The sequence below is a fragment of the Heptranchias perlo genome, chromosome 40 (assembly GCF_035084215.1).
Source record: "Heptranchias perlo isolate sHepPer1 chromosome 40, sHepPer1.hap1, whole genome shotgun sequence".
In the NCBI taxonomy this organism is placed as follows: domain Eukaryota; kingdom Metazoa; phylum Chordata; class Chondrichthyes; order Hexanchiformes; family Hexanchidae; genus Heptranchias; species Heptranchias perlo.
In genome coordinates, this window is record NC_090364.1 from 4,067,950 (window position 1) to 4,210,887 (window position 142,938).

The 142,938-nt window shown below is 47.6% G+C and overlaps 5 protein-coding genes across 9 annotated transcripts in view; 2 read left to right on the forward strand and 3 right to left on the reverse strand.

The window, feature by feature from the left end:
• Positions 1-13,558: 13,558 nt before the first annotated feature.
• Positions 13,559-49,004, reverse strand: tbc1d17 (TBC1 domain family, member 17). Of its 4 annotated transcripts, none has more exons than XM_067974377.1 (17): positions 48,689-49,004; positions 44,471-44,569; positions 41,997-42,071; positions 40,899-41,019; positions 39,060-39,270; positions 37,533-37,644; positions 35,064-35,237; positions 33,349-33,480; positions 32,413-32,516; positions 31,105-31,199; positions 30,237-30,353; positions 28,459-28,559; positions 27,615-27,714; positions 24,801-24,898; positions 22,488-22,604; positions 21,728-21,814; positions 13,559-16,535 (listed from the first exon to the last, which is right to left on the reverse strand). In XM_067974377.1, the coding sequence occupies exons 1-17, from the start codon at positions 48,713-48,715 to the stop codon at positions 16,485-16,487; spliced, it is 1,821 nt and encodes a 606-aa protein (XP_067830478.1). In that variant the 5' UTR covers positions 48,716-49,004; the 3' UTR covers positions 13,559-16,484. The 4 variants fall into 4 exon arrangements, with proteins under 4 accessions (XP_067830478.1, XP_067830477.1, XP_067830476.1 ...); XM_067974376.1 differs by having other exon boundaries at positions 13,559-15,835; positions 48,689-49,003; XM_067974375.1 differs by lacking the exon at positions 13,559-16,535 and adding an exon at positions 17,354-21,538 and having other exon boundaries at positions 48,689-49,003.
• A 640-nt stretch (positions 49,005-49,644) lies between these two features.
• akt1s1 (AKT1 substrate 1 (proline-rich)) lies at positions 49,645-71,751 on the forward strand. Its single transcript, XM_067974379.1, has 5 exons — positions 49,645-49,811; positions 55,562-56,050; positions 60,360-60,443; positions 61,029-61,183; positions 64,554-71,751. The coding sequence occupies exons 2-5, from the start codon at positions 55,579-55,581 to the stop codon at positions 64,695-64,697; spliced, it is 855 nt and encodes a 284-aa protein (XP_067830480.1). The 5' UTR covers positions 49,645-49,811; positions 55,562-55,578; the 3' UTR covers positions 64,698-71,751.
• Positions 71,752-76,449: 4,698 nt separating this feature from the next.
• LOC137305333 (pleckstrin homology-like domain family A member 2) lies at positions 76,450-79,989 on the forward strand. Its single transcript, XM_067974176.1, has 2 exons — positions 76,450-77,053; positions 78,883-79,989. Exon 1 carries the CDS (start codon positions 76,647-76,649, stop codon positions 77,034-77,036), a length of 390 nt encoding a protein of 129 aa, XP_067830277.1. The 5' UTR covers positions 76,450-76,646; the 3' UTR covers positions 77,037-77,053; positions 78,883-79,989.
• Positions 79,990-83,307: 3,318 nt separating this feature from the next.
• Positions 83,308-138,983, reverse strand: LOC137305518 (receptor-type tyrosine-protein phosphatase H-like). Of its 2 annotated transcripts, XM_067974380.1 has the most exons (23): positions 137,996-138,982; positions 125,544-125,571; positions 123,181-123,411; positions 118,043-118,321; positions 116,511-116,789; positions 114,979-115,257; positions 112,823-113,101; positions 111,792-112,070; positions 109,636-109,914; positions 108,603-108,881; positions 107,572-107,850; positions 105,606-105,878; positions 104,253-104,525; positions 102,046-102,139; positions 101,099-101,152; positions 99,139-99,220; positions 98,793-98,883; positions 95,838-95,914; positions 93,641-93,775; positions 92,739-92,861; positions 88,885-89,042; positions 87,615-87,750; positions 83,308-85,065 (listed from the first exon to the last, which is right to left on the reverse strand). In XM_067974380.1, the coding sequence occupies exons 1-23, from the start codon at positions 138,059-138,061 to the stop codon at positions 84,925-84,927; spliced, it is 4,194 nt and encodes a 1,397-aa protein (XP_067830481.1). In that variant the 5' UTR covers positions 138,062-138,982; the 3' UTR covers positions 83,308-84,924. The 2 variants fall into 2 exon arrangements, with proteins under 2 accessions (XP_067830481.1, XP_067830482.1); XM_067974381.1 differs by lacking the exon at positions 105,606-105,878 and having other exon boundaries at positions 137,996-138,983.
• Positions 138,984-140,971: 1,988 nt separating this feature from the next.
• LOC137305520 (ferritin, lower subunit-like) overlaps positions 140,972-142,938 on the reverse strand; it is an 8,958-nt gene continuing 6,991 nt past the window's right edge. The window contains exons 3-4 of the mRNA XM_067974382.1: positions 142,628-142,753; positions 140,972-141,300 (exon numbers count right to left, since the gene is read on the reverse strand). Coding sequence (XP_067830483.1) covers positions 141,151-141,300; positions 142,628-142,753 — 276 coding nt within the window. The 3' untranslated portion in view covers positions 140,972-141,150. The remainder of the gene's footprint in view (positions 141,301-142,627; positions 142,754-142,938) is intronic.

Genomic DNA, 142,938 nt, shown 5'->3' on the forward strand with positions numbered 1-142,938 from the left:
GGACACTGCTGGGAGCAGAAACCCGGGAGGAAAAAATCATCGGGGCTTTAAAATTTCTTTCAACCCGTTTATTAGTTACAAAAATGGTGGAGTTGGGAAAGAAAAGGCTGTTTGACAGACAGTCAAGAATCATCCAACCGGGTAACGAAGAGTCTGTTTGTTCGCTTTCCGATTGGCCGTGGGAAGGCGGGGCACTGTGAGGATGGACATTTCGGGCGACCAATGGCGGCAGTGTGGGGGCTGGGCACTTGGCGGGAGGAGGTCATGTGACGAAGCCTCCAGGAATACATGCAGCCAGAGTTGGCAACCCTACAGTAAAGACCAAACTAAATGGTACAATTTTAAAGGGGGTGCAGGAACAGAGAGACCTGGGGGTGCACATATACAAATCTTTGAAGGTGGCAGGACAAGTTGGTGAGGCTGTTAAAAAAGCATATGGGATCCTGGGCTTTATAAAAAGAGGCATAGAGTACAAAAGCAAGGAAGTTATGCTAAACCTTTATAAAACACTGGTTAGGCCTCAGCTGGAGAATTGTGTCCACACTTTAGGAAGGATGTCAAGGCCTTGGAGAGGGGACAGAGGAGATTTACCAGAATAGTATCGGGGATGAGAGACTTCAGTTATGTGGAGAAACTGGAGAAGCTGGGATTGTTCTCCTTAGAACAGAGAAGGTTAAGGGGAGATTTAATGGAGGTGTTCAAAATCATGAGGGGTTTTGATAGAGTTCCCACTGGCAGGAGGGTCGGTAACCAGAGGACACAGATTTGAGGTAATTGGCAAAAGAGCCAGAGCGGGAGATGAGGAGAAATGTTTTTATGCAGTGAGTTGTTCTGATCTGGAATGCGCTGCCTGAAAGGGCGGTGGAAGCAGATTCAATAATAACTTTCAAAAGGGAATTGGATAAATACTTGAAAAGGGAAAATCTGCAGGTCTATGAGGAAAGAGCAGGGAGGAGTGGGACTAATTGGATCGCTCTTTCAAAGAGCCAGCACAGGCACGATGGGCTGAATGGCCTCCTTCTGTGCTGTATCATTCTATGTGGTGATTTACTGATCTCAATCACAACAACACCAACTTGCATTCATATAGCGCCTTTAACATAGTAAAACGTCCCAAGGCGCTTCACAGGAGGGTAAATCAGACAAAATTGTCACCGAGCCACATAAGGAGATATTAGGACAGGTGCTTGGTCAAAGAGGTAGGTTTTAAGGAGGAGAGGTAGAGAGATGGAGAGGTCTAGGGAGGGAATTTCAGAGATTAGGGCCTAGGATTAGGCTGAAGGCACGGCCGCCAATGGTGGGGTGAAGGAAGTGGGGGATGTGCAAGAGGCCGGAATTGGAGGAGCGCAGAGATCTCGGAGGTTTGTAGGGGCTGGAGGAGGTTACAGAGATAGGGAGGGGGCGAGGCCATGGTGGGATTTGAACACGAGGATGAGAATTTTAAAATCAAGACATTGCCGGACCGGGAGCCAGTGTAGGTCAGCGAGCACAGGGGGTGATGGGTGAACGGGACTTGGTGCAAGTTAGGAGACCGGGGGGGGCAGCATAGGAGCAAAGCCCAGAAGGAGACGTGCCCCCTGCAGGCCTGAGGACAGCCTGCACCCCCACCCCGCCGCCCAACGCCCTCCTCGCCAACCGGATAAACGGTGCAAGTGTCGGAGGTTGGAGAGTGAGGACGAGCAGGAACGATAACAAATACTTTCCAAAGAAAGGACTGAAGCAATGTTCTCTCCTTCACTCGCCCTGCGTGTTGCTCCCTCAGTAACGCAGTGTTGCGGAACAGATCAATTAGAGAGTGAGCAGGTTATAAAGAAATAACAGAGTCTGTGACACATTCTCCCAGCTCAGTATTACTGCTGCAATTTGTGGGATGACCAGTTTCAGATTTTTTTTTACATTCCTCGAGAGGTGGGGGAGGAGGAGGAGATGGGGAAGGTCCTGATTCTCTTCGAAGCCAATGCAGAATTTACCGTTTATTCTGTAACCTCAAGGCGATTTTCTTTGCCGACTTCTCGGGGGTAAAAATTTGCAAAAGCGGGTGGTAGTGAATTGGCCACCCGATATTCAGCTCCGCTGACTTCGACATACGGCTGTCTGCCTTGGCTCAGAGGATCGCACTCTCACCTCCGAATCAGAAGGTCATGGGTTCAAGTCTCCCCTGTAGAGATTTGAGCACGGAATCCAGGCTGACGCTCCCAATGGAGTGCTGCACTGTTGGAGGTGCTCACCCTTTGGACAAAGATGTTAAACAGCAGCCTCGTCTGCCCTCTCAGATGGATGTTAAAAAAGCAGCAGCCAGTTTACGCCCAGAAAGCCCACGCAAACAGCAATGAAATAATGATGCCATAATCTGTTTTTTAGTGATGTTGGTTGAGGGATAAATATTGGCCCCAGGACACCGGGGAGAACTCCCCTGCTCGTCTTCAAAATAACAGCTGCGGGATCTTTTACGTCCACCTGAGAGGGCAGATGGAGCCTCGGTTTAACATCTCATCCAAAAGGCAGCACCTCCTGACAATGCCGTGCTCCCTCAGTACTGGCACTGGAAGTATCAGCCTAGATTTTATAGTCAAGTTTCTAGAGTGGGACTTAAACCTACAACCTTGCTGAGATCTGAGCTGATGAGTGCATCTAACTGAGCCACAGCAGACACCTAATGCCACTGTATGTTTGATTGCACAATGCAAGAGAAGTTCACTTGCACTGTGGACAACAGGGAGTCAAGGGTTGAGATTACTAGTTTAGTATTAGTTTCTGGTTACTAGTTTGGTGGGGGGGGAAGGGCCTGAAAACTAATGGACAGGTCGGGGAGGGGGGAAGCTGACCACCCTCTCCCCCTATGAAAAACCACTCAACAAAACCAGGTTCCCAGTTAGACTTTCCATAGCAGAGATTTGGCCGATCAGTTATAACTGTCAGGAAAGATTGAACAGGCTGGGGCTCTTTCCTCTAGAAAAGGGAAGGCTGAGGGGTGACCTGATAGAGGACATTAAAATTAGGATAGGTTTCGATAGGGTAGACGTAGAGAAGATGTTTCCACTTGAAGGGGAGACCAGAACTAGGGGCCATAAATATGATAGTCGCTAATAAATCCAATAGGGAATTCAGGAGAGACTTCTTGACCCAGAGAGTGGTGAGAATGTGGAACTCGCTCCCACAAGGAGTAGTTGAGGCGAATAACATAGATGGATTTAAGGGGAAACTAGATAAATACACGAGGGAGAAAGGAATAGAAGGATATGCTGATAGGGTGAGATGAAGTAAGGTGGGAGGAGGCTCGTGTGGATCATAAACGCTGGCATGGACCAGTTGGGCCGAATGGCCTGTTTCTGTGCTGTAAATTCTCTGTAAAAGGTAACGGCGTGATTTTGAACTCCATCTCTGGAGCATTGCACCATCTGGTGGCTGCACTGCAAAGTCCTGTCAGAGAGTGAAGGAGAGCTGCACTTGCCTTGGTGAAAGGGTTTTACTTACCAAATGCTCAGGCCTTGTCAACGGGCTCGGCAATCAATTACTTCTGAAGTGCGGTCACTGTTGTAATGGCAAACATCAATCCGAGTAACCACATAAACGAAAAGGGAGAGAAAATGCCAACAGATGAAAGTGATGGGCTCGTGGAGCCGGCTGATTATTCATTCTCGAGATGCGGGCGTCACTGGCAAGGCCAGCATTTAGTGACCGTCCCTAAGTTGCACCTGAGAAGGTGGTGGTGGGCCGTCTTCTTGATAGTCTTTGTGACGGTTTTGATACAACTGAGTTGCTTCAGAGACCGTTAAGGGTCGGCCACAGTTGGTGTGGGACTGGAGTCACATAGGGGCTCAGACTGGGTAAGGACGGCAGGTTTCCTTCCCTAAAGGGACATCAGTGAACCAGTTGGTGTTTTTATTGATACCAGTGTTTGATTGCTGATTTTTAAAAATTGAATTCAAATTCTTGAAGTGCCAATGGTGGGATTTGACCTCATGTTCTCTGGATTACTGGGCCAGTAACAGAACCACTACACGACCGTAACCCTGCACAACACAGTCAGTTTTAAATTTCGTTGCTCCATTTTCCCACATATCGTTTTCAGGGAGGAGAGCTGGAATAGCAAATTAGGACACGGGTGCGTTGGCAGAGTCCGAGCCCCTTCTCTCTTCCCAGCAGGAGTCGCCGGAGAGCAATCGGGAACCGGGCTGTTTTTAAGATTTTCTAAACCTCGGGGGCACTCAGGTCACCTGCAGTGGCCCCTTCGACCGACCCTGGCCGAGACCAACTAAGTCAGCACAGAACAGGGAGACAAGCTAGGATCGTCCTGGCCTGTGTGGCACATAGAATCACAAAGCACAGAAGGAGGCCATTCAGCCCTTCATGCCTGTGCCGGCTCTTTGAAAGAGCTATCCAATTAGTCCCATCCCCCCTGCTCTTTCCCCATAGCCCTGCAAATGTTTCCCCTTCAAGTATTTATCCAATTCCCTTTTGAAAGTTATTATTGAATCTGCTTCCACCGCCCTTTCAGGCAGTGAATTCCAGATCAGAACAACTCGCTGCGTAAAAAAATTTCTCCTCATCTCCCCTCTGGTTCTTTTGCCAATTACCTTAAATCTGTGTCCTCTGGTTACCAACCCTCCTGTCACTGGAAACAGTTTCTCCTTATTTACTCTATCAAAACCCCTCATAATTTTGAACACCTCTATTAAATCTCCCCTTAACCTTCTCTGCTCTGAGAAGAACAAATCCCAGCTCCTCCATGTAACTGAAGTCCCTCATCCCTGGTACCATTCCGGTAAAAAAAAACTCAGTTACTCACTGAGCCACTGTGACGATATAATTTTCACACCGCTGTGAAAATATAAAGGAGAATTTCCAACACAAAGTTCCACGATAAAAGGAAATTTCATCAGTTTTTTTTTTAAACGTAAAATACCCTCTCAGGTGGACGTAAAAGATCCCACGGCCACTATTTCGAAGAAGAGCAAGGGGATTTCTTCCCGGTATCCTGGGCCAATATTTAGCCCTCAACCAACATTGCTTAAAAAAACAGATGATCTGGTCATTATCTCATTGCTGTTTGTGGGATCTTGCTGTGCGCAAATTGGCTGCCGCATTTCCTACAACAGTGACTGCCCTTCGAAAGTACTTCATTAACTGTAAAGCGCTTTGGGACGTCCTGAGGTCGTGAAAGGTGCTATAGAAATGCAAGTCTGTCTTTCTTTTCCTCTCTGCTGCAGACGCTCCCTTGTTGCCAGGATAAGCATGAGAGGCATCGCTACACAAGCTGCTCCAGGCCTGTGTTATGCACTGGAGCGTTGCTGACGGTCGAGGGCTATTTTTGTCAGGTGGTTCTCTTCTGTCCCAGTAACAGATTGCTCCGTGGGGATTGGACGTGAGATATTACGTCTGGCTCCTCGTCTGACTGCGTTTCCAGCTGCCTCAGCTGGACTGAACTCCCGAGCAGGGAGGATGTCTCCGCTCAGCAAGCACCCTCAACCTTCGCTGATTGGCACAGTCACTCCTCTTAAATCTCTTTGTTGTGAGTTGTAACGTAATCCTGAACTGTGCAACAGGGGTCTCTGTGAATCTGTCCTTCCCTTGTTCCAATGGAAAGACAGACTTGCATTTATATAGCGCCTTTCATGACCTCAGGACGTCCCAAAGCGCTTTACGGCCGACAAAGTACTTTTGAAGTGTGGTCACTGTTGTAATGTAGGAAACGCGGCAGCCAGTTTACGCACAGCAAGATCCCACAAACAGCAAGACGATAAATAACCAGATAACCTATTTTTTTTTTTAGTGATGTTGGTTATGGAATAAATATTGGCCAGCACGTCAGGGAGAACTCCCCTGCTCTTCTTCCATCTAGTGGCCATGGGATCTTTTACATCCACCTGAGAGGGCAGACGGGGGCTCGGTTAAGCATCGTGATTTTTTTTTAAAACGGGAAAGAATATTTGGAAATCCCTCTCCCCCCCCCGCCTTAGGCGGTCCAGGAAACCACACTGACCTGGGATGTCACCTACCTTTTATATGGAGTGAACTCCGTCCCAGCCAGCTCTCCTCTGAAGGTTTACAGAGACTCACTGCAGGAGCCGGCCACTTGTCCCAAAGGTGCACTATCCTCTGGGCCAAGAACAGCTGCCTAACCTGCACCTGAAGTGCTGTAACCCACAGGGCTACGGACCAAGTGCTGGAAAGTGGGATTGAGCTGGATAGCTCTTTTTCGGCCGGCAGGGACACGACGGGCTGAATGGCCTCCTTCTGTGCCGTAGCTTTCTATGATTCCACGATAACATCTAACCCGCCCCTGCCCTCGGGTAACTTATGCAAACGACCCCTTGGTCCTTTCCCAATCTAATGGAAATAATCTATCAATGGGATCACAATCTCGTCCTTTCCCTATTTTATATTCCTCAATCAAATCGTCCCAACGTCTGAGCCTCTCTACAGCGGTTACAGTGTTGGATCGGTGACCGAGAGGTCAGGAGTACTAAACTCCACTGGCTGCGAAATTTAATTCAGCAAATCTGCTCGATCGTGGACAGGCACCGGGAAAATTGCCGACGAAAGCTGCCGAATTGTTAAAAAACCCGCTGGTTCGCTAGCGTATTTCGGGGGGGAGAATGTGTTATCCCCTTCGTGGAAGTCCATGCTTCTCTTGACACGGCCAACCCTTAATACCACTCACCGGGGATGGTCAACACATGCGACCTTGCCGGGGTCACCTGCATCCTGAGAATGAATCTAATTAAAAAATAACATTTGGGGAGCCTGGACTCCAGCAACAATAAAGGGGGGGGCGGGTGGGGGGGGAGAAGAGAGAATTAGTTGGGGGGAGGGGGGCAAATTGGTTGTCTCTGTCGTACGTTTATTAAAAAATTGTTATTCACACCTGTTCAATTCTCTCACACATAAAAGTTGCACAAACAGAATTGTCTTTCTTCATTTTTCAGTGAGACTTTGTAGATGCCTCTTAGGGGAAGCTGGATAAACCCATGAGGGAGAAAGGAATAGAAGGATAGGCTGATAGGGTGAGATGAAGAGGGGTGGGAGGAGGCTCTTGAGGAGCATGAAGACCGGCACAGACCTGTTGGGCCGAATGGCCTGTTTCTGTGCTGTAAATTCGATGTAATAAAGCATTTTGCTACTTTTGCATCCCTCCTCTCCCTTGTACGTTTTCACACAGTAATTTCAGCTTTGCCTGAATCACGGCTCAAACACAGACGAGGGAGGCCATTCGGCCCTTCTCAGCTTGCCAGCTCCAGGACCAAAACCCTGCTCGGTGTGTGGCCCACCTTATGCATTAACCCACTCAGGCAGCAGGGGGGCTATCAAATCTAGATAGAACTTGCATTTATATAGAGTCTTTCATGCTCTCAGGACGTCCCAAAGCGCTTTACAGCCAATGTAAACTACTTTTTGAACTGTCGTCACTGGTGTAATGTAACACGGCAGCCAATTTGCGCACAGCAAGCTCCCACAAACAGGACTGAGATAAATGACCATCATTCTCGGGATGTGGGCGTCTCTGGCTAGGCCGGCATTTATTGCCCGTCCCTAGTTGCCCTGAGAAGGTGGTGGTGGTGGGCTTCCTTCTTGAGCCCGCTGTAGGATACAGCCGAGTGCCTTGATCGGCCTCTTCCGAGGGGAGTTAAGAGTCAAGCACGTTGATACTGAGGTAACTCCCACTCCAAGCCACAAGGGTTCGTCAAACCCCCTCCACCTCCCCCCAAATGGCTCAGGGTGGAATCCAGTTTAAGAAATTCCTTTAAAAGCTGAAATTAGAATAATTAAACCCCGGGAAGAAAAAAATAGATTGAGTGGGATTACGCTGCGGAGTTTGGTGAGGACCAGCAGATGGAGCGAGCTTCTCTCCCCTGCTGGCTGGGCGTGATGCCTCACGACTGAATGTGAAACAGCTGCCGTCTGTCACAGTCAATCATCGTCCGTCCACCAACTGCTGGCAGTGCGAGTTGCTGCCTCGTCACCAACTCGTTCCCCACCCACCACCCCCTCCCGCCCGCCCCCAAACAACCAGGGGGAGGGGGTCTGCCACTCGGTCATGAGTCAGTTTCATTGCCGTATTTCAAAGAGGCCCCACAAAACAAAAGGAAGGAAAAGAGAGAAAGACCTGCATTTATATAGCGCCTTTCACGACCTCAGGACGTCCCAAAGCGCTTTACAGCCAATGAAGTACTTTTTGAAGTGTAGTCGCTGTTGTAATGTAGGAAACGCGGCAGCCATTTGCGCACAGCAAGATCCCACAAACAGCAACGTGATAACGACCAGATAATCTGTTTTCTTTTCAGGTGTTGCTTGAGGGATAAATATTGGCCCAGGAGACCGGGGAGAACTCCCCTGCTCTTCTTTGAATAGTGCTGTGGGCTCATGTCCATTTGACAAGGCAAACGGGGCTTCTGTTTAACATCTCGTCCTGAAGACGGCACCTCGGACAGTGCAGCACTCCCTCAGTACTGCACTGGAACGTCAGCCTAGATTTTGTGCTCCAGTCTCTCGAGTTGGAAGTGAACTCACGACCTTCTGACCCACTGAGCCATGGCTGAAGAAGAGAAGGAAGGAAGGAAGGAGGGAATTAAAAAAGGATGGAAGGAATGAAGAAAGGAAGGATTCAATGAAGAACGAAAGGGGAAGGAAGGAAGGAAGGGGGAATGAAAGAGAGAATGGAGAGAATGGAGTGAATGAAGGATGAAGGGTAAGGAAGGGAAAGAGTGAAGGAAGGGAAAAGGGGAGGAAGAGGGGAAGGGGGAATGGAAGGAGCATTGCTATGGCACCTTATCAAGTCTCTCAGCAACATTGCAGAGTGCTTCACATACAATGGTTAACTCTGAAGTGTAGTGACTGTTGGTTATGTGGGTAAATTCTGGGTGAAAGGTTAATGCTGGGAAGTCAAAAAAACTGTAAATGTTGGAAATGCAGGGCAGGTCCATCAGGTCGCCAGAGATCCTGAGGGAGAAGCTCTTCCGACAAAGGGGCAAACACAAAGAGTTAACTTCTATCTGAGACACTTGTAGATTCTGTTAATTACAGGCTGCCCAGTATCTTCACTGACACATAAAAAGGTTTGATACGTAGACAGGATCCTTCACAAACCCCCCAAGGGCTTCATTGTTTGGATTTAGACGCAGAATGCCAACATACTAACCCACCGCAGTCAGACCTGCAAGTGTAGAAACATCCCCTGGCACTGCTCTGATTTGCTCACTGGTGGTTACAATCTCGCCTCCGAGTCAGAAGGTCGGGGGGTTCAGGACTCGTGCCCATGATCTAGGCCGACACTCCCAGTGCAGTACTGAGGGAGTGCTGCACTGTCGGAGGTGCTTCCTTCAGTCCGGATGAGACTTTAAACCAAGGTCCCGTCTGCCCTCTCAGGTGGACGTAAAAGATCCCACGGCTGCTATTTGAAGGACAGCAGGGGGTCCTGGCCAACATTCACCCCTCAACCAACACCACCAAAAACAGTTTAACTGGCCATTCACTCATTGGTGGGGGCTTGCTGTGCACAAATTGGCTGTTGCCCTTTTTTTAAGAATTCACTCTTCAGATGTGGGCGTCGCTGGGAGGCCCGGCATTTATGGTCTCTCCCTTAGTTGCCCCTTGAGAAGGTGGTGATGGGCTTTCTTCTTGAACTGCTGCAGTGCGTGTGGTGAAGGTTCTCCCACAGTGCTGTTAGGTCCAGAGTTCCAGGGTTTTGACCCAGCGACGATGAAGGAACGGCCGATATACGTCCAAGTCGGGACGCGGAGGGGAACTTGGAGGTGGTGTTGTTCCCATGGACCTGCTGCCCTTGTCCTTCTGGGTGGTGGAGGTCGCGGGTTTGGGAGGTGCTGCCGAAGAAGCCTTGGCGAGTTGTTGCAGTGCGTCCTGTGGATGGTACACACTGCAGCCACAGTGTGCTGGTGATGGAGGGAGTGGGTGTTTAGGCTAGTGGGTGATTGCACTTCAAAGCAATTTATTGGTTATAAAGCACTCATGAAAGGCAAGTTCTTGTTTTCACACTCAGTCCCATCATAGATACAATCAGGATATTAGTCCATACTCGCAGATGCCAGGTAGCATTGCTCACAGTCTGTGGACTGGAGAACGGTTGCAATGTTTAGCTAATACAATGTGGCCTGTCCCTTTAAGGCCATTGCTCGGGTAGCAAAGCGGTCGAAATAGGCACATTAAGGTCACTGCAAACTCCTGAGGTCACCTAAAGGTTTAATGGTATCTGGTCCCGTGTCAGAAAGAAAAAATTATGAATCATTGGGCTTTCTTTTCATGACTGATTTGCAGATGTAACAAAGTGTGACACCTGAAGCAGAAGACGTGTCTATGTAAACCTCCAGTGCCGTTGCTCAAGGAGAGTCAGAAGTGAATCTTTAGCAAGGGGGGAGGTGGGTGGGGGGTCGGGGCCACACATCTTCAGTAGAAAGAAGTTGGAAAGAAGTTTGCAAGAGATCGCCATGGGCAACAAGGTATTTTGAATGGTTCCTGGAAAAATACATACATACATACATACATAACTATCCTTACCCACTGCAAGTGGGTAAATTAATGTCTGAATGAGCAATCATTGCTTGAGGTCTAGGCATGAATAAATGACATAGTGATTACAACATAGAGACAGGTCCATCTAGTTGTTGTTCATCCTGCACACGAGCAGTAATCCTAATCCCACGTTCCCGCCCGGTTCCCAAATCCCTTTATAAAAGAAAGACAGTTGTTGTAACCATTTAGGATACATTACAAAATAAATAAAAGACTCCACTTTTGAATCTGCCCTTGTTTAAAGCTTCACCTGTCACAGGCAATAAATATCTTGTCCAGAGCTCCCAGCTTATTGCAGGAAAACGACTTCAGAAAAAGTTGAATCGTTTTTGCTTCAGTCCGTCGTTAATGCTCTCCTGGCCGGCCTCCCACCTTGCACCCGCTGTAAACTTGAGTTCAGCCAAAACTCTGCAACTCGTGTCCTACCTCGCATCAAGTTCCATCACTCCTGTGCTCGCTGACCTACATTGGCTCCCGGTCCGGCGAAGCCTCCATTTTAAAATTCTCATCCTTGTGTTCAAATCCCTCCATGGCCTCACCCCCCCTCCCCTATCTCTGTAACCTCCTCCAGCCCTGACAATCCTCCCAGATCTCTGCCCTCCTCCAATTCTGGTCTGTTGCGCATTCCCGATTTTAATCGCTTCACCATTGGCGGCCGTGCCTTCAGCTGCCTGGGCCCTAAGCTCTGGAATTCCCTCCCTAAACCTCTCCGCCTCTCTCTCCTCCTTTAAGACGCTCCTTAAAACCCACCTCTTTAACCCAAGCTTTTGGTCACCTGTCCTAATATCTCCTTATGTGGCTCGGTGTTAAATTTTGTTTGATAATCTCTCCTGGGAAGCGCCTTGGGATGTTTTACTATGTTAAAGGTGCTATATAAATGCAAGTTGTTGTTCCTAATAATAATCAATGTTCAGTTACCTCCACTGCCCGAAAAAAAGATTTCCCTCGATGATTTCATTCTCGGTAACGTTCCATTGGAAGTGCAGGGGGCTTACAGGCAGCATGTCTGGGCACTCTCTGTGAACGGCCAGTCTTGCTTCAATCAAATCAAACATTTCTAGAAGTTTGTAAGCATTGCTCCGTACTGCGGGCGGCAATGAGAGACTTCTCTCCCGACACGGATAGTCTAGGAGCCTCCGTGAACTGAAGGTTCCAGCTTCTCACAGACGCACCGTCCCCAACGGAAATCGTTGCGACAAACAGCTCAAGCACAGGACTTAACATTTAATCCTTTTCTCGTAAATTTTGTCATTCTTTTCAATATCTTTATTAAGTTGTGAACATTATTTACAGTCGGCTGTGCTCAGTTTGGAAAAAGACAGCAGCCAAAATGAATTTTCAAAAAAATATTTGGAGTGGTTTGGTTAGTTCAGCTTCTGCTTTCCTACAATCGGTGGGTTTTGAGGACTACTTATGTTTGGCGTGTTGCTTTTCTAAGTCTAAAGCAGTTTCTCATTGAATGCTTAGCTACCCACTTTCCGCACACTTCATTTGCACATTTTAACGACAAAATCTGAGCCAGTCAGGAGGAAGCACGGCCAAAAGATCTGCACATAAAATAGTGTGACATCAGAGTGTGACACTGGTGTAGACAATGTTGAGTATATAATAGCAGGCCAACCCCAACCCCCAGGGCTGGTGCTCACGGTGAGTCAGAGACGTCTCGATTGCTGTTGGGAGCAGGGAAAGATGTTAGAGACTAAAAATTCCCTTACCTACTGCAGTTGAATAAATAGCTAGCACAGCTGCGTAAATAAATCTTTCTGCAACCATTTATTTTTTTGATTTCTCAGTAGCCACAAAATAAGACACAGGAATACCTAATAACCCCCTCTAAACCAACCACTCTATCTGAATTATGAAAATAGTGGTCCTAAGATACCTTATCTCAAACAATGTTCCAAAATTCAGGGCCCAACTTGCTTTGCAATCATTTGGAAAAACAAATGTATAAGATACTGTGTGTATATATGCATTTACGTGTATATGTATACAGGCATATGTATGTTTGTATATATGCGCATATACATATGTGTGCATGTGTACACAAATGTGTCTGCGTGCGTGTGCACACGCTGTAAGAGGGATTGGATTTGGCTCCCATGTCCCACGTGGTCAACTAGCCCAACAACATTCAGCATCTATGTTCACACATGAAGAATAGTCACAGACGGGCGAGTGCCAACAATATAGGAGGGCAGGAAGGAAACTGGAACGAATGCAAAAAATAAATTAATTAATCGGTGCAGAAACCCATCAGTACCAGCAGAGGGCAGTCAAAGACTGCGTTGGAAAATCTTGCTCCATTCCTGTTGAGACTGGGCAGAAGCTTCTCTTATATTCTGGCAATCCAGAGTCTCTGGTGTACAGCATTAGAGAGGGGACAAAAAGGGAGGAAGCAACGACTACTTCAATTGCTTATATTAAGATGCAAGAGGTGAATGTTTCAGTAACTCACTGGCCATACTGCATCCAATATCACAAAAGCTAACCTCTCGAGGTCCTTGATTGATTGCTCCAAACATAGCACAACCATCACTGAAAATAGGATGGACTATTTCTGTCATTGCATTTCCTCCCTTTATCTGGATGAGGGGGCAGGGGGTGAGTGATTCAGAGCCCATTGCCCATCTCTCCCTCTCCCTGCAACTGGAAGGTCAGTGAGATCTGAAGTTACCATATCCTCGATCACAGAATCTCCCCCTCTGGCAGCACTGGGCTTCCCTGCAAGTCCCCACCAGCCTGCGCTGAGGATGGAGAATCAATGTGCAAAAGTGTGCATGCGTGTGAAAGTCAGTGTGCACGTGTGCAAGATTGAGCCCGTGACAGACCGATTGAGTGTGCACATCAGCGAGCGCAGCAGGTGTGTGTGTGTGAGACACATTAGTGTGAAAGACTAAATGTGCATCTGTGCACATAGACCAGAAAATGAGAGTGGCAAGTGTGAGAATGAGAGAGAAAATTCCACCTGAAAACAAAACTATTTTAAAAATGCAAGATACAACTTGAGAGATTACAGCACGCACCTGTGTTTATGATTAAGTCAGTATTTTAATGCAGCAAATTTTTCATTTTGCAGTCATACAAGAGGTTTAAAGGCAGAAGTCAACACTGCAGCACAGAACCAAGCAGTACAGAGGTGTGGGTCACAGCACCGGATCCAATGCTGCTTACTGGTGAGGTTACATCCTTAATGCCTGTAGCAATGAATGCATTACTCAGCCAGCCACAGTGTGTGGGGGTTATGGGATATGGGGGGGGGGTTTGTCTGCAAAGAAGTGTCTGCTGCAGTGAAGTTTACAGCAGCTCAAAATATACAGGGCTAGCACTGGTTCAACAATGCAGCTCCCGGGGTTCTCGAGCTGGATCGCACAGAACATAGCTCAACACTGAAATAAAATGCTTGCTCTTTTGAATACAGGTAGAAATATTTACTGCACTCACGGCAGAAAATGCACAAGGGTTGTGATGGGCTGTCTCTCCCTCTCCCCTAACCAATGTGTCTGGGAGGAGTGCAGGAGGTGATAATCCTGGTTATTCCCCAATAACCTGCAGGACTCACTCCAGCCTGGGGTGTACTGGCTCGTTCCAGCACCCGACTGTTACTGGACCTGCCCTGCCAGTGCAGCGGGTATCAGACAGCAGGATGGAGGAGCTGGCTTTTACTCCCATTTTCCGTTGGACACCGCAGCTGTTTCAGAGGGTGCGTCCCAGCGGGCAGATTTTGCACTGGGTTTAAGGGGAATTAAACAGCGACGCTCTGACCTCCGCCCTCAAACCGGCCAAATCCCCTCTCTCTATAAATTCGCTGGGTTAAAATTGGTGAGAAAATGGATCGGATTTTCTTGAATGACATTTACATTAAACAAACAGCAAACTCGTCACAATCAGTGTTGACACTTCATTACAGACACAAGATTCTCCTCAGTCCGTTACTGCTTCGATGCCAACGGGAGAACAGCAGGAACTTCCCGATCAGCGAATCCCACTTCATTAGACAAGCAGAACTGGGATCTTCCCAGGAGCACGGATCCCACTTGGAGCAAATCAAGCTCCAGACGGGAGCACCGTGTCAGCAAATCTCTAGTATAAGAAAATTCTTAACATGCTCATTAGTATTAACAATCATGTTCATTAATATTAATAATCATGCTCATTAATATTAACAAGCTTATTAATAATTATGCAAATGAACAATGATTTTGATAAGCCAGAGTATTTAAGGACACAGCACTTGGAAGTTCTATGAGGTACTTTTCTTCCTGTTAATTTCCCACTCTGGAAGAGATTCAGTTGATCACACGACCTTGTGCACTGGGCCCATCCGACTGGAAAATGATTAACTTGTTCAATAATTTCTATTTGCTGGGCTATGGGGGGGGAAGAGCAGGGGGAGTGGGACTAATTGGATAGCTCTTTCAAAGAGCCGGCACAGGCACGAGGGGCCGAATGGCCTCCTTTAGTGCTCTATGATTTCCGCCACACAATCCAAATTGCTGTTTATGACTGGGGACCCTCAGGGTGGGGGGCAACCGACAGGTTTGTAAAGTCCTCCGATTTCTGTCCTCCTTGGGCTGGGCTCACCACAGGACACGGTCCCTGGAGAATTCTATATGCTACAATTTTCCCGGTGTTCACGGATCGCCCATGGCATTGCTCACAGTAAGCCCGATCTTGCGCTGTTTCATAAAATGAGGAGCGGTAAGGCCATCTAACATGCAATGCATTATCCTGCTGCTGCTGAGTCGTGGCAGTGCAGAACCTGGTGTGTTCCCTTTAAGGCCGCTGCTCTGTTACTCCCCACTTTGGGCCTGTTTAGACCGCTTCCCGAGGTCAGTACAACAGTGACTACATTTCAAAAAGTACTTCATTGACTGTGAAGCGAGTTGGGCTATCCGGAGATTGTGAAAGGCGCTATATAAATGCAAGTTCTTTCTTTCCAACTGGGGGTCGGTAAGGGAATTACCAGGTGCTTGTAAATATCCAGCTCCAAGCCAATCTGCAAACTTACTTCAACAACAGAAATTGATGCAAGACGGCCACTCGTTTAATAAAAAAAAATATGAAGTGTGGCGGACACTCTGACATCTTTCTTAGTTTCGATATTTCACAGATAGAATCACACACAAATATTCGGTTGCAGTGCACAAATGAAAAATTACTTTCTGTGATAGTCGCACTGTTTTCTTGATAGACTTTTGTAAGGTGGGGTGTGAAGACCTGGAAGTGCGTCAATATTTGCAGGGAGTTTCGATCACTGTACGCCAACGCCACAGATATAAAACACCACATCCACCAAATCATCACGCTGTGGGGGAACAGACTGTTTATATAACAAAGTTCTGAGGAGCCTCCATCACACACACACACACACATTTGTGTAACACACCCAAAAGAAAAAGTGCGATGGGAAAGGAGGCCAGTAATTTCTTGCTGGTTGCAGAGAAACTTCCCTCAGCAACAGAGAAATACCCTCTAATCGACCTCTGTGTTTTAAGATGATTAAAGGAGTTGGTTGATAGGAGAGAGAGAGAGAGAGAGAGAGACTATACTATTTCCTCTGGTGAGGGGAGTCCAGAACAAGAGGGCACAACCTTGAAATTAGAGCTAGGCCATTCTGGGGTGATGTCGGGAAGCACTTCTTCACACAAAGGGGAGTGGGAATCTGGAACTCTCTCCCCCAAAAAGCTGTTGAGGCTGGGGGTCAATTGAAAATTTCAAAACTGAAATTGATAGATTTTTGTCAGGTAAGGGTGTTAAGGGTTATGGAACCAAGGCGGGTAGATGGAGTTAAGATACAGATCAGCCATGAACTAATTGAATGGCAGAGCAGGCTCGAGGGGCTGAATGGCCTCCTCCAGTTCCTATGTTCCGAGAGTGCACTCAAAGCCTCAGGATGTGCCTACTTACAGACCAAAGACCACGTAACCTTAAAGGCACAGGCTGCTTCACATGTATTATTCTGCTGCGAGGAGGAATCCATCAGGTATTCCAGGAAATAATAGGTCCTTAAAAAAAAACCCAACACATCATCTGGCTTACTGAGAACCATACTGGGGGAAATCTGCTAGTATAACAAAAAAATGAAGGTTTATCGGTGGGTGAGGTGATCCTTTGCGTTAACATTTGCATTGCAGGAACATTTACAGTGTGAGTATCTCATCCATAGAAATCATGCAAAAATTACCCTCCCACTTTTATTGTGGGGGCGGGGGGGGAAGTCACCCAGGGGAGCGATCAGAGCCTGACAGCTAATCGAGGGTTCAGATGGTATCCTTGGTATAATATTTATATGTAAAAAAAAATCACATCAGTATAAAGATATACCTGTATTTTATAATTATTGCATTATTTGCCATGAATTCACTGAACCTTCAACCCAAGGTCATGCTGTTAGCAGCTTCTGCCTTAGTGACACAGGAGCCCAAAAGTACACAAAATAATGGAATTAACCCTTCGCCGACCTCCAGCTGCGCACAGGGTAAATGGCAACAGGGCAGTGATACAGCTCAGGGTTAACCCAATCCCAACCCTCAAGGATATCATCTCGATTAGCTGGCAGGCTCTGATCGCTCCCCTGGGTGACTCCCCCCCCCACCCCCACAAAAAAAGTGGGAGGGTAATTTTTGCATGATTTCTATGGGTGAGATACTCACACTGTAAATATTCCTGCAATGCAAATGTTAATGCAAAGGATCACCTCACCAGACGATAAACCTTCAGCTTTCCCACAGGTTGATTTAAAGACCAGTTTCGAGGGTTTGAAACACACCCTGTCCACGATCGTGCATTTGGTGCGTCTGCTAAGAATGCTGATTACTGTAGGTTATTCTTCAAAACTATTTTTATTTGTGTGAATTTTGTGTTAAATCAGGATGAGGCAGGTCAGTGTCAGGGAAAGGGAATGGACATTTCCATTTTAGGCACCCAGTGCCAGTATCAAACACTCCCAGGGCAGGTACAGGGTTAGATACAGAGTAAAGCTCCCTCGACACTGTCCCATCTAAGACTCCCAGGGCAGGTACAGCACGGGTTAGATACAGAGTAAAGCTCCCTCTACACTGTCCCATCTAAGACTCCCAGGGCAGGTACAGCACGGGTTAGATACAGAGTAAAGCTCCCTCTATATTGTCCCATCAAACACTCCCAGGGCAGGTACAGTACGGGTTAGATACAGAGTAAAGCTCCCTCTATATTGTCCCATCAAACACTCCCAGGGCAGGTACAGTACGGGTTAGATACAGAGTAAAGCTCCCTCTACACTGTCCCATCAAACACTCCCAGGGCAGGTACAGTACGGGTTAGATACAGAGTAAAGCTCCCTCTATATTGTCCCATCAAACACTCCCAGGGCAGGTACAGTACGGGTTAGATACAGAGTAAAGCTCCCTCTACACTGTTCCATCAAACACTCCCAGGGCAGGTACAGCACGGGTTAGATACAGAGTAAAGCTCCCTCTATATTGTCCCATCAAACACTCCCAGGGCAGGTACAGCACGGGTTAGGTACAGAGTAAAGCTCCCTCTATATTGTCCCATCAAACACTCCCAGGGCAGGTACAGCATGGGTTAGATACAGAGTAAAGCCCCCTCTATATTGTCCCATCAAACACTCCCAGGGCAGGTACAGCACGGGTTAGATACAGAGTAAAGCTCCCTCTATATTGTCCCATCAAACACTCCCAGGGCAGGTACAGCACGGGTTAGATACAGAGTAAAGCTCCCTCTACACTGTCCCATCAAACACTCCCAGGGCAGGTACAGCATGGGTTAGATACAGAGTAAAGCCCCCTCTATATTGTCCCATCAAACACTCCCAGGGCAGGTACAGCACGGGTTAGATACAGAGTGAAGTTCCCTCTACACTGCCCCATCAATCACTCCCAGGGCAGGTACAGCACGGGTTAGATACAGAGTGAAGTTCCCTCTACACTGCCCCATCAATCACTCCCGGGGCAGGTACAGCATGGGTTAGATACAGAGTGAAGTTCCCTCTACACTGCCCCATCAATCACTCCCGGGGCAGGTACAGCACGGGTTAGATACAGAGTAAAGCTCCCTCTACACTGTCCCAAGAATGTGCTGTTGGTCCAACCTAAGAAGGGCGCCCCCCTACTGCACCAGTGTGATACTTGCCATTTCCCACCCACCGATCCTGGATCCTCGAGGGGAGATTTGCCAATTTGATGCCTAATTAGTGACAAATTTCAGTTGTGGATCCATGTCCGCCCGCAACTGGATCGAATGGTCTGGAATGTATTTTTTTAATTAAGAGCCTCTTCAGGAAACCCCAGTCAGCAGGGGCAGGGAGAGTCTACATTGCACGAAGATTACCGCCCAATTGAAATGCATTTTTAGCTCTAGGTCAATATAACATTTCACCATTCCTTCTGAATGGCACATATGGAAGATAAATTTTAATTTGTAAAGCACACATTCAAATAAATGTTCCCACTACATTGAATATATATTTAACATAAAACTAGCGTCTAATAAAGAGGGTCTTTCAACCTGTTTTGAAACGGTCTAAAGTCACGGATCAGTAACGCACAGGCGTAAAATAAACATGGGTTTGTCTAGTTTGCAGCTTCCCCAATTACTGAGAGTGATTCAGAGGGCCCACCACCGCCAATTAAAATACTTTACTAGAAAATAAACTTGTACTGTAGTGTATATATACATATATATAATTCAATTACTTTGAAGTAGTACCATTATGTGGATTAATGTGCAGCCGTTTTGTGCAACAGCAAGATCCCGCAAACAGCAGTGAAGAACAACTGGTTAATCTGCTTTTGCTGAGGCTGGTTGAGGGAGGAATGTTGGCCAGGACGCTGGGGAGGACTCCCTGCTCTTTGATTAATGCTGTGGGATCTTTTACCCAATGCATCAGAACGTACTGACGGGGCCTCGGAATAACGTCTCGCTCAAAAAAAAAGACGGCACCTCGGACAGTGCAGCACTCCCTCGGTACTGCGCTGGAGTGTCAGCCTAGGTTATGCGCCGAGTGGGTCTTGAACGCACGACCGTCAGACTCGAAAAGTGAAAGTCTCGCTTTCAAGCTGACAACTTTTCTTACTGAGGACTGGCAACAGGTGGCGTGAACCCTTTATACTTCAGTGTAGAATGCGGGTTGCCACCCGAGAGAGGACAACGCATGGGAGGGGTGGGGGGGAATAAATGAGGCGTTTGTTTCAGGGGTGGTAAAATCCGTGTAACTCACGAGTGACAAGTCCAGGGGATTAACTGACTCTCCTTCACCTGTTTTATCCCCCAACGCAGCTGCAAAACTAAGTGGGTTTCTGTCCTGTGCGGCACTTTCTCACTTCCACCCGTCCCCCGTACATGTAAAGCAGACGGGGTACTGCCACGGTTACTGCTGGCACAGGCTGAACAGCTGCATGTGGCTATTTGAGTTTTCGCTTCCCGCCACCTGCAGCAGGTGTGGTCGCATGGAATAAATTTAGTGTCCCATGCAGTGTAAGGTAGCAGCCACCCATCACACTGTGTTACTGGCCTAAGACCTACAACTCAATGGCTCCTGGGCTCCCAGTAATCGATGACGTGGTTATGCCTTGTAAGGACAGGGGCAACGGTGGGGGAAAGAGAAATCTAACTGTGCGGGAGCTGGAAAAGATTCTTCTTAAAGCAGAGTACATTAGAAGAAAAAAAAATCACAATTCCCTTTGTAGAGAGATTCCCAAGTGCTGGTCCCCAGGTTTAATTCCCATATTTGTTATCATTATGCTAGAGACAGGGCCATCTGATTCCAGCTGACCAAGTCAAGCTCCGTCTTTTTATTAAATGGGTTCGTACTGATGTTTTTTTGGGGGGTGGGGAGGAAAATGGAATTGCACAATTTATCCCCCCGTGAAAAACTCTACGTCAGTAGCCTTGACTGCAGGAGGTCACCTATCAACCAATACAGTTCAACGTTGTGCGATGCTCTTGGTTCACCATCCGTGGTGGGCCTAGAGTTACAGAGTGTAGCCTGCTCGTCTCCAGACACCAACCCAAGTTTGGAAGGACGGAGTCTCCAGCTGCTTTGATGCGGTTACAGTAACGGGCTTCCACCACACTGGTCCTGTGTGAACACCAAAGCTAAGCCTGGTGGGGGGGGGTGGGGGAAGGGGGGCTTGCTTGGCCACCAGCCTTGAAGAATCAGGTAAACTTACATTGGCGTGGTGTCTGGAGCCCACAGGATTGAAACTCATCACTGTGGGTGTTCAGTGCACACTTCCCCACCATTGCACGACACCTAAATCCTAGTGACAACGCTGGAGACCCCACCCCTTCCCCTTGGCAGAAAGAGAAGGATTTGATTTCGTTTCATTTGGACGACAGACGAGGCTGGAGGGATGGACGTCAAGGGCTGCTTCATGCAACGTTCGCTGCTCTCTCTCCGAAAGACCACTGACCCCCAAAATTCAACGGGCTTTGTGCATAATTCCCCAGAGTCTCTAAAGGGCGGTGTATTCTACAATGTAATAGCCAGTGCTCAATCTAATCTATAAGTAGTAACCTGTTCCCAATGGTCTGCTAGATTCCTTCAGACTTCCAACAGGAATTGGGGACTATAACAAATATCACGCCCGCTTGTGTTTACAACTATCCAAATCAAAGCAAGGCCAGTGAAGAAAGGATATCTCCTGCTTTACAGACTTCACCTGATGGACTCGGTTTTGTTTCCTAAGCTGTTGTTATGGTAGACATCCTGCTCAAGGCTTTGGTAAAAGTGTTTAATAGTCCTCGTTAAGATTGGAGTCTCCCGCCTGGTGGGGGGAGGGGGGCCCGGGGCTTACGGGCTCTGACTCGACTCAATGGTGCCATCCTCCGTGTGCAAAATCTCGATGCTGCTGTCGGGCAGGCTGTGCGAGGCGCTGTCTGTCAGCTCCGACTCCTGTGTCTGGCTGGGGGATAGTGCTTGCGGGGAGCTGCCGGAGCCGGAGCTGGGGGTGGGGGTGGTGTTTTCCGCGAGGCCCAGGATCTCCTGCACGCTCCTCTGCAGCTGCTGCTTAAACAGAGGAAACAGAACGCTCAGTTGCGTAGCGAGATCAGGACCAGAGAGCATTTCTCATCACGTGACATACCACCCCCTCGACATCCCTACCCCGCCCCCCCTCCCTTTCTTCCCCCCCCCCCCCCCCTCAGGCTCGCCAACCCCACCCCCACCCAAAAGCCCGCACATTCTCACACTCACCGGACAGGCTGCGAGCTGCTGGAAGATGGCTTCGGCCCTGCACAAGATGTCCTCCATGTTCAATCTCATGGTCAGCTCATTGATGTGCTGCAAGAGAGCAAGAGAAGAGCTAAGAGCCTGGAATTATACTGCTCATTGGGGAGGAGGATGGGGCGGGGGGCACAGCACACTGGCTCACCGCGTCACCATCTGGTAAGGGGGCACTGTAATCGCCCGCACAGCGAGCTTGCGATCTTAGATGGGCAGACAGATTTTTTTTTTTAATCCCCTCTCTCTAGAGCCCAAAGACACCAAGATTAGATAGAGCACTCGATGGACGACACAGCCGAGATCAGCTCACTCGCAGAGCAGAGAGAGAGAGTCTGCCAGTTCCTAAACTGTACAGCTCAGCACTACAATAGATGGTGTATTTACCCACTGAGCCATCGGAGAGGGACATTAATTTAAGTCAATTGCAACTGCAAGCTTGAAAGTTCACCGTGGCAGGTCAGTACACATTGGCACAGTACACAGTCCTCCACCCCTTCACAGTGAGACTGACTCGGCTCGGTTATTGCCGGGCTGAGAGGCCGGCAGCAAGCACATCAGACACCGTCCTTCTAGAACTTATAGGAATGTGACACCGTGCCAATGAAGGAAGCCTGAGACAGAGTGCTCTGGTCACAGGGTTAAGGAAAAGAGACCAAACACAAAGAAAAATGGAGGGAATTTGTTCTTATCTTTTAAAAAAAGACAATTTAAAGATTTTTTTGAGCGCTACCTTGAGTATCTCATTGAAGCCATAGTTGGGGTTCATCAATGCATCACGCTCCGAGTCCAGGATGGCACAGCAGACCAATAGGTGGAAATTCGGGCACGGCTGCCCCGTCCATTGTACCTGGTGGCAAGGGCAGGAGAACGGAACTCTTCAGATCCCACAAACAGCGCAAACACAAGGCAACACAAACCACACCCAACGAAACATGGAAACAGATTCCTGCAGGGAACCGTGCAGTCTGGGTTACACTGCAGAGCAGTTACCTGCCATACAGTGGAATAGGACACTGCTCACTAGAATACACTCCACACCCCTCACTACAACACTATCTTATATACCCCACACCCCTCACTGTGATATACCCCACACCCCTCACTATAACACTCTCCGATATACCCCCCCCTCACTGAAACACTCTCCGATATACCCCCCCCACTGTAACACTCTCAGATATACCCCCCCCACTGTAACACTCTCAGATATACCCCCCCCACTGTAACAATCTCCGATATACCCCCCTCACTGAAACACTCTCAGATATACCCCCCCCACTGTAACAATCTCCGATATACCCCCCTCACTGTAACACTCTCCGATATACCCCCCCTCACTGTAACACTCTCCGATATACCCCCCCCCCCCCACTGTAACACTCTCAGATATACCCCCCCCACTGTAACACTCTCCGATATACCCCCCCCCCCCCACTGTAACACTCTCAGATATACCCCCCTCACTGTAACACTCTCCGATATACCCCCCCCCACTGTAACACTCTCCGATATACCCCCCCCACTGTAACACTCTCCGATATACCCCCCCCCACTGAAACACTCTCCGATATACCCCCCCCACTGTAACACTCTCCGATATACCCCCCCCACTGAAACACTCTCCGATATACCCCCCCCACTGTAACACTCTCCGATATACCCCCCCCACTGAAACACTCTCCGATATACCCCCCCCACTGTAACACTCTCCGATATACCCCCCCCACTGAAACACTCTCCGATATACCCCCCCCACTGTAACACTCTCCGATATACCCCCCCCACTGTAACACTCTCCGATATACCCCCCCCACTGTAACACTCTCCGATATACCCCCCCCCACTGTAACACTCTCCGATATACCCCCCCCACTGTAACACTCTCCGATATACCCCCCCCTCACTGAAACACTCTCCGATATACCCCCCCCCTCACTGAAACACTCTCCGATATACCCCCCCCCCTCACTGTAACACTCTCCGATATACCCCCCCCCCACTGTAACACTCTCCGATATACCCCCCCCCCCCCACTGTAACACTCTCCGATATACCCCCCCCCCCCCACTGTAACACTCTCCGATATACCCACACCCCTCACTGAAACACTCTCCGATATACCCCCCCTCACTGTAACACTCTGATATACCCCCCCCCTCACTGTAACACTCTCCGATATACCCCCCCCTCACTGTAACACTCTGATATACCCCCCCCCTCACTGTAACACTCTGATATACCCCCCCCCTCACTGTAACACTCTGATATACCCCCCCCTCACTGTAACACTCTCCGATATACCCCCCCCCCCCACTGTAACACTCTCCGATATACCCCCCCCCCACTGTAACACTCTCAGATATACCCCCCCCCCTCACTGTAACACTCTCCGATATACCCCCCCTCACTGTAACACTCTGATATACCCCCCCCTCACTGCAACACTCTCCGATATACCCCCCCCCCTCACTGAAACACTCTCCGATATACCCCCCCCTCACTGTAACACTCTCCGATATACCCTCCCTCACTGAAACACTCTCCGATATACCCTCCCCTCACTGTAACACTCTCCGATATACCCTCCCCTCACTGTAACACTCTCCGATATACCCTCCCTCACTGAAACACTCTCCGATATACCCTCCCCTCACTGTAACACTCTCCGATATACCCTCCCTCACTGAAACACTCTCCGATATACCCCCCCCTCACTAAGTCTGTTCCAATGATATGAAGATTACTCTCCCCATTTAAGTGTCACATGTGGTGACATTTTATGTAAAACATCTGCTCCCTGCGTGCCTGTAACCAGCAGCTGTAAACATAAGAAGGGCAGCCTGAGGACAATCATGGCAGACACATCTGCCTCTTAAGCATTGTACAGTCACTGAGTGCATTATTTGCTTTGTTTAAAGACACTCTCAAAAAAATACAATCAGAAAGGCACAATTTGCAAATTATTTAGACAGTGTAGGCGTGAGGAATATCAGTACAGGTCACGGTTTATAAATGTAAAGTACTCGGGCTCAGCAAAGCTTACCTCCCACAGCCGCAGTATATCCGGGAAGGAGAACTCCCGTTTAAACCAGATGAGGAGCCACCGGAAGCAGAAACACAGGTTTCCAGACTCTCTGGAATCTGGTAAGAGAGAAGAGTCATCAGGAATACTGCTGCGCAAAGGGCAGGAACAGCCCTCACCCATCAGAGGGCATCAGGAGCAACGCCTCCACCCAAGCAAAGGGCATCAGAAACAACAGCTCCCCCTACCCCCTAACCAAAGGGCATCAGGAAAAATACCACCCCCCCCACAGAACCAAAGTATATCAGGAACATCTACTACAAACAGAGGATAAATTAGCTAAAGGAGCCTCAGAAACAACATAAACACAGAGAGACATCAGCAAAACAGGGATTTGATGGCAGTCTGCATTGAAAGAAAGTTATTGCTAAATACACCAGGGGATTAAAAACTCTGGATAATGAGGTCTTTTTTTAAAAAAAAGTTCTTTTGAGTTTCTGCTCGTATCGTGGCGGGCTACAGTTCCAGAGCCCCTAGCAACCATCCAGGATCTCACCCAAATCGCCAGACATCACGCACGGGCGTAGACAGCAAGTATCAGCAGGCCTATTCAGGCACGGAGCCTGAATCTGTCTCAATCCATGCCTAGGCGCACACAAGCAGTCTCCGGGACACAGCCCGAGGCCTGGGAGCAGAGACAAAGTGGAAATGTGTATCTAAGGTTCTCTGGGGGAGAGGCTGAATGTTGCTAATGATAAAACATTCAGGGTAAATTCTGTTCTGTGCGCTCATGCCCCCCATTGAATTGGATGGAGACTGTCCATACTGGTTTCAATTAACAGCTGTCAGAGCAGAGAATTATCTGCTCTATTTATGCTGCATTCAGGCTGAGATACAGAAGCTGATCGTGCTCCTAGATTTTGTTGAGCGTGTATGTGCGTACGCACATATAAATAAAAATCTGAGCTCTTGCTCGCGAGGGCAAGAGAGAAAGAGCAAAGACAAACACATGAGAGTCACAGACACACAGACAAAAAGCTCTCCAGTAATTTTTATTCCCTCAACAGTTTGTTTTTGTTTCTTTTTTTTTGAAGGCCGCAGCTTCTCGCTGGGGAATGGCTCCAAGGGCACTGTCTCTCTCTCTGGCATCTTGCGCACGCAACCAGTCTTCATGCACGAGCATCGACAGCGAGTGTTGCCAGGCTATTCGACCGCAGTCAGCGTCACAGCTGATCCCGATCCCACCATCTCTCTCTCTCTCTCTCTCTCTCTCGAGGGGCAGCCGCTGGATGGTGATCGGGATTGGCTGACTTTTCCCTGCCTAGATCAGGGGTGCCCAATAACAGATTGACGTGCATCTATGTCGGGCCTTTAAGGTAGGCATGGGGATAATGGAGGTTGGGCCAAGAAAGTAGAGGTGAAAAGGCTTGGTTGAAGAGATGGGTTTTGAGGAGGGTTTTAGTGGAGGGGAAAGGTGACTGCAAGGTCAATTGTAGCAAAAACAACCGACCGAGCAGGGACCGGAGATCGAGCCCCAGACCTTCCAGGGTCTGCGAGACTCAGTTACTCATTGGATAAGCTGGCTGACCCATCGGCGGTGTCCGTCCACTCCAGCCATTTCATTAAAAATACTTTGGTTTAAACAATGAGCGTGGACGAGCTCATCAGAACAGCTGGCTGGCAGGACATCCTGAGCCCAATGGCGTGTGGGAACTCCATCAGCACGGGACTGAAGATGATCCCCAACTTACTGACTATACTGAACCAATAATGAATAATAAATAATAGAAATAATAATAAATCCAATAGGGAATTCAGGAGAAACTTTTTTACCCAGAGAGTGGTGAGAATGTGGGACTCGGTATCACAAGGAGTAATTGAGGCGAATAGTGTAGATGCATTTAAGGGGAAGCTGGATAAACACATGAGGGAGAAAGGAATAGAAGGATATGGTGATAGGGTGAGATGAGGTAGGAGGCTCGTGTGGCGCATAAACACCAGCATGGACCAGTTGGGCCGAATGGCCTGTTTCTGTGCTGTAAATTCAATGTAATATGTAATGTATGAGCCCATCTCCCTATAGGTATCAGGTTCTAAAGCCCCTCCCCCAGTGAAGTCAGCTGCACTTATAAAATACATAGGAAAAACAAACAATAGATGTTAAAAGTACCGATTTAAGGAACAGTTGGAAAGTACAGCGCTTCCGATGGCAAGACAGTGTGGGGCAGCCATCAAAGTTGACACCAGATTTAGAACGCAGGGCTGTAGAGCCTTTGTTACTTCTAGACTTGACTATTCCAATGCTCTCCTGGCCTGCCACCCATCTTCCATCCTGCATAAACTTGAGCTCATCCAAAACTCTGCTGCCCGTATCCTAACTCGCACCAAGTCCCGTTCTCCCATCACACACTGTGCGCGCTGACCTACAGTGGCTCCCGACTTGATTTTAAAATTCTCATCCTTGTGTTCAAATCCCTCCATGGCCTCTCCCCCTCCCTATCTCTGTAATTTTCTTCAGCCCTACAACCCTCCGAGATCTCTGCGCTCCTCCAATTCTTGCCTCTTGCGCATCCCCGATTTCCATCGCTCCACCATTGGTGGCCGTGCCTTCAGCTGCTTAGGCCCTAAGCTCTGGAATTCCTTCCCTAAACCTGTCCACCTCTACCACTCTCTCCTACTTTAAGACACTCCTTAAAACCTACCTCTTTGACCAGGCTTTTGGTCACCTGTCCTAATATCTCATGTGGCTCGGTGTTTTACTAAGTTAAAGGCACTATATAAATGCAAGTTGTTGCAGTAGAGCCCAGAGGAGGGTGCTGGGGTTATCTCACTAACCTAGGAAGTCGCAGAGGGCAGAGTCCAGCACTCTCAGCAGCAGGGCCAACTTCTCCAGCTGTTCCTTCATGCTCTCTTGACTCTCCTCGAAGTTACGGTGCTGGAACAGAGATAAGAGACAGACGGTCACACTGCACTGTGATGGGCAGGATTTACATGACCATAAACGTACAACCACAACCAGAGTTCAAATCTGTTCCCTCAGGATTGGTCTCGCACTTTATCAGAGGTGCTTCTAAAAATAAGACAGGTTAAAACATCACACAATGCCCACCAACTATATGGAACATCACACTACATACGAATATTGAGCCTTAGATCGCACACTGGCGATAGGAGCTCACAATCGTTAATCCTATGCCGTGTAACTCAACCCCGATGAGAACAAAACCAAAATGGAACAGAAACCTCCCAAAAATATCGTTAAATTACAAATACCCAGGAGTGAGTTAAAAGCTGGAATCTAATTGAAAGGTTCAGAAGACAGTTATAAATGACTCCAGTTTGTTTTTTAAGTCATCTGTACGTCCAATGTTGCTTCCTATTTATCACCCTTAAACAGCGATTAATCACTGCTAAATGTGAGGGAGAGCGCCCAAACTGGTGGGATGCAAGTATTGGCCCCCTCTCTCTCTGACGGAGGGGGTTGTGCTCTATTGTATACACTTATAGGGGACACATGCTAATCAGATACACGCAGGTGCAATGGACTTGTGGGAGGGGTGGCTCATTTTGGTGTGAAACGACAACAAACATTTGAGTAGAGCATATTCTTCCAACCTGCTCTGCTCAGTTCTGTTTATTCCTGGCGAAGCAGAATATTCATGATGTTCTGGGCACTCACCACTAGCTCCATGAAGCCCGTGAAACACCAGAAGGAGTCGACTTCGTTCTGTGTAACGTACAGTATCGGAGAGAGGAGATCGCTCATTCCCTGCACGTAGCCTGCACAACAAACACAACAGGAACTATTTAAAATGTTCAGCTTGGAGAGGGTGCAGAGGAGATTTACTGGAATTATACCAGGGATAAGGGACTTCAGTTATGTGGTGAGACTGGAGAAGCTGGGGTTGTTCTCCTTCGAACAGGGAAGGTTAAGGGAAGATTTAAATTAGACTTGACTTTATGAGGGGTTTTGATAGAGTAAATAAGGAGAAACTGTTTCCAGTGGCAGGAGAGTCAGTAACCAGAGGACACAGATTTAAGATAATTGGCAAAAGGACCAGAGGGGAGATGAGATGAGATGAGATCAATGTTTGCCTATATAACAATTTGCCTTTATGTGGTGCCTTTAACTTAGTACATGCTTTACAAACAGGTGAAAGTGGATACTGAGCAAAGATCAGTGAAGACCAGAGTGATAGGGGAGTTGGACCAAGTGCAAGATAGGATGTCTGGGAGCAGAGTTTTGGGTGAGTTGGAAGTTTACTTAGGTTGGATTGAGAGGGGGATTTGAACCTGAGCTCAGAGTCAAACAGCTCATCATAGGACTAGGGAGGGGAAGGACTAGTGAGCAGATTTTTTAGCAGGAGCCAAATACTGTAGGGTGGATTTGATCTTGCAAGAATGTTGGAAAGAATTCTAGATCATTTCAGGATTTGATGTGGGATAATCAGTCGGACAGCATCGTGGTAGTTGCAGGGCTCGAGGGTGATGCTGGAGAGGTAAAGTGAACATCACCAGCACACATACGAAAGCTAACACCCGAGTCTAATGATGATACTGCTGATGGATAGCATGTGGATGAGGAAATGGGGGGTGGGGCATGTAAGGAAGGAACCATGAGGCACTCCTGAGGTGGCCGTGCCAGAGTGGGAGGAAAAGTAATTGTAGGAAATATGCTAGTTGTATTGGGACAGTTGGAAATGGAATTAAGAGAGGGGCAGTATCGAGTTAACAGAGTCACTGTATTTCACAGTAATTCATTATCGGTGAAGAGACATGAGGCACTATATAAATGCAAGCCTTTCTTTCAAAATAATTCTGAGTCTACAGGAGGTAATAAATGCTTTTGTTACCTTCAGACTCAATTATTCCAATGCTCCCCTGGCCGGCCTCCCATCTACCTCCTTCCATAAACTTAAGCTCTTCCAAAACTCTATTGCCCCGTCTCCTAACTCACACCAAGTCCCGTTCACCCATCACCCCTGGGCTCGTTGACCTACATTGGCTCCCTGTCCGGCAACGCCTCGATTTTAAAATTCCTATCTTTGTGTTCAAATCCCTCCATGGCCTCTCCCCCTCCCTATCTCTGTAACCTCCTCCAGCCCCCACCCCCACTCCCAGAGATCTCTGCGCTCCTCCAATTCTGGCCTCTTGTGCGTGCCTGAATTCCTTCACCCCGCCATTGGCGGCCGTGCCTTCAGCTGCCGAGGCCCTAAGATCTGCAATTCCCTCCCTAAACCTCTCCGCCTCTTAGGTCGCTCCTTAAAACCTACCTCTTGGTCCAAGCTTTTGGTCACCTGTCCTAATATCTCATGTGGCTCGGTGTCAATTTTTACCTGATTACGCTCCTGCAAAGCGCCTTGGGACGTTTTACTGCGTTAAAAGCGCTATATAATTGCAGAGTGTTGTAATTTGGGCTCAGCAACCTGTGCGGGGAGTCTGAAAGGGGGATCTTACCCAGATCGAAGTTGTACATGCAGTAAGTCATCAGCACGTCATTCAGCAGCACCAGGCCTGGGTTGTCGTTCCCCTCGTAGAACTTGTTACTGCGGTCGGTCCTGCTGACATCTCGCTCTACGGATGAAAAGCAATTTCAGCGTTCGGTTAAAAGCACGACGAGAGGAAAGTCAGCTCTGACCTCCCCCACAATGGTTCAGCGGGTAAGCACACTGCTCAGTGTGGAACTATAAGCCACTCAGACCAGCAGGTCCCCAGACTGGATTTCCAGACTGTGTTGAGTTCCAGGCCTCAACCAGGGTGGACTTTGGGGTTCGACAACCAGCCTGGTGCGTAGATACCTCTGTGATTGGGAAATTCTAACTCATGGCTGACTAGATCTCCTCCTCAGTCTAGACCCCGTCGGCTCCAGTCAAACTGAGCGAGTCCTGTTCCACTAGGATATTTTCCTTATATTCCCCCCCCCCAACCCCTCGGAGAAGGTGCTGACTCTTACTGGGGGCTGGTTCCACCAGTGCCAGCTGTGGCTTAGTGGGTAGCGGTCTCGCTTCTGAATCAAAAGGTTGTGGGTTCGAGCCCCACTCCAGAAACTTAAGCCCGTAATCCAAGGACCCACAGGTGTGCACAACGGCATTCGAGGCTAAAGGCTTAACCGCCCCTTCCCCAGCCACCAATTCTTTTTTTTCAATCCTATCCTCTCCTGAAAGTGTTGAGTGTCCCAAGCTTTTTGCTGGGATATGGTTTCATGGAGCCTGTTGCCCTCTGGTACTTCACCCAAGAGGCCATTATTTATAAGCCAGCCTTGGCAGTGAGCTATTCAACAGTCAGGAAGTTCTAAAGCTGATGATTGATTTAAAAGTTCACTCACCAATCAGACTCTTGTATGCCCGCAGCAGGGAATTCCGCAGTTCCTGATCCTCGGTCACCGACTTCCACTGCAGTTTCATCCGGAAATACTCATCCCTAAAGGAACCGCCAACGCGAGTTAGCAGAGGAAAACACAACCTCAGGCAGCGCAGGGAACGGAATGGGGAGGATGCTCGGTTCACTCTCGAGGAGCCAGGGGGTTTGAAACTTGCAGGTGCTGCTCACTTAATTGGCCGGAATGGGTTAAGCAAGGTACCCACAAGTCAAACGAACCACCGGTTGAGGGACTGAGGAGGCGATAAATAATAAACGCAGCATCCGAGCACTTCCGTGTCAGATACAATGCAGGTTAGAAAGAGAGGAAAAGCTGCTCCATCAAATAACAAGGACTCCCAGCTTATTTACAGCATGGGTTAGATTCACGGTAAACGTCTCTCTCTCTCTGCACTGTTTCAACCGCAGGGGATCAGTCTTCCCTGCACTTCCACTTCCCACAGCCAGCATTCTTCTGGTTTCTGAATAAAATATAAAATTCTCATCGTTGTGTTCAAATCCATCCATGGGCTCACCCCTCCCCATCTCTGTAACCTCCTCGAGCCCTACAATCCTCCCAGATCTTTGCGCTCCTCCAATTCTGGTCTCTTGTGCATCCTCAATTTTAATTGTTCCACTGTTGGCAGCCGTGCCTTCAGCCATCTAGGTCCTAAGCTCTGGAATTCCCTCCCTAAACCTCTCCACCTCTCTCTCCTCCTTTAAGACGCTCCTTACAACCTACCTCTTTGACCAAGCTGTCCTAATATCTCCTTATGTGGCTCAGTGTCAAATTTTGTCCGATTACGCTCTTGTGAAGCACCTTGGGAAGTTTTACTATGTTAAAGGCGCTATATAAATGCAAGCTGTTGTTGTAAAACCAACAAACCAGTGTCAATTTGTGCTAAACTCGGACGGCTGGGTGCTGTGGATTCACACCAGCTCAGAACTTAGTAGGGCTTACCCCAATCTCATTACCCCGTAGGATCTTTAGAGCCAGCTGAGAAAGGGGCGGGGCGATGGAGAACTTCCATCCCATCAACGTGGACTGGATTGAAACTCGGTCCTAAACTGAAGTCCCTTAACTAAATGCACTGCCCACAAACCCTCTCAACCCTCCAGGTAACTGCTCACCATGGGGACATCTACAAGGATACCCCTATGCACATGACCAACAGCTGAGCATCCACATATTAGCGATAACAGGCACACTGCTTCTCCCCCTCGGTTACAAACAATCCCCCCTTTCAACATGGGTCACAGTGGAATTGCTCCTTACGTTTTTTGCTTCACCAAAGCTTTGCGTTCCTCGGCTGTACTGTCCCAGGGGTAGTATCCCAGCAGGAATTTCCAGACTTCCCGACGGATGCTGTGGCACAGTCCCTGACAGAGGAGATCAAAGGAATAATGAGGGGTTTTTGATTTGAGAGGGGTGTTTAAAATTACGAAGGATTTTGATGGGAGTAAAATAAGAAGAAATTGTTCCCACTGACAGGAGGGACGGCAACCAGAGGACACAGGATGTAAGACAATTGGGAAAAGAACCAGAGGGGAGATTCTACGACATTTGTGGACAGTTCCGAAATAACACCGACAGAAAATAAAAGTTAGACATACAAGAGGGTGCTGGCACCTCCTGGAGACAAATAAGAATTGCACCATGTTATGCCATCCCATAATAAATATGGCAACAATATAAGATGCCAATAGAGAACTAACCTGTATTTATACAGCACTTTTCATATCCTCAGTACGTCCCAAAATGCTTCACAACCAATCAAGTGTAGTCACTGTTGTAATGTAGGAAATGCAGCAGCCAAAGGGGGCTGCTGGCCAGAGATCAGGACCGTGATGGTCTCCCTCTTTATACCAACAGGCGAGGCCAATTGCAGTGCCAACTCAGCACAAACTCACTCAACTTGGGAACTGCCCTTCTATTATCTCCCACATATCTCAGGACTATACCATCCACATTCCTCTTAAGTGAGAACCCATTCACTGAACTATAGAACACATCCCCCCCCCCCATCCCATGGTCTGCTCCTCTGAATTCAAAGTACACGATAATACAATAGTTTTTTAAAAAACATTTTTTTATTTTGCCACATTTAAATTATAGGATCATCTGAATTATTAGTAGACTGTACTTCACATTAACAGCATGAACTGCTTTAGAAACAAACATATAAATAAGTGAATGAATGAATTCACCTACTCCTTTGAAAATCTTTTTCTTCAGTTCTGCCGCATCCTGAACTCTTCCTTCTGGATCCAGATGTTTTGTCCACTCTGCAGCTGTTAGAGTCTCCTGCCTCTGCACTGTGGGCCGCTGACCCAGATCAGCTTGCTGGAAAGAAGGTCAGAAAAACCTCTCTTTAAAAATTTAAAGAAAATGAAAACCACCATCGGGACCTATCACAGAGAACTGTCATTATCCATCATTCCCCTGTTGCTATTCTTAGTAATACTGACTACTGAAGACATCATGGGAAATGTCAGGGAGAAGTTACCGAGCCTGGTGTGAGGGATCTGCAGTAACATCAGTAGAGATGCAATCAGCAATGCATGGTACTGGCTAGAATGAATTACTGAGCCAGTGTGAAGGATCTGCAGTAACACTCTTTAAAAACTGCACCCTTGCTTCTGTTAACTCAGCTTTCTAACACCAGCAGGCTCAGTGGGCCATCCGAGATGATACCGGTATTAACAACAGGAACCAAGGGTGCCAAGAAATGAAAAATTCAAACTTGAATAGACTGTGTACGACCTTCACTCTCGATGCTTCAGCCTTCAGGCTGAGGGGTGACCTGATCGAGGGGTTTGATGGGGTAGACAGAGAGAAGATGTTTCCACTTATGGGGGAGACCAAAACTAGGGGCCAGAAATATATAGGACAGTCACCAATAATCCAATAGGGAATTCAGTACCCAGTGAGAATGTGGAACTCACTACCACATGGAGTAGTTGAGGCGAATAGCATCGGTGCATTTAAGGGGAAGCTAGATAAACATATGAGGGAGAAAGGAATAGAAGGATATGCTGATAGGGTGAGATAAAGTCGGGGTGGGAGGAGGCTTGTGGGGAGCATGAACGGCAGCATAGCCCAGTTGGGCCAAATGGCCTGTTTCTACTGTAAAATCTATGTAATTCTATATAACTTGGTGTTATTTTGTTTGTAAAATTGTTAACACAACATCATAAAGTTCTGATCTTTGCCATCATTCACTGAACACAATTGTCTACTCCCAGATTGCCTCTCAGCAGCAGCTTTAAAGTATTAGAGCAAGGGGAAAATGAGTGACACAGATAAATGAATCTTCAGCAGAGAAGCCGCCTGTAAACACCTCCAGCATTTTCTCGACCGTCACTGCCGAGCAGACTGCAGGCTCTGCATTCCCACCCCAGCTGTGGAAAAGGCCACGGAACACAGACAGCCCCAAGGAGCTCAGCATCATATCTGCCACCCCAGCTGATCAGCAGATGGAGCCAGGCTGGGTTAGGACTGCACGGGAGGGAAGAAGGGTGGTGCAGTATCTCAACACAGCGATTTACTATTTACCTTCCATTTAAAAAACAAACATTAACCCACATCACTCTTTTAAACACTACGACCTGTGTGTGTGTAATATATGGCGGTTGGACAAATTGGATAGCTCTTTCAAAGAGGCATGACGGGCCAGATGGCCTCCTTCTGTGCCATATGATTCTATGATAATATATAGGAAGTGCTCTTGTGTCAACATTATAAATTGCTAAGTCAATACTTCCTGTTAAATTTTCCTATGTCAACTGTCACGGTGTAAGTGCAGGCTCTGACCCTTACATTTTCTACGCAGTGACTTTGAGGGCTCTCTGCCAACTCCCTCACCATATTGTGAATTCTATCCATCGACAGGCAACTGACGGTCAGTCCAGATATCAGACACTTACACAGGTGATGACCTCGAAGCCCGGCTCGTCCTGCTGGTCCAAGTCCAGCCTGGTCGCCATCTCGCGCATGGGACGGTGGCGGGGACCGTCCTGGGGCCGCAGAGCTCCGCGCAGGAAGTTGGTCACTTTGGAGAAACTGCCGAATGTGGCAGCGTAAGGGTCTTGTATAAAACGCTGGGGAAATGGAGAAAGAAAGAAAAAAAGAGCAACGCTCAATAATCTGTATTTTGTATCCTGATAGTTCCTCTAGGACTTGCCCCTGAACAGGAACAGAAAGGGTTCAGGCATAAACACAACCTGTGGGTGTAGGCAGGAGTGATGGAGATCTCTCCCCCCCCCACCTTCCCTTTACTTCTTCTGGCATTGATTATGGTCCCCCCTCCTAATCTTACAATTAGAATCAAAGAATCTAACAGCACAGAAGGAGGCCATTCAGCCCCTCGTGCCTGTGCCGGCTCTTTGAAAGAGCTATCCAATTTAGTCCCACGCTCCAGCTTTTTCCCAATAACCCTGCAAAGTACATGCCCAATTTCCTATTGAAAGTTCCCATGGAATCTGCTTCCATCACCCTCTCAGGTAGTGTGTTCCAAATCTTAACAACCCACTGTGTGAAAAACTTTCTCCTCATTTCCCCTCTCGTTCTTTTGTCAATTATTTTAAATAACCTCTGGTTATCGACCCACTTGCCAAAAGAGTTTCTCCCTACTTGCTCTATCAAAACCCTTCATTATTTTGAATACCTCTATTAGGTCTCCCATTAACCTTCTCTGCTCTAAGGAGAATAATTCCAGCTTCTCCAGTCTCTCCACATAACTGAAGTCCCTCATCCCTGGTACCATTGTAGTAAATCTCCTCTGCACCCTCTCCAAGGCCTTGACATCCTTCCTAAAGTGTGCTGCCTAGAACTGGCACTCAATACTCCAGCTGAAGCCTAACCAGTGATTTGTAAAGGTTTAGCATGACTTCCTTGTTTTTGTATTCAATGTCCCTATTTACAAAGCCAAGTATCCTGAACACTTTCTTAACTGCCTTATCAGATTGCCCTGCCACCTTCAAAGATTTGTGAATATACACCCCCCAAGTCCCTCTACTCTTGCACCCCCATCAAAATAGTACCATTGCCCCAGATAGTCCCCTGAATGTTTTCTGATGTGATTGTGTCTGAATAGTTTGTATTTCTGAAAACAGACACAGGGACAATAAACAGCGGGAAGCAAAAGAAGTTTCATTTTTAGAGTTCTCCGAGTCAGAACACTGAAATTGAAGCTCGTGTTCACATAAATCTCTCTGTGCCAGCCGGAAGGGTCTGGTACGAAATGGGATTGGGGCCAGTCCCAGGCAGTTGCTAGTGGGCACAGATGCACAGCAAGCATCCCATCTTTCAGAAACTGGCATTAAGTGGGCACTGGGGGACAGGGTTGAAATCGAATTGCCTGCTTGCTGCCTCACTGAATCACCCCATTCACACCTCAGAGAAGCTCCATAAATCAACGTCAGAAAAAAAAAACACAAGAGCGGGCCCACACACTCTGACCACACTCGCCCAGCAATTTCCTCTAAAACCCACTCATCCAATTCTACTAGGCGAAACTAATTTAAAAACGTAGAACGTAACAAAATAGCTGGCCGTGTGTACTTAAAAAAGGTAGGATTGGTTGGAGCTGCTTTGCATACCTGAATTTGGCAGTGGCATCAACTATCCCTTTTTATACTGGTTGGACTCTGCTGGCCTCTCAGCCACTGACCACCTCTCCAGATGAGCCACAGTCACTCTGCAAATGGCCAGGACCAGCTGTTTATAGGACTAACTGGAGTTAAACTGAGGTAGCTATAAGAGAAGGCCCAAGGATGGTCATACTGGTGCAGTAGGAGGTGCTCTTCTCAGGTTGAGGACAGAATAAAGGGAGCTTCATTCAGTCCCTAACCCGTGCTGTACCTGCCCTGGGAGTGTTTGATGGGACCGTGTAGAGGGAGCTTTACTCTGTATCTAACCCGTGCTGTACCTGCCCTGGGAGTGTTTGATGGGACAGTGTAGAGGGAGCTTTACTCTGTATCTAACCCGTGCTGTACCTGCCCTGGGAGTGTTTGATGGGACAGTGTAGAGGGAGCTTTACTCTGTATTTAACCCGTGCTGTACCTGCCCTGGGAGTGTTTGATGGGATAGTGTAGAGGGAGCTTTACTCTGTATCTAACCTGGAAGTATTTGATGATGACACTGGATCGACAATGTAGAAAAGGTCCCTTTATGAACATTGATAGCCTCATCTTGATGAGCAATAAATTTAACCAAAAATGATTTATTTTTAATAGCGAAACTGTGTACATGCAACATTGGTGCACACAGGACATATTATTAGGCACACAAACGATCCAATCTCCAAGTACACAGAATGTTGGAATGTGTCCACAAAGGTCTCATTAAAAGGATATTGATCATACCCAAAAAAAAGAGCAGAGAGAATTACTCACAGACACCAAATCCGAGGAATGCTCGTCGAACAGCTGCAACTCGTCAAAGGACTGGGACAAGGCGTGAGAATCATGGGAGTAAACCAGATAAAGGCGAGGGTCCTTCCTGGACCTGCCAAGACAGGATCGATAACTGGAGTCAGTAAACAATTACACTGACTGCTGGCAGAACTATCAGAACTCATTATTTACAGACACCGAGACATTGTGGGGCAGACAGCAATTAAATCCAACATTCCCATTAAACTCCGACAGTAATCCTCTTCATCAACGGGAACGGTGCTGGGGCTGTTGGCAGGGATCAGGATACCTTGGAAAGCAACTGATTGCTACTTGGTAAATGAACCCTAATAATATCTGTCCCCACCCGGTGGGGAAAGAGACAATGTGGCACTTAACCATACAGACCAGATGGCTGGGAGGGTGATCCCTGGTCTGTGCTGAGTCACCCGACCTCAGTCACAGTGCTACAATCGGTCTCGAAACCAGGCAGGAATTGAAAAAATCTATCAACCCAGGCTTCTGCTCCTGAGACAGCTGCTACAAGTGTGTCTAAGTAGATTGTGGGTGAGGCCTGCCCTCTACTGTCAAATCACCTGCTGGCACTCACTGTCTAGGCTGATACCTTAACATTGGGCGAGGATACTGCTGGTGCCCGTTAAACCGTATCCCAGCAAGAATCAGTGCCTTCTGGAGGGTGGAGATGGGAGAAACTTGGGGGGGGGGGGGGGGGGAAGAATTCCCAGGGATGCTACAGTCTGAATTTTAAACAACTTTATCACTTTGTAACCTGCTGACGAGCATTCAAAATTAGGATTTATTTAAAGCCGCCTTACAGAGGGTAGAACAGATAGCAACTTCAGAAATTCAATGGGATGGATCATTCCAGCATCAGGAGCTAAGGATAAATGGGTCAATATAAGGTATGGAACGACACACACCCGCACACACAGATAAAATAAATCTTTCATGACATGTATTACTTATTATGATGTGTATATGTTGTTATATTGCATCCCTTAAGTAAAGTAGCATACATGGATATGATGTATAGGGCCATTCCTTCTCCCCGCACCCCCCCACATTTCCCCCCCTGTTGAAGGTTCTGACACTTGCCAGTTCCTCAAGCACTGGCCGCCCTCTGCTATTATGTGCCTCTCGACAGCAAGAGCTGACAGGCTATTCCGCCATGAAAGTCATCGCAGCCCGAGCCCAATACTCCGCCATCCACGCTTTCCAGCCGGGCAGAGGGGGTGTCACAAGGCAGCGGTCAGGAGTGGAAACCCTGTTCGAATGTCTCCTCTTCCTGTCACCAGCACGTGCTGCTCTCTTGGGAGTGCTCCACAGTTAGCACGGACTCTACTCGGCAAACGTAGCACAGGCCCTGGATCGAAACAAAGGCGGCGCAGCAAAAACGGGAAGCGGCTCACACACCGTACGTTACGGTACTTGTTTGACTGCCAAAATGGTGCCCGCTTTTAATACCACGGTGGTGATTGCTCGAGCAGCACGCGGTTATATACTCACGTGGCCAGGACCACATATTTGCACAGACACTTGAGTAAGGCTCTGGTGCCGCCGTCATGAAAGTGAAGAGCAGGGAAGGAGATGCCGTCCTTGCTGATGAAGATAAGATACGACCAGCCCAGGCCGGGCTTATTTTTCCGGATGGACTTGAGTTCGGACAGACTGAGAGAGAAAGCCCACTTGCTGTGTGCTCCGGAGCACTGGGCAGCAGCTGAGGGACAAACCAAAAAAAAAAACCCCACACTCAACCAAGGACGGTTCGTCAAACAAAAACATGTAAAGCACAGAACAAGGAAAGACGCCATTCAGCCCATCGAACACAGAACATGTACAATTTTTTTTCTTTGGTCAACTTTCTTGCTTCCTCTTCTGAAGGGGTCAATTTTTTAAAATACAGCTCAACGGGTTCCTGCAGGCATGTAATACCCTTAGTCTTCCCTCATGTACAAATCTAAACAGGAAGTGTTTGCAGGCAATTCAACTACATGGGGCCTCACAGCTCAGCTTGATCCCGTTTTCACCTGACCTCCACACATATACACTTTTTCATTAATGGGTGCCTGGACAAAATTCAGTCGCAGGTTCTGTGGCCAATTCTACTGGAACTGGGATCCTCTGGCCTGGGTGGCTCCGTTACACACTCCCCAAACCTTGTGCAAATCTCCCCTTTCATTAACACTCACCCAACTTACTTGAACACCTGAGTCAGGTGAACAGTCACAATAAGAGAGAACTCTCGTGAAACTTCTGCCCGACATTTGAAGGTAACTGAATGAAAGCTCTTGTGTTATCCACCTCGGTTATCCGACCCTGGCTGGTGGCATTCCGTGCAGGACTCCCAGTGTCCCAACACAACGAGACCCTTCTGCATTCTAAGCAGTTATCAACTGTACTTATAACCTGTAAAGCACATGAACTTTTAAATGAATAGATTACTCAGGCAATTATATCTTTGAGTTTCCATCCTTCTGCCTGTCAGATTTACAAAAACACTGCCCTCACTAAAATGCTCTTGAAGATACTATTTCCTCAGAGAGAACATGTGTTTTCCCTTCTAACAGAGCTTCACGAATTTTACACACCCAGTTCCTAGTGGGCAATGCCCTACAGTACAAATTGCCCCTAATCTGTCATCAAATTAGCAGCCTCCTTCAGGGAAGCCAGAGGATGTCACACTGGTGAGGGGAGATTTAATAGCGGTGTTTAAAATTATGAAGGGTTTTGATGGAATAAATAGAGAGAAATTGTTTCCACTGGCAGGAGAGTCGAAAACCAGAGGATACAGATTTAATATCTACTTACATGGCTCGGTGTCAAATTTTGTATTAACGCTCCTGTGAAGAGCCATTTCATTATGTTAAAGGTGCTATATAAATGAAAGTTGTAGCTGTTGAAGAAGATAATTGGGAAAAGATCTAGAGGGGAGATGAGGAGAATTTTTTTAATATAAATACAGTGCGTTATGATGATCTGGAATGCACTGCCTGAAAGGGCGGTGGAAGCAGATTCAATAATAACTTTCAAAACGGAACTGGATATATACTGGAATAGGAAAAATTTGCAGGGCTATGGGGAAAGAGCGGGGGGAGTGGGACTAATTGGATAGCTCTTTCAAAGAGCCGGCATAGGCACGATGGGCCGAATGGCCTCCTTCTGTGCTGTATGATTCTATGGTGCAGTCGGGGTGCTCGAGGTTGGGGGCAGCTGCATTGGATCTGTAACATGCCGGACCTCATTTTGCTTGGTGCTCAGCATGAACACTTCGTCTTGACGAGCACAAGATTCACACGCAAAAAAAAAATGAAGACATTACCGTAATAATGAGCCGCTCCCTCTCACCTTGCACGTCCTCCAGTGGGCGCAACCTGGTTCCTACTGTGCTGATAACGGCCCAATCAGGCTCGTAACCAGGATCAAACATCTCCTCTTCGGTGTGACTGCCCCCATTCACAGTGGAATCCTGAGAAAGGTACAGGGTTGTGTCAAGGGCGAGATCAGGGACAAATAAATGAGAACCATGTGACATGGTGCAGTGCCAGGGTCACGAGGACTAAGCTGCTCTCTCCTCAAAAAATACCGAGCAGTGCTCTGCACAAAACACTGGGCACCAAACTGTCTCCCTGAACACTTTTGCCTTGCTACCCCTCTCTCCTCCTTCAAGGCCTTCCTTAAAAGCCAACTCTTCGACAAAGCTTTTGGTCACCCCTCCTAATAGCTCCTTCTTTGGCTTGATTTCTCTCCCCCCCCCCCCCCCCCCGCCCTGCTCACCCCTGTGTGAAGCACCTTAGGGCGTTTATGTTGAAGGCGCTATATAAATGCAAGTTGGTGTGGTCATTGCTGGTTTGTTCTGTAATGCATTAGTTTCTGGAAGCATTTTTTTTTTGCATATAAAAGGCCAGTTATTTCCTGCTGGTTGTTCTGGCCTCTCCCCAACACCCCCCACAACTCTCCAAACAGCTGCTGAAGTTCGAGAAACCTCCAACAGCGACGAACCTCTCTACTTGAGCTCAGGGTGTGCCTTTTTAGCCGACTTCCTCACCGATAGCGCCCCAACCAGCGATCTTAAAGGGGCAGGCCAAGTTAGCAGCTAAACATCACACTGGTGCCCCGGGCGAGTGATGCCAGTCAGAATTAGCTGGTTTTTATACAGAATGGCTGGAAACGGAAAAAATAAAGGATAGTGCACTGGTGCAGAGTGGAAGGAGCTGCACTCTGCATCCAACCTGCGCTGTCGTGGACCTGGGAGCGCTTAGCGCTGACAACGGCTGTCTGACATGGGAAAAGTGTTCCATTTCTCAGTGGCAACAGCCCTCGCTACTTTGATGAGCAGAAAGTTAACCAGGGAAAATGTTTGTATTAAAAGAAAAAATAATTAAAATCAATATTCATTCCAAACTGAACAGGCCTGTACTGCAAACACGAGCCCAAGAGAATTACCTTCTTGGAGTACAGGAACCGAGTGTGTTCTCCGATCTCACCGATGGGAGTCCAATCCACCACAGTATCGGGACCCTGGGGGGACAGAACAAGAGCAAATAATCCAATTAGGGGCTGAATGACTATGGGGGTAATTTTAACCTAACTCGCCGGGCGGGAAACCCACAAGATCGTCTGGAACACCAGTTTTACACCCCTGCTCCCCTCAATATTACTCTCCACTGACTTCAATGGAGAGTGAAATTGGGAGGGGTGCAAAACCAGCGTTGCACCCGATTCCGTCAGTTTCCCGACGGGCTGGTTAGGTTATGATTTCCCCCTCTGTTTATTTGATACAAACGTGGCCGTGGCTCCCAGGCTGCTGTGCAAACTCTTCCTCTTTCCCACCCCACAACCCCCACAGGATTGCCACTGGCCATCTCACACACTGCACCACGGGGAAAGGGGTAGTGTAGTAGTTATAGTCATAAACTAGCAGCCCAGAGCTTGTGAGATCCGATCTCCTGGCAAGTTGTGGGTTGGAACCAGGAGGAAGGATAAACTGACCGTGAACACTGCCGGGTTGTTGTAAAAACGCAACTGGGTCATTAATGTCCTTCAGGGAAGGGAAGGGAAGCTGCTGCCCATACCCGGTCTGGGCTACATGCGACTCCAGCCAAGCACTGCGTGATCCACTCTTAATGAAGGGGTGGGTAATAAATGCAGCCGTGCCAGTGTCACCCACATCTCAACAACAAATTAAAGAAAATGATTGGGATTCACTCTGCCTCTGGACCCAATCTTGTCCCTCTTATTCTGATGGTGCCCTTTTTTCCCCCAGGATAGTTCCACGGGTCCCAGCTCTCGCTGCTATTTCCCCAGGGTCATTTCTTCGTGTGCGAGTCCAGTCTGTTGGGCTATTCACCCACGAAGGCCATAATAGCTGGGCCCAATTCTATTCTCACGGTGTCCGCAAACGCACAGTTTCCAGGAGAGCTCGCTACGTAGTGATTAGGAGCAGTGCCTAGCTGGTGTTTCCCCCTCTCTAACCCAGTGGCTCTGAAGCCAACTCCAGCACTCTGGCTGCTGCCCCGGTGGAGATTGGCAAATCTGCGACCTTCGGATCTGTAAGGTTCAGCACTACACCGGGTGATGCCTTAACCTGTTGGGGAGTTTGGCAGTTTTTACAGTTGCGATTCCCACACAGGCTTGTGTATATATATTTTTTTTAAATGAGAAGGTTTTGTTACAAGTCACATGCAAAGAAAAAAACCTTCCTTCAAGCATTAAAATTAAAGAGTCATTCACTGACCTGGACAAAATGCCCATCATAAAGAATCATAAATACAATGCGGCACTTTGGCATCACACTGCTCCTGGTCCTTAAATTGGCTCTCCTCCGTGTTTTCAAATCCCTCCATGGTCTCGCCCCTCCCTATCGCTGTAACCTCCTCCAGCCCCACAGCCCTCCAAGATCTCTGCGCTCCTCCAATTCTGGCCTCTTATGCATCCCCAATTTTCATCACCCCACCATTGGCGGCCGTGCCTTCAGCTGTCTAGGTCCGAAGCTCTGGAATTCCCTCCCTAAATCTCTCCGCCTCTCTAACCTATTTTAAGACGCTCCTCAAAACCTACCTCTTGGTCACCTGTCCTAATATTTCCTTATGTGGCTCAGTGTCAAATTTTGTTTGATAATCGCACCTGTGAAGCTCCTTGGGACGTTGTGCTATGTTAAAGGTGCTATATAAATGCAAATTGTTGTCGTTGAATCAGCATCTCAGTTAATAAATATTGGAACAATCCAGCAGTTGTACCTGGAATATTATTTTGATTGGTGGGGATTAACAGTACCAGACATGTTAGCCACCAGGCCTGATGTGTGACAAATCAACATTGCATGCGGCCCAATACAATTTAATAGTACGGTTGGAGGTGCCACCTCTCAGGTGAAATGTTAAACCAAGGTCCTGTCTGCGTGTTCACGCCGATGTTAAAGGTCCCATGACTACTCAAAGGAGGGCAGGGAGATCTCCTGGTGTTCCCGGCCAACATTTCTCCCCATCAAAAAGTAGATTCATTGCTCATTTGTGTCATCACTGTTTCTGGGAGTTGGGTGTGTGGCTGCTTTGTTCATCCACGCATAAACTGTAACTGTGCTTAAAAAAATAATTCAGCATACATGAAGTGCTTTGGGATGTCTGGTGATAAGGCTCTACCTAAATGCAAGTTAGTTTTTGTACGGTACTCCCACTACAAATCAAGTCACATTCGTACTAATGGAGGCAGAGCTTACCCATAGTGCTCAGCAAGAGTGAAACAGCTCTATAACTTATAGTGACTCTAAAGCGCTTCACCCCAACTTGGGAGAATGGGCGAATTCCTCCGCTATTAGCATAGGTAGAGATCCTAGTGACAGCTCTGGTGTAGTTCGCTGCCCCTCACTCCGTAATGCCCGCTGCCCCTCACTCCGTAATGCCCGCAGCGGAGCTACTCACCTTCTCCAGGATCCGGATCACTCCGGGGATCAGCGTGTCCTGGTCATGATTCCGTTTTGTGCTCGTGTGCAGAAACACGCCCTCTTTCTCAAAGGCTACCTGCAAGACAAATCACAGCCACAGACTATTAAAGGGGCAGTAATCCAACTCCCTGTTTGCGCCAGTAGGGCATCAAACCTTAAACGTGTACGTACAGCATCACACCTGAAGTGCAGCACCTCGTGTGCACGGCTTGGCTCAAATAATCACTGTCTGGTAAATTAACCATGCCAGTTGGCTCAAATATAGACAGGTAGGAAAAGCTACCAATCAACAACCTGCATAAAACTGGTGTAGTGGTTCTGTTACTGGAGCAATAATCCAGGGAACATGAGTTCAAATCCCAACATTGGCACTTCGAGAATTTGAATTCACTCTTTTAAAAATCTGGAAATAAAAAGCTGCTATCAGTAAAAAGTGACCATGAAGCTGTTGGAATTGTCATAAAAAACTGGTTCACTAACGTCCTTTAGAGAAGGAAACCTGCCGTCATTACTCGGTCTGGCCTCTATGTGACTCCAGTCCCACATCAATGTGGTTGACTCTTAACTCTGAAGTGGCCAAGGAAGCCACTCAGTTGTATCAAATCACGACAGCGGTTAAAGGCAGCCCACCACCGCCTTCTCAGGGCAACTAGAGATGGGCAATAAATGTCGGCCTTGCCAGCAACTCCCAGATTCAGAGACTGAATATATAAAAAAAAAATCAGGAACCAGCAACTTCTGCAAAAAAATGACTGCCTGAAAATCTTTTCTCCAACTGTTTCGAGTGGCCACCTTGGCCTAATGAAGCCCATTCTATACAGCTAAAAATAACATTTCCAAATAAAATAACTGAACAAAACAGAACCATAAAGTCAATCGCTGTATCAGACTCCAGACTACTCTTGAGCAACACCATTCGAGATCAGCAAGTATATATTAACATGGTTTAAACATTGTTTGTAATAATGGGATCTCATCCGGAAAAGGTTCAGCACAGACTTGACAAACACTAAGGCTAATTTTCTCGATATGTAGGTGCCTGGATAGTTCTTAATCCAGAGACGGTACATCCCACTTAATTGCACGAAATTAATGTTTCTCCCAGAAATCCCAATCCACCACTGGATATGATGACTTGTATCAATTATTCACTTGTAAAGTTGCCCAGAGTGTCACAAGACTTGTGTAGTACACTGCCAACGAGTCCTTACCTTGCACTGTACAGTGCACTCAACCAATAGAAGGAACTTCTTTAACCACTGTAGTGGTTTGATACAACTGAGGGGTTTGCTAGGCCACTTCCGAGGGCAGTTAAGAGCCAACCACGTTGGTGTGGGGCTGGAGTCATATACAGGCCCAGACCGGGTAAGGACGGCAGGTTTCAATTGTCAAATATTTTCTACCCTGCTCTCTTGAAGGAGATGAGCACTGCTGAGGCACAGGCTCATGGCAGCTCCAACCCTCCAGTGACACTCCTAAATGGCCATCTTTCAAGTGTCTCCCCAGGGAGCCTATTCCATAGATTGACCACTCGTTCACTGAGATATTGTTTCCACAGATTAGTTTTGAATTTATCCCCTTCAGGCGCAGGCTGTATCCTCTGGTTCTACTGTTCTGGAAAAGGAGAATTAGCTTGTCATGGTCTACATTGAAATGTTGGCCACCCTGGAATAGATGTTATATGTACACTTACATTAAAAAAAAATGGATTTCCCAAAACTATACACCACCCAAGCCCATAGACACGATGAAAGTCAGTACTCAGGTCTCTGAAAAGGATGCACTGAAATCAAGAGGAATTCGAGGCTGTTTGCAAATGATTCTTTTGCTGATTTTCTTCAGTCTCATGGAAAGGTGTCTGGCCTCAAAATAGCATGCAGCTGCTGGAGTGTACCTGTCACTGTCAAACTACAAATTACAACATTCCAGGGTGGCCAATTTTTCAAAGCTCAAGAGCCAGAAAAATAAATTGTATTCTGAAAAAGAGCCACAAGTGTTAACTACACATACACCAGTATACTCGCCAATACTCTCACTGCAACTACACCTATACTAGTACACTCACCGACATTCTCATTGCAACTACACGTATACTAGAGTTAACATTTCAGGTCGATGACTGATTCTCACTAACTACACTCGTACTCACACCAACATTCTCATATTAGTACACTTACCAATATTTTCACTACATATATACTAGTGCTCACTGATGGTCTCTGTAACTACATATAAACTAGACACTCTCACTATTTTCTCACTGTAATTACACATATTCTCATACCATTGCTTATATTCCCATTGTAACTACAAGTATACTCTACCAGTGACCCCATCCTTCACCGTATCAGTGTATTCCTGCGCTACAGTATATAAAGAACAAGTTATTACCTTGTAAACCTATGCGGGTGACCCCCATCCTTCGCTGTATCAGAGTACCCCGTGCTACAGTATGTAAAGAACAAGTGATTACCTTGTGACTGTCTGCCGGTGACCCTATCTTTCACTGTAGTTATATACCCCTGTACTACAGTATATAAAAGAACAAGTTATTACCTTGTAACCTATGCAGGTTATCCCATCTTTCACTGTATCAGTGTATCCCTGTGCTTATCACAGAATAATAGAAAGGTTACAGCACAGAAGGAGGCCATCGGGCCCATCGAGTCTGCGCCAGCTCTATGCAAGAGCAATTCAGCTAGTCCCACTCCCCTGCCCTATCCCCCTTTCCCTGCAAATTTTTGGCTTTCAAGTACTTATCCAATTCCCTTTCGAAGGCCATGCTTGAATCCGTCTCCACCACTCCCTCGGGCAGTGCATTCCAGATCCTAACCACGAGCTTACAGTATATAAAGAACAAGTTATTACCTTGTAATCTATGCAGGTGACCCTTTCCATCACTGTATCAGGGTATGCCTGTGCTACAGTATATAATGAACCTTGTAATCTATGCAGGTGACCCTATCCTCCACTATATCAGTGTATTCCTGCGCTACAGTATATAACGAACCAGTTATTACCTTGTAACCTATGCAGGTGACCCTATCTATCACTGTATCAGTGTATTCCTGCGCTACAGTATAAAATGAACAAGTTATTACCTTGTAGCCTATGCAGGTGACGCTATCCATCACTATAGCAGTGTATCCCTGTGCTACAGTATTTAATGAACAAGTGATTACCTTATATCCTATGCAGGTGACCCCATCCATCACTGTATCACTGTACCCCTGTGCTACAGTATATAATGAACCTTGTAATCTATGCAGGTGACCCTATCCTCCACTATATCAGTTTATTCCACTACTACAGTATTTAATGAACAAGTGATTACCTTGTAACCTATGCAGGTGACCCTATGCATCACTATATCAGTGTATTCCACTACTACAGTATATAATGAACAAGTGATTACCTTGTAAGCTATGCAGGTGACTCTATCCATCACTCTATCAGTGTATCCCTGTGCTATAGTATATAATGAACCTTGTAATCTATGCAGGTGACCCTATCCTCCACTATATCAGTGTATTCCACTACTACAGTATTTAATGAACAAGTTATTACCTTGTAGCCTATGCAGGTGACCCCATCCATCACTGTATCACTGTACCCCTGTGCTACAGTATATAATGAACCTTGTAATCTATGCAGGTGACCCTATCCTCCACTATATCAGTGCATTCCACTACTACAGTATTTAATGAACAAGTGATTACCTTGTAACCTATGCAGGTGACCCCATCCATCACTATAGCAGTGTACCCCTGTGCTACAGTATTTAATGAACAAGTGATTACCTTATATCCTATGCAGGTGACCCCATCCATCACTGTATCACTGTACCCCTGTGCTACAGTATATAATGAACCTTGTAATCTATGCAGGTGACCCTATCCTCCACTATATCAGTGCATTCCACTACTACAGTATTTAATGAACAAGTGATTACCTTGTAACCTATGCAAGTGACTCTGTCCATCACTAGATCAGTGTATCCCTATGCTACAGTATATAATGAACAAGTTATTACCTTGTAATCTATGCAGGTGACCCTATCCTCCACTATATCAGTTTATTCCACTACTACAGTATTTAATGAACAAGTGATTACCTTGTAACCTATGCAGGTGACTCTGTCCATCACTAGATCAGTGTACCCCTGTGCTACAATATTTAATGAACAAGTGATTACCTTCAGACTCTCTGCCGGTGATCCCATCCTTTTCACTTCTCTTTTTTTCCCCCAAAACAAACTCCTGACATCATGTCCGGCTCGTGCTGCTCTCCTATTGGTCAATGGGTGGATCTCCCACTCTTGGGGGTTGGCGGGACATCCTCACAACTTTCGCCAGTCCAACTCTTTTATTGAAACAACTCGGGTTTTTACCCCTCACTCTGCTGCCTTTAAACACTCGAGCTCCTGAACCGAGTGCCAGAATGAAGAGGAATGATTTTTAGATTGCCGGGTGACGTCACCTTCTTGTGACTTGCCGGACCTTGTGACCAATAAATTGGTTTAACCCTCAAATCAGAGCACAACGTGCCAGAAAACCACCAGTGAAATCTTTTTTTTCTCGAACGATAGAGCCTCTTCCATCTGTAACGGGCATTGTTTGATTGAATTCTGATCCTCTCATATTCCCCGCAATCCGCCTCAATTAAATAAAATGTCGCGGCAGCCGCCATCTTTGTGCGGGGATTTAGTTTGGGGGAGGGGTAAAAAAAAATCCCCCTCTCCCTTTTTTACTGCTATATTTGGGGACACTTGGTGCCTTTTGATAAAGTTCCCACGAAAAGAGTTCCCCCCTCCCGGGTGTTGTGAGAGGATTCACCAAGTGGGAGTTTTTTTTTTAGCCGACTGCATCTTTTTGGCGCGTTGCTATGGCTGGCCGCCATCTTCGTGCGGGGAAAGTCACTTCTCTTCCCTCCTCCTCCTCCTCGCTCTGATAACTTGGCACACCTCCGGAAAAGGATTACTTGGTGGAAAAAGACGTTTTTCTGACCTCATCGGTAGATGGTGGTCGTCAAAAGTTTTTAAAAAAAAATAAAACCCCGTAATTCTGGTAAACAAATGTCCGCCATTTTTGTGCGGGGCAACGACCGGTGGCTGTGATTTGTTTTTATATGTTTTATTTTTGTAACAGTCATTGTCGCGGATTTCACTTGACGCTTAGGACATCTTCTGTGCGAGAAAGGAACAAAATGTTTTTAAAAAACAATTTAAACATCTAGTGTTTGGGCAGTGGCGTGATGACATAAGACGGCGACGCTGTGCGTCGGAGGGTCTGGCTCTGGGAAGGTTTTGGGAGCGACAGGTAAGGAGCTGAGCTGGGACAGGGGCAGTCAATTGGGGCCTAACATTGCTTAAATCCCCGTCCTTGCGTTTGCTTCATACTCTGATTGTCCTTCCTCACTGTCTGTCTGTTGCCTCTGCTTGGACCCCCTCTCAGGGAGCTTATTTACTAACCTCCCCTCCTCCTCCTCCTCCTTCCATAAACTGCCTATGGAGGGGACTGTTAAAGTTCCCCCCTTCCTCCAGTTTGCTTTGTCTCTGCACAGGGACTGGAGCTGAGGCTGTTGTTGTGATTTACCTTGGCCAGGTGTTTTATGCAATGGTGGGTGGAGAGAGACACTCTTTAACAAGCCCTTAATTAGGGTGTTGTGATTTGCACTGAGTTGTGTTCTTGTGAAAATGTTACTGGGGTGATGTGTTCTTTTCACTTGTATTACAGACATGCTCTGCAATATGAGTAACTAAGGAATAATCTGCTGGATTTCTCAAATGTAAGTTTTATAAAGCCCTGGCTCAGTCAGTCACACTCTCGTGGGTTCAAGCCCCATTCTAGGACTTGAACACATGATCTGCGCTGACACTTCAGTGTTTCTCTGAGGGAGTGCTGCGTTGTTGGAGGTGCTGTCTTTTGTATGATACGTTAAACTGAGACTCTGCCTGTTCCAGTGGATGCAAAAGATCCTGTTGGAAATTTCCAAAGAAGAGCAGGCGAGTTCTCCTGGTGTCCTGAGATGATTTGAGTGCTTTGAACTGTCAAAACTGCTACATAAAAAAGAACAAACTTGCATTTATGTAGTGCCTTTCACAACCTCAGAATGTTCAAAAGTGCTTTACGGCCAATGAAGTACTTTGGAAAAGTAGTCACTGTTGTAATGTGGGAAACATGGCAGACAATTTGCATACAAGGTCCCACAAACAGCAGTATGATAATGACCAGATAGTCTGTTCTAGTGATGTTGGTTGAGGATTAAATGTTGGCCAGGACACCGGGGAGAAGTCCCTTCTTTGAAATAATGCCATGGGATCTTTTACGCCCACCTGAGAGGGCAAACGGTTTAACGTCTCATCCAAAAGACGGCACCTCCGACAGTTCAGTGCTCCCCCAATACTGCACTGAAGTGTCAGCCTCGATTGCAAGCTCAAGTCTCTTGATTGATTGGGACTTGAACCTACAACCAGTGCCACCCACTGAGCCAAGGCTGGCACATATAAACTGCAAGTTTGTTCTTTGCTGTAATATTTGGAAACATGTTTTATGTCCTGGAGTTATTATGTTGATGAATTTTGATATAAAAATTCTCACCCAATAATTACTTCTGAATTGTGGTTGTGTATTGCATGCATTGACATCTTTGAATCTGTATAAGGTATCTTGGCTTTCTACATCAGTTCTTTTTATGTTCCCTTTCTCTCTCTATCCACCCACCCCCTTTGATGCCTTTTTATCTTGCAACTGGTGTTGTGCAGAGGTTTTCAGGATGTTGATTCCAAACAACAACTTACATTTATACACCACCTTTTAACATAATAAAACGTCCCAAGGCATTTCACAGGCGCGTTAGCAAACAAAATTTGACACCGAGCCACATAAGGAGGTATTAGGACAGGGCTTGGTCAGAGAGTAGGTTTTAAGGAGTGTCTTAAAGGAGGAGAGAAGGATGGCGAGGTTTCGGGAGGAAATTCCACTGTTTCGGGCCTAGGCAGCTGAAGGCATGGCCGCCAATGGAGGAGTGATGAAAATCGGGGATGCACAAGAGGCCAGAGATCTCGAAGGGTTGGAGGAGGTTACAGAGATAGGGACAGTATCAAGCAGCCAGTATGGTGCAAGTATATTCCCTTGAAGAGGCAGTCTTTTTCTGCACTAGTATAACTGCCACTGGTGTGAAACCTGTTTATTTAAAGATGAAAGCTAACGTGAGTAGTATAGCATTTGGGACCAGGTGATGGCTTAGTAGCCCGAGGCTGATGGCCAATGCTTGTACGTGAGGTTTGGGGAAAGAGTGGGACTGATTGGATAGCTTTTCAAAAAGCCAGCACAGGCAAGTTGGGCCGAATGCCCTCCTTCTGTACTGTCAGATTCTATGACTGTCCATGTACTGATAGGGTTAGATGAAGTAGGGCGGGAGGAGGCTCGTATGGAGCATAGATCTGTTTCTGTTCTGTAAATTCCATGTGCAAAGCTCTGTCATTTCAACCCTGAGGGAGGGGCACTCGTCAGGTGAGGACAGTGCATTGCAACTGTACTTTGCTTAAAATGCTGCAGGTGTTATGACTGGGTAGGTGTTGTATGAAGACAATGTGGGTGAACCAAATGTGCTCCTAATCCTGATTTTATCTTCAAATGAGACTTTGTTAGATTCCTGGGGAGGGATAGTGAGGTGTTCGTTTAGAACAGGCCTAGTTAATGAGTAAGTGGTTAGCCTCTGTCGTGAGGTTACTGATGGAGCAATTGCTTGTCCTGCGTTTGTATCATGGTGTGAGATCTTGGCAGTCCGAACCAACTTCTGTTCTGAATTAATCTTTCCATCTTCTGAGGCAGGCTTCGAGAACATCTTGTGTTTATACAGTGCCTTTTTTTTAATGTAGCAAAAACTTTACAGGCTGGCAGACGAGAGTGGAACGTAAAAGGGTGCTGAGCCACAGTAGGAGACAGGAAAGTTTGGTTGGAAAAGATGTGTGTGTATCTTTAAAAAAATACATATTTAGGCAGGGAGTTCTAGAGAGTAAGGTCACGGTAAGTGAAGGCTCTGCCACCAATGGTGAGGTAAAGAGGGGTAGGACGGGATGCACAGAAGGCTAGAGTTGGAGGAAGTGTTTGACACACAGGTTAACTGGTTGTGGAGTCGACCCCTCTTCCTTTGTCTCACCGTTGATGGCAGAGCCTTCAGCCGCCTCAGCTCTTATCTCGGGTTGTTCCCTTAACCCTTCTGGCTGCAGTCTGCTTCATATACTTGGACGATCAGAGAATTCTTTTTTGGATGCTTGTGGGATAAAATGAACTCTCCACCAATGCCTCAAATTTAAAATTCTCATCCTCCTGTTCAAATCCCTCCATGGTCTCGCCCCCTCCTCCAGCCCGACAACCCTCTGAGATCTATACTCTCCTCCAATTCTGGCCTCTTGCGCATCCCCGATTGCCTTTGCTTCACCGTTGGCAGCTGTACCTTCAGCTGCCTAGGCCCTAAGCTCTGGAATTCTCTCCCGAAATCTCTTTGCCTCTCTCTTCCTTTGACCCTCCTTAAAAAATACCTCTTTGACCAAGCTGTTGGTCACATCCTAATACCTCCTTATTTGGCTCGATGCCAATTTTTGTCTGATAACACTCCTGTGCAGTGCCTTGGGACATTTTACTAAGTTGAAGGTGCAAGTTGTTGTAAATCTAATACAAATATGTGAAAGGTGCTGTGTTTCCTGTAAATGGCAGAGCTGGTATTCTACCGAGCATTGAAATTGTCGATCATTTAAAAAAAAAGCTGGGTTTTCTGAAAGTTGATCCAACCATTTTGTTCCCTGCTCCCTTGCTGAAGGCGGTGATTTTTGCTGGGGTGTAGTTACATGTAGCTGTTGGCAGCTGTCCGATATCTTGCCTAAGTGTGTGTGTTTTTTTTTGCGTGCAAAGAGGAGGTGAGTATTGGACGGCTATTTAACCACGGAGGGCATCGCAGCCAAGCCTGTGTTCACCTGACGTTCACTTTTCAGCAGAGTTGGAAAGCGGGAGGTCATGTGATGAAACCTCCTGGAATGCTTCCATCCAGAGTTGGCAATCCTACTGTGAGTTAGGGAATAGGAGAAACGGATTTTAGTTCAGGTTCTCGCCCCGATTGCTATGTAATAAACCCCCCCCTGCTGGAAAGTGGGCATATGTTCAGGGACAGCAGGAATGGGCTTGTCTGTGGTGTCTTTTCCTCCACCAACCTCCCCCCCCCCCCCCCCCCCCAAAAAAAACAAATAGTGCAGGCCAACGCTTGACTCACCCGTAAAGAATGGAGACCTGAGCAGAATGAACACCTGAGCAAGGTCCTGGAGAACTTTAGGTGCCTTCAGGAGAGGAGGGGAGCAAATCTGTGGGAGGGCAAGACAAAATGGTTCCTGTACCCTGTATAGGATTGTGTCCTGGTCACACTCCTGTTGTGTATTGGAGTGATGATGGCTCTTTCTAGTTTGAATGTTCAAAGTGTGATGCAGTGCTCCTAAAAGATGGGCGTTGATCGTGTTTGGCGGAGGGGAGGGGACACCTGAAATGATTGGTTTGGAGGGTAAAGCAGGAGCTCTCGTGTGTCAGCCGTGGCTCAGTGGGTAGAGTTCTCGCCTCAGTCCGAGAAGTTTTTGGGTTCAAGTGCCACTCCAGAAACTTGAGCAAAAAATCTAAACTGACACTCCCATTGGGGTACTGAGGGAGTGCTGCACTGTTGGAAGTGCCGTCTTTCAGATGAGACGTTAAACCGTCTGCCCTCTCAGGTGGATGTAAAAGATCCCACGGCTCTATTTCGAAGAAGAGCAGGGGCGTTCTCCCTGGTGTCCTGCCCAATATTTATCCCTCAACAGATTATCTGGTCATTATCATGTTGCTGTTTGTGGGACTTTGCTGTGCGCAAATTTGACTGCCGCATTTCCTGCATTACCGCAGTGACTACGCTTCAAAAGTACTTCATTGGCCGTGAAACGCTTTGGGACATCCCGAGGTCGTGAAAGGTGCTATATAAATGCAAGTCTTTTTCTTCCACTCTTCCAGCCTGCTAAGCTGGTGCAAGTAGTTTCCCACTGGCAAGAGCTGAAAAACAAAAGTAGACAGCTCCCAATCTCTCAAAGCCGTTATCTCCCGTTGCGATCTGTTTAAATTGCTGTGTCTGATTCCCTGGCCTGCTGTAACTTGATCCCACTGGTTGTGTTTATTCCCAATCTTACACAAGTAACCTATTCTCCGAGGAGCTTAAAAGTCCCACTTGCTAAGTGTGTGGTTATTTTTAAAACTTTGGCGCTGGTGTTGAGTTGAATCTTTTCTCCGTTATTGGAACTGTTGCTCTGTAAACTTGTGCAATGTTAACCCAAATGTAACCTGGTTAACAATGTGAAAGGAGTTCTAAATCTGCACCAGTAGAACTTGCATTTATACAGTGCCTTTCATGACTTCAGGATGTCGCAAAGGGCTTTACAACCAACGAAGTACTTGAGGTGGAGTCACTCTTGTAATGTAGGAAATATAGCAGCTAATTTGTGCACAGCAAGATCCCACAAAGCGCAATGAGATAATGACCAGATCCATCTGGGGGTTTTTTTTTTAGTGATGTTGGTTGAGGGATAAATATTGGGCAGGACACCGGGGAGAACTCTGCTGCTGTTCTTCAAAATAGTGCCGTGGGATCTTTATTATCCTCCTGAGGGGGCAGGCGGGGCCTCAGTTTAACGTCTCATCCAGGAGACGGCACCTCTGACAGTGCAGCACTCCCTCAGTACTGCACTGGGAGTGTCGGCCTAGATTATGAGCTCAGGTCTCAGGAGTGGGACTTGAACCCACGACCTTCTAACTCGGTGGCGAGAGTGTTACCAGCTGAGCTGTGGGCTAACCAAGAGATTCTTTTTGCAAACCCAAAGGTTCGCTCTCTATGTACACTTTTTGATTTAACCTGGTACATTTGACCTTGAAAGTTTGAAGGTAGACTTTTTATCCTCCTGGAGAACTTGCCCTGGCACATAATCTTTCTAAAGCTACTGAACTGTGTGCCAACTGTGTCTTATCTTCCATCTTCCCCACCCCCCGCCCTGCCCCCACAGGCAGCTACACGTCCAGAATGACGACTGACATGGTTGACAACCACCAAGAGAGCTGGGACTCTCTTGTCTGTGCGGTGGAGAAGTACCGCAAACAGACAGGCAATGACGTTGTCCTCTTGACAGCTTACCGGCCCAAGCTGCAGTCGAACCTCGCCTACGCGCTCCACGGGACGGGGGCCCTCTCGGACGCCACCAAGCAGTACCTGGATGACATCGCGGTTTTCCACAAGACGTCGACCTACACCAGCAATGTCATCCCGGTACGCGGGGGCGAGAAAGCCGCAGAAGAGGATGCGGATGCTGCCGAGGACTCCTTCTCCAAGAGCTACCCCTCCATTTACGGCAAGGGTGGCTTTTCGACTGAAGATCGGGGCCTCACGGAGTCTGGACCAGCGACAGATTGTGACCCTGGAGTGGCAGAATCTGAAGAGACGACAGCTTCCGAAATCGAGAGAGAAGTGGACAGATGTAACTTAAACGATCCCTCAGGTAAAGGGGTGGGAGAGTGCTCTTAATATTTTGCAGTGTATAATTGCCTCCTTTAAATCCCACACCACCAGTGACTGACCTGTGGTCACCAGGGCTTCACACTAGTGCCTGAGGCTGTCTCCAGGCCAATTTTCGAGACCCAAAAAGAAGGAAATTATCAGAGGATGGTCAACCTTGTTTCTTCATCATAACTGTATCCTCTCCTCTCTGCTATCTTATTGAATCTACATTACACCTTTTTTCTTTTGGCTCCAGTATACGTTCTCTAAAGGGGTGCCCAAAACTGTGCCCAGTACACACCACAGCCTAACCAATGTCCTGCACAGATTCATCACCTTAGTTAGGTATTTGATGCCCCATCTATAAAAGCCAGATTGGCCTTTGCTCTTTCTATGGCTTTTTCCATTTGCAGTCCTTTTTTAAAAAAAAAAATTGTACCTCCCTAGAGTGTTCAGGTTATATATTCATTCTTTCAAAATGTATTACTTCACACTTATCTATATTGAACTGACCTTGTTTTCAAATCCCTGCATGGCCTCGCCCCTCCCTATCTTTGTTAACCTCCTCCAGCCCTACAACCCTCCAAGATCTCTGCACTCCTCCGATTCTGATCCCTTGTGCATTCCCGGTTTTCATCGTTCTACCATTGGCGGCCGTGCCTTCAGCTGCCTAGGCCCTGAGCTCTGGAATTCCCTCCCTAAACCTCTCCACCTCTCTCTCTTTTTAAGACGCTCCTTAAAACCTGCCTCTTCGACCAAGCTTTTTGGTCACCTGTCCTAATATCTCCTTTATGTGGCTCAGTGTCAAATTTTGTTTGATAATCGCTCCTGTGAAGCGCCTTGGGACGTTTTACTGCGTTAAAGGTGCTATATAAAGTGCAAGTTGTTGTAGGAGTCTTGGAGAAAACACTCGACATACCCAACCAACGCAAAGCAGCAATCTACAAAGTCAAGGGAATGTTGAATTGCACAGCCAATCCGGTGGAATGTCTGTCGGAAGACGTCCTGATCAAACTATATAGTCTTCCAGCCAGACCACATCCTGAATACTGTGTTCCATTCTGGTTGTCTGGATACAAGAGAGAGATTCCAGTATTAGAGAGGAGCCACTAGTATAAAGATCTGAGCTATTCAGCCTGGAAAGGAGCCATTGTGAGAGGTATGTACGATAGTTGAGAGGATGGGGAAAAGTTAACCCAGAATACTGTAGGACAAGGGGCCCGTAGGTTCAATCTAGTAAAAGCTAAATTGAGGATTGATGTTAGGAAGAAATACTTCACACCCAATGCTCACTGCATGGAATGGGCTTCAGATAGAATAGTGGAGGCGAAAACCTTGGCATCGTTTTTAAGAAACAATTGGAAGCTGCAATGGGGGCATTGTAGGGTCTTTCTGGATGGTTTAACTAAGATGGACCAAATGGCCTTCCTCGTGTGTCGTCATGTTGTGAATTTTGCCATTTTTCCGAACCAACTTAAAGCTGCTGGTGACACATGATTAACTGGCTTTGCATCTACTTGTCTTGCTGTGCCTTTGCAGAATTGTTGGGTCAGCTTAGCGATCTCCACCTTTTTTTTTCTTTAAATGCAGCACCAAGTTCTGCAGAGTGGGCTCTCTCAGGACCTCCCTGTTGAACGGTGGTGCGTGAATGAGACTCGATCCAGATTCCCATTCAGAAAATAAACCCATGAAGGAAAATGGTGTCACGCCGCTTAAATGCGCGCGCACACGTTTCAGATCTCCAGTGTCAGTGCTGTAACCGATCCACGCAGCCAGTCTCCCCACTTTGACTGGTGTTAACGAGCAAACTGCCTGCATCCCCCTGTCTGTACTGAATCGGATTCTCTAGCGAGAGGCTGACGTAAGCTGCATAACACTGGATCATCTTTCACAAGACGGAGGAGAACTCCTAATCAGGAATAGGCTCCGTCAGCTTGCATGCCATTACACTGTACAACTGGGCCAGATTTAAATAGGGGCACTTTGTTGTCTGGATAAACACGGATTTCCCCCACCCCCACCTTTTTAGAATTAAGTAATTAAGTCCCAGAATATGGCTTTCAAACTAAGAATATCTTCCTTGCTCGCTCCCTGCTTAATCTTCAATCTCTCTCCACCGTGCCCGTTCCCTGCACTTGGTATACGATGTAATTCAATGTAGCTGGTAGGATGCAAGCTGTCCAGTGTAGTTCCTTTTATACATAGCCGTGACAGATGCCTGGCACAAAGCTGAAGAGGCTGAGACATGGGGTGACAGCTGCTGCAAGGTGTTGGCTGGAAGCTGGATATGAGACCCCGAGCTCATTGCCAACCATGATTGGGTTCAAGAAAGAATTTCTTTATATAGTGTATTTTATAGCCTCAGGATGTCCCAAAGCGCTTTACAGCCAGTGAAGTACTTTTGAAGTGTAGTCACTGTTGTAATGTAGGAAAAACGGTTGCCAATTTGCGCACAGCAAGATCCCACACGCAATGTAATAATGACCAGATAATTTGTTTTAATGATGTTGGTAGAGGGATAAATATTGGTCCAGGACACCAGGGAGAACTCCCCTGCTGTTCTTTGAAATAGTGCCGTGCACCTGCGAAAGGCAGACATTACCTCGGTTTAACATCTCATCCGAAAGACGGCACTTCCGACAGTGCAGCGCTCCCTTAGTACTGCAGTGGGTGTGTCGGCCTGGATTCTGGGCTCAAGTCTCTGGAGTGGGACTTGAACCCACAATCTTCCGACTCAGGTAAGTTCTACCTATTGAGCCACGGCTGACGATGTAGAGTTGCAGAGAGATGAGCAGCTGCTGCACAAGTTCTACACCTCTAGACCTTTACCATACTGGCTCGGTTTGGGGACTCTCCAATATAATAAAGGGTTTCTGAATGTCAGTCACTGGGTTGCCCAAAATAAAAGTCCCTAAGCTTCCATTGCGTGTAGTTGTGTAATAAACAGGCGGTTGGTTTACTGGAGGAGTGCAGAGAGAGCTCACCTAGACTTGCACAGTCTAGTCAGGAATTGGTAGACTTCCTCTAGGTAGTCCTGCATGAATATACTTCGTCAGCCTCTAATGACTTAGTAGGGACTTTCAGTGCTCTTGCTTATCGCTGGGCTGTTATCTATGTTTGTACTAAAAAGCAGAAAAGAATACTTTCCTTGGAGGAACTATCTTGTAATCGGTTACCCTTAAAAGAGCCTTTGTGCCCTCTATTCTAAATCCCTGAGGGATTGTCTGCCTCATATGAAATCTAGCCCCCAGAAAAGATTTCTACAGCAGGTGTGTTTTTAAAAAAAAAATCTAGTGGACTATTGCAGCATAGATTGCATTCTCAGTAAAGTGATTGGTTTGTCAGTGAGGCAACCTGATTTTGTAGCACTCTGTCTCTCAATACTTCTACCTTGTCTGCTTCTGAGTTTCCAATGCACCTTTTTTACATGTTGCCCTCCTTAATCCCCCATCCTGTAGAGAACGATACCTCTCTCCATATCCAAAACTCTGCTGCCCGTATCTTAACTCGCACCAAGTCCCATTCACCTAGCACCCCTCTGCTCACTGACCTACGTTGGCTCCCGGTCCGGCAACTCCTCGTTTTTAAAAAAAAAAAAAATTCTCTCCCTTGTTTTCAAATCCCTCTGTGGCCTCGCCCCTCCCCTGCTAAGCCCTAAGCTCTGGAATTCCCTCCCTAAACCTCTCCACCCCTCTCTTCCCCCTTTTTAAGACGGTCCTTAAAACCTAACTCTTTGACCAAGCTTTTGGTCACCTTATCTAATATCTCTGCGTGTGCCTTAATGTCAAATTTCGTTTGATAATCGCTCCTGTGAAGCACCTTGGGATGCTTTGCTACGTTTAAAGGCGCTGTATAAATGCAAGTAAGGAGCACGACAGCAACGTGTAAGTGGGTGGTATAATCATCGAACACAATTGCGAGAATGCTCAATGTACATCAACAACTTGCATTTATATAATGCTTTTAACATAGTAAAACATCCTAAGGCATGTCACAGGATCCTAAGCAGACAAAAATTGACATCAAGACAAGCGAGATATTAAGACAGGTGACCAAAGGCTTGGTTAAAGAGGTAGGTTTTAAGGAGCGTCTGAAAGGCAGAGAGGTTTAGGTATGGAAATGTAACAATGCTTGCTTGTAATGGAAACCTAACTGGTGGTCTGCGGAGATCTTTACATCTTGGCTTGTGGTTAACTAAATTGCTTCCGTACGATTTACCTGTATTTGAAAAGTGTAATGCAAGTGCTAAACACCAGTCTTTACAATAAAGGGTCAACTTGATTTATTTCTGTTCCTTTTCCCACTCCCAGCCATGTTCGCAATGGACGAGGAATCGACCAGTCAGGACTGTGAACCCTTCTTTGAATCTGACCTGGATGGAGAGAGCACGGATGGTAAGTACTCAGGGAATGGACTGTTTCCCTGTCGAATCTAGTAGAGGCTGCATAAGTGGGAAGGAGGTGGAGTTTATTCTGAGTGATAATGAATAAATTACTGCTCACATTAGGTGCATGCTCATCTCACCTTGTGTTACTGGTGCACATTGAGAATAGGTTTGAACACCAATCTGAACTAACTAAGGCATTTGCTTCCCCTGGGGATGGTGCCCGTCTGCCAGTCTTGATCTGAGTTGTAGCTGGGGGCAGGCAAGGTGAGTGAGAGGATTGGAGTAAAGTAGCTTCTCCCTTTTGAACGGGAGGGGGTAGAGATGTAGATCACAAGGGATTGCATAGTCTTGTGCGACAGTCTCGAGTGGGTTATGGTTTCCCTTTTGGCCAATCCGTTAGGTGGAACGAGCTGCTGGTGGTGTGGTGCTGGCAAGAGTTGGTTGGTTGGGTGTGGCTTCGTGCCACCCAGAAGCTGCGCAGGTGACCCGCATAGGAAGGAAACTGGTTACAGTGTATTCACAATGCAGTGCTTCTGGACTCCAGCTTCACAATGGTCCAGTATGTGGCTGATGGGTTGTTTTTCTTTTGCAGATGGCAGTTTGAGTGAGGAACTTCCTATCCGTCCACAAACGTTCTCCCAAGCAAGGTGTCACCAGTACGCCAAGTCCCTGCCCATGTCCGTTCCTATCTGGGGATTCAAGGATCTAAAGCCAAAGAAGCTTGCTGATGGGGACAACGAAGAAAGGGTAAGGTGCATTCTCTCCAGCATTATAGTTGCGCTATAGGAGTGCGGTAGTGTAGTGCTGATGTTACTGGACGTGTAATCCAGAGAACGCGAGTTCAGATCCCACTGTGGCAGTTTGAGAATTTGAACTCGGTTTGGTGTCAGTAAAAGTGACCCTGAAGCTGTCGGATTGTTGTAAAAACCCAACTGGTTCACTAATGTCCTTTTTAGGGAAAGGAACCTGCCGGCCTTGCCAGTGACGCCCACATCCCGAGAATGAATAGGGGGGAAAATATCTCCTCTTTAACCCCTCCCCCTTCAAACGGGGAATGACAACGAAAAGCCAGAGTGAAAGTGGAAGGGGTTGAACCTCGGATCCAATTCAACATTGTAACTTTCCCAAACTGGTCAACGAAAGGGCCATTTCTGGAAAAGGTGCCTAATTCCCACAGCCAAGCCACTGCTCAGTTATCTCGAGCTGCCTAGTGGGGTCAAAGCTGATGGGCTATCCTTACAGCTTGATCATGGCTTTGTTTGAATGGAGCCACTCCCACAAAACTGTACACTCTCTGCCCAGACAGTGAGTATAACCTTTCGCAAAGTGCTTAGTGATTTTTTTTTTCTTTTAAAACCAAAGTTAACACGCTGACTGCTTGGGACTTTTGGACAATTGGGTGTGAATATCCCTGACTACTGCCCTGTAAAATCACTTAAATTGTACAGTTACCCAGGTGGATGGTAGAATATTGTACCAGAAACGGTTCTAATTCAAGGAGCTCTGGACCAGGCTGCAGTGTTGCCCGCCTCTATGGATTTGCATTGTGTCTCTGACGGTTTACAAGGATACTCTTCAGAAAAGACCTGACACCATAGACTCCCACCCTCTCCTCTCTCTTCTGCCCTCTCCCAAGGTCACCAAAAACCTCCCAAATATTGTTTTTTGAGTCTTGGTGCTGTAAATGGGTTTGTTGTAAATGAGGGTCTGATTTGTTTTGGCCAGTTTTCCTTCATTGACCATACATTTCCAAAATAGCTGGGATATTTTTTGACAATTTGGGATTGATAATTCCACCTATTGTGCTGGCAGAGGACTCAACGCCTGGACAAAGTGGTGGGGATTAGGATTCGGGCCATTAATCTATTGGGAACTGTCACACTCTACAATACAGAGGTGTTGCTGGAAGAATTAGTTATGTGCTTTGGAGTAAATGATTTTTAGAAATGATCTCATCTGGAATTCTGGTCAAGGGACTAGGAGTTTTTCACGCAAGTTTCTGATTTATTTGTAACTCTGGTCTTGCTCGACTGTTAACTCACATCAGTGAGTGGATGTTGTGCTCTTTAAATTGCAAACAAGGCAGTTATCTGATCACCCAGTGCTGATTATAGCAGGAACTGTAGGATGAGTCTGAAATTTCAGACCCAAGTAGTACTGAGTCTTGCGGGCCAGAAGATTCCAAGCTTCATTCTCGATTTGTCCTGAGTCACCTGACCTTAACTGCAGTAGGAATAGAGATGCTGCAATTAGCCTCTAAGTTTCTGGGGCTACGGAGACTTGTAGGGAGGGGAGGGGAAATCGGCCTAGGCCCCTATTCTCTATTATCTAACGACCCCTGCTGGAAAATGTGGATGTTAGACAGGATTGGGCTTGGATTTGATGCCAAAGTCAAGAGCTTGTGTGCCAGCGTTCCCTGTCTAAACTAGAGTATAGCCACTTGACCAGGGCACCAGAGGGCTGCACACTAGTAGGAGTCGATCGTTCAGCAACAACTTGCATTTATATAGCACCCTTAACGTAGTAAAATGTCCCAAGGCGCTTCGCAGGAGCATTTATCAAACTCCACTGTAGTTGACAGGGCCCTTTACCGTGTGCTATTTTCTGCACTTCTGCCCTGACCCCTCCCTCCCAGAACCATGATAGGGTCCCCCTTGTCCTCACCTTCCAACCCTCCACCATTTCCGTCACCTCCAGCATGATCCCACCACCAAACACATCTTCCCTTCCCCTTTTCTGCATTCCAAAGGAACCTCTCCCTCCGCGAATCCCTGGTCCACTCTTCCATCACCCCCAACACCCGCTCTCCTCCCCACGCCACCTTCCTGTGTGAGTGCAGGAGATGCAATACCTGTCCTTTCACCTCCTCCCTTCCCACCATCCAGAGCCCCAAACACTCCTTCCAGGTGAAACAGCAATTTACTTGTACTTCCAATTTAGTATACTGTATTGGCTGCTCACAATGCGGTCTCCTCTACGTTGGGGAGACCAAACACAGACTGGGTGATCGCTTTGCTGAGCACCTCTGCTCAGTCAGCAAGCCTGACCTTGACCTGCTGCTCACTTGCCATTTTAATTCCCCGTCCCACTCCCGCTCTGACCTCTCTGTCCTCAGCCTCTTGCACTGTTCCAATGAAGCTCAACGGAAGCTCGGGGAACAGCATCTCATCTTTCCATTAGGCACTTTACAACCTCCAGACTCAACATTGATTTCAATAACTTCAGATCAGAACCACTGCACCCACTTTTTCTGACAGCAAGTGCTGGTAACGGTTCTGCTGCTGCCATTTATAGCTACTCCTGACCCACCTTTTGTTTCTTAACCTGTCCCATTACTGCCCTCCTCGCCTTGCACCATCATCCTTTTTGTCATTTAAACACTTCTGCCCTCTACGCTATCACAGTCCTTCCCTTTTGTTCTTTCCTCCCCTCCCCTTTCCCTGGCTCTGTACTTGCTTAAAAACTTTAACTCTTAACATCTTCCAGTTCTGACGAAAGGTCTTCGACCTGAAACGTTAACTCTGTTTCTTTCTCCACAGATGCTGCCTCACTTGCTGAGCTTCTCCAGCATTTTCTGTTTTTATTTGATTTCCAACATTTGATTTTGTGTTTATCCAACAAAATTTGACACCGAGCCACGTAAGGAGATACTAGGAGAGGTGACCAAAAGTTTGGTCAAAGAGGTAGATTTTAAGGAGCGTCTTAAAGGGGGAGAGAGAGGCGGAGAGGGTTAGGGAGGGAATTCCAGAGTTTAGGGGCCTAGCAGGGGAGAAAATAGGTGTTTTTTTTTAATGTACTTGTTCCCTCTGTCTCTTACCCACCCACTTCCCCAAAAAGCCACAAACCTTCCCATTTAGTAGCCAGTGGGGGAACCTGACCTGAGCTGACCTGCAAAAGCGAAATACGAAATGAAAACAGAAGCGTCTGGATAAGGCTCAGCAGGTCAGGCAGCGTCTGTGGAGAGGAGAGACGGACAACGTTTCAGATCGAGGTGCTATTGTTGGATGCTGGGGTCTCGGTGAGGACCCTTGCTGTGCTGTTTACTAGACTGCAGGTGCCTCTCGCGGCGTAACGTGCTCTGCTGCCCACCGACCTAACTCTCTCTTTTTGTCTCCAGTTGCCTTCGCCAGACTTGGACAAGATTGCCGCCAGTATGAGGGCTTTGGCCATGAGTGTGACCGATGGCACCGAGATGTTCGGAGACCTGCCCCGACCCCGGCTCAATACCGGGGACTTTCAGAAGCCCTATCGGAAGTATTAAAGCACTTTTCAACACCCCCCTCCCTCCTATATATATATACACACACACTACAGAGATGCTTCCCGCAAGGAAAGTCGTCACTGACCCAGGACTGTTCCAAGGTCCAAGCCCTTCATGTAGCATTAAGGTTGTATGACAAAAGATTGGCTCGCGAGTTGATTCTGTAACTTTTCATGTCAAAAAAAAAAACTTTATAGTATATTTTTCTGGTAAAACAATGTGTGAAGCAGGATTCCCAAGAATCTGCTTTTAATATTCCAACTTGTCCTTGTATGTCTTTCTCCTTCTAGCATGCGCTCACTGTTTTAAACACCTAATCGAGCCTCTTCATTGTATTGAGACAAGAACAGACTGCATGGTTCAAGAGTGGGTAAGGTTGGAGCACCAATTATTTTTAAAACCCTGATATTTCAGCCTCTGCAAGACCAGAGTTTTAACTGTTGTCCAGTTCCATCCATTTTAAATAAAATACCTGAACTGTTGGGTGAAAGTGAAGGGAGGGGTAAAATCTACTCGGAGTATGACCACTCCCCCTCCACTGCCCCCCCCCCCCCAAAAAGCATAACCAGCAGATAAAGTCAGTCTTGCTCAAGACTGTTTTGTAAGCAATCCCAATCAGAATCGCCTGAGGTGGCAACAAGCTCATCCCTTCTGCCCTCCTCCTGCGCTAATGTGTTTTCATTTAAGTGTGCAGCCCGTTAACTGGCGATAAGCGAGCGACCCTGCTCCACGTTTCACTGTTTTGAGCGAGCGCTGATGTTGCTTTTTAAGGATCCGATTATTTTCTCCAAGAAATGGCTGACTCTGGGGCCCTCAGCCACTCCCCGTACGATCATTGTGCTTTTGTTTTAATATTTTTTTTTAAACTGCAAGCTCCAGTGCACCTTGAAACCACGTGATTGCCATAAAGTGAGATTTATTTTACTATGACACTAGGGCTGAATTTTGAATGATGAGCTTAAGGCAAATCAGCGGATTCTGAATGTCCAAATTTGCGTGGGGATCCTTTGCATTACAGCTCTTGCAAATATTTAACTGTTTATTCGAATAGTCACTCTGGCACAGGATCTGCCTAGAGAGGCAAAATTAATAAGTGCTGATGTGTAAATCCAGCCCTGCTCGGCCTCTTGTGAGAAGTCCATTGGCCGCGTCTCCCGCAAGCACATGCATCGGAGGCTGCCGTGCCCAGCGTACGCTGGCTATTGTCCCGCATCCTGGGAGATGCCGCCTGCCTGCCATTGGGGGCACAAGACGGGCATTGCAGGTAACGAGGCGGCTTGTGGCAGCCGGTCAGAGTTTGCGTGTCTCATCGCCGACTTGGGGGGGTGGGGGTCTCTGCATCGTTGCCCCGTGAACCCAAAGATACTGATCGACCCCACCCCCCAAAACCTAAAGATCGGGGTGGGACTACTCACTCTTGACGTGAGCTGCCTGCAGTGTTGGACAAGGGATGCTATGTGTCCGTTAGTTTCAACGTTGGCTTTCTAACCAGTGACTTTTTTTTGGGTCGAAGTACATGGTTCTTATGTGCTCTTTCATAACATTCGAAAATGGGTCTATTGGTCGATGCCAAGAGATTCAGCAACTCCAGTGCAAGGGGCTAACTCCGAGCTTGTTTAAATGCTCCCACTGCTTGAGTTGCCATAGGAACCGAACGCTGTCTGGAGTTCACTTTGGAATCCCCCGGCCTGTTCAGTGTAATGATTGTCAACCTTCCCTGAAAGGTTTTGCTGGTTACTACAGAGGAATGACTTTGCAATGCAAATATCTGAATTGATTTCTTTTTTGGCTGGTTTGTTGCCTGGCTGCGCAAAGCGCCCTTTAGCCACCTGTTTATGGACCTAAATGGCTTGTTTCACAACACTCGGCGGATTGAAAGCCAGTGTTTTGTTTTTTTTTCCCCTCTCCGTTACGGACGTGCTATAATGCTCCTTTTGTACTGGCTCATGTAGTCAGTGAAACTTGTCAGCAGCTGGCCATCTATCAACTTGCTACAATCACACGTGCAGTCTAATGGCCTAATCTATCTCGTGTAATCTCGCACTGATATTGGGGTCGTTTTTTTTTCCCCTCTTCACCTGGGTGATTATCAGGTGGGACCGATCTCCCGACCTTGATTTGAAGCCGCTCGATTTTTCATTCTATTGATTTCTAGACTTGCAAAACTGGAAACCTGTTAGTTGCCAGTAAGAAGCTATTGGAAAATTTAAACCTGCCTTCTCTTGCGAGCCCTTCAGCGATGGAAGAATGGCTCATTTTGCCCCTCTTATTAATTACACTAACAGAGCGTTAAAATGTCGCTGAATTACAGAAGGACCCATCTGTTTGGTATAGATCAAAGTTCGACCAAGCTCGTATTTGTTCCCACGATAGCTAAGGTTGATCTTTGCTTGGGCGGCCAGCGTTCTTTTATACAGTTTGCAACTAAAAGGATTTGGAGAAGATGGAACCAAGGATCAGCAGTTTCCAGTCAGGATCAATTGTCTCTCTGTGATGAGCCACAGTCACTGAGCTCATTCTCTGTCCCCTTTTTAATGACCCCCCTAGGTAGGGTCAGATGGAATGAAAATCGGGGTGGTTCGACTACAGGCAATCTGCTCCTCCCTGCCAGCTTACCACCCAGGTGACAAAGTTGCAGATTCCCCCCACTGAATACTGTTTCCATAAACTGACCAGTTGAGGCTGTAGGAGCAATGGTTTCTGAGCATGAACGGGGTTCTCAGTCGCACTTGAACACTCCCACGTAGGCAACTGGAGGTGACCTCTCTTGCTGCCCCTGGCCATAGGACTCGTGACCCAGTTCTGTATTGGGAGAGTAACCAGGAGTAAATGTTTCCCCAATGAACTTCTGTTGAACTTGCAATCGAGGCTCTGGTTTTTAAGACGTGCTGTAATAACTGAAAACCTCTTCTAGCACATCGAAATGGCCTAACTGAGCTACAGACCCTAGCTGACAGGGCTGAGCAGTGCTCACCCCTGCCCTATGTGTGGAAATAGGGTACAGGTGAGATAATAATTGCCCCATTGTCCCAAAAGGAATCCTGTGCATGTGACATTAACCTTGACCCTGGATTCAGCTGGCTAAAGAGCTCCCATTTCCCTGTAACCTCCCAATTGGGATGATTTGTGTTAACTACCTGCCTAGCTCGATATTTTTGGCCATCTCAGAGTAAGTAGCAAGTATGGCCAGTTCATCACCACTTTCTCCTTTTTCTGCCCTTCCTTCCCCTTTAATCGATAGGCATTCAGATACTGAGGCACCACACCATAATCTCTCCTTTCTCTCTGGCGACTCCAGCTGCCCGTCACCTGTCAAGTGTGAGGTGCTGACCCTTGTGCTTTCCACGCTCGCAGTGCCTGGATTTGCACATCCATTTTGTTCACGTGCACCGTTGCGCGTCCCGCAGCCTGACCGACTGCACATACGTTGCCTCTTAACCACCAGTGTGTAGTTTTCAAATCCCCCACCCCTTTTCAAAAGGCTCCCTCGTAGAAGCATGTTCCTGTACAGAGTAAGGCTGCTCTGCACTGGTTCTGGGATTGGGTTGATGGGCTAAAATTAGACATCTTGGAGCTGCAGAAGAGATTTTTTTTTAAAAATGAAATGCCAGCTTTTTAAACATGATTCTGGCAGCCTGTGGCATGGTCCAGGGTACTGTGTGTGTGTTTATCATTTCACATCTGCCCTGCTTGGGTTATGATTTTTTTCAATAAAAATCCTGACTTGCTTATTTGGGGAGGGGAGGTAATGGATTCAGCAACTGGAAAACGCCATTCCCAGCTTTCCAGTTAAAAGCTGTTGAATGCCCCCCTGCCCCCTCTCAGATTGGGACTTGGGCTACATTTACACTGGTTGGTGTGTTGTTGGAATGAGACTGTTCACCTCAGCACCAGGTGCTTAGAAACCTGGAGTCCGGGTCTGATCTGACTGGAGCAAAGCGATTTTCAGACTTCCAGGGAGTCCTCGCTCTGCTCTGCTTCCAAGAGTCCGATCCGGTCCCGACTCCAGATTTACACTGCAGCTTGGCATCGTCGCAAAGTGAGACTGCTGGTACTCTTGACGCTGCACTTGTAGTGTTCAGTGTAGCCCATGGTCAATAGCTTGAGCTACATTCACCATTCACTCTTGGCTGCTTATCCCCCGGGCCGCTACAGCATGCAGCTGAAAATGTTCCCGACCCAGACCCTGCTGTATTGTGGGCGGAGCCTATTTCTTAACACTAAGTTATCGTGCAATGCACCACAACGTGCAATTTTTTAAATCTTCGGGGTGCGGCGTTTTTTGCTTGTCTCCCTCTTTATTTTTCCCCACCCCTGGGTGCCGCAATTGGCTCGTACACTAGGTGGCAGCGGCCACCCCAAGCGGAGAAGCTGCAGGATGACGAGGAAGAGGGGCTATTGGTGCGCCCGTGAGCTTTGGGTGGGGGAATTTGGGCAACAAGTCCCACCTGGGCACAAGTGAGGCCCCGCCTTGTCGACCAGCTCTGTGAGGCGGTGGCTGTAACCTGCATGTTTGAGGTTTAGTCTGGGCACACGGTGGGACCTGCAGAATTCTTTCTGTACAGCTGCTGCTGTGTTCAGTTTGAGTATTAGTGGGCGGAAGGGGGCAATGCCATCTTGGGTGCAGCTCAGGACCTGATGCCTGTGGGGGAGGGGTTATGTTTTTTTTAACCACTTCGTGTCCAGAGACGATTTATGTAATTAATAACCATGTTGGTCAATGTTTTAGTCCATAATTTTTTTAATGGAAATGAATAAGCTATGTGAATGGTGGAATTGTGCCGCACAGACCCTTTAACTGGTGGGGGGGGTTAGGTGCTTCTGAAGGAGCAGCCCTCCCCCTCCCCCTCCCCCAATTAGTGACGTTTGACATTGAGCTGGAGGAAGTGGAAAACTGGGCTTAAAAGCCAGAATATGGCACTGTTCAGCTGGCATCTCCCTTGGCGCTTTGCTCAGATTGCCGTCAGGTGGGCAGACTTCGGTCGCGACATATCTCAATGATGCCCTAGTGCCGTTGATCGGGGATTGGGTAAATCCACACCGTTTGGTCAGTGCGACGTTTAAGAGTTGTGAAATTTGAAGTTTAGCTTCACGATGGGAAACTGGCCCCTTCCAAAGAGTAAACGCAACCTCCGTTGCCCAGAGGGGTCCAGGTCCCGGTAGCTGCTGTCTGAAGCTGGCCACTGGCTTTTAACCACTTCCAATTTACACTGCACTGCTGGCGCTGTGGCTGACTCCTCCCTCTATGAAGGTGTGGAAGAGTTTGGCGATGGTGCTTCTTGCCACAGTGACCCAGGACAGCTACTGGCTATAATCCAGTTGTGGAGCTGGCCAAGAGAAAGGGGTGGGCTGGGCTGTATTATTCATTTTGCACTAAACACTCGGGGGTTGCAGGCATTTAAATCGTGTAAGGTCTGGGTGCATGAGGGTGGCTTGTGATGGGAGGGAAAAGAGAGAGAAAGAGGGACAAGAACGGGTGGACTGACTCCACAGTTACTGTGGCCATTTTGAAGCCTCATTTCTCTCGAGGCTCTTTAAAGATGTGATTCTTTGCCCCAATTAGCTATCCCAGATGAATCTTTGTTTAAATCCTTGAAACAAAAGCTGTGACCCACTCCACATCCTACTGCTGATTTTTTTTTTTATTGGCAGATTATTTTAAGCACTTGTGGGGAGGGTTCCTTTTGCCTCCAGTAATTTGGAAATAAAATAAATAATGCATAGCCAGTGTTTTGGACCTCCCGAGGCTCGTCTCCGTGAAAGATCAGGTGCAGGCGTGATGTCTCGTCTTCTCTCGCTCGCTCTCCCTCCTTTTTTCTTTCCTCCAGTGTTCACACGTGGTGTTCAGCCTCCCGCAGAGAGTGGCCACCTGAGGGCAGTAGTGGGGGGGTGGTGAGCAGAGCCTCCCAAGCCACTGCCCTCTTATGGTGGGGGGGAAAGGGAAGGGAAGGGGAGAAAGTTGGAGAAGTTTTTTAAAAAAAAACATCACTTTTTTATCCTGTGACAAAATTGCAGAGCAGGTGGGGATTATTCAAACTTCAGTGTTAGATTCCTATAATGAGGGCTCTTGCAGTTTTCAATGGGGAAAAATAGAGCTCAAAACACAGACTGCTACTTAAAATTCCAGTAGTGCTAGGTCATAAAAACTGAATTTAACTTCATTCACAAAACCACTGGCTCGGATGATCTATTGCTCCTCGTGCTGCAATTTTTTAAAGCTGTAAAACCCACTGGTTAGGAGTGAGCTTCAGATGTCTGGCTTGGGAGCGTTAACCTGTCTTTCAGCTGCTGCCTGATCTGTGTGTTTCCAGCATTTTGTTTCATTTTCAGCTTGCTAACTTTTTTTTTCCAATGCTTTTTATTTCTGGAGTAAACTTGGAGTGGGCAGGACTGTCCATTATAAGTCTTTAAAGTTCTTCGCCGTCTGTGACGTAGAATTTACAGCACAGAAACGGGGCCACTCGGCCCAACTGGTCCATGCCGGTGTTTGTGCTCCACACGAGCCTCCTCCCACTCCCTACTTCATTTCACCCTTTTCAACATATCCTTCTATCTTTAGATCACCTCTAACCAGCAAGTTGAAGGGCTTTTGGCTAGGAGTGAGGTGCAATAAACGTTTTACGATTGCATCAGTATTTAGAACACTTTGTTTTTGTTGATGTGGAGTGGGCTCCTGTTTCTGGATGCACTGCCCCTAAGCCTCTGTCCCCACGTCTACTTGGAGTACTCCCCCCACAAGAGCAACGTTCCTTAAAAAGGAGAAACCGTACATTAAATTGACATTGAGTCTGTGGGCAATGCTGTAATTTCTGCTGCTCCTGTCAGGGAGGGAGAGAGAGAGAGAGAGTCTGTAGGCGATTTGTTCATATTGAATCTCTGTCACTGCAGAGGTCTTTAGGCTTCTTTCCGTAAACTAAGTTGCTTTTGGGATATTTAACTAACAGCCTGTAGAGATCCGGACAATCGGTGCTGGAAATGTGAACAAAATGATGAGAAACTGACAAAGGAACGACTAATCTTTTTTTCTAAGAATAAAGTGGATTGATTGTTACAACCGTGGTGACTCTTCTTTCCTCCCTCTCACTCCCCTCCCTCTTCTGAAGGAGCTGACCCGTGCAGCCATGTGTTCCTTTGTGGACCTCCCCACTCCCTGGCACCTCAACCAAGTGATCGTTCTTTACAGCTGAGTTTAGAATGAGCGTGGGCCAGCTTGCTGGCTGGACTGAGACTGATGTCCCAACACCTGCATTTTCTAATTGGGTTACTGGATATAAAGAACAAGTTTGCCTTTATACAGTGCCTTTCCTTACACTTCAAAAATACTTAAATTGGATGTAGTCACTTTTGTAATGTAGGAAATGCAGTGGCCAATTTGTGCACAGCAAATCCCACAAAGAGTATCGTGATAATGACCAGATAATCTGTTATAGTGATGTTGGTTGAGCGAGAAATATTGGAAGAATTCCCCTGCTCTTCTACGAATAGTGCCATGGGATCTTTTACATCCACCTGAGAGGGTAGATGGAGCCTCGCTTTAACATCTCATCTGAGCATTCCCTCCACTGCACTGGGAGTGTCGGCCGCGGGGAGAGCGTGCTCCCCACTGAGCCGTGGCTGACGCCTCGTGGTCCAAATTGTGCTGTCAGGGTAGTCGGTGGAACAGTTGGGATAACACGGGGCCTATAAACCACCTTTTAATGTGTAGATTCAGGATTCGGAGTGCTGGGTCTTTACAGAGTGTCGGCCCATGCCAGCTGTGGACAGCGATCACCCTGCTGTCAACTTCCTTTACAAACAAGAGCTTGTCTCCTTGCCATTTGGTCGAGGACCAAAGCTTCTTGTATACTCACTAGTGTCTCACGTACTGCAGGCCTGGGGATTACATGGAACCAAGCATAAAGTCCCTTACCCGAGGATTAGTGCTTTCGGATTATAGTTAATGTCTGACTTCAGATCTTTACATGGATTTATAAATATTTAATTTTAAAAACTGGCAGATTAAATGTCCCATCCTGATTTTTTTTTAACCTATCCAGTGATTTAAGGCTGTAAGCTTCCCGCTTACAATTGTCTATCGATGTTGTGATTTGATCCTCTACTTTCCCCCAGCCCCCTGTGAGGCCCCAGTTCGGTTTGAGCCGAGGTCTGATGCCAGTGATGGATGAGCTGAAAACAGTACAGGCTGAGCACGTATTCGGGTCCCTCTCAGTCAGGCTCAGTAACTCCTTCCCGTCCGTGGTCCTGCTGGTCAAACTCGCTGATTTAAACACAAATATTCAACAATGAAAAGCAACAGAAATGTGACTGAAAAGCGTAAACCCTTACTGGGCTGGACTCCAGCACAGGTCCTTGCAGGGAGCAGGGCCTAGCTGTACACGGGTACACGCGGGGAGCAGGGCCTAGCTGTACACGGGTACACGCGGGGAGCAGGGCCTAGCTGTACACGGGTACACGCGGGGAGCAGGGCCTAGCTGTACACGGGTACACGCGGGGAGCAGGGCCTAGCCGTACACGCGGGGAGCAGGGCCTAGCCGTACACGCGGGGAGCAGGGCCTAGCCGTACATGGGTACACGTGGGGAGCAGGGCCTAGCTGTACACGGGTACATGCGGGGAGCAGGGCCTAGCTGTACACGGGTACACGTGGGGAGCAGGGCCCAGTTGTACACGTAGGGAGCAGGGCCTAGCTGTACACGGGTACACGCAGGGAGCAGGGCCCAGTTGTACATGGGTACACGCAGGGAGCAGGGCCCAGTTGTACACGGGTACACGCAGGGCCTAGCCGTACACGGGTACACGCGGGGAGCAGGGCCTAGCCGTACACGGGTACATGTAGGGAGCAGGGCCCAGTTGTACACGGGTACACGTGGGGAGCAGGGCCTAGCTGTACACGGGTACAGGCGGGGAGCAGGGCCCAGCTGTACACGGGTACGTGTAGGGAGCAGGGCCTAGCTGTACAGGCGGGGAGCAGGGCCCAGTTGTACACGGGTACGTGTAGGGAGCAGGGCCCATTTGTACACGGGTACGTGTAGGGAGCAGGGCCTAGCTGTACACGCAGGGAGCAGGGCCCAGTTGTACACGGGTACGTGTAGGGAGCAGGGCCCATTTGTACACGGGTACGTGTAGGGAGCAGGGCCCAGTTGTACAAGGGTACGTGTAGGGAGCAGGGCCTAGCTGTGGCTGATCAAATTTTTAGAAGTAATTAAATGCATATTCACACACATGAAATGCTCCTAATCTCGGACTAATTTGGCTGTATTTAATATTAGAATCCAATCTCTCCTGAGAAGGTGTGCCGGAGTAAAACCCACCCTGGACAATAGGATTTAATGTTCTAATTAATGGCCTTTTCAATCCCATTCGCAGGGTAACCGTGTATTCATAATTCTAAATTTGAAGATTTCTTCCTTTCCTTTCAACCCTGGGTGCCCTCTCCTTCCTGTAGGCTGTTGGATAACTGGTCCAAACCTCTAGGGTGTGTCTTTTGGGGAAGTATCTGGTGTTTACAGTACATTCAACGATGGGAGATTACTCTGCTTAATCTGCTTTGCAGCCTGCTCTTGTTGTACAGGAGCCTCGATCCACTCTGATGCTTGGAGCAGATTATTTCTTCTTTCGCTTTAATTTGTAACCAGTTAAGAATAAAAGCCGAGTCGTTTAGGGATTGGTGAGACCATTTCCAGTTGCCTTCAATGACCGAAGAATCACTTCAGCCCCCAGTGACCTAATCATCAGTTTTCATGGACTGTAAACTCGTGTTTCACTGCAATACCGTACAATTACTCAACAACTTAAAGCATTTATTTGGAGCCTTTATTGTAGAAAAACCTTCCAAGGCTCCCGAGAAGTGTCAGTAAAACCAAAATGCCAAGTGTCGTCCGAGATTTTGTGCTCAAGCCTCTGGAGTGGGATTTGAACCCATGACCTTCTGACTCAACAACAACAACAACTTGCATTTATATAGCGCCTTTAATGTAGTAAAACGTCCCCAGGTGCTGCACAGGAATGATTATCAAACAAAATGTTACACATTAGGATAGATGACAAAAAGCTTGGTTAAAGAGGTAGGTTTTAAGGAGCGTCTTAAAGTAGGAGAGAGAGAGGTGGAGAGGTTTCGGGAGGGAATTCCAGAGCTCAGGGCCGAGGCAGCTGAAGGCACGGCCGCCAATGGTGGAGCGATGAAAATCAGGGATGCACGAAAAGAGTGCTACCACTGACCAGCAGCTGACACTTAAAGAGATATTAACAGCAATGCTTGAGCCAGTTACCGACAGCGCACCCTTTTAAAAAATACATTTGCAAGCCTTGTCTACACATGGCGTTGTCTCATGGCAATGCCACTCGATGACAGAGTCCACAGTCAGCAGAGTTAGGAGAGTAACTGACTCCACCCTGTTAGATAGCAGTCCTCTCCACCCAAGGCACCATCCACTGCCACTCTGGAGGATATGGCTGGTAAGATGACCCATGACAAATGCCAGCCTGGAATGACCCTCACTCTGACCTTACAACAGTTACTACACTTCAAAAAGTACTTCATTGGCTGTAAAGCGCTTTGGGACGTCCTGAGGTTGTGAAAGGCGCTATATAAATGCAAGTTCTTTCTTTTTCTTCCCTCCCTGTGGGAGGCACTTGGTCTCAACTTTGATGCCTTTCCCCCGCACCACCGATTGGGAACTCAACTAGGGTTGCCAACTCCGGTTGGGCGTATTCCTGGAGGTTTCATCACCTCTCGCCTCCAATCGCTCCTCCCAGTCAAACAGCCTTTTTTTCCCCATCTCCATTATTTTAATAACTAAAGAACAAAAATGTTCTAAGAAAATGAAAAAAAAAACACATTTTCTTTCATGCCCCTATGATTTTTTTTCTCCAGTGTTGCTCGTAGCAGTCTCCAGGAGATTAATCTGTAATTCCTGGAGATTCCAGGACATTTCTGGAGGGTTGGCGACCAAAATTCATCTGTTGGTCTCGGAGTCTAATGTGTTGATGTTCTAATCCTTAATTAAAATCATAAACATTTCCCTGTGTTGGCTCTTTGAAAGATCTATCCAATTAATCCCCCACCCAGTGACCCTTTCCCCAAAGCCCTGCAAATTTTTTCTTTCGAAGTATTTATCCAATTCCCTTTTGAAAGTTACTATTGAATCTGCTTCCACCGCCCTTTCAGGCAGCGCGTTCCAGATCATCACAACTCGCTGCGTAGAAAAAATTCTCATCTCCCCTCTGGTTACCAATTATCTTAATTCTGTGTCCTCTGGTTACCGACCCTCCTATCAGTAGAAACAATTTTTCCTTATTTACTCTATCAAAATCCCTTGTAATTTTGAACACCTCTATTAAATTTCCCTGTAACTTCCTCTGCTCTGAGGGGAACAATCCCAGCTTTTATTCCTGATTTCCACCAGTCCTGTTTTTATTCCCCCCCTTTTTTTTTATCCCACTATGGTGCTACACTCTCCTAGAAACTCAAGATTTATATATAGGAACGAAAAACAAGACCTCAATGGCCTGAAACTGTCAAGGCCTCTGCCCCACAGCATCTCCCTTCAGATTAAAGAACAAAAAAAGCCTGCAATAGGCCCCATTTATCGTTCATTTGTAGAATCGGTAAACGGAAAGAAAGATGGTGAAACACCTTTCACATCAACAAGGAAGTGGACCTGAAAGAGTTAAGGAAGTGGGAGTCCCCTGTTAGTTTGCCACTGATGTCATGATGGGGGGGTGGGGTCTATCAGCTGCCTTTCCGAGACTGACCCATTTAAAGGCAGCAAAAGGGAGATCAGCTGAGCAGCGAGACAGAGAGAGAAAGGAGATAATCAACAGATCTCTCTTATCCCAACGATACAATCTGGAAGCTTTGTAGAGACTGAGTTTTTTTTATTAATGAAAAGTCCTTGTCGGCCGATAGTGAGGTAACCTGTTGGGGTGATTTGGAAAAGAAGAGGGGCGATATGAAGGGACTGACCATGACATCCAGAGGAGCTATAAAAGAAGGGAAACTGGAGAAAAGGAGCGAGAACCTGCTCCAGCTTTGGAAGACAAAGCAGTGCATCTTGACGAAGGAGAGTCTGCTGTTCGTCGACGGTGACAGGAAGGGCCGCAGGCACAAGGAGCTGAGCTTCGGGTCCATCCGGAAGCTGGAGTGCGTGGAGAGGAAGGGGAGCCGAGTCTACTTCACCATCGTCACCACCGACCGCAGGGAGATCGACTTCCGGTGCCAGGACGCGACCTGTTGGAACGCCGCCATCACGCTGGCGCTGGTGGCGTTCAAGAACGAGCAGGCGGTGAAGGAGCTGCGGTCGCACAAGCCGGCGAGGAGGTGGCGGGGATGGGCCTCGTGAGGCCTCGCTCGCGGCAGGTAAACCGGGGAGTACGAGCGGGCGGTGGGGGTGGGGGTGGGGGTGGGGGTGGGGGGGGGGACCAGGCCTAGAAACAGCCGCTGGATTGCGGCCAAGTCATGCGCGGCGCGCAGCAACCCCTCTGCGGGCTAGAAGGCCAGCGTTGCCGGGGAGCATTCAACTGCTCGTTGCCAGGTTCCGGTTAGCTTCGGGAGAATAATCTCCGATAAAGCGAGCGGTGTTTCCTTGCCAATAATTAACCCGGAATGTGCCGGAAATACACAGGCAGGTCAGTCAGCATCTGAAAGAGAAAAGACAAGTTCAAGTTATGGGCGGGGCTTCTGATTCAGAATGTTCTTCAGGCTTGTCCATCAAAGTTGCTTCCAATATCACTGATGGGAAGTTGCCTCTTGTTTAAGGATTCCCTTCCCACCAACCAGTCGCAGCTGCATCAGACTCTTGGGTTCCTTTGTCAGAAATCTGAGCCCCACTCCCAGTTGTGGCTCAGTCGGTAGTGCTCTTGCCTTCTGAGTCAGAAGGTCATGGGTTCAAGCCCTACTCCAGAGACCAGAGCACAAGATTCAGACTGACTCTCCCAGTGCAGTAACGAGGGAGTGCTGCACTGTCGGATGGTGCTGTCTTTTGGATGAGGTGTTAAACTGATGGACGTAAAAGATCCCATGGCACTATTTTGAAGAAGAGCAGGGCAGTTCCCCCCGATGTCCTGGGCCAATATTTATCCTTCAACCAACATCACTAAAAAAACAGATTACAGGGTCAATTATCACATTGCTGTTTATGGGATCTTGCAGTTTGTGGGATCTTGCTGTGTGCACTTTTGCTGCCGCGTTTCTTACATTACAACCTTAAAAAGGTACTTCATTGGCTGTAAAGCGCTTTGGGACGTCCTGAGGTTGTGAAAGGTGCTACATAAATGCAAGTCTTTCTTTCTTAACAATAAAACCGTGAGTTGGTGGTCAGCCTTTGACGCTCGAAGCAGCAGAACTAACGGATACATCCCATAATTCTCCAATTGCTCAGTTCCTGATGACGGTTATGGTCCTATGGGGAGGTTAAGGGCTTCACCAGTGGCAGGTAGGAGATTACTTCTTAAATTGCTCAGAAACACTTCATAGCCATGGGCAGAGGTGCAGGGGAAAAAACTTACATTTACAAAGCATCCCGTAGGCTTGTCAAAACAGTTCAAAGTACGTCATACTTGGAGTGTAGTGACTATTGTTATGTAGGCAAACACAGCAAGAGGAACACACAGTCAGCAATGAGATGAACGGCCAGTTAATCTAATTTTTCTTCAGTGGTGTTGGTTGAGGGGGGAATGCTGCCCGTATTCTAACTCGCCCCAAGTCCCGTTCACCCATCACCCCTCTGCTCGCTGACCTACATTGGCTCCCGGTCTGGGAACACCTCGATTTTAAAATTCTCATCCTTGTGTTCAAATCCCTCCATGGCCTCACCCCTCCCTACCTCTCTAACCGCCTCCAGCCCTACAACCCACTGAGATCTCAGCGCTCCTCCAATTCTGGCCTCTTGCACATCCCTGATTTTAATCACCCCACCATTGGCAGCCGTGCCTACAGCTGCCTAGACCCTAAGCTCTGCAATTCCCTCCCTAAACCCTAAACCTCTCTGCGTCGTTACCTCTCTCTCCTTCTTTAAGACACTCCTTAAAACCTACCTCCTTCTGTCCTAATATCTCCTTATGTGGCTCGGTGTCAAATTTTGGTTGATAATCGCTCCTACGACGTGCTTTGAGATGTTTTACTACAGTAAAGGCACTATAGATATGTAAATAAAGTGCTGACCTTCTTTTCCCCATCTCTTTCTCTAGATTGCCGATGGGACTGATTCCCAAAGCACCTTCGTTGTTGGGACCAATTGTGACTCTTTGGCTAAAAGTTTCTAAGCTGCTCCCTCCCAGAACCTTGGGAAGGAATTCCAGCCAGTTACCTGCCATCTTCACCATTAACAATGAAGTTTTGCCAATCGCCCAATTTAACAGCAGATAACGGTCTTCTGCCAAAACGGAGAGAGTTGGGAACAATGTTTGACTTATCCCAACATTCCTGCTGTAAATCACCAGGAAACAATAAATGGAAGTGGGTTGATTCCAACTGGATTAGAGCAGAACCAAATAAACCTTTAATATTTGAAGCGTGAAAATCAGATTTTGAGCTCCCTGGTAGGACTATTCTTGTTTCTCTCTCATGTTGATTAGATCCTTTTAGAAGAACAGCATTAAAAGCAAATCCAATTCAGAACTGCACCCCAGTGATCAGTCTTGGGTTGCCAACCCTCCAGGATTGCTCTGGAGTCTCCAGGAATTAAAGTCTAATCTCCAGGACACTGGTGGGAGCAAAAACTTAGGAGAAAAATCATAGGGACCTTAAAAAATTGTGTTTTAAAAAAATTTTTCTTTGAACACTTTTGTTCACTAGTTAGAAAAATGTTGGACATGAGGGAAAGGCTGTTTGACTGACAGTCAAGAATCATCCAATCGACTAACAAAGCATCTACTCGCTTTCCAATTAGCCGTGGGAAGGCGGGGCACTGCAAGGTTGGACATGTCGGGCGACCAATGGCGGGAGTGTGGGGGCGGGGCAGTTGGCGGGAGGAGGTCATGTGATGAAACCTCCAGGAATATGTCCAGCCCAGAGTTGGCAACCCCTACTCATGAAAACAGCGGGCCTTTCCATCCTGCCTGTAAAGTCCATTGGCTGCTCACAGGAAGAGGCCTCAAGTCCATGCTCCTCTGTTGGCGTTCAGTCGGCCAGCTGACTTGCTGTAGGTACCTGTAGGCCGGGGCCTCTTGGTTGAGCTGACACAGCTAATTATTGCCTCTATCCTGTGGTTCTTGCTGTACTTATTTCTCTAGATTTAAGTTTCAATGTATTTATAATGTGTATGTATGGTTTTAATAAAACCAAAACAAATGTCACCCGTTGTGCTGTCAGTTCCTCATTCAAAACAGTCCAATTCACCTGAAGAGGTGTCATCGCCCGTAGCAACGGGTGTCACGGGATGTACAGAGTGGAGAGCTTCCCAGTGCTCGGTTGATAATTGTGCTGCAGAGTCGTACTGAGCCATGTACATCAACAAGAAGATTCGATAGGGTAGCTGCAGAGAAACTTCCCTCTGATGGGGGGAATCCAGAACGAGGGGGCACAGTCTTGAAATTAGAGCCCGGCCATTGAGAAGTGTAATGAGGGAAGCCCTTTTTCACAGAAAGGGGAGTGGAAATCTGGAACTCTCTTCCCCCAAAAAGGCCGTGGAGGCTGGGGGACAATTGGAGCTCTCAAGGCTGAGATCGATAGATTTTTGTCAGGGAAGGGTGGTGAGAGATATGGAGCAAAGGCAGATAAATGGAGCTGAGGGACAGATCAGCCATGATCAAGTGGTAGAGCAGGCTCGAGTGGCCTCCTCATGCTGCTATCCCAGGTTCGAACCCCAACGTGTACTGGGTTAGATGATCTCAGTTGGGCCCTCATTCCCCTTGAGCTACAGCGGACAAAAATCAGCCAGGGTTCCTGCTCCCCGTCTTCACCACCCCCGCTGGAAAGAGCACAGGTTTGGACGCAGGGTGAGGGCCTGGCCTGCGACCTTCTGACTCAGAGGTGAGTGCGCGACCCACTGAGCCATGGCTGACGCAGCCCCTGAAAGGGTTAAGATGGTCACCGTGACCCGGAGTAACGGAAGTTCGGGGGGAACTGGATCCCGGAGTGGAGACACCGGACACAGGGCCAGCTCAGAGACTAAAATAAACAAACGGACTGGCCCTTTCCAGCTCCGCCCTGTTTACAGCCAATGAAGTATTTTTGACGTGTAGTCGCCGTTATGATGCAGGAAACGCGGCAGCCAATTTGCGCACAGCAAGATCCCACAAACAGCAGTGTGATAATGACCAGGTAATATGTATTTTAACGGTGTTGGTTGCGAGATAAATATTGGCCAGGACACTGGGGAGAACTCACCTGCTGTTCTTCGAAATAGTGCCAAGGGATCTTTTACGTCCACCTGTTTACAGGGTGGAGTTTGGATGAATGGAATTAAGTTCCTTGGTGCCACAAACATTGAACAACTGACGCCCGCCTGTCGTTGGGAACAATCGAGAAATTGAGAGAGGAGGAATGTGCAAATATTTGAACTGTTGGTGCAGCCGGAGTTGGAAGGTGTCATCTGTTGCTGATGAAATCTCGCTACAGATCAGGGTGTGAGAATACATGCTGTGGGGGGAGAGAAAAGAGTTCAGGCAGTTGGCGTCTGTTTGCTTTAACCCCTAAGAGACGCAAACCGCCAAACCGCTCCCCTTCCCCCTCTCCCCCACCCAAATTCAGGCTGATTGTAGCCTGTTCGCAGCATTAACCCTTTCCCTCTATCTCTCCTCCTCGCAGTGGGAATGCTCGCCAGTGTCTCCGTCCAAGAAATAACAGGTCAGAAACTGCCCGTGCTGCACTTTGGCCTAAAGGGCAGGATGTAGAGGAAAACACGCCTGATTTTCGTTCCATCAATTTAGGTTCGAGCCCCACTCCAGAGACTTGAGCCTATAATCCAGGCCGACACTCCCAGTGCCAGTACTGGGGGAGTGCTGCACTGTCAGAGGTGCCGTCTTTCGGATGAGATGTTAAACGAAGGCCCCGTCTGCCCTCTCAGGTGGACGTAAAAGATCCCTTGGCACTATTTCGAAGAACAGCAGGTGAGTTCTCCCCAGTGTCCTGGCCAATATTTATCCCGCAACCAACACCGTTAAAATACATATTACCTGGTCATTATCACACTACTGTTTGTGGGATCTTGCTGTGCGCAAATTGGCTGCCGCGTTTCCTGCATCATAACGGCGACTACACGTCAAAAATACTTCATTGGCTGTAAAGCACTTTGGGACGTCCTGAGGTGGTGAAAGGCGATATATAAATGCAAGTTCTTTCATTGAGTTTTAACTGGCCCTGGTACAGAATGAGTTAACAGAAGGATCACCTGCCCGCATCAACGCCACTGACCGTCTTTGTCACTTTGTTTGACCGGGGCTAGCCTGCCAGCTGGAATGCAGATGTTCCAGGTAAGACACGGCAGAGAATTTGTGAATGGCTGCTCCTGCTGTTGCCGTGGAGATAGCCAGGTGGGCTCAGCAAGCCACCAATTGGCAGCCGGGGACATGAATGGAGCGTTGCGAAGAGGAGAGGTGATTGGCCGAGCAGCTGGGCCAATGAGTGTGAGCGTGTGCAGATACAGGGCCGGAGGGCGTGGCTGAGGCAGTTTGTGCCATTAATCGCTCTCCTCCCTGCTGATCAATCAGCCAGGGTTCATGTGCGTGTGGGTGTATGTAAATGTATGTGTGCGTGTGTGTGTGTGTGCGTGTGCGTGTGTGTCTGGGGGTGTCAAACAGAGGGGCTGAGGGGTATCGAGCAGAGGGGCTGAGGGGTATCGAGCAGAGGGGCTGAGGGGTATCGAGCAGAGGGGCTGAGGCGTATCGAGCAGAGGGGCTGAGGGGTATCGAGCAGAGGGGCTGAGGCGTATCGAGCAGAGGGGCTGAGGCGTATCCAGCAGAGGGGCTGAGGGGTATCGAGCAGAGGGGCTGAGGGGTATCGAGCAGAGGGGCTGAGGCGTATCGAGCAGAGGGGCTGAGGGGTATCGAGCAGAGGGGCTGAGGGGTATCGAGCAGAGGGGCTGAGGGGTATCGAGCAGAGGGGCTGAGGGGTATCGAGCAGAGGGGCTGAGGGTTATCGAGCAGAGGGGCTGAGGCGTATCGAGCAGAGGGGCTGAGGGGTATCGAGCAGAGGGCCTGAGGTGTATCGAGCAGAGGGGCTGAGGGGTATCGAGCAGAGGGGCTGAGGCGTATCGAGCAGAGGGGCTGAGGGGTATCGAGCAGAGGGGCTGAGGGGTATCGAGCAGAGGGGCTGAGGGGTATCGAGCAGAGGGGCTGAGGGGTATCGAGCAGAGGGGCTGAGGCGTATCGAGCAGAGGGGCTGAGGGGTATCGAGCAGAGGGGCTGAGGGGTATCGAGCAGAGGGGCTGAGGGGTTGAGATAAGGATGGTGGAGGAAATAATGAAACTTGGTAATCCATAGGATGTGGAGGATTAAAACTCCCACATATCCTGCCAAAGATATAGACTCAGACACACACTCACCCACTCACTCTCACACACTCACTCCTTTTACATACACTCATTCACACTCAGTCACTTTCACACTCAGTGTGAGCAGGTATCAGTTGATTCATTACATGAATTGTCTCTTGAACAACAGACTGGCTCAATGTACAACAAATAAACTTTATCTTTATTGCTTTGTACGATTATAAATTACAAAATAGACGATTTGGATGCAATGAGACCAAATGTCCAGAACATGGTCAACACACGGAGTCTGAGTGCACAAGAACACAACGGATGGGTGTGAAACTGCACCTTTCATCTTCCAAATGGAATTCAATCAATAAAATATAAACGGTGCACAAATCAGAATTAGAAACACAGTCATACAAAATTAATAATTCTTACATTCAGAATCATTGGCACGGGTCACATGATTGTTGGGTGTGTTTCGGTGAGAACTGCTGGAATTAATTCTCAGCACAGACGGGACTGTGAACCACTGGAATAATCCATCACAAGGGAAATCTCTCCATCGGGGTCCCTTTTATGGGGGGAGTCACGCTATCAGAATTAGCCTTAAAAATCCAACAGTTCACTGCAGTGGGAAAGATGGTAACAATTGAGATTTTAAACACAGTGCATGAGGATCAACAGAAGTTCCCCTCCCCAAACATACACCCAACCTCAGAAAGGCACCTCCTACTGGCCCCGGTGTGGCATTCCTTCATTTCCCACACCAGATACCCGTGGCCTCGCTGAGTCAGAATACCAATGTAGTGCCAGTTAAGAGTGGCAGCCCGGGCTGGGTTAGGACCCAGGCCACCGAGAGGACAGTGGGGGTAACGTTTGTCGCAAAACGGACGATAGCGAATCAGCCGCCCGTTTGACACTGCTCCCGATTATCTTATCCACTGAACTCGGGCGGGGCGTAAACCAGGGGGTCGATTCGCACGTTTTGCCCTTCTGTCCAAGACGAATATCACCCCCAGTGTCGCTAAAGTCCCCGCGACATTATTCATTTTAACTGTTTGATTTTAAGCGCGTTCCTTCCTTTTGAAATGGTCCTCGAGTTAATGCTCCCTCTGTCCACTTAACCTTTAATAACAAACGGCCTCCCTTCAACGTACCACAGTCTTCAGGCAATTGAACCTCTGTCGCCCGACTCGGCCCCAACACTGAGCCTGCTCTCCATCAAACCAAGGGAGCGGCTTGCTCACTGCAGGTGGAGGAGAACAGTCTGGGGGTAAACCTCGGCCTGTTGCTTCTGTCATAAACCGCTGGGACATTAAGAGGTTCCATCATCCCTGTGACGCAGCGTGACGGGTCATCGTGACAATCAGGAGGCTGCTTCTCGGTGGTAAGGATGGTGTTGGGTCAAACCCCCCGCAGCAACTCTTCACAAACAGAACTTTGGAATGTACTGAATGCAAAAATGCAGGCCCGTAGGACCTGGGGACACGGAGACAGTGGGACACAGACAGAGATACAGAGGCAGTGGGAGAGGCGCGGAAATGGTGGGACATAGGCAGAACTTGCTGATGGAGATATTTGGACACGGAAACATAAATAGAGACATGGAATGATGGAGCCCGAGTAATTATAGGACATTCGGAAGAAGACGGCACATCGCTGATTTTGGATTCATTCTGGCCTTGAAGCTGTAACCTTTGCAGGACCTGAGATCAAAGAGCGCAGAATAAAGGCACAAATACAGTTATAGACAAATTGCACCCATGTATCCATGGCAACACAGCAGGAGGGAACGGTGCTGTAACTCTGACTAAATGGGATGTCTGTTTGCAGCAGTGATGGCACTAACGTTCTCATAGACGAGGTCCTGCTGATTCTGGTAGATGGCCTCTTCAGGCTGCTTCGATTGTATTGTATCCAGAATGCACTGGTGCAGGAAGACATACTGAGGCTAAAGAGCAGAAAATAGAGAACAGAGATGGAATGGTTACATGCTGCGAGGTGACACAGAGACATCCATATTGAAAGTAAATCTTGTGGTTATCTAAGCGAGGAGTTGTTTGGCTCCATTGTCAACATCAAACACTCCCAGGGCAGGTAGAGCACGGGTTAGATACAGAGTAAAGCTCCCTCTACACTGTCCCATCAAACACTCCCAGGGCAGGTACAGCACGGGTTAGATACAGAGTAAAGCTCCCTCTACACTGTCCCATCAAACACTCCCAGGGCAGGTACAGCATGGGTTAGATACAGAGTAAAGCTCCCTCTACACTGTCCCATTAAACTCTCCCAGGGCAGGTACAGCAAGGGTTAGATACAGAGTAAATCTCCCTCTACACTGTCCCATCAAACACTCCCAGAGCAGGTACAGAACGGGTTAGATACAGAGTAAAGCTCCCTCTACACTGTCCCATCAAACACTCCCAGGGCAGGTACAGCACGGGTTAGATACAGAGTAAAGCTCCCTCTACACTGTCCCATCAAACACTCCCAGGGCAGGTACAGCACGGGTTAGATACAGAGTAAAGCTCCCTCTACACTGTCCCATTAAACTCTCCCAGGGCAGGTACAGCACGGGTTAGATACAGAGTAAAGCTCCATCTACACTGTCCCATCAAACACTCCCAGGGCAGGTACAGCACGGGTTAGATACAGAGTAAAGCTCCCTCTACACTGACCCAAACACTCCCAGGGCAGGTACAGCACGGGTTAGATACAGAGTAAAGCTCCCTATGCACTGTCCCATCAAACACTGCCAGGGCAGGTACAGCACGGGTTAGATACAGAGTAAAGCTCCCTCTACACTGTCCCATCAAACACTCCCAGGGCAGGTACAGCACGGGTTAGATACAGAGTAAAGCTCCCTCTACACTGTCCCATCAAACACTCCCAGGGCAGGTACAGCACGGGTTAGATACAGAGTAAAGCTCCCTCTACACTGACCCAAACACTCCCAGGGCAGGTGCAGCATGGGTTAGATACAGAGTAAAGTTCCCTCTACACTGTCTCTGTAATGTATCTCAACCCCAACCTCAGAACAGCGAACCCTAATGAACCAATGTGACATTTCCATTTCCCACACTAACTAACCTCCTGACCTCTGTGAGAAGTCAGTGCTGAATTCTATGCACTTTTGTGCTTTGGACTGATAGCTCAACCAAGAACAGAGCTGGAATCTCCAAATTCATTACATAAAGGGACTGTTATCGCCAGCAGAGAGGGGAGGCTCATCGCATCAGTCTGGGCTGGGTTTCAAAGGTGAAAGGTCAAGGCTTGGAGTATCCCTGATCCCATTGCTTTGTACACCTGTACTTCGAGCAGTCGATTTTATCATGGGAGCTCTACCTGCGGAGTTTTGACAAACGAGGAGGGCTAATGGGTATTTCATGCAGCTGAATTCTTCCTTGTTTTTTCAGGGAAGCTAAAACTCCACAAACAAGACTTCCTCCTGGGCTAGCCCACTTCCCTCTGTGAAAGGGTAGCACCTGGCGCTGTGGCACCTGGTGTCACAGGTCACCCCGAATGTTTAAAGCTTTTCTGTCAGTCCCATGTCAGCTTAGTGAGCAATGTCAAATACAAAGAAAGAACTTGCATTTATATAGCATCTTTTACAACCTCAGGACGTCCCAAAGCCAATGAAATACTTTTGGAGTGTAATAAGAACGTACGAAATAGGAGCAGGAGTAGGCCATTCGGCCCCTCGAGCCTGCTGCGCCATTCAATAAGATCATGGCTGACCTTCGAACTCAACTCCACTTTCCCGCCCATATGCCTTGATTCCTTTAGTGTCCATAAATCTATTGATCTCAGTCTTGAATATACTCAACGACTGAGCATCCACAGCCCTCTGGGGTAGAGAATTCCAAAGATTCACAACCCTCAACAGTTATAATGTAGCAGTCAATATGTGTACAGCAAGATGCCATAAGCAACAGGGAGATTATTGACCAGATGATCTGTTTTTTTTTTAAAAGGGATATTGTCCAAGAAACCAGGGAGAACTCCACTGCTCTTCTTCAAATAGTGCTGTGGGATCTTTTAGGTCCACCTGAAGGGGGCAGACGGGGCCTCGGTTTAACGTCTCATCTGAAAGATGGCATGTCCAACAATGCTGCACTCCCTCAGTGTCAGCACTCCCTCAGTGGGAGTGTCAGCCTAGATTTTGTGCTCAAGACTTTGGAGAGGGATTATGAACCCACAACCTTCTAACTCAGAGCTGTGGCAGACATCGGAAAGTGACCTCTAGGGAATGAATATTCTCATGATTTGGAGAGCATTCCTACTTCCCAATAGGAGGCACTGGATATGTGGAAAAGTTGAGAATTTCAGTTGTGGGACGTTCAGAGTCTTGAGCAGCACCAACAGGGGCCTGGGGATTGATCAGAGCGTCGAACTCCTGAGGTGGTTTCAAGAGGGCGAAGAGTTCGGAGCTGGAGAGGAGATCACTCAAAGTAACAATGAAAACATTCACAGCGAAACAAGAAAGGAGAAACCTTTCACCTCGGTCTGGACCATGAGCGGCCGGTGCAACCTCATGCGGTGGACAATCCCATAAACATCGACCACTCCTTCCTGTTGTATCTGTTGCAGCAGGCAATCCAGGGCTATTAAAGTGCCTGTGCGTCCAACTCCAGCACTGCAATTAAACAGAGATTGGGTGAGGGAATCTGCCTTTAGACGGAAGAGACAGGCTCGTTCCCCCCTCAGCTCCCCCGACAGCACAGCTTGTTGCAAAGAATTCTGATCAACTCGAGCATTCTTTTGGGTATTTTTGTCCACTTCTCTCCATTAATCCCTCTCCCTCACACTGTCACTCTGTAACCTCTCTCCCCCCAGCGCCCTGTGTTACTGACTGTATCTCTACTGATGTTAATCCCTCTCCCTCACACTGTCACTCTGTAACCCCTCTCCCCCCAGCGCCCTGTGTTACTGACTATATCTCTACTGATGTTAATCCCTCTCCCTCACACTGTCACTCAGTAACCCCTCTCCCCCAGCGCCCTGTGTTACTGACTGTATCTCTACTGATGTTAATCCCTCTCCCTCACACTGTCACTCAGTAACCCCCTCTCCCCCCAGCGCCCTGTGTTACTGACTGTATCTCTACTGATGTTAATCCCTCTCCCTCACACTGTCACTCAGTAACCCCTCTCCCCCAGCGCCCTGTGTTACTGATTGTATCTCTACTGATGTTAATCCCTCTCCCTCACACTGTCACTCAGTAACCCCCTCTCCCCCCAGTGCCCTGTGTTACTGACTGTATCTCTACTGATGTTAATCCCTCTCCCTCACACTGTCACTCAGTAACCCCTCTCCCCCAGCGCCCTGTGTTACTGACTGTATCTCTACTGATGTTAATCCCTCTCCCTCACACTGTCACTCAGTAACCCCCTCTCCCCCCAGTGCCCTGTGTTACTGACTGTATCTCTACTGATGTTAATCCCTCTCCCTCACACTGTCACTCAGTAACCCCTCTCCCCCCAGCGCCCTGTGTTACTGACTGTATCTCTACTGATGTTAATCCCTCTCCCTCACACTGTCACTCAGTAACCCCTCTCCCCCCAGTGCCCTGTGTTACTGACTGTATCTCTACTGATGTTAATCCCTCTCCCTCACACTGTCTCTCTGTACCCTGCGCTATCACTAATTTGCACAAGTCAATTCTGCACACAGGAGGGTGCCTGGAGTTTTTCGAAGTCAGTTATTTACGGTCACTTAACAAACCAGAGGCTCCGGTCAGCAGACAGATGTAACCAAAGCGATTGCTTACCTGCAGTGTATGACAGGAGAGCCTCTCTGATTGCTGTTCAGGTGATTCCGAATTAGCTGCCGGAACTCTATCAGTTTCTCCGTGGTTTCGGGAACGCCGTGATCCGGCCAGGCTGTGAAGTGTAAGTGGGAGACTATGCGTGTATCCGAGTGTCCAGCCTGTCCAGAGAAGGCAGAGGTTCAGTGGTGCTATTTTCCCCTCTGATTCTCTCCCCTCCTCTCCCGAAGGCGCTGCCTCCTGATGTGACCAGCTCCAGAGGCACTGGCCACCCTCCCCTAACTCGCTCAAGCACCCTTAACTCACAAGTGCACCTAGACGGGGAAAATCCGATGGGATATTCGATCATGTGGGGAATCACGGCCAGACTCAACCCGTTCCTCAATCCACTTCCAACAAATGGGGCCATTGAATAGTTATCAGGAGCCCTGGCTGATTCCACCTCCTGCCCCCAACCCCCCAAACCAATAGCAGACCCCCTACAAACACCCCCCAGCTCCAACTAGCAGAAACATAAAGCAAAATGCTGCAGATGCCGGAAATTGGAAACAAAACCAGGCAACACTGGAAACACTCAGCGGGTCAGGCAGGATCTGTTGGGAGAACTAAGGTCGATAGGTAGGGCCACTTCCTCACAACTGGGAGATATTACAGCCGACAGCATTGAGAAAGGAACTGAACGAAGAGAAGGGGATAAAAACAGAGAACGAGCAAACACACGGAGAAAGGAATCAAAGTACCAGTAAAATGCTTAGGCGGAGAACAGGAGATGGTGAAATGGCAGAAGCGACATTTGCATGAGACAAAAGAAGGGATAATGATAAAAATTAAAGCTATAAAATACGGCATTTAAAGAGTGTCTTTAACACGGAGAAACATCCCAAGGCCCTTCACATGGGAATAAACAGACAAAACGCTAGTCGAGAAAAAGGAAGAGAGGGAGGTGAAGAGGGTTTAAGGAGGGAATTCAAGGGCCCAGACTGTTGAAGGCACAGCTGCCAACGGTGGGGTGAAGGGAGGAGGGATGCACAAGAGGTCAGAGTTGGAGGAACGCAGAGATCTCGGAGGGTTGTGGGGCTGGAGGAGGTTACGAGATAGGGAGGGGCGAGGCCATGATGGGGTTTAAACATAAGGATCAGAGTTTTAAATTGGAAGCTTTGGGTGTACAGGGGCCAATGTCGGTCGGCGAGCACAGGGGTGATGGGTGAACGGGACTCGGTGTGGGATAGGATCATTTGAAGTTTACGGAGGGTGGAGGATAGGAGGCCGGCCAGGAGAGCATTGGAATAGTCTGGAGGTGGCAAAAGCATGGATGAGGGTTTTGAGGCCAGATGGGCTGAGTCAGGGGCGGGAGACGGGCGATGTTACGGAGGTGGAAGTAGGCGGTCTTTGTGATGGAACGGCTATGAGGTCGGAAACTCAGCTCAGGGTCGAACAGAACGTGAAGAGTGTGTGAATAGCGAAAAAGGGGAGTAGATACGTAGAACTAGAAGCAGGAGGAACTGGCAAAGCAGGGTAGGCTCCAATGGTTCCAAAGTCACTGGGAGTGGACCTTCTGCAGAACATCTTGGTCCTTTTAATGAGAGCAGTGTGGCTGCAATTTTAGCAGATTTTCATGCCGGATCTCAGCGGAGTCTGTTTACGGTAAACCCATGCAACGTATCTGTTCCACAAGCCGCAATCATGCCCATGCCCATGATAAGCTGCTTCACCTTGTCCAGTTCAGTAGATCCTGAGGACACGGCCTGAGCTTGAAGGGGATAAATTCAAAACTAATCTGTGGAAACAATCTCTCAGTGAGCGAGTGGTCAGTCTATGGAACAGGCTCCCTGGGGAGACAGTGGAAGCAGAGAGTGTTGATTCGTTCAAATCCAAATTAGATCGATCTCTTTCAGAAAATAACATTTTGGGCTCCAGTAGATGAGTAACTTGAGACATGACATGTGGTGAGTGTAACAGGCTTGGGAGGAACAGGTGACTTTGGACCTATCGGCACTAAATTGGACCGTGTAGCGCCCGTTGTTTCGGCGCTACGCGGCCTCTCCAACATCCAAGATGGCGTCTTGGCTGCGCGTGCACGTTTCCAGCGTGTCGTGCGACGGGCGCCATCTTGGTATAGGAGTTAGCGCATGCGCCAATACCGAACACCGGGAGCATGGACAGTCTGGAGAAAATGGATACAATCAGTGTACAACGCTAATTTAAAGTGATAGACACCATTTTGGCACTTAATGCTCAACTCAACATCTGAGCCCGACCATCTGAACATGTCTTGGAGTGCCTGGAGAACCCCCACCAGCACTATTTAAAGGGACCATGCAGGATTTACAGGTTAGTGGCTGGATTATTGCTTCTGGCTGTCGAGACATTTGTACCTGTTTTTGGAGGCCTCCTATACTTGAATACTAGGACTCGGGGACATAGCCTAACATTTAGAGCCAGGACGTGCGGGAGTGAAGTTAGGAAACGCAAAGGGTGGGAGAAGTTTGGAATGCTCTTCTGCAGATGGCAGTTGATACTAGCTCAATTGTGAATTTTAAATCTGAGATCGATAGATTTCTGTGAACCAAGGGTATTAAGGGATATGGGACTAAGGCGGGTATATGGAGTTAGGTCACAGGTCCACCATGATCTCATTGAATGGCGGAACAGGCTCGAGGGGCTGAATGTCACTGCCACTTCCTGCGTCCTGATATGCGCCGCCTTCTCCTGCAAGAAAGCAGGACGTGCGTCTGGGTGATGTGCCTGTCATGGTTGAATAGCTGCCAGTGTGTGTAGCCTGTGAGTTGCGGGTGGGCAGCTGGAACAGTGGTAATGTGTAAGGGTGAGAGGAAGCATCTGATTGGAAGAGTTTGTTGGTATGTGGGTGATGGGGGGGTGTAGTGCATGGAGCAGTGGCCACGGCTCGTGGTGCAGTTGGTAGGAGACGCCACTTGACAGTTGACCTCACTCACCTTGACCACTCATGTCATTGAACTTCTTCCTGCACTGCATCCACGTTCATGATGCTGTGTGCCTGGCATTGACTTCATCCCCCGCTGCCCCCCACTGCCTTTTGGGTATATGTCTGGAGGGCCTTTTGCCCCCCTGCCCTGCGGATATAGGATGTCTCCCCTTCTGGCCACCTCTTGCACCAAAGCCTCCAGTGCATCAGCAGAGAACCTTGGTGCATGCACTCTCACAGGCCTGGTACCAGCTCAGATGGGCAGATTGGTGAGGACTGGCATGCAGATTGGGGAATGTGGGATTTAGTAGTGCGCAACCTTTATTCAATGTTTTAACATAACTCATCAGTTTGTAAACATAGGGACGGGAGCTGCATCTGTGTTTTACGTGTGTGATGTCTGATCTCCGTTCAGACTCCGTGCAGACAGCAGACTGTTATTATCAGCAAATAACTGGCACCAGCTACCTTTAAGAGGTTTTTAAGAGACAGCCTGCCTTTAAGAGATTGGGGCTCCCCTGCTGGTAGATAGTGTGAATTGCATTGAATCCTCATTAACACTGATTCGGAACACTGCTTGCAGGTAAGTCCTCAGGCCTGACGAAAGTCTCGTCCTGCCTGCGCAGGGGCCATTGGGTGGGGTAATAGCGGATTGCACTACCCCCGCCCAATAACAGGCCCTTTCCAATTTTTTTTTTCCCCACGGATCCCAAGACTCCCCACCACTGGGGGTTTTCCTCGCCTCATGTCTGGGTCTGTTGTAGACCAATTGATAGAGATTGATTGTTATGATTAGTCAACAAATCCATTATCAATGTATCCTGCGACTGCCAGGATGGTAGAAGGCGAACTAGATGGACCTTGGTTTTCTCCATCTAGCAATTCCTGTGTTCCTATGTAAATGGCCTCCCACCTCTTTGATAATGAACTTTCTGAGGGTCCACTCGGGTAAGATGTTCTCTGATGTGACAGTCACTGTGATGTCCCCGTAGGTACATGGTGTGTAATCCAGTGGCCAATAGTGTTCACATTTGACCTGGAACCAAAGAAAATACATTTAAGAGAGCCTCAACCAAAATAATGCAGTGATAGTGTGACACACAAGGCTTGTGGAGCAGTCAGACAAGGAATCGTCTTTGGAATCCTCCGCACAGTGAGTCCCTGATACCAACTGTGACTAACTAAGAGGGAGTGAGCCTTTGGCTCAGTGGTAGTATTCCTGCCTCCGAGTTGGAAAGTTCAGGGTTCAAACCCCACTCAAGACAGTCCCGGCGAGTGGAGGCCAGAGCTCCAGCTCTGAATTCTGGGTTGACATCCAGCGGGATTCTCGTGTCGGTCGGTTGGGTGTGGGTGACCCGCCCTGCCCCTCCCCCCCACTTCATCATATAGGGTTGTGGGAGTCCATAAAGCCCTCCCATCGTATAGGACTGAGCACCCTACCGGCTGGTGTAGAGATGGTCCCGGCCATGGATGGAGCGGTCGTGCCGAGGCCTATCAGCCTGTGAATCCTTCCACTGCTTCACCCTATTCTCCGTGTGAAGATACAAAAACAATAACTCCAGAGGCCTCGAGTGCCTCAAAGAAGAAAACCAAAGGGTGGTCTCAGGCTACTTGGTTTCACAGGACTATTGTTGAGGGCCTTGGTACAATTCATCCCTCACCATCTCAGACAGGGTGTTGAGGAGAGACCTGGGATGATGGGAAGGGGTGAATTCAACTCCAGGCCCCAGAGGTGAAAGGTCAGAGATCTAATCCCTGAGACTGTTGGTTTAACTTTGCGACTTGTCCGGTCCAAATTGGGAATCAGGGACTCACCCGGTTTAGCTCCACGCAGTTTGTCAGCATCACAATGACCTCTGATTTCTGCTCCCAAATCATTCGCCAGAAATCCACCACGGTGCTCGGGAGAGGTCCCTGGGCAGCGATGAACTCCTTATCGATCTTGTAACCCTATGAAGGAAACAGCGGGAGTGAAAATACTAAAGTAGGAGCCACCAGTAAAAGAAAAAAAAGCACTGAAGGGAAGGACATGGTCCTGGCTGGAATGTGTGGGGACAGATATTTAGAACAGGGGGCAAGAGGTCACCTAACACCTAATGCCCATGGTACCCCACCCAGTAAATTCTCCAATACCAACATCAGCCATCCTGAGTAAGGTGTTAAACAGAGCTGAGCCAATAGTGGAAATCATCACTGCTCTGTAGCGACACCCAGTGTGAGATTGGCAAAGACCAACTGGTGCGTGTGTGGCCAATGGATGGGCTCTATGCACGGACTTAAACAAAATGAGGACATCAAAATGGAGAGACAAATACTAGCCCCTAAAGTTCAGTTTCTGTCTCACTGGGCTGGATCAGGATCACTTTTTAAAAATTCATTCTCAGGATGTGTGGTAAGGCCGGTATTTATTGCCCGTCCCTAGTTGCCCCTTGAGAAGGTGGTGGTGAGCCGCCTTCTTGAGCCGCTGCAGTCCGTGCGGTGAAGGTCCTCCCACAGCGCTGTTAGGTCGGGAGTTCCAGGATTTTGACCCAGCGACCATGAAGGAACGGCCGATATATCTCCGAGTCGGGATGGTGCGTGTGACTTGGAGGGGAGCTTGGAGGTGATGGTGTTCCCATGGACCTGCTGCCCTTGGCCTTCTAATGGAAGAACGTATCAGCCAGCCAGCACTGACACTAACAAGGGCTGAGAGAGCAGGTGGCTTGTCATTCATTTGCCAGGCCTAAAGCCGGACATTGTGCAGGATAAGGTGGGCCTGGGTGAGAGTCGGATCCCAGGCTTGCTTTACCCATGATGCAAATGTATTGAAGAGTTCAATAATTAATGGCGCCATATCATGAGGCATAGGAGTTATTGACAAAAAAATTGACTACTTTTTTTTTTAAAAAAGCATAGAATTTTGTTTTTTTTTAAAAAAAGAATTTTAGAAATTCCACATCAGCTCACTCAGAGAAATTGTGGACTCTCCGGGTTTTTAACCATCCCAGAATTTTCTAAGATGCAAATGCAACGCTGAATGTCTGCGCTTTTGGTTCATCTTTTCTCGGCCTCTGGTTTGAGTTTTTTCACCAAATAAAATGGGTGAGATTGGAGGAACGTCATTGCCCAAAACTCTGGCACAAATCCCGTGTCATGAAAACAGAATTTGATTCATCCAGTCACCGCAAACCAGTGGGCCTGCTCGTGTCGGGAATGTGTTCGTTCTAAAGGTTTTCAATGAATTTGCACCATGGGCAAAGCAAATCTCAGCACTGTCTCATTTCTTATCTCACCCCTGTCTGGTTTTGTACTTATCAAAGGGACTTAGCCTTACGGTGGTAACCCTAGCGATTGTTTAATGGACTGTAACCGTTTCGGCCTCTGCGCAGTGTCAGCCATTTTGTAACCAGGTAATGGGGGCCTTGTAAAAACTACATTTCCCAACTCTCTTAGTAAAAGATGAGGAACGGCTTTTTGAAAATAGAACGGATTGAGTAAACATTATCTCAAAAAACAATATAGTTTTATACCTTCAACAGATTACATTTACTGGAGCAGGTAAAAAAAAAAAGTATCCAAAAGCAAATGGATTCTTGGATATTTGTCAAGAAAGTCAGGCATTCCAACCTGAGGAAAATTTTATATGGTTGAAGGCTCAGACAAATGAAGAAGGCATGACTTGTATTTAAATTAATTGGGGATTCAAAGGCTCCTATCAGCCTCCAAATGCTTTGAATTGTTACAAACACTTCATTTATTTGGTTTGGTACAAAATAGACCAGTAAATGAGTATTTAAATTAGTGCACTCATCCCAGAAATTGGGACCAACTGTTCAGACACCCTCTCAAAGTGAGGGGTAGATGAAAGGCCTAACATCCTTCCTCCTTCCAGTCTCTATTAAGTATCATGACCTTTAAATTCACAGTAAGTTCTGATATTTTGCCAATGTGAATGTTTGGGGTCAGGGTTGCCACGGTTACAGATGCAGGCCCTAATCAGAGCCGTTCCTAATCTTTAATACGCAACACTCACAGGCATGTAATTTGCATTGATGTAATCGGAGGTGCTGCTGTCTAGCTGAGGAGTGAGGTTAACTCTGGTTGCATCATCTGAAAGAAGCAAGAGTGAGATAACAATGTCAATGAATGAGACGCCATCTTAGACACATGGCAGGTAGGAACCTCCCTTTGTAACCTAGTGTAGGGCAGGGGATAAGACCCCTTGAATATTGTAAATCCAAAACCCTTTGGACATTACATTTGAAGGAAAGGGTTAACTACGCCCCTTTGGAAATTACATTTAGACCTTTGGAGATTATAAGCTTAAACTGCAAAGGCAGCAATGTCCAGAGACTTCGGTTTTCAATGACAACTGATAAGAACGACAGCAGCAATGCGCAGAAACTTTGAAAAGCTTCTTCGTTCTCAAAAAACAACTGACTTGGAAAAACAGTGCTGAGAGAGTGAAATCCTTGAGAAAGACCATTACAATTCTCGCACCTGGGCTCACACGGACAAAAAGCTATAGCAGGTTTCACATGGTGAAAAGGCTCCCACCTGAGTTCACATGGTTTTCAGTGGTCAACCGCCCTTCATTAATGCAACGGTGGGTGAGTGGCCAAAATGGGACTTCTCTTAACTTTCACCCACACCCCAATTGGCAAAAATCATATAAAAATAAGACATCATGGCAGCTTCTTTTCTGCAGTTGGTGGAGCCTAAAAAATCTTTGCCTAGAGGAGGGTCACCCAACAACAAAAGAAGAATCCTTAAGACCTACGACAGGCCTGACCACTCTAACTGCCTTGATGCTGAAACCCTTGGTTTTTAAGGTTGTATGTATTGCTCGATTTGCTTGATGCTTGTATGAATTGTTTAAATCATTACATAATCACTTTGATTAACTAAACTACTACGTAAGTGTGACTTGCTTTGACTGACTATTGCCCAGGTTCTTGAATCACTGGAAAAGTTTGTATTCTCTACACTGGCAAATACAACACATTTCAGGGCCAGACTGCCTCTCACTCATATTCATCTGTTGTGTTTTACGAACATATTGACAAAGATGGACAGAAAAAGATCCATCGAGTCCCTCCCATTCAGCAGTGCTGCGACTAACCAACACGGCCCCTAACACTCCACACCCACACAGCCATGTAATCTCCTGGGAGGGGCAAGAAAAACAGATTAAAACAAACCCCCAGGCCAATGCAGAGAACAAAGGATTCTGGGCAATTCCTCTCCGACCCCTGAAGGTGATCAAAAACATGTTCCAGGAGATAACAATGACCAGGAGGTACATAACTCAACATCAACCAACCTTCTGACCACAGCGATATCAACCGTCGCTCAGCGGGTACACTCTCACCCTCTGAGTTAGAAGGTTGTCCCACTCCAGGGACTTGAACACAAAATCTAGGCTGACACTGTCAGAGGTGCCGTTTCTCGGGTGAGAGGTTAAACCGAGGCCCCGTCTGCCCTCTCAGGTGGACATGAACAATCCCATGGCACTATTTTGAAGATGAGCAGGGGAGTTCCCCCCCGGTGTCCTGGGCCAATATTTATCCCTCAACCAACACCTAAAATCTGGTCATTATCACACATTGCTGTTTGTGGGATCTTGCTGTGCGCAAATTGGCTGCCGCGTTTCCTACATTAAAACAGTGACCACACTTCAAAAAGTACTTAATTGACTGTAAAGCGCTTTGGGACGTCCTGAGGTTGTGAAATTATCTCCCTAAATTATCTCCCCTTGTTCTCCCTAAATTATCTCCCCTTGTTCTCCCTAAATAATCTGACCACATGTACATATTCAAGTCCCATCATCATTTTAAAAACTTCAATAAAGTCTCCTCAAAGTTTCTGCTTATTAAGAGTTAAAAGAAAGAGTCCCTGAGCCTATTGTGTTGGTTGAGGGTTTTTAGATTAGGTATTAATCTTTTCTGTGGGCTCTGTGTTTCCATTTGTTAACCACATTCCGAGAACTACTTTCACAGTATAGCTGGATTACCAGTTAACCAGTGAGTTAACCAGGTAACCATTTAACCAGCAATGGTCAGTGCCCATGGAACCCGGACTCCAGCAATGGTCAGTGCCCATGGAATCCGGACTCCAGCAATGGTCAGTGCCCATGGAATCCGGACTCCAGCAATGGTCAGTGCCCATGGAATCCGGACTCCAGCAATGGTCAGTGCCCATGGAATCCAAACCACACCAAGGGTCAGTGCCAATGGGAATTCGGACTCCAGCAACGGTCAGTGCCCATGGAATCTGGACTCCAGCAATGGTCAGTGCCCATGGAATCCGGACTCCAGCAATGGTCAGTGCCCATGGAATCCGGACTCCAGCAATGGTCAGTGCCCATGGAACCCGGATTCCAGCAATGGTCAGTGCCCATGGAATCTGGACTCCAGCAATGGTCAGTGCCCATGGAATCCAAACCACACCAAGGGTCAATGCCAATGGGAATTCGGACTCCAGCAATGGTCAGTGCCCATGGAATCCGGACTCCAGCAATGGTCAGTGCCCATGGAATCTGGACTCCAGCAATAGTCAGTGCCCATGGAATCCGGACTCCAGCAATGGTCAGTGCCCATGGAATCTGGACTCCAGCAATGGTCAGTGCCCATGGAATCTGGACTCCAGCAATAGTCAGTGCCCATGGAATCCGGACTCCAGCAATGGTCAGTGCCCATGGAATCTGGACTCCAGCAATAGTCAGTGCCCATGGAATCCGGACTCCAGCAATGGTCAGTGCCCATGGAATCTGGACTCCAGCAATAGTCAGTGCCCATGGAATCCGGACTCCAGCAATGGTCAGTGCCCATGGAATCCGGACTCCAGCAATGGTCAGTGCCCATGGAATCCGGACTCCAGCAATGGTCAGTGCCTTCAGGAGAGGAGGGGAGAAACTGATGGAGGAAAGGAAAATGAACATCATACAGTGCTCCAGATTTACATGGTAGATGCCAAGTTGGTTACTTACATGGCAAGACATTAATGTATCGATTCTTCCCTTTGTTGTCCATATCCTGGGCAGCTTTCTTCGACTGTTCTGTGCCCACATTACTCAGACTCTACAGTTTGTGAATAGAAGAGGGATTGTTGGTCAGCCACTGTCAGAAGAGTCTACGCCTACTGCAGTCCAACATAAGATTGCACTCTGCGCGCACCACCGTCCTCACCTTACTGGGAGGATGAAACCAACAGTGTGTTCTTCACACACCCATGGTGCATGTGAAACTTGCCAGTGTCGGAAACAGATCGTTACACAGCAAAGAGTGACCATTTCAATCAAAAGTACCAATCCTGTTTTGTGACTCTTTCTGTACCTGGTATTCCTCAGCGAAACCAAAATCACTGTCAGCGTGCTTGTCCTGGAAGTAACTCTCGTATTCACCCACAGGAATAGGCCTATTGAACAAAACAGAGTGAAAGTGAACGCCTAATAGAGACACACTTAATGGGAAACTTTACTGCTAAAGAGGGGGGTCTTGCTACCAAGTAGGTCAGTTGGAGTGTCATACACACTAGGACCCAGGCCTGATCCCTGACCTGCACCGAGTTCAGTCGATGTCAACCGGTGAGGCAATTGGAACACATAAGATCGACCTCCCCTCCCATGGGCTGTGGAGGGGGGAGGGAAACAGCCAGTGAGCCCACCTGTAAACCCGCATGTGCGAAGGTCAAAGGAGGACATGTTTGGAGTCGGCCGTGATACCCACCATGTTCACATTTCCTGCTGACACTTACTTTCTGAGTACACAGATGCAGGACACGCACTTAGACGGGGTACCCCAACAGCATGGTGAGCTTCCTGGAACTAGACTGCAGGGGGTGGAGGGGGGAAAAGAGGGCAGGGAGAGGTGCCCGATCTCTCCAGTGAATGAAATTATATGATGACATTGCGGCTTGTATCTCAGCTGTATCTTTGCCTCTCGCTGTCTGCGTACTGGGTGGTGTGGGGCAGGGTAGGTCAGTCCCTGGGTGTGTATTGGGGGGTGGTGGTTGTGTCAGGATCTGTATTGAGGGTAGGGTCAGTCCATCCAGTCTCAGGATATGTTTGAGGTGATCAGTGTATCCAGTCTCAGGGTATGTATAGGGAGAGGGGGGGGTTCAGGATCTGTATTGGGGAGGTTCAAGGTGTCCAGGTACTAGCTATGGGGAGTGCTAGAACATCCAATTGGCACATTAGGAGTGTTTCACCAATACCAGGCTCCTAGCTGGTGGGTTTGTGGCATTGGTGAATCATCAATAGATATTTTTCTTCTCTTGACATTGCGTATCGAGGAGAGCAGCAGACTCTCCCACCAAGGCCAACAGCACAACAAAGGAACGTTCACCAGTCACTCAGTGCAGCCTTTTTATTTTTATAAATGGTCTCGGACGTGGGTGACCCTGGCTAGGTTGCATTTGTTGCCCAGAGAAGGTGGTGGTGGTGGGCCTTCTTGTCAGTGGTTGCTCTTACAACTCAGTGCCACTTCAGAGGACATTAGAGAGTCAACCAGGTGTAGATCAGACCAGGTAGGGCGGTGGGTTCTGATCCCTAAAGAAACCAGTTGGGTCTTTAAACAAAATGGTAGATTTCAAGGTCATTTTCTGCTGCAACAGTTGGGGGGTGGGGGATTTGAACTCATGACCTCAGCATTATTAAGCCCAGTACACCATGAACCCTTAATGTTGTAGCTGCACCTTTAGCAAAAAACTACGCGCATTCTTGTTCTCTCAAAAGGTCAATGGCAAACGCCATGTTGACGACACAGCCGCTATAGAGCAGATGAGATACTTGAGACCCTCTTCTCCCTTCACCCCCACCCCCCAATATAGGGGAGCAACAAAAATGGGAGGAAGAGTGCCGCCTTGCGGCCAGAGTCCCTACGATTGATCAGTCTACCTATCGACCTAACCAAGGCTTGTGCACGACACAGCAGAGACCAAAGGCATTTTGACATCGCTGCATTGGTTTTCGATGAGCAGCGATACGCCGTTTCCCAATACCGCTCGTGTCTGGCGCCAATCTCCGTGCAGCCTCTGGGCAGGAACCACCCAGGCGGTGAATCCAGTGGAAGTTCTCAAGACCATTAGAAAGTAGGTCTCCGCTGCTACTGAATCTAGGCGAGCCGGGCAGTTTACTGAGTGTCTGAGAGTCTAATTCCTCGGTGTTAAGAGACTAGGAGTTGATTATCAGCTGCAGTTTTTATAGGTTATAAAGTACCTCAAAGGGGGAAGAGAGGAGGGGAGGGCGATGGGCAATAATCAGAATCATCAGGAATCGAGAAAAATATCACTTACTTGAATTCTGAAGAAATGGTGGACATTGGGGAAAACTCAGAATCTGGTTGTTTTCTGGAACGAGAGAGGAGTTACTTAAAAAAGATATCACTGAACAGAACCTCTATTATCCAATGGGATCACAACTCCACCATTCACAGATCTGCCTGTGAAGCCTTTCACAATCCCAACGCCACCATCTCCCATTACTCCTTACTCCCAGGCCAGGTACTCCTTAATCTATCCATGGGAATATTGGGATAGAGAGTAAAGCTCCCACTGCATGGTCACATTAAACACTCCCAGGTCAAGTAAACACAGAGTAAAGCTCCCTCCACATTGCCCATCAATGTGTCTTAACCTCATCCTAAAAGGGTGCCTCCTACTGCACCAATGGGATATTGCCATTGTTCACAGTGAGTCCGCAGCAAATTTTCTGAATCCGATGGACATCTCATTGTCAATTTGGAAGGGATTCTGGGTAGTTTTGTGCTATGGTTTCACCCCCACTAAAAACTAGATCAAAAATGCCCCAAACTCATTTCACACGGGAATAATCCAACCAGTGGAGAAACTGTTATGATCTGGAATGCGCTGCCTGAAAGGGCGGTGGAAGCAGATTCAATAATAACTTTCAAAAGGGAATTGGATAAATACTCGAAGGGGAAAAATTTGCAAGGCTTTGGGGAAAGAGCAGGGGAGTGGGACTAATTGGATAGCTCTTTCAAAGAGCTGGCACAAGCACAATGGGCCGAATGGCCTCCTTCTGTGCTGGATGATTCGAGGAGACTTTCAGCCATCAGCCTGGGCTAGATGGGAATCCAAAATCCAGAGGTGAAAGGTCACTGCACTACCCAGTCTGCTCTATGCTGCTAATCAGTGGTGGGACGGGTTTGGCTCGAAGTCTGTTTCTTTTCTCTCTGCACCGATAAGTCCCCAGTCAGTGCCCATTAAACAGCGACACTTACCTCCTTGGCCTGGACTTGGTGATGATGAAAAACAGCAACAAACCAATTAAGAGCAGACCCAGCAGAGAGCCTACAACCGCTCCAATGATAATGGCTGCACGGAACAAAAATGGACAGTTAGCCCAAGGAACGCACCCAGCGATCGTTTTATCATATAAATACAGACGAGGAAGGCCAATCAGCCATCTTAGTTCATCCATCCAGAAAGACCCACTTGGCCCTCCCCCTCCCCCATTGCTTCAACCAGCTGCAATACCACTAACTAGCCTCAAGGGGCGCTGCGAGCCAATAACGGCCAAAGACCTAAGTAGCGCCACCAGCAGTACGTTCATGGTACTGCAGCCCGTGGTTCTTCGCCATTTTAAGGATTTGTTTGTGATTCGAGCTTCAATTTCTCACCGTGAATGTTAAAATAACAGGACTTTTGTCAGGAAGTTTTGTACGCGGTGTACAGGATGCAAGTGAGACTTATTAACTATCACATAGGAACATGTGAAATTACTGGTGTGGGAGCTCTGCAATCCATCTGGTACAATTGCACAAACTAATCACCTTCAGCCCCCCTAAGTCCAATCCAGGAGCCCCTTCCTTACTCTGTACCTAAAGAACCAGATTTATTTTTAAATACAGATTTTATCCTGGCAGCCTTGCAGGATCTCTGGCTCAGAAAATTATAGGCTCAAGGCCCCTCCCGAGACTCGGGCGCCCAATCAACGCTGAGGGAGCGCTACATTTCGGAGGTGCTTTCTCTAAACCGAGGCTTTGTCAGCTGGACGTGAGCATCCTGGTCAGCTGGACGTAAGAGATCTCAAGGCAGTAGTTGAGGAAGAGCAGGGAGTTGTCTCGGTGTCCAGGCCAACATTTCTCTCTCGCCCGTCATCGCCAAAAGCAGATTGACTGGTCGTTCACTTCACTGCGGTTTGTAAGATGCTGCTGGTGGAGGTTGGATGCCACGTTTGCCTACAAGACGACAATGACTGCAGTCCAGTCAGCAATAAGGAGCAAAGAAAGAACTTGCATTTATATAGCGCCTTTCACGACCTCAGGACGTCTCAAAGTGCTTCACCGCCAATGAAGTGCTTTTGTAGTGTAGTCATTGTTGTAATGTAGGAAGCCAATTTGTGCACAGCAAGATCCCACAATCAGCAATGTGATAATGACCAGATTATCTGTTTTTTAGTGATGTTGGTTGAGGGATAAATATCGACCAGGACACCGGGGAGAACTCCCCTGCTCTTCTTCCAATAGTGCAGTGGGACCTTTTGCATCCACCTGAGAGGGGCCTCAGTCTAACATCTCATCCGAAAGACGGCACCTCCGACAGTGGAAGGAATGCAGTGGGACAGTCACACCGAGCAAGCTTGGGTGATCTGTGATGGATGTAATTTTGCAAAGGTGAACGGAATTCTCATCCCTGTGACACAGCCTGAAACCTATTAGATCATCGACCCCTCGGCCTAAAGAAGTGAAACTCGATAGCCCAGGGGTTGTTATTTTTCCCTTCAATTTCCTCTCCTGAAAATGTTGACTCTTATTGGGATACAGTGACATGGGTGCCAGTCACCCTCTGGTCCTTCACCCAAGTGGCCATTCTTCGTGACTGAGCCAAGATAGTATGTGTCATTTCATTGTAGGGGCATCGAAGCTAATCCCCAGCTGGTCCACACCAGCCGACATGGGGAGGGGTGACTTACATCGAGTCTACAGCACAGAAACAGGCCATTCGGCCCAACTGGTCAGCGTTTATGCTCCACACGAGCCTCCTCCCTCCTTACTTCATCTCACCCTATCAATACATCCTTCTACTCCATTCTCCCTCACGTGTTTATCTCGTTCCCCCTTCCATGTATCTGCGTTATTTACCTCAACCGCTCCTTGTGATAGCGGGTTGACGGCAGTGAGAACCAGCAACCCTGGCTGATTTTCTCATCCCTACCCAAGGGGTGCTGAGGCCAAATGCACGGGTCAGCGAACTCGGCACAGACCGTGGATCGGACCTGGGCCCTTCCGGTCCATTTGGCTCAGCGCTACAGCGGGCAGTGCCTTTACCCACCGGGCCATCAGGGTATTTGCAGGCCCGGGCTCTCCGGACGGTGAGGCTCTGATCTGGCTTTGGCAGTTCGGTGAGAATGGGCTAACCAAGGTCTAAAAAAAAAAATACACGTCCGTACCCGGAGCGGAGAAACATTTGGATCCAGAATACTCACGTGTTAGGCTGGTCCAACATTGCACGGTTACCTTCTCGCTGTAGCTCTGGCCAGCTCGCGTGTAGATGTCGATTGTGTATTGACGTCCAGGCTGCAGGTTTTCAATCTTCACGAGACACTTGTTTGCGCTGATAGCCTGAACCGTCAGCAAATGCGTCCCGTCGTACGAAGAGACGTTGAACCCGGTGAAGTTACCCCGTGGTTTGTTCCATTCGACCTCAACTGCGTGTCCTGTTTCCTGAACACAGCGAATTTTAGATGCGACGTCAGGAACTGTTAAAACAGACGGAGTGATTAGTCTGAGCGAAGCCACCTCACTAGTGACACGAATTAGAATGAATTACACTGTAACCAGCAAGGCGGGCAGGTGGGCGGGACTGTGCCGAGGGCCAGGCACCACGGACGCGGGTGGAATGAAAAGCAGAGATCACAAAAATCAATTCTAGAAAGGAACAAAAAAGTCCATCAAAGAGACAGACAGAGACTGAGAGAGACAGGGAAAGAAATGGCTGTCTTTGTCACAGGAAGCTGATGCAATAGTAACTTCCAAAAGGGAATTGGATAAATACTTGAAAAGGAAAAGTTTGCAGGGCCATGGGGAACGGGCAGGGGGAGTGGCACCAACTGGGTAGCTCTTTCAAAGAGCCAGCACAAGCACGATGGGCTGAATGGCCTCCTTCTGTGCTGTATGGCCACTGCAGGATAAATAGTAACATGGTTTGTTTCCGTATTATGATTTCAATGTAATTTTTGAATCCCAAGAGAGTGTCTGAAACTCTTCTGCATACACTGTCCCAAGATATTGTCCCTTTAAGGAATGATATGGGTAAGCAATATTCTCAGGAGCACTCAGTATCCTCTCAGGTGTCATTGACTCCAGTCTCGGGTTATATTGTACAGCAGTCTAGAGGCCTGTCACTGGGAACACAGTCACTCCTAGCCCTGTGAGAGAGAAAGAGTTGCATTTATATAGCGCCTTTCACGACCTCAGGACATCCCAAAGCGCTCCTCAGCACTGTCCAGTGACTGCTGCCGGAAAGTGCATGTGTTTGGATGTCAGCTGAGAACAGGATCACGCAGCGCTGTGCTGCCTTCCTTGGTTGAGTAGCCCACCGATACACCCTGCCCAGAATGGCCTCTTGGGCGGGGTACTGGAGGGTGCTCAGCATCGACGAAGCCGTATCCCCAGCGAGGGTCAGCACCCTCAGGAGAGGAAGGATGAAAACAGGTGGGGAAGAGGGGGAGGCTTAAAATAAAATGCAATGGCACCGATGATAAATGAACACCTGGACTGTTGCTCTGCAGAGTCTCCAGGGACACGGTCACTTTAAGAGGTGCAGACGTGTAACTTACTTGTGGCGTCCATCAAATTCTTGGGACTGCTGGATGTGTTCTCAGGAGTGACTGACTCTACCCTCAGGTTATATTGTACCCCGGGGTCTAGGCCTGTCACTGAAAACATAGTCTCTGCCGGTTGTGTACAGTTCGTTAGATTGCGGGTCGTGGATTCAGCTTTGACGCTGTACGTGTAGTCTGAGGCTCTTGTATCGGTGGGTGCAATCCAGTGTAATGTCAGAGAGTCCGTTGTCCTGTTCACCAGAGATAGACCAGTGACTGGAGAAGGATCTGTCGACAGAAAGGCAGAGAGTCAATTAGTGTGAAACCCCCTCCGCTGTGTGTGCCCATGTGTAGATTTAATAGGAGAATTTCACGACTGCAATGCACGCTGGGACTATACAGCCTCCATATCGTCCTCTTGCTCTCTAATCAGCAAGATCATGATATTCACACACAAATCTCCCACTGAATGTGAGAGAGACAGTGAGCCAGTCCATAATTTGTCAGGTGCTTGAAAACATGACCTCCAATGACATGCCCTTCACCCGTCACTCTCCAATCACTCCCCCACTTTCTCACGTGTGGGTCCAGGCAGTGAGTGCCAGTGGGCTGCTGCATTTAGCTACATAACAACAGTGATTACACTTCGAGAGTAATGCAGCGGCTGTGAAGTGTTGTGCGATTGTCCAGAGGACATAAAAGGCACTATATAAATGCAAGTTCTTTCTTTACCCATTCAGCGTAAATGCATGTCTCACTCCCATCTTTCATTTTCATGTCTCTCTCTTTCTCTCCTGTTTCCCTGCACAGTTTGACTCAAAGAGTTGAAAGTATCTTTTTTTGCAGCTGTGGAGATGGGACTGTCTCAGCATCCATAGTGGTCATGAACACGGTCCATTAAATCGGTAGGTGTTATAACTTTTAATAAGAGACTTTCTCAATTGTTATGAATGCTGGGATAGTCCATCCTCCATAATGTTCTCGTCCGATCTAACTCTACAGCAAAAGAAATGCCAGGAATCCATAGACACAGGGGTCACAATACTCACACATAAATTCTCACTGAACGTTACAGAGTTAGTCGGCCTACCCACAATTTATTAGGTGCAGAAAACAAGGCTTCCGTTGTTAATTGTATGATTTATATCAATTAGTGTTAATTGTATTCAGGTGGTGGGTATCATTCGGGGACTCTCCTGTGTCCTTTTTATAGGAGAGCTTAGCTCGGGTGTGGTGTGTGTGTAAGGGGGAGCTCTATGAATAAAGGCTTCGAAGTAACTAAAGAGCAGGCTCTAGTGTTCTATCCTTCACCACATGGCTATCCAATTATTAATATCCATGAGTTGCACTTCACAGTCACTCTCCAAAATCTCACCCACTTTCTCATGTGCGAGGCTAAACAGTGAGCTATTCAACCATGGAGAACATCTCAATCCAATACTCACTTGGCAGTGGACAGAAGCCCAGGCTGATTATTTCCCCCCTGTTCCATTACCAAGAGATACTGAGTCTTTTTTTAAAATTTGTTCATGGGATGTGGGTGTCGCTGGGAAGGCCAGCATTTATTGCCCATCCCTAATTGCCCTTGAGAAGGTGGTGGTGAGCCGCCTTCTTGAACCGCTGCAGTCCGTGTGGTGAAGGTTCTCCCACAGTGCTGTTAGGAAGGGAGTTCCAGGATTTTGACCCAGCAACGGCTGATATATGTCCAAGTCAGGATAGTGTGTGACTTGGAGGGGAACGTGCAGGTGCTGTTGTTCCCATGTGCCTGCTGCTCTTGTCCTTCTAGGTAGTGGAGGTCGCGGGTTCGGGAGGTGCTGTTGAAGAAGCCTTGGCAAGTTGCTGAACTACTGCCCCAGCTAAGCTCAGTAGGCCGGGTTTGAACCCAGTACCTTCAAATTAGCATAGCTCAGCCTGTTACTGACTCTACCAGCAGAGCCACTAGGGGAGTTACTGGGCTGTTAGAAGTTGGCGGGTTACTTACTTGTGGTGCCTTCCAAATTCTGAGGCGCACTTATTGTGTTCTCAGGAGTGACTGACTCCACCCTCAGGTTATATTGAACCCCAGGACTCAGGCCTGTCGCTGTGAACTCAGTCACTCCTGCCCCTGTGGAGTAGGTCTTATTGAAAGCTCCAGTATCACTTGTGACTGTGATATCGTATCTGTAGTTTGAGGCTCTTGTATCGTTGGGCGCTTTCCATGATATTGTAAGTCCATCTGTTGTCCTGTTCACCAGAGACAGATCAGTGACTGGAGAAGGATCTGTCAACAGAAAGGCAGAGAGAGAGTTAATTAGTGTGAGATCCCCTCCGTCCTGTATTTCCTGAGCTCTGTGGCCAGCTCAAGGAGTGTGATATTCCTTGTCTGTTGGGTGAGTGTTATCAGTGAGCCCGCGATCAGACATTGTCAGGTCCCAGGTGTGAGATTTTGAGTGCCAAGTCATATCTGATGTACCAGGTCACATCCGAGATGCAAATGTGGTTAAAAACAGCACCGTGTCTATCACATGGGGCAGAGGGGATACGTCAGAGCAGTACTGAGGGAGTGCAGCACTGTCGGAGATGCCGTCTGTCAGATGAGACTTTAAACTGAGGGCCTGCCCAATGTTTCAGGTGGTGAATATTAAAAAATCCCATGACATTATTCGAAGAGGAGCAGGGAGTTCTCCTGGTTTCCCAGCCAACATTCTTCACTCAACTAATAACAAATGATCTGTTCATTCTTCTTATTGTTATTTGTGGGATCTTGCTGTGTGGAAATTGGCTGCTGCATTTAGCTACATAACAACAGTGACTACACTTCGAGAGTAATGCAGTGGCTGTAAAATGCTGCAGCAGCATACCCCAAGGGCATATAAGGTGCTATATTATTGCAAGATCTTTCTACTCCCAATCAGCAGGTAAGGTTTAGAACCAGGAACCTGCATGGTTTTACACAGACTGGCCTGTTACTGACTTTACCAACTTAGCCACCAGAGGAATTACTGTCACTTTAGGAGATGGAGAGTAACTTACTTGTGGTGTCTTCCAAATTCTGAGGCGCACTTATTGTGTTCTCAGGAGTGACTGACTCCACCCTCAGGTTATATTGAACCCCAGGACTCAGGCCTGTCGCTGTGAACATAGTCGCTCCTGCCGCTGTGGAGTAGGTCTTATTGAAAGTTCCAGTATCACTTGTGACTTTGATATTGTATGTGTAGTTTGAGGCTCTTGTATCGTTGGGCGCTTTCCATGATATTGTAAGTCCATCCGTTGTTCTGTTCACCAGAGACAGATCAGTGATTGGAGAAGGATCTGTCAACAGAAAGGCAGAGAGAGAGAGTTAATTAGTGTGAGATCCCCTCCGTCCTGTGTTTCCTGAGCTCTGTGGCCAGCTCAAGGAGTGTGATATTCCTTGTCTGTTGGGTGAGGGTTATCAGTGAGCCCGCGATCAGACATTGTCAGGTCCCAGGTGTGAGATTTTGAGTGCCAAGTCATATCTGATGTACCAGGTCACATCCGAGATGCAAATGTGGTTAAAAACAGCACCGTGTCTATCACATGGGGCAGAGGGGATACGTCAGAGCAGTACTGAGGGAGTGCAGCACTGTCGGAGATGCCGTCTGTCAGATGAGACTTTAAACTGAGGGCCTGCCCAATGTTTCAGGTGGTGAATATTAAAAAATCCCATGACATTATTCGAAGAGGAGCAGGGAGTTCTCCTGGTTTCCCAGCCAACATTCTTCACTCAACCAATAACAAATGATCTGTTCATTCTTCTTATTGTTATTTGTGGGATCTTGCTGTGTGGAAATTGGCTGCTGCATTTAGCTACATAACAACAGTGACTACACTTCGAGAGTAATGCAGTGGCTGTAAAATGCTGCAGCAGCATACCCCAAGGGCATATAAGGTGCTATATTATTGCAAGATCTTTCTACTCCCAATCAGCAGGTAAGGTTTAGAACCAGGAACCTGCATGGTTTTACACAGACTGGCCTGTTACTGACTTTACCAACTTAGCCACCAGAGGAATTACTGTCACTTTAGGAGATGGAGAGTAACTTACTTGTGGTGTCTTCCAAATTCTGAGGCGCACTTATTGTGTTCTCAGGAGTGACTGACTCCACCCTCAGGTTATATTGAACCCCAGGACTCAGGCCTGTCGCTGTGAACATAGTCGCTCCTGCCACTGTGGAGTAGGTCTTATTGAAAGTTCCAGTATCACTTGTGACTTTGATATTGTATGTGTAGTTTGAGGCTCTTGTATCGTTGGGCGCTTTCCATGATATTGTAAGTCCATCCGTTGTTCTGTTCACCAGAGACAGATCAGTGATTGGAGAAGGATCTGTCAACAGAAAGGCAGAGAGAGAGAGTTAATTAGTGTGAGATCCCCTCCGTCCTGTGTTTCCTGAGCTCTGTGGCCAGCTCAAGGAGTGTGATATTCCTTGTCTGTTGGGTGAGGGTTATCAGTGAGCCCGCGACCAGACATCGACAGGTCCCAGGTGTGAGGTTTTCAGTGGCAAGTCATATCTGTTGTACCAGGTCACATCCAAGATGTAAATGTGGTTAAAAACAGCACCATGTCTATCACATGGGGCAAAGGGGATTCCCCAGAGCAGTACTGAAGGAGTGCAGCACTGTCGGAGATGCTGTCTGTCAGATGAGACTTTAAACTGAGGGCCTGCCCAATGTTTCAGGTGGTGAATATAAAAAAATCCCATGACATTATTCGAAGAGGAGCAGGGAGTTCTCCTGGTTTCCCAGCCAACATTCTTCACTCAACCAATAACAAATGATCTGTTCATTCTTCTTATTGTTCTTTGTGGGATCTTGCTGTGTGCAAATTGGCTGCTGCATTTAGCTACATAACAACAGTGACTGCACTTCAATTGTAATGCAGTGGCTGTGAAATGCTGCAGAATGTCCCAAGGACATAAAAGGCACTATATAAATGCAAGTTCTTTCTTTACCCATTCAGCGTAAATGCATGTCTCACTCCCATCTTTCATTTTCATGTCTTTCTCTTTCTCTCCTGTTTCCCTGCACAGTTTGACTCAAAGAGTTGAAAGTATCTTTTTTTGCAGCTGTGGAGATGGGACTGTCTCAGCATCCATAGTGGTCATGAACACGGTCCATTAAATCGGTAGGTGTTATAACTTTTAATAAGAGACTTTCTCAATTGTTATGAATGCTGGGATAGTCCATCCTCCATAATGTTCTCGTCCGATCTACCTCTACAGCAAAAGAAATACCAGGAATCCATAGACACTGGGGTCACAATACTCACACATAAATTCTCACTGAACGTTACAGAGTTAGTCGGCCTACCCACAATTTATTAGGTGCAGAAAACAAGGCTTCCGTTGTTAATTGTATGATTTATATCAATTAGTGTTAATTGTATTCAGGTGGTGGGTATCATTCGGGGACTCTCCTGTGTCCTTTTTATAGGAGAGCTTAGCTCGGGTGTGGTGTGTGTGTAAGGGGGAGCTCTGTGAATAAAGGCTTCGAAGTAACTAAAGAGCAGGCTCTAGTGTTCTATCCTTCACCACATGGCTATCCAATTATTAATATCCATGAGTTGCACTTCACAGTCACTCTCCAAAATCTCACCCACTTTCTCATGTGCGAGGCTAAACAGTGAGCTATTCAACCATGGAGAACATCTCAATCCAATACTCACTTGGCAGTGGACAGAAGCCCAGGCTGATTATTTCCCCCCTGTTCCATCACCAAGAGATACTGAGTCTTTTTTTAAAATTCGTTTATGGGATGTGGGCGTCACTGGCAAGGCCGGCATTTATTGCCCATCCCTAATTGCCCTTGAGAAGGTGGTGGTGAGCCGCCTTCTTGAACCGCTGCAGTCCGTGTGGTGAAGGTTCTCCCACAGTGCTGTTAGGAAGGGAGTTCCAGGATTTTGACCCAGCAACGGCCGATATATTTCCAAGTCAGGATAGTGTGTGACTTGGAGGGGAACATGCAGGTGGTGTTGTTGTTCCCATGTGCCTGCTGCTCTTGTCCTTCTAGGTAGTGGAGGTCGCAGGTTCGGGAGGTGCTGTCGAAGAAGCCTTGGCAAGTTGCTGAACTACTGCCCCAGCTAAGCTCAGTAGGCCGGGTTTGAACCCAGTACCTTCAAATTAGCATAGCTCAGCCTGTTACTGACTCTACCAGCAGAGCCACTAGGGGAGTTACTGGGCTGTTAGAAGTTGGCAGGTAACTTACTTGTGGTGCCTTCCAAATTCTGAGGCGCACTTATTGTGTTCTCAGGAGTGACTGACTCCACCCTCAGGTTATATTGAACCCCAGGACTCAGGCCTGTCGCTGTGAACATAGTCGCTCCTGCCACTGTGGAGTAGGTCTTATTGAAAGCTCCAGTATCACTTGTGACTGTGATATCGTATCTGTAGTTTGAGGCTCTTGTATCGTTGGGCGCTTTCCATGATATTGTAAGTCCATCTGTTGTCCTGTTCACCAGAGACAGATCAGTGACTGGAGAAGGATCTGTCAACAGAAAGGCAGAGAGAGAGTTAATTAGTGTGAGATCCCCTCCGTCCTGTATTTCCTGAGCTCTGTGGCCAGCTCAAGGAGTGTGATATTCCTTGTCTGTTGGGTGAGTGTTATCAGTGAGCCCGCGATCAGACATTGTCAGGTCCCAGGTGTGAGATTTTGAGTGCCAAGTCATATCTGATGTACCAGGTCACATCCGAGATGCAAATGTGGTTAAAAACAGCACCGTGTCTATCACATGGGGCAGAGGGGATACGTCAGAGCAGTACTGAGGGAGTGCAGCACTGTCGGAGATGCCGTCTGTCAGATGAGACTTTAAACTGAGGGCCTGCCCAATGTTTCAGGTGGTGAATATTAAAAAATCCCATGACATTATTCGAAGAGGAGCAGGGAGTTCTCCTGGTTTCCCAGCCAACATTCTTCACTCAACTAATAACAAATGATCTGTTCATTCTTCTTATTGTTATTTGTGGGATCTTGCTGTGTGGAAATTGGCTGCTGCATTTAGCTACATAACAACAGTGACTACACTTCGAGAGTAATGCAGTGGCTGTAAAATGCTGCAGCAGCATACCCCAAGGGCATATAAGGTGCTATATTATTGCAAGATCTTTCTACTCCCAATCAGCAGGTAAGGTTTAGAACCAGGAACCTGCATGGTTTTACACAGACTGGCCTGTTACTGACTTTACCAACTTAGCCACCAGAGGAATTACTGTCACTTTAGGAGATGGAGAGTAACTTACTTGTGGTGTCTTCCAAATTCTGAGGCGCACTTATTGTGTTCTCAGGAGTGACTGACTCCACCCTCAGGTTATATTGAACCCCAGGACTCAGGCCTGTCGCTGTGAACATAGTCGCTCCTGCCGCTGTGGAGTAGGTCTTATTGAAAGTTCCAGTATCACTTGTGACTTTGATATTGTATGTGTAGTTTGAGGCTCTTGTATCGTTGGGCGCTTTCCATGATATTGTAAGTCCATCCGTTGTTCTGTTCACCAGAGACAGATCAGTGATTGGAGAAGGATCTGTCAACAGAAAGGCAGAGAGAGAGAGTTAATTAGTGTGAGATCCCCTCCGTCCTGTGTTTCCTGAGCTCTGTGGCCAGCTCAAGGAGTGTGATATTCCTTGTCTGTTGGGTGAGGGTTATCAGTGAGCCCGCGATCAGACATTGTCAGGTCCCAGGTGTGAGATTTTGAGTGCCAAGTCATATCTGATGTACCAGGTCACATCCGAGATGCAAATGTGGTTAAAAACAGCACCGTGTCTATCACATGGGGCAGAGGGGATACGTCAGAGCAGTACTGAGGGAGTGCAGCACTGTCGGAGATGCCGTCTGTCAGATGAGACTTTAAACTGAGGGCCTGCCCAATGTTTCAGGTGGTGAATATAAAAAAATCCCATGACATTATTCGAAGAGGAGCAGGGAGTTCTCCTGGTTTCCCAGCCAACATTCTTCACTCAACCAATAACAAATGATCTGTTCATTCTTCTTATTGTTCTTTGTGGGATCTTGCTGTGTGCAAATTGGCTGCTGCATTTAGCTACATAACAACAGTGACTGCACTTCAATTGTAATGCAGTGGCTGTGAAATGCTGCAGAATGTCCCAAGGACATAAAAGGCACTATATAAATGCAAGTTCTTTCTTTACCCATTCAGCGTAAATGCATGTCTCACTCCCATCTTTCATTTTCATGTCTTTCTCTTTCTCTCCTGTTTCCCTGCACAGTTTGACTCAAAGAGTTGAAAGTATCTTTTTTTGCAGCTGTGGAGATGGGACTGTCTCAGCATCCATAGTGGTCATGAACACGGTCCATTAAATCGGTAGGTGTTATAACTTTTAATAAGAGACTTTCTCAATTGTTATGAATGCTGGGATAGTCCATCCTCCATAATGTTCTCGTCCGATCTAACTCTACAGCAAAAGAAATGCCAGGAATCCATAGACACTGGGGTCACAATACTCACACATAAATTCTCACTGAACGTTACAGAGTTAGTCGGCCTACCCACAATTTATTAGGTGCAGAAAACAAGGCTTCCGTTGTTAATTGTATGATTTATATCAATTAGTGTTAATTGTATTCAGGTGGTGGGTATCATTCGGGGACTCTCCTGTGTCCTTTTTATAGGAGAGCTTAGCTCGGGTGTGGTGTGTGTGTAAGGGGGAGCTCTGTGAATAAAGGCTTCGAAGTAACTAAAGAGCAGGCTCTAGTGTTCTATCCTTCACCACATGGCTATCCAATTATTAATATCCATGAGTTGCACTTCACAGTCACTCTCCAAAATCTCACCCACTTTCTCATGTGCGAGGCTAAACAGTGAGCTATTCAACCATGGAGAACATCTCAATCCAATACTCACTTGGCAGTGGACAGAAGCCCAGGCTGATTATTTCCCCCCTGTTCCATCACCAAGAGATACTGAGTCTTTTTTTAAAATTCGTTTATGGGATGTGGGCGTCACTGGCAAGGCCGGCATTTATTGCCCATCCCTAATTGCCCTTGAGAAGGTGGTGGTGAGCCGCCTTCTTGAACCGCTGCAGTCCGTGTGGTGAAGGTTCTCCCACAGTGCTGTTAGGAAGGGAGTTCCAGGATTTTGACCCAGCAACGGCCGATATATTTCCAAGTCAGGATAGTGTGTGACTTGGAGGGGAACATGCAGGTGGTGTTGTTGTTCCCATGTGCCTGCTGCTCTTGTCCTTCTAGGTAGTGGAGGTCGCAGGTTCGGGAGGTGCTGTCGAAGAAGCCTTGGCAAGTTGCTGACATACTGCCCCAGCTAAGCTCAGTAGGCCGGGTTTGAACCCAGTACCTTCAAATTAGCATAGCTCAGCCTGTTACTGACTCTACCAGCAGAGCCACTAGGGGAGTTACTGGGCTGTTAGAAGTTGGCAGGTAACTTACTTGTGGTGCCTTCCAAATTCTGAGGCGCACTTATTGTGTTCTCAGGAGTGACTGACTCCACCCTCAGGTTATATTGTACCCCAGGACTCAGGCCTGTCGCTGTGAACATAGTCGCTCCTGCCACTGTGGAGTAGGTCTTATTGAAAGCTCCAGTATCACTTGTGACTGTGATATTGTATGTGTAGTTTGAGGCTCTTGTTTCGTTGGGCGCTTTCCATGATATTGTAAGTCCATCTGTTGTCCTGCTCACCAGAGACAGATCAGTGACTGGAGATGGATCTGTCAACAGAAAGGCAGAGAGAGAGTTAATTAGTGTGAGATCCCCTCCGTCCTGTGTTTCCTGAGCTCTGTGGCCAGCTCAAGGAGTGTGATATTCCTTGTCTGTTGGGTGAGTGTTATCAGTGAGCCCGCGATCAGACATTGTCAGGTCCCAGGTGTGAGATTTTGAGTGCCAAGTCATATCTGATGTACCAGGTCACATCCGAGATGCAAATGTGGTTAAAAACAGCACCGTGTCTATCACATGGGGCAGAGGAGATACGTCAGAGCAGGCCTGAGTGAGTGCAGCACTGTCGGAGATGTCGTCTGTCAGATGAGACTTTAAACTGAGGGCCTGCCCAATGTTTCAGGTGGTGAATATAAAAAAATCCCATGACATTATTCGAAGAGGAGCAGGGAGTTCTCCTGGTTTCCCAGCCAACATTCTTCACTCAACCAATAACAAATGATCTGTTCATTCTTCTTATTGTTCTTTGTGGGATCTTGCTGTGTGCAAATTGGCTGCTGCATTTAGCTACATAACAACAGTGACTGTGAAATGCTACAGAATGTCCCAAGGACATTCTGTAGCATTCAGGTGTACAATATTATGAGGGGCACAGATAGGATGGATACTAAGGAGCTTTTTCCCTTCGTTGAGGGTTCTATAACAAGGGGACATAGATTCAAGGTAAAAGGCGGGAGGTTTGGAGGGGATTTGAGAAAGAACTTTTTCACCCAGAGGGTGGTTGGAGTCTGGAACTCACTGCCTGAAAGGGTTGTGGAGGCAGGAACCCTCACAACATTCAAGAAGCATTTGGATGAGCACTTGAAATGCCATAGCATACAAGGCTACGGACCAAATGCTGGAATATGGGATTAGAGAAGACAGGGCTTGATGGCCGGCGCGGACACGATGGGCCGAAGGGCCTCTATCCGTGCTGTATAACTCTATGACTCTATGACATATAAGGTGCTATATTGTTGCAAGATCTTTCTGCTCCCAATCAGCAGGTAAGGTTTACAACCAGGAACCTTCATGGTTTTACACAGACTGGCCTGTTACTGACTTTACCAACTTATGATGTGGAGATGCCGGTGATGCACTGGGGTTGACACTCGCTCACCTGACGAAGGAGAAAGCCTCCGAAAGCTTGTGATTTTCAAATAAAGCAGTTGGACTATAACCTGGTGTTGTAAGATTCCTTACATTTGTTTACCAACTGAACCACCAGAGGAATTACTGTCCCTTTAGGAGATGGAGAGTAACTTACTTGTGGTGTCTTCCAAATTCTGAGGCACACTTATTGTGTTCTCAGGAGTGACTGACTCCACCCTCAGGTTATATTGTACCCCAGGACTCAGGCCTGTCGCTGTGAACATAGTCGCTCCTGCCACTGTGGAGTAGGTCTTATTGAAAGCTCCAGTATCACTTGTGACTGTGATATTGTATGTGTAGTTTGAGGCTCTTGTTTCGTTGGGCGCTTTCCATGATATTGTAAGTCCATCTGTTGTCCTGCTCACCAGAGACAGATCAGTGACTGGAGATGGATCTGTCAACAGAAAGGCAGAGAGAGAGTTAATTAGTGTGAGATCCCCTCCGTCCTGTGTTTCCTGAGCTCTGTGGCCAGCTCAAGGAGTGTGATATTCCTTGTCTGTTGGGTGAGTGTTATCAGTGAGCCCGCGATCAGACATTGTCAGGTCCCAGGTGTGAGATTTTGAGTGCCAAGTCATATCTGATGTACCAGGTCACATCCGAGATGCAAATGTGGTTAAAAACAGCACCGTGTCTATCACATGGGGCAGAGGAGATACGTCAGAGCAGGCCTGAGTGAGTGCAGCACTGTCGGAGATGTCGTCTGTCAGATGAGACTTTAAACTGAGGGCCTGCCCAATGTTTCAGGTGGTGAATATAAAAAAATCCCATGACATTATTCGAAGAGGAGCAGGGAGTTCTCCTGGTTTCCCAGCCAACATTCTTCACTCAACCAATAACAAATGATCTGTTCATTCTTCTTATTGTTCTTTGTGGGATCTTGCTGTGTGCAAATTGGCTGCTGCATTTAGCTACATAACAACAGTGACTGTGAAATGCTACAGAATGTCCCAAGGACATTCTGTAGCATTCAGGTGTACAATATTATGAGGGGCACAGATAGGATGGATACTAAGGAGCTTTTTCCCTTCGTTGAGGGTTCTATAACAAGGGGACATAGATTCAAGGTAAAAGGCGGGAGGTTTGGAGGGGATTTGAGAAAGAACTTTTTCACCCAGAGGGTGGTTGGAGTCTGGAACTCACTGCCTGAAAGGGTTGTGGAGGCAGGAACCCTCACAACATTCAAGAAGCATTTGGATGAGCACTTGAAATGCCATAGCATACAAGGCTACGGACCAAATGCTGGAATATGGGATTAGAGAAGACAGGGCTTGATGGCCGGCGCGGACACGATGGGCCGAAGGGCCTCTATCCGTGCTGTATAACTCTATGACTCTATGACATATAAGGTGCTATATTGTTGCAAGATCTTTCTGCTCCCAATCAGCAGGTAAGGTTTACAACCAGGAACCTTCATGGTTTTACACAGACTGGCCTGTTACTGACTTTACCAACTTATGATGTGGAGATGCCGGTGATGCACTGGGGTTGACACTTGCTCACCTGACGAAGGAGAAAGCCTCCGAAAGCTTGTGATTTTCAAATAAAACAGTTGGACTATAACCTGGTGTTGTAAGATTCCTTACATTTGTTTACCAACTTAACCACCAGAGGAATTACTGTCCCTTTAGGAGATGGAGAGTAACTTACTTGTGGTGTCTTCCAAATTCTGAGGCACACTTATTGTGTTCTCAGGAGTGACTGACTCCACCCTCAGGTTATATTGTACCCCAGGACTCAGGCCTGTTGCTGTGAACATAGTCGCTCCTGCCACTGTGGAGTAGGTCTTATTGAAAGCATCAGTATCACTTGTGACTTTGATATTGTATGTGTAGTTTGAGGCTCTTGTTTCGTTGGGCGCGTTCCATGATATTGTAAGTCCATCTGTTGTCCTGCTCAGCAGAGACAGATCAGCGACTGGAGATGGATCTGTCAACAGAAAGGCAGAGAGAGAGTTAATTAGTGTGAGATCCCCTCCACCCTGTGTTTCCTGAGCTCTGTGGCCAGCTCAAGGAGTGTGATATTCTTTGTCTGTTGGGTGAGGGTTATCAGTGAGCCCGCGATCAGACATCAACGGGTCCCAGGTGTGAGGTTTTCAGTAGCAAGACCTATCTGATGTACCAGGTCACATCCGAGATACAAATGTGGTTAAAAACAGCACCGTGTCTATCACATGGGGCAGAGGGGATTCCTCAGAGCAGTACTGAGGGGGTGCAACACTGTCAGAGGTGCTGTCGGTCAGATGAGACTTTAAACCAAGGCCTCATCAGGTGGTTGGAGTGGTTATAAAATAAAGATCCCATGGCCCTATTGAGAGAAAAAGCTGGGAGACCCCCTGGAGTCCAGGTGGACATTTCTCCCAACATTCCTACCTTAACCAACAGCACCAAAAGCAAATGATCTATTTGTGGGATCTTGCTGTGTGCAAATTGGTTGCTGCATTTAGCTACATAACAACAGTGATTACACTTCGAGAGTAATGCAGCAGCTGTGAAGTGTTGTGCGATGTCCTGAGGACATAAAAGGTGCTATATAAATGCAAGTTCTTTCTTTACCCAAGCAATAGTCTGGGTTCGAACTAGGAACCCTTACAGTTTGTATAATCAGCCTGTTACTGACTTTACCAACTGAACCACTGGAGGAGTTACTCGCCTTTACAAGATGGTGAGTAACTTACTTGTGATGCCTTCCAAATTCTCAGGTGCACTTGTTGTGTTCTCAGGAGTGATTGACTCCACCCTCGGGTTATATTGTTCCTCAGGTCTCAAGCCTGTCTCTGTGAACATAGTCACTCCTGCCCCTGTGGAGTAGGTCTTATTGAATGCTCCAGTATCATTTTTTGACTGTGATACTGTAAATGTAGCTTGAGGCTCTTGTATCAATGGGTGCAATCCAGGGCAATGTCAGATTCCATTGTCTTGTTCACCAGACAGACCAGTGACTGGAGAAGGACCTGTCAAGGGAGGGAAGAGGGGAAAGAACCTCTCCCCCACCTTTCCCTTATTGTTCGAGTGCTGTGTAGTCACCTTTTAGTGTATTACTTTGAGTTACAGAGGCCCTACATTACTGTGGGTGAAGAAAGGAGAGATTCCAGGAGTGACTCTACATGTCACTGTGCCACTGAACAGGATTCTGGAGATATGCTGTGTGCAGAGCAAAGCTCACTCTGTCCTGACAGAGAGGAAGCCTCAACATTGGTATAATAAAGCAGCCAGGCTGCTGGGGATCATTTGGTATGTGAAGTAGCAGCTGAAGTTTAAGTATGTCATTGCACATTGTAAGAAATTTTATGTCTGCCTTAGATATTTTTTCTGCTACAGCTTTGCTGGTCACTCCTGTAACTGGTCTGAGTATCTTGTGTTCAGGAGTGCACCCGTACTGTCCAGTATCTAATTGTACGATAGAATTACCCGGAGTGTAAGAATAGGACCCCCGTATCATCTGAACTGAAGTGGGATGGTTATTTTCAGGAGTTTTTAAAATTCTCATTCTTCTGTTCAAATCCCTCCAGCCGCACAACCCTCCGAGATCTCTGCACTCTTCCAATCCTGACCTCTTGCGCATCCCCGATTTTCAACAGTCCATCATTAGTGGCAGTGCCTTCAGCTGCCTAGACCCTAAGCTCTGGAGTTTTCTCCCTAAACCTCTCCGTCTCTCCCTCCTCCTGTAAGATGCTCTTTAAAACCTACCTCAACTGTCCTAATATCTCCTTATGTGGCTCGGTCTCTAATTTTGTTTGATAATTGCTCCTTTAAAGCACCTTGGGATGTTTTACTATGATAAATGTGCTATATAAATGCAAGTTGCTGTTGTTACCCCATGACCTGTTTTAATTTGCACTTAGAATCATAGAATCATAGAAGTTTACAACATGGAAACAGGCCCTTCGGCCCAACATGTCCATGTCGCCCAGTTTATACCACTAAGCTAGTCCCAATTGCCTGCACTTGGCCCACATCCCTCTATACCCATCTTACCCATGTAACTGTCCAAATGCTTTTTAAAAGACAAAATTGTACCCGCCTCTACTACTGCCTCTGGCAGCTCGTTCCAGACACTCACCACCCTTTGAGTGAAAAAATTGCCCCTCTGGACCCTTTTGTATCTCTCCCCTCTCACCTTAAATCTATGACCCCTCATTATAGACTCCCCTACCTTTGGGAAAAGATTTTGACTATCTACCTTATCTATGCCCCTCATTATTTTATAGACTTCTATAAGATCACCCCTCAACCTCCTACTCTCCAGGGAAAAAAGTCCCAGTCTATCTAACCTCTCCCTACAAGTCAAACCATCAAGTCCCGGTAGCATCCTAGTAAATCTTTTCTGCACTCTTTCTAGTTTAATAATATCCTTTCTATAATAGGGTGACCAGAACTGTACACAGTATTCCAAGTGTGGCCTAACTAATGTCTTGTACAACTTCAACAAGACATCCCAACTCCTGTATTCAATGTTCTGACCAATGAAACCAAGCAAGCTGAATGCCTTCTTCACCACCCTATCCACCTGTGACTCCACTTTCAAGGAGCTATGAACCTGTACTCCGAGATCTCTTTGTTCTATAACTCTCCCCAACGCCCTACCATTAACGGAGTAGGTCCTGGCCCGATTCGATCTCCCAAAATGCATCACCTCACATTTATCTAAATTAAACTCCATCTGCCATTCATCGGCCCACTGGCCCAATTTATCAAGATCCCGTTGCAATCCTAGATAACCTTCTTCACTGTCCACGATGCCACCAATCTTGGTGTCATCTGCAAACTTACTAACCATGCCTCCTAAATTCTCATCCAAATCATTAATATAAATAACAAATAACAGCGGACCCAGCACCGATCCCTGAGGCACACCGCTGGTCACAGGCCTCCAATTTGAAAAACAACCCTCTACACCCACCCTCTGTCTTCTGTCGTCAAGCCAATGTTGTATCCAATTGGCTACCTCACCTTGGATCCCGTGAGATTTAACCTTATGTAACAACCTACCATGCGGTACCTTGTCCAAGGCTTTGCTAAAGTCCATGTAGACCACATCTACTGCACAGCCCTCACCTATCTTCTTGGTTACCCCTTCAAAAAACTCAATCAAATTCGTGAGACATGATTTTCCTCTCACAAAACCATGCTGACTGTTCCTAATCAGTCCCTGCCTCTCCAAATGCCCGTAGATCCTGTCTCTCAGAATACCCTCTAACAACTTACCCACTACAGATGTCAGGCTCACCGGTCTGTAGTTCCCAGGCTTTTCCCTGCCGCCCTTCTTAAACAAAGGCACAACATTTGCTACCCTCCAATCTTCAGGCACCTCACCTGTAGCGGTGGATGATTCAAATATCTCTGTTAGGGGACCCGCAATTTCCTCCCTAACCTCCCATAACGTCCTGGGATACATTTCATCAGGTCCCGGAGATTTATCTACCTTGATGCGCATTAAGACTTCCAGCACCTCCCTCTCTGTAATATGTACACTCCTCAAGACATCACTATTTATTTCCCCAAGTTCCCTAACATCCATGCCTTTCTCAACCGTAAATACCGATGCGAAATATTCATTTCGGATCTCACCCATCTCTTGTGGTTCCGCACATAGATGACCTTGTTGATCCTTCAGAGGCCCTACTTTCTCCCTAGTCACTCTTTTGCCCTTTATGTACTTGTAGAAGCTCTTTGGATTCACCTTTGCCTTATCTGCCAAAGCAATCTCATGTCCCCTTTTTGCCCTCCTGATTTCTCTCTTAACTCTACTCCGGCAATCTCTATACTCTTCAAGGGATCCACTTGATCCCAGCTGCCTATGCATGTCATATGCCTCCTTCTTCTTTCTGACTAGGGCCTCAATCTCCCGAGTCATCCAAGGTTCCCTACTTCTACCAGCCTTGCCCTTTACTTTATAAGGAATGTGCTTACCCTGAACCCTGGTTAACACATTTTTGAAGGACTCCCACTTACCAGACGTCCCTTTGCCTGCCAACAGACTCTCCCAATCAACTTCTGAACGTTCCTGTCTAATACCATCAAAATTGGCCTTTCCCCAATTTAGAATTTTAACTTTTGGGCCAGACCTATCCTTCTCCATAGCTATCTTAAAACTAATGGAATTATGATCACTGGTCCCAAAGTGATCCCTCACTAACACTTCTGTCACCTGCCCTTCCTTATTTCCCAAGAGGAGGTCAAGTTTTGCCCCCTCTCTGGTCGGGCCATCCACATACTGAATGAGAAATTCCTCCTGAATACACTCAACAAATTTCTCTCCATCCAAGCCCCTAATGCTATGGCTGTCCCAGTCAATGTTGGGAAAGTTAAAGTCCCCTACTATTACCACCCTATTTTTCTTGCAGCTGTCTGTAATCTCCTTACATATTTGCTCCTCAATTTCCCATTGACTATTTGGGGGTCTGTAGTACAATCCTATCAACGTGATCTCTCCCTTCTTATTTTTCAGTTCTACCCATATCGACTCCGTGGGCGAACCCTCGGATATATCCTCTCTCACTACTGCCGTGATGTTCTCCCTAATCAAGAACGCAACTCCCCCTCCTCTCTTACCTCCTGCTCTATCTTTCCTATAGCATCTGTACCCTGGAATATTTAGCTGCCAGTCCTGCCCCTCCCTTAGCCATGTTTCAGTAATAGCTATAACATTCCAGTCCCATGTACCCATCCATGCCCTGAGTTCATCTGCCTTGCCCATCAGACTTCTTGCATTGAAATAAATGCAGTTTAATCTAGACTTCCCTTGGTCTTTGCCGTGCTTTCTCAGACCATTTGTAAAGAACTTACTTGTCGTTCCCTGCTGAACAGTTTTGAATGTGCAGTTCGTGTATGTAACGTTGATGTGTACAGTATAGACCACCCCGGGCTGAAGGTTGTTGAATATCAGATCAGTTTTGCTGTCGTTTGTTCTTATTGTGATTCCGTCTAAAGTCGCAAAAATCAGATCGAAGTCTTCAGGAATTATCCAATCGACTTTCAGGGCAGTTGTGTTCACAGGAACGACGAGAACAGGTGACACTTTCAGAGAAAGGAAATCATTTTTTGAAGTGATTAGAATATTCATGAGCTTTTTTCACAACAAAACAGCGTGGAGAACATTACCCCAGAAAGGCCATGGACACAGATTCAGTTAAGGTGTTCAAAATGGAGAGAGATGTTTACCTGGGTCGGCAGCTACCATACAAAGAATAACATGAAGTCAAAACTATTCTTATTTAAGACCTACAATTTCACATCTTTGCACCTACATTTGATAAAACATGGCTTTACGTTGAAGGTCAATGTAGAATTCCATGGGTCACATTAAATAAATGTCAGAGATGACACCAGTAAGGCTGAAACTGTCGTAACATTGTTCGTGCAAGCTTCCTTGTAGCTAACGCCTACTACTTCAGAGTCATTTGAATTCGTCATATCCCGTCAAGATATATCATGCTCAGGAATTTATTTTGGGCCCTCAATTTTAAAATTAAATGCTATTACACCATGTTAAAAGGTTTGATGTCATTAGCGTGGGTGTCAAACTCCTCAGGGCTGTTGGCGACATGGCGATCCTGTGTAAATATCCATTCAGAGTACAACGTTACTGTTTATGGAATGATGCAGCACTCCCTTTCAGGATTGACTTTTCAGAAACTGATGGGCTTGGCATTAACGGGAGCAGGTGCCCCAGGCACCCAGACCAGGTGTCCTTCCCCTCAGAACAGCCTGGGCTCTTCCCCACTCTCTTTGCCACTCTCTGCATTTATCGCCATTCCCCCAACTCTCCAATGTGCCCTTTCTCTTTGTTTCACTTCACTTCCTCCTCCTTCCATGGCTCCGAACAGCCATAATTGACCTGTGCTCTGTTGAAAGTGCTAGGCTGAGGTATTGGCATGAAGTTGCCTTGATTGATCTTCTAACAAGCTCAACTGCAGTTCCCCACAGACTGTTCGTTGTTACTCCAAAAGACAAGGGAGGCGAGGCACAAATCATGAACAAACATGAATATGTTCACAACTCAATTTATTCCCCCCTTGAGTCTCACTTTGCTCATTGATTAAAATGACCTAAAACAGGAACTTCCAACCATTGGGTTATCAGTGCCAGTTGTCATAGCGATGTCACCATGTCAGTGCCCACGGGTTACAAACCCTGGTGTAACATTTTTGGGTCTTTAATTTATATGACCTGGAAGGGAATTTGTTTTAATCTATGCTATACAATTGCTGCAAAGGTTAGATTCTGTTTAGAAAAGTGTTAATTCCTAGACGTGCAACTGCCATTTAGATTGTTAATGAGAATGGTTCCTGGGCGAACGTACCAGATAAGTCAGCCATCTTAAACAGTTCTACTTTTACATTTCGCATTAGCTATAAGATGATGGCCAAAACCACAGGAGTCAATCAGCAAATGGTCGTATCATTAAGGAAACACCTTAGGCCATCAGGAAGATGGTTTCCCTTCATTATCAGTCAGTGTGGGGGGATACCTATTGTGGGGAAATTAAATGAAAAAAAGGTTTCTCCAGTCAGTCAGGGAGATTAAGAGACTCCAGGCCTAAGTGTGAGGTGACAGGTCAGGGACAACTAACTTGTAAGTCAGTTTAGCATATAATGGCAGCAGGGATACACGATTTGTTATTTTATGGTATAGGAGCTGTAGCAAATAGATGTACTCAATGGAAAAAGTATATTCTGTTGATTTATGTATTCTATATAAGATAAACCAGTCGATCTCATCTCACTACAGTCCTTTTCAGTCCACCTCCCAAAGACAGGAGAACACACGTGACAGCATGTGGGAGGTCATAGTATACAGTACACGCAACAATGGTCTATGTTATGATTCCCTAGGTCACACTAAACATTAAAGTTGCGCTCCATATCATAGGGGGCGCAAGGTCTGTTTACAGGGTGACGAGTGGGGATGAACGCAAGTGAATATCTAATGTAGACTCATGAAATTTTTACCACCTGATTAGGACAATGCCATTTCGCTACCAGCTGACTATGACCTGAAATTTAACCTCATCTTATTCCACAAGAGCTCAAGAGCACTGTTGCAACCCGAAAACATCCAAGAACAAACAAAATACTGACCAGCACAATCCAACAGGACCTTCTGGAACTTATTGTATCTTGGAATCTAAATACAACTGTGGAACTTACCAGAGCAATTTTGGCTGCAAGCCACCTCCTGTTGATTGAGAAAGAAAGAGGAGCATTAGAGAGGGAATAGCACAATGACCCTTAAACCTACATCAAAAACCTTAAACTTCAACATCATAAAATAGCTGCAGATGGAGATAATAAAAACAGAAAATGCTGGAAATACTCAGCAGGTCAGGCAGCATCTGTGGAGAAGGAAACAGAGTTAACGTTTCAGGTCGATGACCCTTCGTCAGAACTGGAAGAAGTTGAAGATTAAACAGTTTTTAAGCAAATACAGAGCCCGGGGAAGGTGAGGGGGGAGAGGAGAGGAGGAGGAGGGAGGAGGGAGGAAAGAACAAAAGGGAAGGTCTCTGATAGAGTGGAGGGCAGGAGTGATTAAATGACAAAAAGGGATGATGGTGTGAAGCAAAAGGAGGGTGATAATGGGACAATTGTAAACAATTTTACAACACCAAGTTATAGTCCAGCAATTTTATTTTAAATTCACAAGCTTTCGGAGATTTCCTCCTTCCTCAGGCAAATGTTTCAAGAGCTCCTTGAAGCCTACGCATTTATACATATAGAACAATACATGGTGTTTACAGACTGCCCCTGCAACTGCCCGTTGCCAAGGCAATCACCGTGTTCAGACAGAGAGGTGTCACCTGCAGAACCCCCGAATACACATTCAACAAAAAAACAAACAGGGAAAAAAAACAGAGAAAAAAAACAGAGAGAGGCAGAAACATCCGGAAGGCAGAGAGAGCCAGCAAATGACCCATTATATTAAAAACAGATAACATTTGTTCGCTGGTGGGGTAACGTGTAGCGTGACATGAACCCAAGATCCCGGTTGAGGCCGTCCTCATGGGTGCGGAACTTGGCTATCAATTTCTGCTCGACGATTTTGCGTTGTCGTTTGTCTCGAAGGCCGCCTTGGAGTACGCTTACCCGAAGGTCGGTGGATGAATGTCCATGACTGCTGAAGTGTTCCCCGACTGGGAGGGAACCCTCCTGTTTGGCGATTGTTGCGCGGTGTCCGTTCATCCGTTGTCGCAGCGTCTGCATGGTCTCGCCAATGTACCATGCTCTGGGGCATCCTTTCCTGCAACGTATGAGGTAGACAACGTTGGCCGAGTCACAGGAGTATGAACCATGCACCTGGTGGGTGGTGTCCTCTCGTGTGATGGTGGTATCTGTGTCGATGATCTGGCATGTCTTGCAGAGGTTACCGTGGCAGGGTTGTGTGGCGTCGTGGACGCTGTTCTCTTGAAAGCTAGGTAGTTTGCTGCGAACGATGGTCTGTTTGAGGTTGGGTGGCTGTTTAAAGGCGAGTAGTGGAGGTGTGGGGATGGCCATAGCGAGGTTTTTGTCCTCATTGATGATATGTTGAAGGCTGCGGAGAACATGGCGTAGTTTCTCCGCTCCGGGGAAGTACTGGACGACAAAGGGTACTCTGTTGGTTGCGTCCCGTGTTAGTCTCCTGAGGAGGTCTATGCGATTTTTTGCTGTGGCCCGTCGGAACTGTCGATCGATGAGTCGAGCGTCATATCCCGTTCTTACTAGGGCGTCTTTCAGCGTCTGTAGGTGTCCATCGCGTTCCTCCTCGTCTGAGCAGACCCTGTGTATTCGCAGGGCCTGTCCATAGGGGATGGCCTCTTTGACGTGGTTAGGGTGGAAGCTGGAAAAGTGGAGCATCGTGAGGTTGTCCGTGGGCTTGCGGTAGAGTGAGGTGCTGAGGTGCCCGTCTTTGATGGAGATTCGTGTGTCCAAGAAAGAAACTGATTCTGAGGAGTAGTCCATGGTGAGCTTGATGGTGGGATGGAACTTGTTGATGTTATCGTGTAGTCTCTTTAGTGATTCCTTGCCGTGGGTCCATAGAAAGAAAATGTCGTCGATGTATCTGGTGTATAGTGTTGGTTGGAGGTCTTGTGCAGTGAAGACACACGACAACGCAAAATCGTCGAGCAGAAATTGATAGCCAAGTTCCGCACCCATGAGGACGGCCTCAACCGGGATCTTGGGTTCATGTCACGCTACACGTTACCCCACCAGCGAACAAATGTTATCTGTTTTTAATATAATGGGTCATTTGCTGGCTCTCTCTGCCTTCCGGATGTTTCTGCCTCTCTCTGTTTTTTTTCTCTGTTTTTTTTCCCTGTTTGTTTTTTTGTTGAATGTGTATTCGGGGGTTCTGCAGGTGACACCTCTCTGTCTGAACACGGTGATTGCCTTGGCAACGGGCAGTTGCAGGGGCAGTCTGTAAACACCATGTATTGTTCTATATGTATAAATGCGTAGGCTTCAAGGAGCTCTTGAAACATTTGCCTGAGGAAGGAGGAAATCTCCGAAAGCTTGTGAATTTAAAATAAAATTGCTGGACTATAACTTGGTGTTGTAAAATTGTTTACAATTGTCAACCCCAGTCCATCAACGATAATGGGACAAGTAAAGAAACAAAAGATGGGTCTAGAGGAGCTGTAAATGGCAACATCAGAACCATTACCAGCACTTGCTGTCCGAAAAAATGGGTGCAGTGGTTCTGATCTGAAGTTATTGAAATCAGTGTTGAGTCTGAATGGTTGTAAAGTGCCTACTGGAAAGATGAGATGCTGCTCCTCGAGCTTCATTGGAACAGTGTAAGAGGCCGAGGACAGAGAGGTCAGAGTGGGAGTGGGTCGAGCAATTAAAATGGCAAGTGACCGGCAGGTCAAGGGTCACGCTTGCGGACTGAGTGGAGATGTTCAGCAATACCTCCATGGTCTATCTCTCTCTCTCTCTCTCCCTGAACCCCATTCCTCAGTCGCTCTTTCTCCCTGAACCCCATTCCCTAGTCTCTTTCTCCCCCTGAATCCCATTCCCTAGTCTCTCCCTCTCTCTCTCTCTCCCCTCCCTTAACCCCATTCCCCAGTCTCTCTCTCTCTCCCTGAATTGCATTCCCATGTCTCTCACTCTCTCCCTGAGCCCCATTCCCTGGTTCTCGCTCTCCCTGAACTCCATTCCTCAGTATCTCTCCATCTCCCTGAACCCCATTCCCTGTCTCTCTCTCTCCCTCTCTCCATGAACCCCATACATCAGTCTCTCTCCCTCTCCCTGAACCTCATTCCCTAGTCTCTCTCTCTTTCTGAACCCCATTTCCTGGCCTCCCTCTCTCTCTCTGAACCCCATTCCCTAGTCTCTCTCTCTTTCTGAACCCCATTTCCTGGTCTCTCTTTCTCTCTACCCTATTTCCTGGCCTCTCTCTCTCTGAACCCCATTCCCTGTTCTCTCTTTCTCTCTACCCCATTCCCTGGTCTCTCTCTCTCTCTGAACCCTATTCCCTGGTCTCTCTCTCTCTCTGAACCCTATTCCCTGGTCTCTCTCTCTCTCTGAACCCCATTTCCTGGTCTCTCTCTCTCTCTGAACCCCATTTCCTGGTCTCTCTCTCTCTGAACCCCATTTCCTGGTCTCTCTCTCTCTCTGAACCCCATTCCCTGGTCTCTCTCTCTCTCTGAACCCCATTTCCTGGTCTCTCTCTCTCTCTGAACCCCATTTCCTGGTCTCTCTCTCTCTGAACCCCATTCCCTGGTCTCTCTCTCTCTCTGAACCCCATTCCCTGGTCTCTCTCTCTCTCTCTGAACCCCATTCCCTGGTCTCTCTCTCTCTCTCTGAACCCCATTCCCTGGTCTCTCTCTCTCTCTCTGAACCCCATTCCCTGGTCTCTCTCTCTCTCTCTCTCCCACTGAACTCTCGAGTCTGCCACCATTTCTCGAATATTTCCGGCACAGTTGGTGATGTCATGGAGCGCGATGGTGCGGGCTGGGGTGGGGGGGTGGCAGGCGGGGGCGCAATGAGGGGGAAATGTAAAGGTGCGAAAACCTCCTGTGCCACGAGCAGCCTCCGTTAGATCCAGGCCCCATTCCAGGAGGGTTGGCAACCCCACGGGTAACCTGACAGGACCCAGCGACGTGGATGTATTGTGTACCATTGTTATGGTGAGTTAGTCCGATTGGTTGTGGGGCCCACGAGCAGTTATATATATATATATATCACATAACATATATCACAACATATATAACACATATCACATAACACACAATCACATAACATATATAACATATCACATATATAACATAGCACACAATGCATATCACAACATATATCACATAACATATATCACGGCATACATCAAAAATATCATAACACATCCCATAACAGATATCACATAATGTATATCACAACATACGTACCACATAACACATATATAACATATGGCATGCCACATACAACACATATCACACCATAATATCACACCACATACAAAATATATCACACCATGATATCACACCATATGCACCATATATAACATATATCACAACACATATAACTTATATCACATAAGCTACCACTGAACAACAGCAGTCACTTCCCTCATGAGCTGAAGCTGGAACTGTGCCAAAAAACACTCCCACCCAATGAACCTTTAACATCTCAGCATTTTAATTTACAGTTCCTTGTGGTGTGGGACGGTGGTCATTAATGTTCTTATCTAACTAATTCAGGAATAAAAGGGAACAGTCAGAGCCAAAGTCAACAATTTTATTGAGTTTGCTGTCAGGCATTTGCCAAACCTTAGGGCATAATGGGGACTCATAAGCAAAGAAGAGTGAGTAAAGGCAATGGAATGGCTAAGATTGGCCTAAGAGCTCTCAGGTTATATTTAGACGGGTTGTCCTGACGATGTAAAGAGCCTTTCGATGGCAGCACACCTGTTTATCAGGGGCCTAAGCCTTCAATAAGGCGGGCAGGAAACCTGCGCTCATTGCGAGCTGGAAGTGCGCTGCCCGCCATATTGGTATCAGCGTAAAATATTGCCATCCAGCGCCCGCATCTGAAACGGGTGGTAGACCCTCTGCGTAGGCAAATAATTGGCCCAACTCCCGATTGAGGCCTCCCGGTGCAAAATTGGGTTGCCCTAAACGCAGCTGGCAACAGGCCCACTTTCATTCAGGAAAACCAGCTCTACATGCAGTGGTCCTTAAAGGGACCGTTGGAGGCTGCCACCAAAAAGATAAGTTTAAAAAAAATACTTACCTGAATGTGAATATGTCCACATTAAAATCGCAGGACGCTGCTGGCTACTGCTCACCACCACCCCCTCCTTCCTGATCGCTGCCTCGTCCCCCCCCATCCCATCCCGATCACCCCCCCATCAACAAGCACCACCAACCCCCCACCCCGATCCTCCCTTCCCCTTTAAGCACTTACCTGAGGCAGCTGCCAATGACGCAGCGGTCCGAAATCCGAAGCCTCTTCGCCGGCCAGCTGCCGGGGGAGGCCCTAGACCCAATATTGGGTGTGCTCCTCCGGCCTGCCCGTTCAGGCACTGGGATCGTGCCCTGCGCCCAGTCTGCGCCGAACGAATTTCCAATCCTGCACCTCTGACAGTGCAGCGCTCCCTCAGTACTGCACCAAAATGTCAGCTCAGACTCCCCCTTGTTCTGGATTCCCCCCCTACCAGAGGAAATAGTTTCTCTTCATCTACCCTATCGAATCCTTTTATAATTTCAAACACCCCAATTAGATCACCCTTGATCCTTACTCAAGGTATATATATATTTATATATGTGTATTCCTGAGATTCCAGGTTTGTGCTGATTGCCAGGTGTGCCTATTGAGACATCATGGGTCGGTTGCCCGCGATTTCTATGAATTTCCGTTGTGCGGGAAGTGGGTGTGTGAACTCATAAAATCTACCCTATAATGTACATTCCTATCCAGTGCCCAGAAAGTCTCGTAAGATAATGTATTTGCAACAGTCATCAAAAGTCCCTCACCACTGGTGCAGAGTCCAAAGTTATAAGCTTGTAATATATTGGGCTTTTATATTAACTCAACCATGGCCGATCCACCTGAGGAGGTTCCCTTCGGTCTAGCTGAAGAGGCAGGTCATGTGGAAGCTTGTGTCCCATGACGTTGTGGAATATCCTGCCACATCCAAAGCTGAAGAGGCAGAAGAGGAACCCTGGAGGGACCTCACCTTCTCCGCCAGCTCCTCCAAAGGGACTCCTCACAAAAGGAAGTAGCCTTTTGTGCAAAGTGGGACTCAAAGCTGTTCCACGAGCGCCGCAAAGAAAGAAAGAAAGAAAGGAAAAAAAGAAAAACAAACTTGCATTTATATAGAGCCTTTCACCACCTCAGGACATCGCAAATTGTTTTTGAAGTGTAGTCACTGTTGTAATGTAGGAAACCCGGCAGCCAAATTGTGCACAGCAAGATCCCACAAACAGCAACGTGATAATGACCAGATAATGTATTTTTAGGTGTTGGTTGAGGGATGACTATTGGCCAGGACACCGGGGAGAATTTCCCTGCTCTTCTTCGAAATAGTGGCCATGGGATCTTTTATGTCCACCTGAGGGGGGCAGACGGGCCTCAGTTTAACGTCTCATCCGAAAGACGAGAAATGAACCAGGTTGGTGTGGGGACTGGAGTCACATACAGCCCAGACCGGGTAAGGACGGCAGGTTTCCTTCCCTAAAAGGGACATTAATAAAACCAGTTGGGATTTTACGACAATCTGACAGCTTCACGGTCACTTTTACTCGTGCCAGCTTTTTTTTTCCAGATCCACTGCAACCTCCTCCTCATTCTCTCCCTTCTTCCAATTCTGGCCCGATGTGTATCCCCCCCCGACTCCTTCATGCCACAGTCTTCAGCCATCATGCTCTGGAATTCCCTTCCTAACCGCTTCTGCCCTGTTACATCTCTTCCCACCGCTAAAAGCCTCCTCAAATATCTTTAACCGCCCCGTACTCCCGCTTAGTATTTAATCCCACTTTCCTTGTCTGAAACGCCCTTGAGATGTTTCGCTACACTAGGTGTCGTAGACCGGCTTCCAGCCATTGGCGCTTAAGATGGCGTCAGAATCTGAATGACCGCAACGGACGCCAACACTTAAATATTAAGGAGGCTCCCCGTCGACCTGTGACTTGGATGTGGTTGAAAACCCTGGCCAGTTAAAATGGCGGCCGGCGCAAATGAGTCGGGAATGCAGCAGGGATTGTCCATCCGCCATTTTAACCACCCGCCCATTCCCGTTAAATTCGGCCACGTTGGGATACTCCCTCCGTTTCAATTTTCAGCAGGCGCTGTCTGATAGGACGATGTCTCCAGGTTTCTCCGAAAGCCACTCAGACCCTCTTCATTCGATTCCGTTAGCTTTTTTTTTAAGACAATGTGGCTGGTGTGTGCGCACTGCGATATTATTTGTGGGGTTCGTTCCTTTTGGCGTAAGTTCTTTGCAACAAGCTGTCAGCGAGTGTTCCCCTGTCAGTACCCTCCACACCACCAACGTGTGACCGCATTCGCAGCAGGAGATCGACAGTTTAAACTCATTGCTACAGAGGTGGGCCAGTGACTACGCGCAGAGTCCAGTGTACGTTATGAAGTCAGAACAATGTGTGTTTTATGCGATCGTTTATCTCTTATTATACCGGTTCATTTTTTATTACTCGTTCATGGGATGTAGGCGTCGCTGGCAAGGCCGGCATTTATTGCCCATTCCTAGTTGTTCCTTGAGAAGGTGGTGGTGAGCCGCCTTCTTGAACCGCTGCAGTCTGTGTGGTGAAGGTTCTCTCACAGTGCTGTTAGGCAGGGAGTTCCAGGATTTTGACCCAGCGATGATGAAGGAACGGCCGATATATTTCCAAGTCGGGATGGTGTGTGACTTGGAGGGGAACGTGCAGGTGGTGTTGTTCCCATGTGCTTTAAAGGGCAACAGCCTTGCTTTTTATTTTCCATCAGCTTGCTTCCCCTGTCCAATGCCATGTCTCGCGCTGGGATCCTGGGGCTGATTCCACAAGTCCTGCACTCCCAGCGTGCAAAGCACGTTCACAGGGAGCATGACCTCAAAGGTGCACTCACGCTATCTTCCCTGTGCTAATCCCGTTTCTGGGCAGCTTCCAACACTCTACCAGGCACGGCCTGGGATACAGGCCAGTTCCCGGTGGCGATGTCACCTTTCTTGAATAGAGCTGCTATAAAACATTCACGTGCCCGGCCGTTTAGCAGTGCTGCTCATTATAACATACTGCAAATAGTCCAATCACCTTGCCACAAGGCCTGACATGCAACTTAATTATCCATAATATCAGGATTTGCTTCAAACATTATGACTTTGCCTTATTTGAATGTTATGATACTTTATTGTGTTCTCCAATATTTGGTGCCTGACACACTATAATATATTGCCTGATGGACCATAATACGCAGTATTTGATGGACTGTACTATAGGGGGATATTTTGTATTGTATCATGCCGTTTGCCGCGTTCATCAGGAAGGGCGCAGGTATCAGGGGGGTGATGATCCCAGGCAGCAGAGGCTGTCAGGTTAAGGCCTCCCTGTACATGGACGACGTCACCGTCTTTTGCTCTGATCAGCGGTTGTTCCACAGACTAATGGGCATCTGTGGCTAGTTCGAGCTGGTCTTTGGGGGCCGGAGTGAACCGCAGTAAGAGCGAGGCCATGTTCTTTGGCAGATAGGAGGCCCGATCCTTTGTCCCCTTCACCGTCAGTTCCGAATACCTGAAGGTGCTGGGGATCTGGTTGGGGGGGGCCCCTGGCCTGCACCAAGAACTGGGAGAAGCGGATCGCCAAGCCCAATCAGAAAATGGTATGTGGGGGAGGGGGCGATCCCTCTCCATAACCGGCAGGAACCTGCTGATAAGGTGTGAGATACTCGCGGTGTTGGTCTACGCTGCCAGAGTCTGACCCATTCCCCACAACTCCACCGTCACAGTCACCTGAGCCATCTTCCACTTTGTCTGGACGTCCAAGTTAGAACCCGTCCACAGGGTCACCATGTACAAGACCCCAGACAAAGGGGGGGGAAGAGCGTCCCCAATGCCGCCCTGATCCTGATGGCCACCTTTGTGTGTGGCTGCCTCAGGATGTGTGAAGAGCCCCAGTACGCAAACACCAAGTGTCACTACGTGCTGAGTTTCTACCTGTCCAACACACTGAGAAGGCTGGGTCTGGCCATGCTGGCCGAGCAGATGCGGGACATCCCATCCAGTTGGACCGTACCCCACCACCTGTCCCAGGTGGAGATAGAGAGGGGCGAGGGCCATGGATGGATTTGAAAACAAGGATGAGAATTTTAAAATCAAGGCGTTGCCGGACCGGGAGCCAATGTAGATCAGCGAGCACAGGGGGTGCTGGGTGAACGGGACTTGGTGCGAGTTAGGATACGGACAGCAGAGTTTTGGATGAGGCTCAAGTTTATGGACGGTGGAAGATGGAAGGCCGGCCAGGAGATCATTGGAATAGTCAAGTCAATAGGTAACAAAGGCAAGGACGAGGGTTTCAGCAACAGATGAGCAGCAGTTAGCAAGAGGGTCTTTGAGTGATGGGTCTTTATCACTGAAAACACTTAATTGCTGCTAGCTACAACTCTCCTTTCAATTGTTCTTTTGCTTCTACAATTAATTTTAGTTTTTTATGGAGTATTGTGTCCAATTCTGGGCACCACACTTTAGGAAGGATGTCCAGGTCTTGGAGAGGGTGCAGAGGAGAATTACCAGGAGGGACTTCAGTTGTGTGGAGAGATTGGAGAAGCTGGGATTATTCTCCTTCGAGCAGAGAAGGTTAAGGGGAGATTAAATAGATGTATTCAAAATTATTAGGGCTTTGGATAGAGCAAGTCGGGAGAAATTGTTTCCTCTGGCCTCTGGCAAGTGGGTTGGTAACCAGAGGTCATAGATTTAAAATAATTGGTAAAAGAACTAGGGGGGGAAATGAGGAGAGATTTTTTCACACAGAGGGTTTTAAGATCTGGAACACACGACCTGAGAGGGTGGTGGAAGCAGATTCCATAGGAACGTTCAAAAGGCAATTGGAGTTTACTTGAAGTGGTTTGCAGGGTTATGGGAAAAAGCTGAGGTGTGGGACTAAATTGGACAGCTCTTTCAAAGAGCCAGCACAGGCACGAGGGGCCAAATGGCCTCCTTCTGTTATGTAAGATTATCCGATTCTATGCCATTGGTTTTTCTAGAACTCTCAGTTCCTCATAATGTTTTGTGTGTTTCTGTTTGCTTCTTTCTGCTTGGCTGTTCTGTTATATTTGAATGGTCCATCCTGTCGTGACAGCTGACAACCCGCACGTCACCACAATGACCTCACATGAGCCCAGGACGATCACCGTCGCTGTGAGCAGCACTGCCCTCGCAGTCGAGTGCGACATGAGGGCGAAACGAAAGAGTAAAAATACCTGACCGGCGCCACACAAGACAAAATAAGACGAAGCAGATGTGGACGCAGCACAGCCTGAGACACAAACAGCTGGCCAGTCACTTAAATACCGAGCTTCACTGGAGGTCGGAACAAACCTCTGCATCCTCTCTAACACAGCTTCCTCTTTCACATCAGTATGATGCCTGGTGAATAGTTTCAGTGCAGTTTTATTCTGAATAAGACCAAAAAAAAAACCAATCCAGCTGTGTCCTGATCATTGGGGAAATTTTCACCTTCTCAGCCTGGAACAGATCGCCTGCTCGTTGTAGACCCTGCTCGATTTTAGAATCAGACCACTGAAGAGACATTTTTAAACAGTTTGCTCAGTGGCGGGTTTGCTCGGTGTTGTGACAGATTCCTCAGCATCGGTAAAAGTGGCCAGGAAGTCATGTGATCGTCGCCGCCACACATCTGGCTCTCTTAGTGGCTTCTAAGTGACTCCAGTCGCACGCCAATGTGGGTGACTCTTAACCGCCCTCTGAAGTAGCCCAGCGAGCCCCTCAGTTGCATCAATTTAAAAAGAATTTAAAAACTCCCTACCCAACAGCACTGTGGGAGAACCTTCACCACACGGACTGCAGCGGTTCAAGAAGGCGGCTCACCACCACCTTCTCGAGGGCAATTAGGGATGGGCAATAAATGCCGGCCTTGCCAGTGACGCCTAGAACCCAAGAATGAATTTTTTAAAACTCCTCAGTCCTGCAGAATAAATAACAATAAATAAATGACCCACCCCACATTATCCTCACATCAATCTATATAATTTTGTCTTTTAAAAAGCATTTGGACAGTTACATGGGTAAGATGGGTATAGAGGGATATGGGCCAAGTGCAGGCAATTGGGACTAGCTTAGTGGTATAAACTGGGCGACATGGACATGTTGGGCCGAAGGGCCTGTTTCCATGTTGTAACTTCTATGATTCTATGATTCTATGAATCAATCAATCCAGCCACACCGTCACTGACACTAATTTTCTCGGGATGAGTCACTGACATGGAACCAGCTTTTTTCATTTTATTCATTTGTTATTGGTTGCACAGGCACAAGGTACCGAGAGTATCTGCTGAGGGTCACACTTCCCTCTTACACCAAGGGACGTGTGATAAAGATCACAAGCATGGCCTGCTCTACATCCCCTTTCAGCAGTTGCTGTCTGCACTTCACAGCAATCACAGGGTATCGAGCAGCTCAGACTGAAAACAGTCTGACTGACTCCAGTAACAAAAAAAGCAGAAACATTTCAGGTAACACCCACTGTAACACTCTCCCCTCACTGTAACACTCTCCCCTCAATGTAACACTCTCCCCTCACTGTAACACTCTCCCCTCACTGAAACACTCTCCCCTCACTGAAACAGACTCTCCCCTCACTGAAACACTCTCCCCTCACTGTAACACTCTCCCCTCACTGTAACACTCTCCCCTCACTGTAACACTCTCCCCTCACTGTAACACTCTCCCCTCACTGAAACAGACTCTCCCCTCACTGAAACACTCTCCCCTCACTGTAACACTCTCCCCTCACTGAAACAGACTCTCCCCTCACTGAAACACTCTCCCCTCACTGTAACACTCTCCCCTCACTGAAACAGACTCTCCCCTCACTGTAACACTCTCCCCTCACTGTAACACTCTCCCCTCACTGTAACACTCTCCCCTCACTGAAACAGACTCTCCCCTCACTGTAACACTCTCCCCTCACTGAAACAGACTCTCCCCTCACTGTAACACTCTCCCCTCACTGTAACACTCTCCCCTCACTGAAACAGACTCTCCCCTCACTGAAACACTCTCCCCTCACTGTAACACTCTCCCCTCACTGAAACACTCTCCCCTCACTGTAACACTCTCCCCTCACTGAAACAGACTCTCCCCTCACTGTAACACTCTCCCCTCACTGAAACAGACTCTCCCCTCACTGTAACGCACTCTCCTCACTGTAACGCACTCTCCTCTCTGTAACACACCCTCTCTGTAACACACCCTCTCTGTAACACTCTCCTCAATATAACATTTTATTTTCCCTGTCACGTTGAGAAAACTTACTGATTCACTTAATCAAATTCATCTTTCCCTAAACCATTTCTCTTTGTGCTAAAGTTGGAACTGAGAATGGACACATACATGAGAAGCACTTTGATCGGGCAAGAACATTTAATAATCAGACAGAGAAGACAAAAATGGACCGTCTTACCCAGGCTGGGATTAATGTCAGTAACAGCAGCAGCCAGCGGTGATTGGGATCCATTCTAGTCCCCATCCAAAGTCACCACATCCAGCTCAGAAATCTCTCCCCCAGGGAGCTCCACTGACCGATCTCTCCATTCCTCTCCGTGTGTCAGTGAAAATGAAAGTTTCTTTTCTGCGGCAGCATGAAAGGAACTGAACAAATGATTGTACCATCAACAGTATGGTGCAGACTTTACCCCGTAAATAGCAGCCCAGCCTAATGAGGAAGTAAAAGAGCGTCCAGTGGACTGGATCTTGGTTTAATACACGTAAGAAAACGGTGGCCTGAAACAAATTGTTCTATGTATAGAATAACAGCTTTAAGTCTCGGGTGTATTCCGACAGTGCTGGCGATGAATTTAAGCTTTGCTCAGAGCCAGTGAGGATTCCCCAGGTGCTCGCTCGCTGAATCCCAGAGTGGATTTCTTTTCATGCTGTGGTTTTTTGACTGCTGGTTTACCTCAGCCCTTTGTTTCTACTCAGAATTGGACTGCAAATTTCCATCGACTTAAGAATCGTCACTGTGGGAATTTACACTCGGGCGACGCTGAGAGAGAAGTGTTCAATTGAGTAAGAAGAGTTCCAAAAGAGGTCAGATGCGAAGTGAGCCTCAGGGGATTTTACCCAAATCTAAATACAGGTGTGTGAGCTCGTAGGTGACATTGTCGTGCTCACACGCTCCGCCTGTTTACAATTAATCACGGAGCAGCCAGTGGAAAGGATTAACCCTTTCACCACCTCTTCCCAAATCGTAGTTTGACCCTGGACAATTTGGCCATGTTCGACTCTCACTCCCACTTCCTCCAATTTACTGTTAGACACTGTTTAGCCGATTCCCAGCAGAGATTAACCCTTTCACTCACCCCTTCCCACACTCTCCCCTCACTAGCACACTCTCCCCTCACTAACACACTCTCCCCTCACTAACACTCTCTCCCCTCACTAACACTCTCTCCCCTCACTAACACTCTCTCCCCTCACTAACACACTCTCCCCTCACTAACACTCTCTCCCCTCACTAACACTCTCCCCTCTCTGTAACACTCTCTTCAATATAACATTTTATTTTCCGCTGTCACGTTGAGAAAACTTACTGATTCACTTCACCAAATTCATCTTTCCCTAAATCATTTCTCTTTGTGCCAAAGTTGGAACTGAGAATGGTCACATACATGAGAAGCACTTTGATCGGGCAAGAACATTTAATAATCAGACAGAGAAGACAAAAATGTTCCGTCTTACCCAAAGGCCCAGACTTTCCCGGTTGGGTCCGGAGGAGCACTCTTGCCTCTCCTTTTTTTAAAATTCGTTTATGGGATGTGGGCGTCGCTGGCGAGGCTGGCATTTATTGCCCATCCCTAATTGCCCTTGAGAAGGTGGTGGTGAGCCGCCTTCTTGAACCGCTGCAGCCCGTGTGGTGACGGTTCTCCCACAGTGCTGTTAGGAAGGGAGTTCCAGGATTTTGACCCAGCGACAATGAAGGAACGGCGATATATTTCCAAGTCGGGATGGTGTGTGACTTGAAGGGGAACGTGCAGGTGGTGTTGTTCCCATGTACCTGCTGCTCTTGTCCTTCTAGGTGGTGGAGGTCACGGGTTTGGGTGGTGCTGTCGAAGAAGCCTTGGCGAGTTGCTGCAGTGCATCCTGTGGATGATACACACTGCAGCCACTGTGCGCCGGTGGTGAATGGAGTGAATGTTTAGGGTGGTGGATGGGGTGCCAATCAAGCGGGCTACTTTGTCCTGAATGGTGTCGAACTTCTTGAGTGTTGTTGGAGCTGCACTCATCCAGGCAAGTGGAGAGTATTCCATCACACTCCTGACTTGTGCCTTGTAGATGGTGGGAAGGCTTTGGGGAGTCAGGAGGTGAGTCATTCGCCACAGAATACCCAGCCTCTGACCTGCTCTTGTAGCCACAGTATTTATATGGCTGGTCCAGTTAAGTTTCTGGTCAATGGTGACCCCCAGGATGTTGATGGTGGGGGATTCAGCGATGGTAATGCCGCTGAATGTCAAGGGGAGGTGGTTAGACTCTCTCCTATTGAAGATGGTCATTGCCTGGCACTTGTCTGGCGCAAATGTTACTTGCTACTTATGAGCCCAAGCCTGGATGTTGTCCAGGTCTTGCTGCATGCGGGCTCGGACTGCTTCATTATTTGAGGGGTTGCGAATGGAACTGAACACTGTGCAATCATCAGCGAACATCTCCATTTCTGACCTTATGATGGAGGGAAGGTCATTAATGAAGCAGCTGAATATGGTTGAGCCTAGGGCACTGCCCCGAGGAACTCCTGCAGCGATGTCCTGGGGCTGAGATGATTGGCCTCCAACAACCACTACCATCTTCCTTTGTGCTAGGTATGACTCCAGCCACTGGAGAGTTTTCCCCCTGATTCCCATTGATTTCAGTTTTACTCGGGCTCCTTGGTGCCGCACTCGGTCAAATGCTGCCTTGATGTCAAAGGGCAGTCACTCTCACCTCACCTCTGGAATTCAGCTCTTTTGTCCATGTTTGGACCAAGGCTGTAATGAGGTCTCCTGGCCCCACTAAAGAGAGTTTAACACTTAATCTTACAAAGCCCCTTCTCCCGAATGACATGATAGGACCCCGATTTGCATGTCTTGATGAGGCTCCTGCCTGAATCAGGCAGGTGCCTCAGCCGCCGGAAAAAAAAGGACCGTTAAGGTGGGCGGTGTGTGGGAATCGAGCGGGAACAGGGGAGGTCATTTTTTTGGTGGCGATTTTACCTGCGCCTCTGCACCGTTCTCACTGGGCAGGGTGGGACATGGTATATCAGACAGTGCAGTAGGGACCAGTCTTCTGAGTTTGGCAATCTGGTAGGGCACAGATCATAGGCCGCAGAGTCCAGAGGTGCGGGGGAGGGTACAGGTCCTAACCAAACAAACAATGAAACACCCATTAAATCCAGACCGCCAGCTCCTTTACTGTAAAGTTATTTAATACTTAATAAAGGTAATGTTGTTCCTGAGACAAACACTTCCTCTGATTCAGTCTCTTCACCAACTCAGACATTCAGTGTAAAATATTTTGGTTGCCGACCCAGCTCGGAGAGAGAGGGGGATCCGGAGCGAGACTCCTCCTTCGCACAGTCAGATCCCTTCATCCAAGGGTGTGCTTATTAAACAGGTACTCGCCCATCCCACTGGTCTGTCCCACGCTCAATCTCTTGAGGCTTGTGATGTAATCTCCCAGCTTCTTAATGATTTCTACACTGTGGCTCAAGAAATTGGACTCGAGGAAATTGCACATCTGAAAAAAAATCATAAATACGCTCACCATCCGTCCAGTTATTTCAATTTAACAAAAACCGCTGAGTGTTTTAACAATCAGTGATGGAGTCTATGGGTCAGTATCTATCAGTGATGGAGTCTATGGGTCAGTATCTATCAGTGATGGAGTCTATGGGTCAGTATCTATCAGTGTTGGAGTCTATGGGTCAGTATCTATCAGTGATGGAGACTAAGGGTCAGTATCTATCAGTGATGGAGTCTATGGGTCAGTATCTATCAGTGATGGAGTCTATGGGTCAGTATCTATCAGTGATGGAGTCTATGGGTCAGTATCTATCAGTGATGGAGACTAAGGGTCAGTATCTATCAGCGATGGAGTCTATGGGTCAGTATCTATCAGTGATGGAGTCTATGGGTCAGTATCTATCAGTATTGGAGTCTATGGGTCAGTATCTATCAGTGATGTAGTCTACGGGTCAGTATCTATCAGTGATGTAGTCTACGGGTCAGTATCTATCAGTGATGGAGTCTATGGGTCAGTATCTATCAGTGTTGGAGTCTATGGGTCAGTATCTATCAGTGTTGGAGTCTAAGGGTCAGTATCTATCAATGATGGAGTCTAAGGGTCAGTATCTATCAGTGATGGAGTCTAAGGGTCAGTATCTATCAATGATGGAGTCTAAGGGTCAGTATCTATCAGTGATGGAGTCTACGGGTCAGTATCTATCAATGATGGAGTCTAAGGGTCAGTATCTATCAGTGATGTAGTCTATGAGTCAGTATCTATCAGTGATGGAGTCTAAGGGTCAGTATCTATCAGTGATGTAGTCTAAGGGTCAGTATCTATCAGTGATGGAGTCTATGGGTCAGTATCTATCAGTGATGGAGTCTAAGGGTCAGTATCTATCAGTGATGTGGTCTAAGGGTCAGTATCTATCAGTGATGGAGTCTATGGGTCAGTATCTATCAGTGATGGAGTCACTGGTTCAGTATATGGTCATTGAATTTGTTGCTGTTTGTGGGATCTTGCTGTGCACAAATTGGCTACCACGTTTGCCTACATAACAACAGTGTCTACACTTTAAAAGTGATGAAGCACTTTGGGATGTCCTGAGGATGTGAAAGGCTCTATATTGATGCAACTCCTTTCTTTTTGCATTATGTTCAAATGTACCATTAACAGATTGCATGCCCCCTTAACAGTCACCTCCCGCCCTAGGCTCTCGACCTCCTGTGTGGAATTCCTGGATCTTCTTTTACTTTCTCTCATTATAGAGCAATGGTGGCAGTGGTTTTACCAGCGTTCACAGTACTCTGTTACTCTAGAGGGAACAAAAAAGAGTTACCTGAGGGTCATCCTTATTGGAAGCCAGGTGGTGTAGGTCAAGGAGAGACTTGTTGATGTTTTTCTGTAATTCGAGAGCATACTGAGTGGCCTCCAGCCCGTTCCTCCACTCTCTCTTTGTTGGTTTCTGAGTAAATAAAAGACGCAGACTGAGGCCTTGCTGTAGAGCAGCCTGTCCCTCCTGTCAGTACACCCACATTTCCAGTTGTCTCCAGGTGAGACTGCGGACTGCAGTAGGGTGGGGGCGGGGGCGGGAGAGGGGGGGGTTGGGGCTCCATCCCTTTCACACGAGTCGGTTTCTACTCTGCCGGA

Coding starts and splice junctions, on each gene's coding strand:
- LOC137305518 (XM_067974380.1), bottom strand. CDS start 138,061: ATGGGGACTAGAATGGATCCCAATCACCGCTGGCTGCTGCTGTTACTG. Junction 123,412..125,543: donor TTGCAGCCAAAATTGCTCTG/GTAAGTTCCACA, acceptor TTTCTCTGAAAG/TGTCACCTGTTCTCGTCGTT. Junction 98,884..99,138: donor GTTTCGCTGAGGAATACCAG/GTACAGAAAGAG, acceptor CACAAACTGTAG/AGTCTGAGTAATGTGGGCAC.
- akt1s1 (XM_067974379.1), top strand. CDS start 55,579: ATGACGACTGACATGGTTGACAACCACCAAGAGAGCTGGGACTCTCTT. Junction 60,444..61,028: donor GGATGGAGAGAGCACGGATG/GTAAGTACTCAG, acceptor TTTCTTTTGCAG/ATGGCAGTTTGAGTGAGGAA. Junction 61,184..64,553: donor ATGGGGACAACGAAGAAAGG/GTAAGGTGCATT, acceptor TTTTGTCTCCAG/TTGCCTTCGCCAGACTTGGA.
- tbc1d17 (XM_067974375.1), bottom strand. CDS start 48,715: ATGGGATCACCGGCAGAGAGTCTGAAG. Junction 35,238..37,532: donor ATTCCTCGGATTTGGTGTCT/GTGAGTAATTCT, acceptor CCATTTCCCCAG/CGTTTTATACAAGACCCTTA. Junction 28,560..30,236: donor CATGTACAACTTCGATCTGG/GTAAGATCCCCC, acceptor TTTGTTGTGCAG/GCTACGTGCAGGGAATGAGC.
- LOC137305333 (XM_067974176.1), top strand. CDS start 76,647: ATGAAGGGACTGACCATGACATCCAGAGGAGCTATAAAAGAAGGGAAA.